The following is a 142585-nucleotide window of genomic DNA, read 5'->3' as shown; positions in this document are numbered from 1 at the left end:
CTGAAACAGGCTCCAGGCTCTGAGCTGGCAGTCAGCACAGAGCCCGACGCGGGGCTCGAACCCACGAACCGCGAGATCATGACCTAAGTGAAAGTTGGACACTTAACCGACTAAGCCACCCAGGCGCCCCCCTCTTAGCAACTTTCAAATATGCAAGACAAAATTATTAACTATGGCCACCATACTGTACATTACATCTCCATGACTTGTTTATCTTATAACTGGAAGTTTGTATCTTTTGACCCATTTTGCCCACCCTGTACACCCTGCCTGTCACTGGCAACTACTGATCTGTTCTCTGTATCTCTGAGCTTCTATGTGTGGTTTTTCTTAGATTCCACATACAAGTGAGATCACATGGTATTTGTTTTTCTCTGTGTGATCCATTTATGAGTTATTTTTATAGATAGTAACAAGTATGGACTGACAATTTTTTTATTTGTATATAGATATTCTGTTGTTCCAGTATCATTTGTTGGGAAAGCTGTCTTTGTTCCCTTTGCATTTTTGTCAAAAACTCATATGTGGTTGGGTCCATATCCTTTTTTTTTTGTATTTGTATTTTATTTTTTTAAATTAATTAATTTTTAAATTTATATCCAAGTTAGTTATCATATAGTGCAACAATGATTTCAGGAGTAGATTCCTTAATGCTCCTTACCCATTTAACCCATCCTTGCCTCCCACAACCCCTCCAGCAACCTTCTGTGCTCTATATTTAAGAGTCTCTTTATTTTAAAAATGTTTTTTAATGTTTATTTATTTTTGGGGGGGGGGAGAGAGAGAGAGAGAGAGAGAGGGAATGGGGGAGGGACAGAGAGAGATGGAGACAGAATCCAAAGCAGGCTTCAGGCTCCAGCCTGTCAGTGCAGAGCCCGATGTGGGGCTCAAACTCATGAACCATGAGATCATAACCTGAACCAAAGTCAGATGCTAAACCACCTGAGCCACCCAGGTGCCCCTAAGAGTCTCTTATGTTTTGTCCTCCTCCCTGATTTTTCTTTTTGAAATGTTTTCCTAATTTTTAAAAATTTACATCCAAGTTAGTTAGCATAGTGCAACAGTGACTTCAGGAGTAGATTCCTTAATGCCCCTTTCCCATTTAGCCCATCCCCCCTCTCACAACCCCTCCGGTAACCCTCTGTTTGTTCTCAATATTTAAGAGTCTCTTACTTTTTGTCCCCCTCCCTGTTTTTTTTTTTTTTTTTTTTTTTTTTTTTTTTTAATTTCTAGGAGAGAGAGAGACAGCGTGAGCAGGGGAGGGTCAGAGAGAGAGGGAGTCACAGACCAAAACAGGCTCCAGGCTCTGAGCTGACAGCACAGAGCCCGACGCGGGGCCCGAACCCACAAACTGCGGGATCATGACCTAAGCGAAAGTCGGACGCTTAACCGACTAAGCCACCCAGGCACCCCCCTCCCCCCCGTTTTTATATTAGTTTTGCTTCCCTTCCCTTATGTTCATCTGTGTTGTATCTTAAAGTCCTCATATGAGTGAAGTCATATGATATTTGTCTTTCTCCAACTGACTAATTTCGCTTAACATGATACCCTCTAGTTACATCCATGGAGTTGCAAATGGCAAGATTTCATTTTTTTTGATTGCTGAGTAATATTCCATTGTGTATATATACCACATCTTCTTTATCCATTCATCCATCAATGAACATTTGGGCTCTTTCCATACTTTGGCTATTGTTGAGAGTGCTACTATAAACATTGGGGTGCATGTGCCCCTTTTAAACATCATACCTGTATCCCTTGTGTAAGTACATAGTAATTCAATTGCTGGGTTGTAAGGTAGTTCTGTTTTTAAATTTTTGAGGAACCTCCATACTGTTTTCCAGAGCGGCTGCACCAGTTTGCATTTGGGTGGGTCTATATCTTGACTCTCTTCTGTTCCACTGATCTATGTAGCTACTTTGATGCCAATATTATGCTAATAATACTAATCTTGATGAATAATTTTTGAATTTGGGTGGTCTTAGTCCTTCAGCTTTGTTCTTTTTCAGAGATGTGTGTGTTTGTGTGTGAATTCTGGTTCCTTTGCATTCCCATATGAATTTTGGAATCAGCTTGTCAATTCATAAACAACCTCCTGATATTTTGACTTGGACTGTGTTGACTATATCCATCCATTTGGGGAGAATTGACTGTTAATAATATTGAGTATTCTAACCCAGTAACAAGGTGTATCCTTAGGTTTTTGGTTTTTTACTTTAGTATTTTAAATATGTTGTTCATTGTCTTCTTGGTTGAATTATCTCTGATGAGAAGTTTGTGTTCTTATATTTATTTTTCTATATGTGATGTGCTTTTTCCCCCTCTGTTTTCAAATTTTCTCGGTTTCTCATTAACTGGTTTTGAGCAATTTTATTATGATGTGTCCTGGTGTAGTTTTCTTGATGTTTCTTGTAATCGGAGTTTGTTGAACTTCATATATATATATACGTATATATATATATATATATGTGTATATATATATATACACACACACATATACACACATGCATACAATTGTTCCATAGTTTGCTGACACCTCTTTTCATTATTTAAAATTATTTTGGGGGGGCACCTGGCTGGTTGGTAGAGCATCAGACTCTTAATCTTGAGGTTGTGAGTTTGAGACCCAAATTGGGTGCAGAAATTACTTTAAAACAAAATCTTTAAAAAAAATATTTTTTCTTCATATGCTTTATTTTGGATAGTTTCTATTGCTGTGTCCTTAAGTTCACTAATATTTGTTTCTTCCCCACTCACTGTGCTGCCCATGTAGTTCCCAACAGAGGAAACAGAGTCGCAGGAAGTAAGGGTTGGTATTATTATATCTTTAGAAATATTGATTCAGAGAGGGGGGTTAAATAGGTGGGCTCAGAGAATAATATTTCCAAGGTCATAGGGCTAATGAGCCTAGAGCTTGCAGAGGGTTGGGGGTCTCAGTGAGTGGTTTTCCTACTGCACTTCCCTTCCACCCTCTTCAGACAGGGGAGTGTGTCTTCTAGCCAATGCATCCTGCCAGACAGGAGAATTGGGCTTCTTGCCAGAGCTGTGGACCTCGTGGTCTGGAACTTGGTCTGGCTTTGTGAGCAATCTTGGGATGAAGGGGAGGGGAAAAGGGGGTGGGGGACTGGAAAGCACTGGTTGCTCACCTGGGAGTGATGGCGGTGGGGTGGGGAAGAAAAGGAAGGTGCCAGAAGGCCAGAGGTGGGCTTGTGGGAACTGAGCGTAGTGGCATGGTGGGGGCATGGCACTTGGCAGCATCCAGCTGGCTCCCAGGGCCTCCTGACTTGTGTGATTATCCCTGCTCCTTCCTTTCACGGAGTGGGAAAATTGGGGACATAATACAATGAAGTAGGTGAGGTGGTAGAGAGACCGACAGCTTGCCGGGCTGGGCAGCACTGACAACTGGAGGGTCGGGGAGGCAGGTGTAGGGGGTGAATGTGCAGATCTGAAGGGTGGAGGGGACTCAGCCTGGGTGTGCGGCATTGCAGGTTGGGGTACTGGAGGGTGACACCAAGGGACGGGAGCTCCCTGGGAAGAAGGTGATACGGTCTTTTCTTGGCTGTGGGGGCGGGTTTGAAGTGTTCTTAGACAATTATTTTTAGTGAGATTCCCTTTTGACTGGGCTCTTAAAAGTATAGAAGGGAATGGAACATAATAGTTACCATTTACTCCATGGCTACTGTGTGCTCAGAACCCTTTTCACGTGCATCAATTCAGTTCATATCACAGTGCCTTTCTGAGGTAGGGACTATTCCTAACTCCATTTGACAGCTGAGAATCTGACTCTCAGGGATGTGCTGGCTCACTCAGGCAGCCTCTGCTCTGATTGTTTTATTCTTTTTTAAAAAAATTTTTAATGTTTATTTTTGAGAGAGAGAGACAGAGCATGAGCAGGGGAGAGGCAGAATGAGAGAGAGAGGGGGAAACACAGCATCCAAACAGGCTCCAGGCTCCGAGCTGTCAGCACAGAGCCTGACACGGGGATTGAACTCACAAACCACGAGATCATGACCTGCACCAAAGTCAGATGCTTAACAGACCATGCCACCAGGGTGCCCATGATTAGTTTATTTTAAACGGGAGGGATGTGCATGGGGGAGCCAGAACCTGCTTGTAGACAGAACTCACCCGCGGGTTTTTTGTTTTTCTTTTTGTTTTTTTCTCCAGGACCTGCTCTTCAGCTCAGCACATTTGGAGCTGGAGGGCAAGGTGAGGGTGGTTGGGTTGGGAAAGGAAATGGGAATTGAAGACGCATTGGATGCCAAAGAAAGAAAGGAAATGTCAGGTACATTCTTGCAACAACACTGCCTTGTGGATATCATTGAGAGGATCCCTGTGATTTTGTCTACACAAGCAGGAGCTGCAAACCCAGCATCTACCTCTCCCATGGCAGGGGGCGGGTGAGGGAGGAGGTGGAGGAAAGGGTGTGTTTGCCCCCCACCCCCCCAGCTGTACCAGGTGGGTAGTCCATCTCCCTGGCCACAGTGATTGGGCCATGCATGAGCATGTGACCTAAACCAGGCCAATCATATCCTGTCTGAAGTAAAGCTGACAGCTTTGTTGACCCCTTAGCAAAGCAGAGCAGAGCTATCGTTTGACAGACACATCCTTCATCCTGTGGAGACACTGACTTGAACAAGTTAAGCAGACATGCATATAGAAGCAAGGGAAAACAGGAAGTTCTAGTAGTGACATTTCTCTTTTCCCCTTCCCCAAACTGGATTTCTGTTTAGAGGGCTCTGTGGCTCTGAACACATTGACTCCACTCAGCCCTCTGATTCCAGAGGGACCACTTGGCTTGGGCAGGGCTGCTCAGCACATTCTTGTAACTCTAGTTACAAGTGACAAAATCCTAAACTAATGAGCTTGAGCAAAGATAAACTTTTTTTTGAGACTTTGAAAAACATGTTTATTTATTTTTGAGAGAGAGTGAGCGCACACGAATGAGAGCACAAGTGGGGGAGGGGCAGAGAGAGAGAGGGACAGAGGGTCTGAAGTGGGCTCCGTGCTGACAGCAGAGTGCTCAGTATGGGGCTCGAACTTGCAAACCATGAGATTGTGACCCGAGCCAAAGTCAGACCCTCAACCAACTGAGCCACTGAGGCGCCCCAAAGATGAACTTCTGATCTGACATGGTGGGTTAGCAGGTGCACCTTCCCCTGCTCCCTCCCCAGAGGCTGCTGTAGTGACAAAGAAGGCTTTAAAGGGTATTTGTGCACAATGACTCAGAGAATAGAGGATATGACAGCAACAAAAGAAACTGCTGGAAAGAAACTGGATGAATCCTAACTGTCTTAGCAGATCAGAAACAGAAACCTAGGCCATCCGTGTGGGAAGGCCAGAAGTTGGCCAGTTAGTACCACACATCTCTGGAAGAGCCCAGGGATTAGAGGCACCAAGTACGCCTGTTCCCATCTTGTCTGCCAGCCTTGCGGCTAGCAGAGTATGGACACTGCGTGCCTTTCTCTCATCCAGCTCTTCTTCCCACACTCTAACTGGAGCTTCAGCCTCTACTGGGGCATTTTTGGCTAGCCGAACTGCCCGCAGTAGAGGCCAGCTCACTGCAGCAGCCACGTGCTCCCCTTCTTTGCCCCAGTGTGGTCTGTGCCCTTCCTCAAACAGGCATATTTCAGCAGCCGGTATTTTCAGAGCAGCCTGATACTCTGATACTCGCACGGCAGACTACGGGCATCTGACATACGGGCCACCCCTCCCCACATCGAGGTGAGTAACTAACTCAGGACTTCTCTTGTGGATGCCTCTTTCTCAAAGCCCATTTCTTGGGATCATGGATGACAGTTTTTGGTGATGGAGTCCCTACAGTGTGCCAGGCTCCGTGCTAGGCCAGTGGGAGGCAGAGGCAAGTCAGCCTGGCTATAATCCCCATGGTGAGAGTAGCTTTCTACACGGAAAAGTGTCACTATGATAGGATTTGGCATAATGGGATTTGGCCCAAATTATCCTTGAACTCCTTAGGCCTGGGTCTGTAGAATGCTTTTTGTAGCTGAAATTGAAACAGTAAAACAATTTGTGGCACTTGGTGGGGACGTCTTGGGAAATGTTTCCAGGACTTTAGTGTTTCCTGAGGGCTTTCATGATTTCATTTGATCCAGTCTGTTAAATGAGCAGTAATCTCATTTTCCTGGTGGGCGCAACCAAGACTCATAAAAAATAAGGATCTGAAAGTCATACAGGCTGGGACAAGATCTTTTGAGTCCATTTCCCCCGCCTTGCCACACAGTGGCTCAGGCAGGGAAGGGGCAGTGCAGCCTGACAGTATTTGAACACTAGATGTTTATACTGATGTCCTCAGATCCGCCATCAGCCCCGTGAGGCCAGTCTCACTGTCCCCCTCTTTGTGCCGTGACGGGCTCCAAGGGCTCAGATGACTTGTCCAGAGACACAAGCCAGGCAGCTCAGGAAAGCTACCAAAGAGAATCCAACAGCTCCTTGAGGCCATCAGCAAAATGGTTTATGTTTGCACTTCAGTCCCTTTGTCAGAGTGAAGGGCCTAAAACTTTCAACAGATTCTCAAGGTCACTAATTCCACAATGGTAAGGAAGCACTAACTTTTTTATTTTTATATAGTCCTTGTCAAGTTGGTTTCCATATAACACTCAGTGCCCATCCCAACAAGTGCCCTCCTCCATGCCCATCACCCATTTCCCCCTCTCCCCCACCCCCATCAGCCCTCCATTTGTTCTCAGTATTTTTGAGTCTCTTATGGTTTGCCTCCCTCCCTCTCCTTAACTGTTTTCCCCCTCCCCTCCCCGATAGTCCCCTGTTAAGTTTCTCCTGTTCCACATATGAGTGAAAACATATGGTATCTGTCCTTCTCTGCCTGACTTATTTTTCTTAGCATAATACCCTCTAGTTCCATCTACGTTGCTACAAATGGCCAGATTTCATTCTTTCTCATTGCCATGTAGTATTCCATTGTATAGATAAACCACATCTTCTTGATCCATTCGTCCGTTGATGGACATTTAGGCTCTTTCCATGCTTTGGCTATTGGTGAAAGTGCTGCTATGGACATTGGGGTACGTGTGCTCCTATGCCTCAGCATTTCTGTATCCCTTGGGTAAATTCCTAGCAGAAGGAAGCACTAACTTAAGCTGAGGTCTTTCTGATCACAAGACCTGTGCTCTGAAGCGCCCCCTCCACTTGATCCTGGTTAAAGGAACATCCTTTAAAGTACAGCTGATGAGCTTTGGAACTCCATCCTGGCTGTGCCATCTACTAGCTGTGAGACTTCATTTCCTCATTTGTAAAACTGTAATTCATTTACTCAACACATGGTTTATCAAGTCCTTGCTTTGACTCAGATACTGTCGTGAGCACCAAGGACAAAATAGTGAAGAAAACAATGTCGCTCCTGTCACTGATCATCTGTTGTAGTGAACAAATAAAGGCTTATGAGGAGGTAGTAAGTGATATGGAGCAAAATGAAGAGGGGTAAGGGGGACAGGTGTGCTGTAGGTGGGGAGGGTCTCAGGAAGCTCCTCTGATGACCTGAATAGAGGAGAGCATCACATGGCCATCAGGAGGGAGAGTCTTCCAGAAAAAGGGGGGGGGGGTGAAGCATATGCCATAAATTTGCTCATTTTAGGTATACAATTCAGGGGGCATCTGGGTGGGTCTGTCATTTAAATGTCTGACTTCGGCTCAGGTCATCTCTCGCGGTTGAGTTCGAGCCCTGCGTCAGGCTCTGTGCTGGCAGCTCAGAGCCTGGAGCCTGCTTTGGATTCTGTGTCTCCCTCTTTCGCTCCTTCCCTCTCTCCCTTCTCCCCTCCCCCACTTGCGTGTGCGGGCTTGCTCTCTCTCTCAAAAATAAATAAACATTAAAGTATACAACTCAGTGATTTTAAGTACACTCAAAGAGTGCAGTCACCACCACAGTCAACATGAAAACATTTTCATCACCTCAAACCCCATACCTTTTTTTTTTTTTTTTTTCCCCTGGACAAAATACTTTTATTTATTTATTTATTTATTTATTTATTTATTTATTTATTTTTTACAAATAGTTTATTGTCAAATTAGTTTCTACATAACACTCAGTGCTCATCCCCAAAGTGCACTCCTTCATGCCCATCCCCCCCTCCCCCCCACATCCATCAGTCCTCAGTTTTTGTCAGCATTCAAGAGTCTCTCATGGTTTGCCTCTCTCCCTTTCCCCCACCATTTCCGCCCTTCTTCTCCCCCTTGGTCCTCCGTCAAGTTCCTCCTAATCCTCCTATACGTGCAAACATATGGTATTTGTCCTTCTCTGCCTGACTTATTTCGCTCAGCATAACACCCTCAAGGTCCATCCATGTTGCTACACATGGCCAGATTTCATTGTTTCTCATTGCCATGTAGTATTCCATGGTATAGATAAACCACATCTTCTTGATCCATTCATCTGTTGATGGACACTTAGGCTCTTTCCATGTTTTAGCTATTGTGGAGAGTGCTGCTATGAACATTGGGGTACATGTGCTCCTATGCCTCAGCATTTCTGTATCCCTTGGGTAAATTCCTAGCAGTGCTATTGCTGGGTCATAAGGGAGTTCTATTGTTAGTTTCCTGAGGAACCTCCACACTGTTTTCCAGAGGGGCTGTACCAGTTTACATTCCCACCAACAGTGCAGGAGGGTGCCCGTTTCTCCACATCCTCGCCAGCATCTAGAGTTCTCTGATTTGCTCATTTTAGCCACTCTGACTGGCGTGAGGTGGTATCTCAGTGTGGTTTTGATTTGTATTTCCCTGATGAGGAGGGATGCTGAGCATCGTTTCATGTGTCTGTTGGCCATCTGGATGTCCTCTTTGGAGAAGTGTCTGTTCATGTCTTCTGCCCATTTCTTCACTGGGTTGTTTGTTTTTCGGGCGTGGAGTTTGGTGAGTTCCTTATAGATTCTGGATATTAACCCTTTATCTGATATGTCATTTGCAACTATCTTTTCCCATTCCGTTGGTTGCCTATTAATTTTCTGGGTCAAACCCCATACCTTTTAGCTATCACCCCACAACTCCCCTTAATCCCCCCTTTCCCCTGGCCTAAGCAACCACTGATGTACTTTCTGTCTCTGTGGATTTGCCTATTCTGGATGTTTCCTATAAATGGAATCATATAATATGTGGCCTTAAAGGCTTGAGGGTTCTTTGTACGGTCTGGATACAAATTGTTCTAAGTCAGACACATGATTTGCAAACATACTGCAAGCATCCTAAGTATGTGGTCTTCATATTCTCTTAGCAGTGTCCTTTGAAGAGCAGACATTCTTAATTTTCATCATGTCCAATTTACTAGCTTTTTTTGAGTCATTCTTTTAGTGTTGTATCTAAGAAATCTTTGCCTAACCTTTGATCACAAGGATTTTTCTCCTATGTTTGCTTGTAGAGATATTAGTTTTTTCCAAAGAGAGACCAGAAATCTGTTTTTCATGTGAAAAATCTCAGTTTGTAAGTGTTTTTAAAATAAAATATGTCTATGGGCTAGAAAAAGACCACAGACTACCGGTTTTCATACATTAGTTTATATATATTATATGCAAAATTGCTTGTATCTGGCTGTTTTTGATCTGTTAAAACAGGAGTTTCATGTGTTTCAAATGTATGCTCTTTGCACATTGCTAATTTACAGGCAGCCAACTGAGTCACAGATGTCTGTGGGTACACTGGCATACCTTGGTCTGTCCTTTGCTTTATTTTTTTTTAAATGTTTTATTTATTTGTGTGTGTGTGTGTGTGTGAGAGAGAGAGAGAGACAGTGTGAGCAGGGGAGGGACAGAGAGAGAGGGAGACACAGAATCTGAAGACAGGCTCCAGGCTCTGAGCTGTGAGCACAGAGCCCAATGCAGGGCTCGAAACCACAAACTGTGAAATCATGACCTGAGCTGAAGTCAGACGCTTAACTGACTGAGCCACCCAGGCTACCTTGTCCTTTGCTTTTTAAAATATTTAATTCTTCAGTCAAGCCCTTTGAGTTTGCTAAGTCATCTCTATAACAGATGAGAAAACCAAGGCCTAAGGAAGTAAAGCATCTTGCCCAAGGACACCCAGTAGGGCTCCACTCAGGTGGGCAGACTGTAAAGCTCGGAGGTCACCGTTACTGTGCTCTTCAAAGCAGAGGCCTTCACAAACACACTTGAACTTCACATTTTAAATATGCTTAACTGTTTAAACATTATAATAAATGCAACAAGAACCTCAGATACATTTCATGCTAAATATTAGCATTTCGGAAATGGCCAGCATAGTTTCTTAAGCTATCTGTTAACTTAGATATATATGGGTAGGCTTGACCTTAAAGTTTCTTCTTTTTTTCTCTGTATAATTGAAAAGAATACTGAAATTGCAAAGCAAGCTTTTAATACTGCTAGCATATCCAACTCCTGTTCTTTGCAACTAGGGATTATCTTCATATTTACAATTTTAAAAAGAGTAGGGTTTTGAAAAGTCCGCACTGAGATTGAAACGTGACTACATCTGTCATCCACAATATCTAATTTCCTATTCTTAAAAAAAATTTTTTTTAAATTTTAGAGAGAGCATGTGTGCGAGCAGGGGAGAGGGACAGAGGGAGAGAGAGAGAGAATCCTAAGCTGGCTTGATGCTCAGCACAGAGCCCAATGTGGGGCTTGATCCCAAGGCCCTGTGATGATGACTAAACTGAATTCAAGAGCAGGATGCTCAACTGACTAGCCACCCATGCGCCCCTCAGCTTCTTATTCTTTTTGATCCATTAAAACAATCTTATTGATCTCAGGGGATTGACTTTATAATAAGTGTTATAGAGTGTGTGGCAGAGGTACCGAAACCTGTGTCTTTTCCTGGGAGAGGAAGATACATCTCCCAGAGTCCCTTGCGTTTGAACAGAGGCCCTGGGTGCTGAGGGCCACCAGGATGTGGGCAGAAGTAGTGTATGCTTTTATTCTCCCTTCTACAGAGGTCAGAGCTTTATTTTTAAGTAAAGAATCACAAGATAGTGACATGGCGGATCACGGACTGTGGGAGCTGGAGATCTGCCATGAAATGCTTTCTGAGCTGCATTGAACTGTGACATGAGCAAGAAGCAAACCTTTGTGTGTTAAGCCACTGCAGCGTTGGGTTTATTTGTTATTACAACAAATCCTGGTCTACTGTAATACGGGGTGAAACAAAAGTTTCTAGGAAAACATACCTCTTATCTCTTTTATATTTGGTTCCATGTATTATTAGCTGAAAAGTAAAAATTTCTGCTGCTATAAAAGATACAAAAATCAGTGATTGAGTTTGATGTTTTACTTGCTCTTACAGGAGCAAGAGAGGAGCAGTGACTTGTCCAGTGTCACACAGATGAGGTAGGGCTAGAATCCAGTTTAGGGACATCTGTAATCTTAGCCTGCCCTTTCTTTTAGTAATGGCAATTGAATTTTCCCATCCTCATACTCATATGCTTCATGGAGGACTCATTCTCATCCCTCATCGCCAGTCCTGGCTAAACTAATGTAATCTATAACCCAGGCCTCATTGACTCTCTTGGTGATGGACATATGACCCAGGCTGGATCAATCAAAGCTAATCCCTGTATTTTTGCTGGAGATACTGGAAAATAGTCACTCTTCATGGGTCATCAAACCGATACGATGTGTCTCCAGTTGCTGAGGGCCGTCTTAGCCCATCTAAGTTGAGAATGAAGCTAACACAGGGGGAAGCAGAGTTGAAAGATGGGGAGAGACAGATGAGGCTTGGTGACGGTATTTGAGCACTTGGAACCAACCATGCCTGAAGCCCGAGTTTTAGTCACATGAGCCCAATATGTCTCCTTTTTTCTCTTTATGCCAGTTTTTTTTATATAGTTTATTGTCAAGCTGGTTTACATATAACACCCAGTGTGTTTATGCCAGTTTTGATTGATTTTCTGTCACTTGCACCTGAAATTATTCAGATTCCTACAAACTGCTTTGTGCTCTTTTCACTAACAGATATTCCTGTACTTTTCTATTTTACTGGTAAGGAAGATTCAAGGCTTGGTACCTCTTTTTTGTCTTGGGAATGCCCCACAAGGGAGCTCTGCATTGCCTCCAGAGCCCACTTGGGTGTGGACACACTTTATCCTGAGATTCACAAAGGGCTGTTGAACATAACATCCACCACAGAGTAGGTGCTCAAACATTGTTGAAATGAAGCAAAGAAAGAACATCCTTACAAAAAAGTGTACAACATGTATGAAGAGGCAGACAGTTCACAGAAAAAGAAATACCAAAGACAAACATACCCCTGAAAGGATCCCCAAGCTTACTAGTAATTAAGAAAGACAGATCAAAATGAGATCTGTTTTTCACTCATGAGTTTGTCAAAGAGCTGAATGGTGCCTAACCCCTGGTGATGTGGAAACACTTCTGTGAGCCAGCACATGTCTCTTTGGAGGGTATTTCAGCAGTGTCTCTTGAATGTGAAAATACACATGCTTCCTGCTTGAAATTTATTGTACGGGTAAACGCCAACAAACATGGAAAGATGCAAGTAAAAGACTGTTCGGTATAGTGTTACTTGTAACAGCAAAACCTGGAAACAAATTCCCATTAAAAAGGGGACTGTCTAAATGAATCACAGTACATCCGAACCGTGGAATAAATTTCAGCTGCTAAGAGAAGAATGAGGTGGCTCTGGGTGCGTGGGCGTGGAAAGGTGTCCAGGGTGTACCATATTGGTAGGGGAGAACAGGATGTGTGGCACGATGCTGTTTGTGTCGGAACAAAAATGAAATCTTACCAAAGTTAAGATGAAGTTCAGTTGGAAAGTAGGAATAAAGGATCAGGAGACTTTTATTTTTAACGTAGGAACTGTTCTTTACAATTCGATTTTTCAAAATTACGAACATACATTGCCTTACAATTTTGTTTACTTATTTGACTACCTTTATTTTGACTATCATCAAAAAATGTTTATTTATTTGTTCTGAGAGAGTGTATGTGTGAGCGGGGAAGGGGCAGAGAGAGAATCCCAGGCTCAGTGTTGTCATCTGAGAGCCAACTTGGGGCTTGATCCCATGCACATGAGATCAAGACCTGAGCTGAAATCAAGAGTGAGACACTTACTCAACTGAGCCATCTAGGCACCCCTAATTTGACCTACCATTAATAATAATGCACAAAGTGCAAACATTCAAAAGACACAAAGGGAGGTGTACAATTTTCCAGTTACCCTCTCCAGCTCCTTGATAGAGAAGAAATGTATTCCTAGCATGTATTTGTTATATTTGGAAGGAGGAGGGGGAAGAGAGTGAGTGGGAAGGGTGGAGGGCATTGGCCGCTACTCTGTGGCTACCCTTCTCAGGGTCACTCTCTTTCTTTGCTTCTAGGCATCAGGCCCCCTGAAATCCCACTGACACGGCTGGTGAAGATGTTCAGGGATGCCTTGGCCATGGGTCTTCCAGGTCTGGGTCCTGTACTGCAGGGCTCTAGGGAGTGAGGTACTGGGGTCCTCCAGGGCTGGACCCCTTCCTGCCAGGTCCCCTTGAGCCAGGCCTGCCTAGCGGATGCCCAAACACTCATTAGGCGAGATAGGGCTGTAGGCAAATATTTATCCCTGTGCAGCTGCGGGCTGAGTGGAGAGCGCAGGTGCGGGGCAGAGTCCTGTTTACCCAGCATTGAGCCGGGCAGGCGCTGTCTGTTTGCTGAGCTCTATTCCTGGCCTGGCTCAGGTGCCCGGGAGGAAGCTGAGGCAACAGAGGATGTGGCAGGTGGGGAGTCGGGAGTGCCTCCTTGGCAGCCCAACCCTACACAGGCCTTGGAATAAAGTCCTGACCAGGCTCCCAGTTCATGTGGGACCAGCCTCTTCCTCCTCTCTCCTCTTGCAGACTTCCCATGTGCTGCTTGCTGGGGGCTGGGTGAAGGGCAGGTCTTCCTTTAACCACTTCTACCCTGGACTGACTCCTGGTCATTCTTGGGTCTCCCTGACCACCTCCCACTCCAGAGTGGGTAGGTGCCCTGTTAGTTGTAGCCATGCCTCCACAGCTCATGGACATCACCTATTCATTTCCTCACACTTTCCTGGTTAGTGTTTGTCTCCTCTGCTAGATGCCAGAAGAGCAGGGACAGAGACTTGTTCCCCATGGTTTTCCTATCTCCTCCATAGAGCCTGGCACCTAGTAGGTGCTCACCGAATATTTAAGTATTGGCCTGAGTGAAGCCAGGCAGGGGGATCTGCATGGGCAAAGGCACAGAGGTGTGATGGAGGGTTGGGGGGGGGGGTGGCGGGAGGGAAGGAAGCGAAGAGACCAGAGGCTGGAAAGTTATGTCAGGGCTGGGACTCTGAAAGGCCTTGAATGCCATGCCATGAGTTTGGTTTTATCTAGACAGAAATGGGAAGTTGTTGGAAGGTAAAGAAAATGTAAATAATACAAGTGAGAAAGTGATCTACTAGATTCTTCGAGTTGAAGAGTATAAATTCTGAGGCTCTTACAATGGCCTGCAAGGCTGTCATCATCTGCTGTCTCAACTCCATCCCCTTTCTGTCACCTTCCCCTCACTTACCTCAGCACTACTGGCCTTGCTGTTTCTTGAACACCAAAGGGACACACCAGCCCAGGTCCATTGCATTTGCTGTTTCGTTGGCCTGGAAAACTTTCTCCTTGGAATCATGATTTACCTCCTTACTTTGTTTAAATCTCAGCCTCCTATGCCACTTCATCAGAGAGGCCTTCGCTGATACTGTAGACAAAAGAGTCTCATTCCCCAGTGCCCTTATCCTGCTTTAATTTCTTTTGTAATACTTGTTTCTATTTGCTTACCGTCTGTTTCCTCCACAGGAATATCAGCTACAAGAAGTCAAATTATATCTTTTTTGTTTACTGTTTACTGCTGTGTCTTCCAAGCCTGGAACTTGTATCTTTAGCCTCTAGGAATGCCTGTCGAATGAATGAATGAAGGAATGAATGAATGACTGTTTATTGTTAAGCCAAACCACCCAAGTCCTGTAATGCTCCTGTGGGCCAGCGCTTTTCTGTTTCCAAAGCCCTCACACAGCTGTTAGCTCCTTTGATCTGCTAGCTGTTTGATCTGCCACCTGTTAGGTGGGGGGCACGGGGCAGGCATTAATATCTGCCTTAAAAAGTGATTATCTATGGCACAGAAATACCATGACCACATGGACAGAAACCAGAATGAAATGCCTGTAAGCTCAAGACTTTAATAAATCAATTTGAAAAATTCGATGTTCAGGAATCATAGCCGAGAGGAAAGAGTCTGCATTCTGAGGCAGGTCTTCCTTGCGCGCAGTTCCCAGTGTGGCTGTTTGCTTACTCTGCGACCCAGGACAAATCCCAGCCACTTCTCTGAGGCTTGGCCACCCTTTCTGTAAAGTGGAGATCAGATTCCCTCAAACAGGTATATTGCAGAGGCATTTGAACATAGGCATTTCCTGGGCCACGCTGTCTTGTGTGCATCCTTTATGGAGGCTGTGTGGTATTCCACAGGCTTAACCACTTGACTGTTGCTGGACATGGTGATAATAGCTCCCATTAGTGGAGTGCTTGATCCTGCTGGGTGCCAGGCCAAGCAGCTGCATCTTCGTTAGCTCATTCCTGCTACTCATTCCTGCTACAGTCCTTCCTGCTACTCTGGGAGGTGCTGTTAACCCTCCTGTTTTGCAGATGAGGTTGAGAGACTTGCCGAAAGCCACATAGCCTATAAATGGAGGAGTCGGAATTGGAAGCCAAGGAATCAAACCTGAAAGCTTTAAACTCTCTGCTCTGGTAGGATTTTTGTCCCCGTTTTACAGATGAGGAAAATGAGGCTCAGGAAGGTCAATAACTTGCCCGAGGCAGAGCTGGGATGACACAGAAACACAGCCCTGTGTTCTCTAGCCCACCCCTATGCACCCTGGGGCACTGTCCACATGTCTCATTTCTCCTGAACCTGGGACCATATAGGTGATAAAGGAGTAGCTTTCTAGTTTCTGCCCCATAACCAGCTGAAGACTTAAGGATGGGGTTGGGGGGATCACTGGTAAGCCGAGGAAACTTATTTCTACTCTGGAAACCATTCTTCTCTCCCTCCGCTTCCCCTCCCTTGCCTCCCTCCAAGCTCTCTGTGTCAGTTAATCAGCAGACATCCGAGGCTCCAGCTGGGACCAAGTAGGCTGGGCTCATTAGTGTAGAATGACATTAATATCCAAAAAATTTCGAGACAAATGCTATGATTCAGGGCAGGCTCCTGTGTAGGGATGGCTCAGAAGGTGGTGTGGGCAAGGGAGCTATGGTAAAAGGCAGAGAGGAAACAGTGCAGATGTGGTGGGGGGAGAATGAGACCAGGTTCCCAAAATGCCCAGTGGGAAGGGGGCAGACAGCAACTCTAACTTGGGCAAGGGTCTGTCCTCTTGTGCAGTCTGACTCCTTCCTCCCTGGACTGTCCATAAAGGAATCCAGGGAATATAATTTCTCTTCCCTGATGGGTCACTGTGACCTAGGGCCAGTTGGAGAGGTGGTACTATGTGGTGGCTGGATCCCAGCTGCATCTCCTCTCACCTCTCATGGTGGGGCCTTATGCAAATTTCTCCATCTCTTTGGGCACCAGTTCCCTCATCTGGACCAGGGGTAGTAATAGTGGCCCCTCAGGGCTGGCGAGAGGATCGCGGATGTGCACGTGCCTTGTAGAGTGTGAATCCAAGGGAGGGGATGGCATATTCCTCTTCTCCTTTTGCTTCTCTTTCCAGGTATTCTTTAGCAGTGTTAACCAGCAATACAATTGCCTTTGGGGACAATGGGAGTCAAACCAGTCTCTACGGAGAGCCTCAGAAATAGAACTCTGTTTCTCAAATTATTCATTTCTTCACACACTCAAATGTTCACTCTGTTCATTCACTCATTCACATTTACTGAGCACTTCCCTTGTGCCACCATCAGCTAGACACTGGGGATGAAAAGGTGAATGGGACACGATTCCCACCTCAATGGGGCCCCCAGTGGGGATGCCAGGAAAGGGAGAGATCATTGCCATGATATTGGGTAAGGAGGGCTGTTGATTTCAGGAGCTCTGCAGCCTGGATTTTGTCCAGACATTCTGATTTCAAATCTAGGGTCTCATGGTCCTCATTAACACATTGCTTATCTCCATCACTATTTTTTTTTAATGAAAAAATTTTTTTTTATTATTTAGGAAACATAACAACACACCTGCAGTTCTTTGGTGCTGTGGGAGTCGAATTGGTCAGGACAAGCTAGGTTATGCTGTGACAATGGACAACCCAACCCCTGGGGGCTCAGAGGAGGGGTGACATCCTCTGCCTGGAGCACATGTGCGTCATCAAGGAGAGCCTTTCAGGGGTGGGGACATGGAGCTGCAGTTAGAGAAGTTACCAGCTAGCCTGGGGGTGGGACAGCGGAACGTCATTAATTAAAAAATATTTATTGACACCTACTGTGTGCCGAGCAGTGTTCTAAGTGTGGGGATACAGTTGCGAACAAAACAGACAAATCTGCTTTCAAGGAGATGACTTCTGGTGGGGGGTGACAGTGCTGGGGAGAAAGGCCGGGCAGAGCAGGGATGGTGCTTTTGCTGTTTTGTATCCAGTGCTCAGGGCAGGGCTTGGTGACAGGTGCCACTTGAGCAGAGGCCTGGAGGAGGCAAGAGAGTGAGCCAGATGGAGATTTGGGGGGAAAATGTGGGCAGAGGGAACACAGTGCGCAGTCCCTGAGGTAGAAGAAGCTTGCTGGGCCCTGGGAGAAGCCAGGAGGCTAGAGCTGCGGGGAGGGTGGCAGGGATGCGGGGGGCGGAGCGGGGAGCAGGGGTGGGCCTGTGGGTTTGGCTGCTGGACAAGTACAGAATGCCCAGTTAAATTTGAATTTCATATAAACAACAAATAAATTTTTAGTATAAGCAGGAGCCATGCAAAACTGCCTTTCTCTGAAATTCAAATGTAACTGGGTGTCCTGTATTTTCATTCGCTAAATTTAGCCACCGTAGTGTTGGGACTCTGTAAGACTTTGGTTTGACTCTGAGATGGAAGCCACTGGAGGATTTGGAGCAGAGGCGGGACAGGATGTGACCAGTTTTAAGGGGATCCTCTGGGTGCTGTGTTGAGATTAGACTGTGGTAGGAAGGGGCAGAAGCTGGGGCAGGGCCCACGGGAAATGAGGGAGGGGGGCTAGTATGGAAGTGGAAGTATGGAAACATGAGGGGAAGCCAGACATGTTTGGAAGATGGAGGTGGCCCCGTTTGCTAACAGGTTGGTTGTAAGGTGGCAGAGACAGAGAGGAGACAAAGAAGACTCAATGGCCTTTGGCCTGAGCAACTGGAAATACTGAGATGATGGCATGAGATGTGTGTGCATGTGCGTGCGTGCGTGTGTGTGTGTGTGTTTGGACACATTGTTAAGATACCTACTCTGCAACCAGAAAGAGATGTCCAGTACATGGTTGGACACATGGGCCTAAGCTTCTGGAGAGAAGACCCTTGTTTGTCACGAATACAGATGTCATTGAAAGCTGTATGACTGCTGAGAGTACCGAGATGCTGTGTAGATGGAAGCAGCCCTGATCCAGGCATCTGCAAAGGCCTGAGGCTTTGGGGTGTGCTCGGGTTACGAGAGGGGTTGAGTGCTGATGGCTAGGCCAAGTTGGTGTGGCAAATGAGGTTGGCTCAGCCTTGAGGACCAGAAGCCATGGAGGGTTCTAAGCAGGGGAGCACTATGCCAGATCTGTGTGTTAGATCTGGGGCAGCGCAGAGGGGAACAGGGTGGAGATGGGAGGGCATTGAGAACACTGGGGTGCCAGTCTTGGCAAGAATTGGGGAGGCCTGACCAGGATAGCAGTGGGGGAGCCAGAGCCAGAGCCACAGAGGAGAGGGTGGGCTTGTGTGGGACTGATGGGGCTGGGTGGCAGGCTGGATGTAGGGAGTCGAAGATGCATGTCCAGAGCCTTCAGGCCCTCGCAGGGCTGCGGGGGGCAGAGAAAGGAGTGCAGAGCCTGTTCTCTCCCAGCACCCCATGGCCGCTGTGCTTGTTAGCAAGGAACACTCCTTAGAGGGAACATATGTGCTGTTATTTTTAGGTGATTAGCCGCACGTCGTGGAGCGTTTGTTTGCCAGTCGTGGGTAAACAAAAGCCATTTGTCAAAATGAGATGTTCTAGCCTCATCCTCCCCTCACAGGCCAGTTGCCGGCTGTGAATTCCTGTTGCATCAGTCAGCCGCAAGGCTAATTAGCTCTGCTGCTCCTGAATAATAATGGCCACATTCACGGAGAGGTGTCTGCGTGCCAGGAGCCTTGCAAATGGTACAAAACTTGATGCTGCACAAAATGCACAGGTGCATCTTTAGTGGTCCCATTTTGGAGTTGGGGAAACTGAGGCTGGACATCTACCTTCCCTCATCCCAGGAATGGGGACTCAGCAATGCCACCCATCACTGTGGAACAGTTAAAGTAATTGGACGAGTGCTGGTAATCCCATCAAGAGGCTTGCTCTGTGTCTCCCCTTCTGGGTGCTGGCTTTTGGGAGCTCTCGGTAAAGGGGCCAGAGAAGCTCTAGAGGAAGGAGCATGGATGGGCTTTGGATGAGGACAGCCATGGGTTTTTGGCTTGTCTTTGTCACTCAAGTGTAGTGTATAATCTGCGATACAATATGCAGAGAGTTTATTAGGGAATGCTCTTGAGGTCAATATCCTTGGAAGGGAGGGGGCGGACACAGGATTGGGCAAAGGAGGAAGCCGACCATGATGCTGTCTTTGTGGAAGCTCAGTTGGCCCTGCAGGGAGTTTGATGGCCCTTTAGGGCTGTTCTGAGTTGAGGCAAAAGGGCTGGGCCTTTGCTTTCCATGTTGATCCATCATTGTACGTAGGCCACTCTGGGAATGGAGTATGAGGGGCTGACAACCATCTGCCAGCAATACCCACAGAAGCTGGGGGATTAGGTCCTTTACTCCTGTAGGGGGACCTGGGTGGTCCTCACAGAGCCCACCACAGTCCACTCCTTGGGCCTCTTCTGGGAGAGGCTTCTCTAGGAGTGAAAAAAAGGGCTAGTGGATGAACTATAGCATCCCTCCCCCTTCCCGCTGAGGCTTTTGTGGTATTGGGGCTGCAACTTCAACTTCCTCCTCCACTGGTCATCAGAGATCCCTGTTACTCTCAGGTCACATCTCTGTGGGGACTTAGACTCTGGTCCCCCATGCCCTTTTCAGGCCAGGACAGCTACACTTGTCAGTTTACCATAAAAAATGGGCAAGGGAGGACCAAGAGGCGCCCCAGGGGATCACCTACATGTCACCCTATTCTTCCCTGTCCTCAAGTGTGACTTCCTCCAGATGACCAGAGTCAGTTGCTCTGGCCAGGCAACTCTGCTAGCTTGCTGGTTCCTTGACACTGGGAGCTGAGGTGCCAAGGAGGAAGCAGCTGTAGCCCATAGGTTAGGGGACTTTTCCTGTGTCCACTGGCAAAAGTACCCTTCCTTTGGGAACAAGGAGCCCACAGAACCCATAGCTGAGGTATGGAGAGCACAAATTCTCTACATGGGTCACTGAGAGGGTTGGTTAGCTGGGCCCCTTAAGCTTCCTCCTCTTGTTTTTCAGACCCATGTATCCCGTTGTATGGGACACAGTGTCATATAAAAGGTATTTGATTTAAAGTGATAGTGCATCTAGGAGGATGGTGCCCAAACCTCATGAAGTATTGTTTCTGAGTTGGCTTTTTAGCTGTATCTTAGCAGGCTGTCACACTGCCCCATGTGGCCAGCAGCTTTTGGGTAATGGGTGCACAGCAGCAGCCCACTCCCCTAACTTGTGGGTTATTGCTGTAAGAGGGGTTATTTAGTTTAACGTGATGTTATGTGGGATCACATGCCTGTGGATCCAGCACTTTGTACACCCTTGGATGGCCAGCCTGTGGACAAAGAAGGCCAATCTGTGTCTGGAACATGACTCTATTCCTGGTCTTTCCAGGGTGGAGGGGTCCAAAGTATTCATCTGTTACACGTTGACCCAAACGAATCTAAGGTTTGTCCTCCTCTTTAGCTGGTGGCACGGGATCCCTGAGGGGGGTTGGCATTTGTGTGAGCTGAGGGTGCCAGTACAACAGTGGTGGATGACAGGGGTCTTTTACCTGCTGTGCAGCTTGCTTGTGAGCTCAAGTCCCGGTGATGTTCAACTCAGGATGTACCCACCTTCTAACTTTGTGGGTCTGACAGATCTGGCTCATGGTGGGCAGTTCTGGGTACATGAACACTTGGTGTTTCCTAATTGGGCGCTCTCTCTACCAGAGCCAGGAGCATGCCACAACCTGTTTTTCAAAAGATGTATAATTCTTTACTACAGTGATGTGCACTTGCTCCAGAATTCCCAGGGTCTCCATTGTGGTTCTCCCCTGGGAACTTGCCACACCTCACAGGGCATCCTTTCCTATCACTGCCTTATGTGTCGAACACCATAGGGTCGGCTGAGTCAGACGGCCCAAGCGACAGGGCTGATGGTGCCAGCAGCCTGAACCTTCTGCAGAGTCCTTCCTTGCTCTGGGCCTTGGTAGCCTCTCATGTCACAGTACTCCCAGACAGGAAGTATTTTGATTCCAAACTCATCTATCAGGTGCCATGCTTTCTTCTTTATGATGGGAGGTGAGAGATGAAATAATTTGTCTTTACTTTGGGGGTGAGTCCAAGTATTTACTAGACCACAGGATTCCTAGAAATTTTACTGACGTGGTGGGCCTCTGGATCTTCATTAGTTTTCTCTCTCACCCTCTGGCCTCCAGCAAGCTAGGTGCCTCTTGTCCATCAGCCCAATCAGCATGATGTCGTCAGTGTCACAGATTGGTGTGATGTTCTGCAGGACATCCGTATGGTGATCTCCTTGGACTTCCATGACAGAGCCCTGGTGAAAATGGTGAAAGTATGTTTTCTATCCTTTGTGAATGTGTACGGATCCTGTTTTTCTTTCTTGATTGGGATGGAAGAGAACACAGGTGGCAAATTAATGACTTAGTAATATGTACCTGAGTTCACATTGGTCTGCTCTAGCAGCAATACCACATCTGGGAAGGCGGCTGCAGGTGGGAGTGCCACATGTTGTATTTCCAGTAGTCTACAGTCATTCTTTAGGATTCACCTGGCTTCCATGGGGGCCAGGCTGGTGAATTAAATGGAGCTATGATAAGAATTACTACCTCTGCATCCCTTAGATATTTGAGAATGGCGCCGATGTTTGCCGTTCTCCCAGGGTGTAATACCGCTTTTGATTTACTGTCTTAGCCAGAAGGAGCAGTTTCAGAGGCTTCCACTTGTTCTTCCCCACCATGAACACTCTTACCTCACAGGATAAAGGATGTTGTGCCAATTACTAAGTATGCCTATTTCAGTTATACATTGGGAGACCACTGGGTGGCATGCAGTGGGCCCACTGTGACCAGGGCCTGGGCTAGAACTCCATTTATCACCTGGTCCCCCCCAACAGCGACCGTGATGATGCGTGGAGGTTCCAGGTAGCAAAGTGATCTTTAATTCTGTGTCTGACTGTCTGAGAAATGCTTAAGTATCTCCCTTTCCCCAGTATTCAGTTACCTGAGTAACTCGGGGGAAGGACCGAGGCAATAATTGCTGTGTATTATTGTAGGGTCCTTCCTCCGGGGGGCACAGGCTTTCCCTCAACCAGTGGATTCCAGGTCTAAAAACCTGCTCAGGTACGAAACTGGGGAAGGGATTGTTACTTCTTATTGAGATGATTATCTTCAGTCTCCTGACAACCCATCCTAGATTTTTTTTAAATTATGCAGATAGGGTAGTATCCTGGTTGGCTGCCCATCTATGTTGCTCCTAGTGATGCTATGTTCTAGCACCTTCATGACCCTCTGCAAGTCAGGCTCTCCTGGCTGTCCCTCACCTTACCACTCATCACAGAAGTGCAACTTCCTGCCTTCAGGTGGCTTCTGTTTTCAGGGCCCTATCACCCCCAACTGCTGTGAGTAGGCCTGGTTTGCAATGGCATCTCCTACTGCCAGCCCCAGCCTCCAGAGAAGAGCCATCCTTGAACTTCCGAGTGATGCTGGGGACACTCACCAGTGTACTCCTGACCAATGGTATGTCTTCTGGGTCCTGTGCCACACAGGCTTCTGTAGGGGGTTCTGGCCTTACATAGCATAGGACATCCCTTCTGCCATGCCCACCTCTCTGAGCCTTTCAGTGCCTTCTTCCAGCATCTGCTGTGGCACTTTTCACTTCATGTGGGCCACTGTTTTTCCCAGGCCTCTGGGGGCCACTGCAGTAGTGACTTTGCACCATCCCCTGGGGTACTTGTGAGGGTGTTAAATTCTGTGTCCTGGGAGGGTGCTCCCATACTGATAAATGCTCCCTTTATTCAGCTTTGTGCTTTGGTCCTTTTGATCACTCATCTTCCATCTCATGGAAGTCCCCATGTTGACTAGGGGCTGTAGCCCCTTTTGGGTAGAGCCCCCATCTTTCCATATTGGGTCCAGTGTGCCCACAGCTAGTTTATGCATGACTTCACCCTACTTATTGGCCTAATGACATCAGCAGAAGTGGAGCAGATCCTGAGTGTGGACATGTCTTGGAAGGGAGAGATCTCTGCAGTCTTACGTGAGGAGGGAGTGCTAGCCCCCAGCAGGGAGAGCCATGTTTCTGCAGACTCAGAGTGTTCAGGGGGATCTGTAGGGCTGGTCTTTTGCGAAGTCCCCACCTGGATGTCCCCATACTGTGTGTCAGGGCTTTGACCTTGGCAGAGCAGACATGTCTTGGCTGGAGTTGAGCCTGGGACAAGTTTTCACATTTCCTGCCCTTCTGTGGTGGGAGATGACCATCTCTCTAAACACCAAACAGAAGGCCCTCTGGCTTTCACGTTTAGCTTTTAATTGCTGACCAATCACACTCAGCTCTTTGTTATCATTTTCAGGATCAATGAGGTTTAACAATAGCTACCCAATTCGGTTGACCTTGTAGTTACTGTTTCCTCCATATTTCTTAAATACATCACTCCAATTCATGGATTCCCTGTCACCAGTCTGCCATCCTAGTTCACCACTCAACCAGCTGGGTGGCAGGTGATTCTGCTCCAAACTCCCATCCTGGTGTCTGCTTTCCTGACCCACTTTTAGTACCAACTGTATGTAACAGGTTGGGTTCTCAGAAAGCAGACTCTGTGACAGAATTCAGCATGTGGGATATTTATTAAGAATTATTCTTAGGATCAACACCTGCGAAGAAGAAGACACAGAAACAGGACTAAGTAGAGAGAGAAGTCAAGTTGCCCTCTAGTGCCTTTTAAAGCCTCAGCTGGCCCTGCAGTGAGTCCCGAAGGTGGTGTGATCTTTTAGAGCTGTTCTGAGTTGGGGCAAAAGGCCCTGGCAGTCCTGGGAACAGGCTGTGACCTTGGGTGAGATGGTCTTCTTCTGCTGAAGCAGTCTCCGATGGCACTGATAGCTGAGGACTGTCTGATGGCTACACTTCCTGCAGCTGGGGTAATAGGGTCTTTATTCCTATCAGAGCATCTACCTCAACACCTGTGAGTTCACTTATCTATAAGACAGGGATATAAAAAGTCCTAGCTATTGCTAGGCTAATTGGTAAAGACTCCTTAAATGGTAGCTATTGCATACTTTATAGGTAGTTATTTGAGGATATTGATAAGTGATAAAATTTCAACACAAAATAATTCAAGTAGTGAAAGGAATTTACTTGTTTCCATAATGGGGAACATGGCATTGACTTCAGGAATGGATAGATGAAGGAGCTCAAAGGATTTCATCAAGATGGATCTCAATCTCTCTTTTTATATATACACACACATCTGTCTTTCCATCTCTAAGTCCCAAATTCCTCTAAGTTGGCTTCGCTCTCAGGCAGTCTGCCCTTGTAGAGCTAACAATGGTCCCCAACAGGGGGGCCATTATATCTATCTATACCTATACCTATCTATATCTATATCTATCTATATCTGAATATTACTTAGCCATCAAAAGGAATGAACTCTTGCCATTTGCAACGATGTGGATGGAGCTAGAGTGCATTATGCTAAGTGAAACAAGTCAGAGAAAGACAAATACCATATGATTTCACTCGTATGTGGAATTTAAGATACAAAACAGATGAACATATGGGAAGGAAAAAGAAGAGAGAGAGAGAGGGAAACACACCATAAGAGATTCTTAGCTATTGAGAACAAACTGAGGGTTGGTGGAAGGAGGTGGGTGGCGGATGGATGATGGGTACTAAGGAGGGCACTTGTTGTGATGAGCACTGGGTGTTGTATGTAAGTGATGAATCACTAAATTCTACTCCTGAAGCCAATATTACACTATATGGTAACTAACTAGAATTTAAATAAAAATTTGAAACAAACAAAAAAAAAAAAAAAAGAGAGAAAGGGAAGAAAAGATGGCTCCTAACCGCTCCAGGCCCATATCCTGCCAGCTCAGGAACACTGACAGAAAGAGGAGGCCAAAACCTCCCAGTGATGACTAGTTCTAGGATAAATCCCAGGGCTTATACTTACTGGGCAGGCCTTGGTCAGGGGACCATCTCGAGAGCTGGGAGGATGACGTCAGCCCCTCTTGATGGGAAGTTGGGGATAGGCAGTGTCCCAAAGGAGAACTGAGATGCTGTGAGCAAATAAAAAGCAACAGATCCTGGTAAAAAACATATCCACGCCCTCTCCATCTTGAAGGCCTCTTGTATTCCATCTATTGGAAAGAAGGACATCAGACCGATCTTGCCTATGTGGGGCCATGTGCTAAGTTCAAGCATGTGTCTCACATGTCTACATGTGCCTGCCTGGAAACATGCTGCTTGGCCTGCTAGCCATGATTCTGAGGTGCATCCACTGTGTCCAGGGACTGAGGCCAAGTCCAGGTGGATTGAGAGGCGCCTTTCAACTCTAATTTGTCCTCTAGATCATTCCCTCTGCCAGTCTTACATCCACTCAGTATACATTTATTAGCATCTACTTTTTTTTTTTAATGTTTTTATTTATTTCTAGGAGAGAGAGAGAGAGAGAGACAGCGTGAGCAGGGGAGGGTCAGAGAGAGAGGGAGTCACAGACTGAAACAGGCTCCAGGCTCTGAGCTGGCAGTCAGCACAGAGCCCGACGCAGGGCTCGAACCCACGAACTGCGAGATCATGACCTATGCGAAAGTCGGACGCTTAACCAACTAAGCCACCCAGGTGCCCCTATTAGCATCTACTTTTGCCAGCGCCAGTGCAGGGCCCTGGTGACAGTGTCTGACAGCCCCTCCCCACTGAAGATCCAGGGTTGCTGAGGACTCAGCCACATTGTGTGCCATGGGACAAAGCCGCAGGGGGCTGGATGGCCGAGGGGGGCCAGGCCCAGCAGCCGCTGACCTCTCTGGCCTTCAACTATATTCTCTTTGGCCGACAACCATTTTAAAACATTTATTTATATCACCATTACTGTATTTCATCAGCTCTGCTGTGAGACTTATTGCAAAGTAAGCCTCCATTTTATGTACCATTAAGATGAACCCCAAAACTTTAATAATGTTAATATATGAAAAAATGTGCTGCTGAAATGCAGTAATTACCAACATTTAAAAATGGGGCTACTTCAGGGGTGCCTGGGTGGCTCAGTTGGTTAAGCGCTGGACTTCAGCTCAGGTCATGATCTCGGGATTCATAAGTTCAAGCCCCATGTCGGGCTCTGTGGTGACAACTCAGAGCCTGGAGTTCAGGCTTCAGATTCTGTGTCTCCCTCTCTCTCTGACCCTCCCCTGCTCACAGTCTATCTGTCTCTTTCTCAAAAATAAATAAACATTTTAAAAAATGGGGCTATTTTACATTAAACTCCTGTATCTTGCTTTCTTCTGCATAATTGCAAATTCCTTCAACCCAGGGCTGGCACCTTTGCATGGCACCAGTCCACCAGAGACGGGTGGGACTTTCCCCTTTTGTTGTTTGCTTTATTTTTGTTATTTTTTTTTGTTATTTATTTTAAATGGATTATACATTCTTAGGGTTCAGAAGTCAAAACAATACAAGACTGTATAGAATGAAAAGTCTGACCCCCACACCCATCATCATCCACTCTGTTCTCAGCCCCTCACCACAAATAAAGCCCTGTATTAGATTCTCATGCTTCTTTCCATTTTTAAAAAAATGCAGACACAAACAAATATGAATAGATACACCTTCAACTCTCTCATTTAAAATAGGTTCTGCCTTTGTTTTGATCACTTAATGATGTGTCTAGCAGATATTTTCACATCTGCAGAGAGATGCTAGCCCTCCAGAGGGGGAACAGGTTCCCCATTAACTGAAGTCTCCCTATACCAGCATTCTTCCTTGCATACCCAGTGGGTCCCTGGGGACATTAGACTGTAGTCTTCCTCATCTATTCTGGAGACACTTAGCAAATGCCAGGGCCTAAGGCTGGGGGGTGGGGGGCAAGCACATTAGGGCAAGGGAGGTAAGACTAATAAGAGGTAGTACTTGTGAGTTTGATGGTCAGCATGTGCATGGATGCTTTGGCCTGGCTTAAAAGTTCTCTGGTGAGCGGATAGGGATGCAGAGATAGACAAGGTCCAGGATTTCAGAGTCTTGTTGGCAGCAGGAGAGCAAAATGAAGTAACTGGATAGTTGGAAGACCAGAGTGGAGGGTATGATCTTGGGTAAATTCACTAAACTCTGAGTTTCTGATGTCTCATTTGCAAAACAGGGATATTTTAGTCCCTATTTTTAGGATTATTATGCAGGATAAATGCAACAATTCCTGTCATATAGTAAACACTAGTATGTATTATCTCTGTGGAGGCTTAGTGGGAGGAATAAGACTGCTTGGAGATGGCAATGAGTGGGGTTTTGAAGGCTAAGTAGGAGTTCACAAGGGAGAAAGTGGGAATAGTATGTGCTAACACAGGAAATAGTATGGGGGCTCCTAACTTGCCTTCAAGTGTTAACTCAGTTTCAAGGAGGATGTAATTGAATCTCATACAGAAGATGTGGCCTGCCCAAAGTCAAGCATACAGGAATGCAGAGCCTCCATACCCAGTTCTGTCTGACTTTGACCCCGGTGGCTAATGCTCAGGTCAGAACGTGCATACTATTTTTCTCAAGACCCATTTGTGTTGCAGCTCAGGGTTGAGAAGTTGGGTTGCTGTGGCAGGTCAGGCAGACTTGCCCTCTGAAGGAAGAAAAATCACTTGGTGCCCAAGGGCACAAACTGGGGTACCTTCTCCCAGCTCTGCTTTCCTGTGTGAGCTCTGCTCCCAAGTAAGTTTTCCTCTGGGAAGTGGCAAGATGGCTGCTGGCAGCTCCACGGCCTCACTTGGCCAGTAGAGCTACTGCAGAGGAGAGTGGGAGCCCCTTGCTGAGTGGTTACAGCTAAAGTCCTAGTCAGGGTTCACACTGGTCAGACTTGGGTGACAAGGCCAGAAAAGGGGGAGATGTCTGACTGGCAAACCCAGTGGGTGTTCCGCATAGAGCCCCAGGCTGGCCCATCCATTCGTCTCTTATGACCTGGGGCTGAGGGAAGCCTGGGACACCTGAGCCGGGGGTCAGGAAACCTTCCGGGAGCCGGTTAGTGAAAAGCATTAGGCCCCAGGCAGCAGCATGCATGGCAGTACAATAGTCCCTAACAGTGGAGGAGCTATGCCAGTGAACTGGTTTAAGTCACCGTCAACTCCATGGATGGTGCTGGCAGAGTCCTCTCCTCTCCTCACACTGTCCTGATTACAGTTTGGAGCAAAGAGTTGTGATGGAAGCATCTGAGCCTCCATGATTCATGGGCTGGCCATCGACTCTGCCTGACGAAGCCTTCCAGAGATTCATTATGGTTAAGCAAGAGGAGGGAAAGAGTTTTACAAATTAGTACCAACCCCTGGAGGGACAGAACCAGCCCAGGGGAACCCATATAGGGAGTCCAGTCCCCACAGCATCCACTGACACTTTGTACAGAGAAACCTCTGTTTCCAGGGCAACCACCACATCCTGATTGGACATCTCACCTTGCCAAGGAGGGCAATTTGAAACATTCTGGCATATAATTTATTGCAAACATTCTGTGGTCCAGGCCCTGTGTCAAGTGCTTTACATATGTGACCTCCTTTCATCTTCCCTGCATTGAGGGAGTATCATTGTCCCCATTTTACAGACAAAGGAACCAAGACTTTAGGATGTTAGGAAACTTCTCTCAAGATCACATACTAAGAAGGAATGCTGCCCATTTGACGTCCAAGCCCTGGTTCTTCTGAGCTGGGCCTACTTTGATGCTGGGGACCAGAGACCCAGTTGCAACCCCACACTCCCTGAAACATGGCAGGTGGGCTGAGCTGTGTCTCCCACAGTCACTCAACAGATGTTCTGAGGACGCTCAAAGATGAGGCACAGGATGGAGCTTCTCTTTCTGGCCCCAGGGTCTCCTGCCCCAGACAGTTCCCTTGTGGCCTCTCCCAGAGTCCAGACCTCCCTTTCTTCTCTAAAGCCTGGCAATTTGGGGCCCAGATGGAGGCCCTTAGGCCTGAGTGCTTCAGTGGGGAGGATGGGAGGTTTCAGAGAAGGTGAGGAGGGATGGGAGTAGGCGGGGAGGGGTGGAGTCCAAAGCCTCAAAGGAGGTGGGAGACAGGGAGGCAGCTTCATTAATCTGTCCCCAGGGAACTTGGCAGCCAGTTATTAGGTACTCCCTACGATGGTGATCTTGGCAGATGAGAGAAGAAAATAACATGGGAGTTGTGGGGTTGGTTCTGCCTCTTCTGGACCAGGGGATCCCTTCTTTTCATCATATGAGGGGAGGGTTGAGGTTCTCTAGGACCTAAACCTGTCACCATGGTGCAAGCCCCTCCTTGGCAGCAGGGATAGTGTCATGGGCATCCTTGGATGCAGGAAGGGAGCTGAATTAATTCCAGTGCTGGTCCCTAGGGCCCCTTGAAGGTGCACTCATGCCCTGGAGTGCTACTTTGGCTACTAAGGTGGCTACTAAGGTAGCTGGGCCAGGGCTATGGTATCTACTGGACCCTTACCCACTGTCCTGTCTCTGAGAATCCCACCAGTTCTACTTGCAGTCTTGAGGCTATGTACTGTTGCTCCCATACTGTAGACCCATCTCCCTTCTCATCTTCCCTTTTCTCTTGCAGTAAGAAGTCTGTTAAGTTTCTCTGAGACTTCTTCTCTTCTCCTTTCCCACCAGCCCCTTGGCCCATCACCTCACAGGGCCTTGAAAGTTATCAGTGATGACTTAAACCCTAACTCCAGTTCAGACTCTTTGTTTCCTGGACATCTCCCAGGGGTGCTCCCGGGCTCCACAGACTCTACCTCTTCTCATCCCACTATGCTGCTCTGCCTCTGTGGTGTCCCATCTTGGAGAAGGGCTCTACTGTCTGCCCACTAGCCCAGCCCAGGGCACACACAGTCGCTCCCAACTCTCTTCCTCGTCTGACCTGCCACAGGTAAGCCAAACCTTTCCTAGCTTTCCATCAACTCCTTTCACAACCTTCTTCATGGCTGTGCTCTGGTTCACTCACCTTCCCTTCTTTCCTGGAGCCTCCATGTTGGTCTCTGAGCCCCTATTGACCCTCCATGCTGCCTGTCCACATCTCTCTCTGGGTTAAAATTCTCAGTGGCTCCCCAACACCCATAGATGAAGTCTATACTCCTTGTCTTAGCATTCTGGGCTCCACATGGCCTGACCCCCTACTGAAGCCTCTGCTTCCACACCTCCTCCAACACTTTGCATGCTCCAGTTCCCACAGTGTGCCATGTTCCCTCCATTCAGAGTCTTTGTTCATGATGTTCTCTCTCCCAGGAATGTCTCTCCCCACTTTTGGTTGTCAGTACACTCAGCTTTTGACTCCTCCAGGAAATGCTTCCTGAACACGTGCCCACCTCTCCTGCCTTCAGCAGGTCTAGGTGTCTCTGTTGTGGGCTCTTGTAGCATCCCACATGCTTCTATATCATGGCGCTTAGCACTCTCAGGCAGAGTTGACTGCAGATCTGTCTCCTGCCCTCAGCTAGCTGTGAGGTTGGATATCTTGCTGGCCTTGCTCTTTCTAGCATCCATCCCGGAGGCAGGCCTATGGTAAATGCTAAAGCAGAGTTGCAGAAGAAATGAAATGTCGACCAATCTCTAAAATGTCAACAACAGGGTCTTTTGATGTGTGTATTAATTTCCTATCCCTGCTGTAACAAATTACTACAAACTTAGTAACAATGCAAATTTAGTCTACAATTCTAGAGATCAGAAATCTGGTGGGGCCTAGTTTCACTGTGCCAACATCAAAGGGTGGACAGGTCTGGATTTCTTCTGGAGACTCTAGGGGAGAATTTATTTCCTTGCCTTTTCCACTTTCTGGGGTTTTTCCCACTTTCCTTGGCTTGTGGGCACTTTCTCTATTTCAAAGCCAGCAATGCTGGTCTAGGTCCTTCTTATGGTACTGTCTCTCTTTTTTCTGACTCTCTCTTTCAAGGTCTCTTTTAAGGACCTTGGTGATTACATAGAGCTTAACTGGAAAATCTAGTATAATCTCCCCATTTTAAGGTCAGCTTATTAGCAACCTTATTTTCATTTGCAGCCCTAATTCCTCTTTGCCATGTAAATTAACAAGACATTCATGGTTTAGAGGGATTAGGACATGGACATCTTTGGGTGGCCACTTTCCTGCCCATCACAATAAGGAAGAAGCTGGAGAAGCCACTGCCGTGTGGGGAGAGGCACCCCTCTGTGAGACTAAGAATGGGGGACACCAAGAGCAAAAGGACGTCAGGTCAGACAGCAGGATGGTTTGATGTAGATACGAGAGTTTCTGGGAGAGCCAGAAAGGGATTTCTGCCTGTAATGGTCAAGCCTGCAAGTGGTAGAAACCCAACCCAAAGTGGCTTTAAGCACCAGGAGGATTTACTGACACATGAGACTAAGACATCACAGCTAAGAATTCCTCCAGGTACAGTTGGGTTGGGGGTCAGAGGATGTCCCACAACTCCACTTCCCTCCACCTCTCAAGTCTCCTCTCAGTCTTGGCTTGGCTTCATCCTTAGTCCACATGAGAAGGCAACATAGCAGCAGTCACTGCCATCCCCAACCTCCAGGTTCAAGTGAGCCAGAGCAACTGCCGCATCTCAGCAGGCCTCCCTGCCCTGCCTTGCCTTGCTTGGGTCTTGAGTCTAGCCCCCAACCAATCATAGGGCCAGGGGATTGGATTTCACTCAAATCATGGGTAGATAACAGAGGAAGAGTGGGTTCGTAAAGGAAATTCTGAGGGCTGTTTTCCCAGATGGGAGAAGCTCCCTGTATTGTCTAAGGAAGACAGAATTAAGAAAAGACCTAGGTCCTGATTCTAGTTCCGCTGCTAACTTGCTGCTATGTGACTTTGAGTGAGTTACTTATTAACCTCTCTGGGCCTGACTATAGAATCAGGGGGTGAAGTGGGATGCCCTCCAAGGGACCTTACCACTCAGAGGCCTCTCCCATCTGTTTAGCCCATCTGTTTTCTTGTGAGTCTAGATACTAGTACTGAAGATCCTTAGAAAACCTGGTAGTTTTTCTGTAGGAGAAGTTGTGCAGAGTAGAGCCAAGTTTGGGATCTGTGGCAGGGCCGGGGAGATGGGCTACAGCACATGAAGTGCTGGGTTCATGGGAGAATTGGGGGCCTGAGCAAACTGCTAGTGACTGTCAAGACTTAGGGCTTATCTGTTGCCAGGGTCACACCTCAGTCTGCTTGTGCCGGGCTTAGTGTGTGGCCACAGTTGGGGTTATCATGTGAGTTGACATCACTGTGGGTCTGTGGTAAAGACACAGTCTGGGTCCAGGCTGGGATCAGAAGCTGGTCAGCAGCAGACAGGGTAGATGCTATCAACGGGTGTATAGGGGACCCAGATGTCACACAAAAGTGACTGGCCACATGTGACTTCTCAGTTATTCTCACCCAACATATTATATATTTTACTTATACTTTTGTTTCTTGTCTGCCTCCTTTGACTAGAATGTCAATTCCATGAGGACAACCACTTTGTCCTCTAGCTCCTAAAACAGTACTGGCACTTCATAGGTGCTCAATAAATAACTGTCTGAATAATGCGGAGGTATGAGCATGCAGGTGAGGCCAATGCCGTGTGCATTAGATTACTAGCTTCCCAACCTTGCTACTCATTTGAGCCACCTGGAGAACTTATAAGAACCCCAGTGCCCAGGGTACAGCTCTTACCAATTGAGTCAGAATATCTGGGGGACCAAGCCAGGCACTGGTATTTTTAAAAAATCCCCACATTGTCCCACTTGCTGCAAAGTTTGAGAGGTGCTCACTGCATTAGACCATGTGAAGTGTGGGGGCGGGGGGTGACAGGCCGCCTCATGAGGACACACACAGCGGTTCTGGGTGGTAGGATAGAGACTTTTTGTCCTAGATCTCTATCACATTCTCCGGACACCCGCCACGGAGGTGATTACTTTGCTTTCAAAATGGATTTTGGCCGCGAGTCAAGAAGAGCTCTTGCTTCCCAGCTAAATGATGGCAAATCAATTTGAGATCTCGGCTGGAGCTGCTGATTAGGGCTGGCAGCCAGGGAGCCCTGTGGCTGTCAGAGCCATGGCAGGACTCAGCTAGGCCTTTGAGAGGAGGTGGCAGGCAGGAGCTGGGACCAGCCTTGGGGTCCAGGAACCCAGCCTTCTCCTGGGGGACATGGGAAGCCTAGATGGGGCTGCTGTCCACTTTGGGAGTGTAATCTCTATTTGTTTAGAACAACAATATTAATAGTATTAGTCATCATTTATTAAGAATTTGTATGTGCTGGGCACCTTAATACATTTATTGCCATAATTGGGCAGTGCAAATATTATTATCCTTTTGTATGGAGTCCCTGAGAAGTAAAATAATGTGCTCAAGATCAAATGGCTTCCACATAACAAGTCAGACTTATAACCAGGTCTGCTTGGGAAAAAAACCAAATGTTTTCTCATGATGGCGATGGTGGAGTTAGGTATTATTGTATTCTCTTATTTTATTTTTTATTTTAATTCCAGTATAGATAACGTACAGTATATACTCATTTATTTTAAATAGATAAGGAGACCAAGGTCCAGAGAGTCCTATGCCCAAGACCAGACAGAAAGAATCAATATTCCAAGCCAGGTTTGTCTAAAAACCAAAGCCTATGCTCGTTTCCATGATATGCCTCTACTTCTGAGCCCCAGTGCTGATAAGTGGAGGCTTCCTTGATCTTTCTTCCTCTTTCTCCCCTTCCCAGGTATGCACTTTAAGATGGACTACCCTAACCCTTGTATAGACAGGGTCATGTCATAGTCTGTCACTGTAAGACCGACAGGGAGTTGCTGAGGCCAGTGGGTCTGCCCCAGGATGGATGGGGTGGATGCCTGGGCCTGGAGTCCAAGGAGATGGTAGCACTAGCAGCTCTTGCTTACCCACTGAGCCTTACCTTGTGCCAGCCCTGTTCCTGCCCTCACTCATACAGAGATGAAGGAAGGAAGGAACCCGCATTCAAACCCGGGTCAGTGCCTGTGGAGAGGTCATTGTGTAGAAATAGCTCCAGTTGGAGAATCCCAGCTGAGAAAACATCGTTTGGGGGTGGGGAAGAGTATCGAATCATCTCTTAGATCAGGCAAGAAGTCCCAATTAATTACAAGTGCTAAGTGAGTGGTCTGGAAGCAGACTTTTGCACTCAATTAAAGGGATGCTGGAGGAGGCTTCATTAACCCCCTGCCTCCTGGCAACTTTTGGTTTAGGAGAAAGAAGGCATCTGTCTGTAATGAGCTCCCCCACCCTGTGGGGAATGCAAGCAGAGAGCACCCTCTACCAAAGATTGCACAAGAGGGACTCCTGGGTTGCATGGAAGGATGGATTCTTGATGGCCTCTGTTTTGATCCCTGTGGTAAATAAAGTAGTAAAGACATTGCTCCATTTGGAGGCCAGCCTATGCAAAGTGCAGTTTGTGCTTTTCCTGTCCTTCTCCAGAACGGACAGCAGAATGGCCACTAGACTCTCCCTAAGTGCCTCAAACCCAGAAGCGCCAAACCAAACTCATTCTCTTCCTCCAAACCTGTCTCCACAAGTTTTACAGATCTGGAGAATGGAGCCACCCAAGATGGAGATACAGGCTTTGGCCTCAACACCTTCCTGCTCCATGCCCTACACATCCAATTCTTAAGTCCTGCCTATTTGCCCTCCTGTGTAGTACCCTCAGTTTATCTGTTTTTCTCAGGCCCTTTGCCATTGCCTAAGGTCAGGCTTTACCATCTCCAGCCTTGACATTGTACTAGCTCCTTCTTGGAGCCCAGGTCATCCTCCTCATAGCCCTAATGATCTTTCTTAATCTGCCCATCTGATCATATCATACCTCTGCTCAAGACCCTTCAGTGGCTCCCCATGGTCTGCAGGGAGGGCCCAAGCTCCATCTCCTGGCACCCTGGTTGATGTCCCCAGGCTTTCAGCTTTTCATCAAGAGTTTAATAAGCTCCTGCAGACATCCTCTGCTCCTCCCTACTTGATGCCCACCACCCAAGTCAGACTACTTTTGTCTCCTCCCTGCTTTTGCTCATGCCAGTCCCTCTGCCTGGAGTGCCCTCCTTCTCCACCAGGTTGACTTCTCATTTGAGACTCGTCTCAGATATTGCCTCCTCCAGGGAGCCTTCCCCAGCATCATGAGTTTGCTTTTTATCACTGCACATGTTATGGTGGCTAATTGGCCTATCTATCTGCCTGTCTCCTCCATTAGCAGGTAGATTCCTGGTAGAAAGGGCTGTGTGATTGATGTTCTTGGTGTCTAGTACAGTGCCTAGCAAGTGGTAGGAGCTCAGTAAGTGCTATTTAAGAGAGGGTTAAGACTCTGAGGAGGAGACCTTCAGGACTAAAAGTAAGAGGATGCTGCCATTTCCCGACTAGGGCACAGGATTCTGTGGCATGCCACTGAGTGGCAAGGAGGGGCAAAGTGGGCAGAAGAGAAGCATCTGAGTGTCTGGAGATGGGCTGTTTACTGAGGAGGGAACTGAGTCTTGGGAAGACAGTGTTTCGTGTGCTGATAAGAGCACACAGATGGACTTCGAGGGAAGTCCAAAGCCCTTGTGTTCCATTTCTCTCCAATCTTCACCCTTGGAAGGCCCTCAGAGCCCAGCCGCTAACTCTAGGAATGGTCTCAGTCTTGCAGAGGCCCATGGGGAGCCCACTGTTGGCCCTTATTCTGCTCTGACATATTTCCTCCACCATTTCGGACCCTGTGGTAGATGAGGTTTGGTTTTGGCTCCTCTGAGGGCCTGCTCAACTCTTGATCCTTTGTAGGGAAGGGGGGAGTTGCCCCAGCCTCTGTGGGGGAAGACCCTAAGATGCCTTCCAGTGATCCCTGTCCTGTTAGTCACATCCTTGTGTAACCCTCTCCTATGGGTGTGAGCAGGACCTATGACTTCTAACCAATAGAATATGGTAAAAGTGATGGGATGTACTTTCCCAATCAGGTTGCATCACATTGAGGCTTCCATCTTGTCAGTCGATGCTCTCTGTTGCCTTCTTGGCTTGCACACTTGGATAAAGCAAGCTGCCTTGTTGTGAGATGCCCTAATGAAGGGGCCCACATAGTGAGAAATGAAGGACAGCCTCTGGCCAACAGCCATCCAGGGACTGAGGCCCTCAATCCAACAGGAACTAAATCCCGGCAACAATCACATGACCTTGGAAGTGGCCCTTGACATCAGTTGAGACCCCAGCCGTGGCCTGCACTTGACTGCAGCTTGGTGAGAGACCCTGAAGCAGAGAACCCTGGCCTCCTGTGAGAAACTGTGAGATAATAAACACATGTTGCTTTAAGGCACCAAGCGTGTGCTAATTTGTTATGCAGCTGAAGATAACTAATACAGCCTCCCACTGGACACTGAGCTCCCCAGACTCTGACAGGCCAGGGGACCTGTTATCTTTAGTACACTAGCCTGGACTTACAGGTGGATCTGGAGAAAGGCAGGATGAATGATGGTAGGGCATAGGAGAGAAAGGGGTCATGTTCTGCCTCCCCCTATTATCCAGTAGGTGCAGAGAGCTAGAGGAAAAAATGGCTGTGGCCACCAAGCAGAGGAGAGAGAGATTGGTTGCTTAGATCCTGAATCAGCATTGGGGTTCCTAAAGATCCACTCCAGGCTAGATTCTGCAGTGGGTACTGGGAGGCATTGGGACACCAGCCAGCATGACACCAATGAGAGCTCCTAAGTCAGAGAGAGACACTACAGCGGCATAAATTATAGTAGGATGTGTAAGGTGCCATTCAGTGAATGCTTGGCACTCAGTGCTAAGAGTGTGCATGCCTGACCCCATTTACTCCTCACAACTGTAGCGATCAGAACAATTATTATCCCATTTTACTTGCAAGCAAACACTCAGAGAGGTTAAGTGGCTTGTTCAAGATCACTCTGCTGGGTGACAGAACCCACTGGCAAACTCAGGGCTGCCTGAGCACACAGTTGTGATGCTCTGTGTTGTGAGCACAGCAACAAACTCTTCTGTGGGAAGGGGGATGGGGGCTGTGTCAGGGTGGGTATCACATAGGAGGTGACATCTTAGCTGGATCTTGAGAAGTTTAGGAGTACACCAGGGAGGGGAAGGATACCATTCATTCCAGGCAGAGGAGAAAGAATTAGCATGTGTTTCATGAAACACGAAACAGCATGCTATATGTGAGGGTGGGGGTGCTTGGCTCAGAGCTGGGTGTGGGTCTGACTTAGTAGGTTGGGGTCAAATCATACAGACCTTTGCCCACCCATGGCACTTGGCTTCATGTTGGGATGCCATATCCCAAGGAGCTTTCCAATAAGGATGGCTGGAGATGGGATGTGGGATATTGTGACCAGGCTAGAATATGAGATCTGGGGGTTTGTCGTACAGTTGACTTTGAAAGGTGGGAGGTGAGTGGCACTGAATCTCTGGGGGAGAGCCCTGACTCTGGCCTTCAGTCGCTTCCAGTGTCCCAGCCAGAAGTCAGGTAAAATGGAAGATTTTCTGAGACCTCTTAAGTATAGCAGGTCAGGCCCCCTTGCCTCAGCTGGTGCCCCATGTGGCACTGGTCGTGCCAACAGACAGAAAAGGACAGACAGACTCAGAATTGCTGTACAAGGTCTTTGTTGTCATGGTTGGTTTGGTACATCTTAGCATCTGCGTCATACAAAGGGGGGAGCAACAGCCATGGCTTTTGGTCAGGTTCAGGGGGCATGAGGGGATGCCCCTCCCCTCCCCCCAGGCACTGACACATTTAAAGAAAGCAGAGCAACAAGGACACAGCACAGATGTGGGAAAGGGATTCCCCCGCAAGAGCAGGATGGTCATCCTCACCTGGGTCTCACTAGGACCCCCAGCCCCATCCCAGGGCTAGTGGGAGCACCTTCCAACCTCTCCCCAGTGAAGAAGGTGGACAGCAGAAGCAGGGAGGGGAGTAGGGGACATGGCGGGGAAGGCATATCTTCAGGCATACACTTATCTGAGCCAGCTGATCCCCAGCTGCCCATCCAGTCAAGGGCCTGTGGGGTCTTCGAAGGACAGAGCAATTGGGGGATGGGATGGGCAACCCTGCCCTGCCATCTAGGGATTGGGGGCTCTTGGGGCTGGGGGTCTGCCTATTTACTCTAGCCATAGCCTGGGGTGGGGGCAGCTTCTTTCCACAACAGCTGTTCCACCCACCTGAGAGGGTTCTGGGGTGCTGAAATACTTCAGTTCACTGTCTCTCTCCTTTTCTCTCTCTCTCTCCCCTATGCCCTCCCTCCCTCCCTCTTTCTCTCCTTTTCTGTCTCTGTCTTCATCTCTCTCTCTCTCTCTCCCACACACACACACACACACACACACACACACACCCATACTTAAGAGCATCTCTTGACTTTCTGCTTGCCTTTGGAGGAGACCCCACACAGTTTTACCACTTCTTAGAGCTTCTAAACCTGGAGCTGAGGATGTCCATGTGTGGAAATCCTGGCTCCCTGCCAGCACCGGCATGGGTGATCCAGAGAAGCCTTCCCCCTCCTTTCTTGAGGATGAGCTCCCAGGCACGCAAGCCTGGCAGTGGCCTTCCCTGGCAACCACGCATGCCCACTTCAGGTGGTGCCTACTCCCTTGCATCTCATTGTTTTCACCATATACAAATGATTGCTCCTTATTTCCCTAGCTGAAGAATGTCTTCCTGGTATGCTATATGTGTGCGCTGAATTCCGAGACTGCTCCCTCCCCACCCCAGCCTTCAAAGTACATCATACGCATTGCCCCATTTAGGTGTGACACACTCACTCCTTCCCATCCAGTGGGCCACACATACCTCCCACCCAAGGTACATCATGTAAACATCCCTTCCTGCTAGAGCACACCCCACACATATTTTGTACCCCTTTCCCTCACCTGAGTGTGTTGCACACAACATCTTCACTAGGTCACACATTAGTTTCTTTCCATGGTCAGGTCTGCCTCAGGAATGACAGTCATTGTGTCCCTCTGGACCTGAGAGTGGTCACCTGGCAGTGGTTGGAGCCAGGTATCCCCCATGCTGAAATTCTCCCCCGCTCCTGTCTCCAGAATGACCTCTGGTCCTGCTGCTCAGGAGTAGGCCTGAGGATTCTGGAAGAGTCTGGAATGTTTGCCAGACTAATCAGGCAGCCTGGAGGGTACTCTCCTATGGGAAAAATCCAGAGCCCGCTCTGGGGTGCAGAAGGGCTGTGGAGACCCCTAGAGACATTCTCTGAGGGTCTCTTGTCCCTCAGGTCCACCTGGGATATCTTGCATGGCTGTGTTCCTGTGCTATCTGAAGCTCCCTGGGCCTCAGTCTCTGGTGCCCATCTGGCACGCTGTGTACCTTGGCACCACCTTTGAGATCTGAGGGCCCCTGTCAAGGGGGAGACATTTTTGAACACTTGGGATCCACATCTGTGTCTGAGGGGCTCACACACAGGGTCTGGGGAAGCCTGGGGCCCCTTGACTGGGCCCTGCCTATCTCTGTCCCAGGACCCCAGGACTCTAGAGAATGACCATCCTGCCCAGGATTAGAGACACAGACAAGCAGACAATAGGGGTGCGAGGTGGCTCCCCATCACAGACACAGGCACAGACATAGGCCCCCTGGTGGGGCAGGACACAGGGGCACAGGGGAAGGGGCGGGGGAGAAGGGCAAGTCCAGGGAGCTAGAGCTGCTGAAGTCCTGCTCCCTGGAGAAGGGACAGACCAGGGGATTTTTCTGGTTCCCTAAACATATGGATTGTTTTGTCTTGTCTTTAAAGTATTGCAGTCTAACTGATATGGCTTTAACTATTGGAAACGGACAGAGGAGACACATGTCTCTCTCTGAAATAAAAGCATAAATCCACTAAAATGGAAAACCTGCAGAATGCAAACTGGGGTCAACGGGGCAGGGCTTCGGGGGCAGGCAAGTCGCCCCCTCCCTGGGCCCTGCTTTTGGGGTAGGCCCTGGTGGGGGCCCAGCATGGCTTCTTGGGGCACTGCCAGGGTCAGTCCCAGTGAACTTCTGAGGACCTCAGGCAGGAACCCCCCAAGGGTGGGAGGACTCTAGGCCAAGGACAAGGTCTCCTGTTGGATGTAGCCACCCATGGCCAATGGTTTGGGGGCCAAGAAGGGAGTATCTTTACCTATGTTCTTTCTCCCCAAGCACACATTCTGCACACAACTGCCTATTCAGAGCCACACATGCACACCAGTCTTGGCACATCTTACACGCTCTCAAACATATACTCTACAACTTCTAACACATACCCGTTGCTCCAGACATCCATGCAAGTTTGAATACACATGCAGACACAAGCTAAACACATGCAGACTTGACCACACATGTAAGATGGCTGGAAAACAGATATGACAAATTTCAATTCATACATACCCCCTCAAACAAACACACATATACAAGGCTGCCTAACATATACAGTCTCTAACACAAGGGTATGATTAACATACACACACAATCTCAAGACACACACACACACACACACACACACACACACTCTAACAATACCTATATGTACAATCTTTGGACACCCAGTTGCTGATGCCATCTCTGCCACGTATACTCATGCATGCATGGACACACATTTCCCTCTCTCATGTGCTCTATGGCCCCCTAGTTCTCACACAACTGATTGAGCAGGAGGCCTTGACAGTTTGGGATGGAAGGAACAAATGGCATTTTCACACATCCCAGAGGAGAGTTTGTTCTTGGCCAATGAGATGAATGGACAGATGCCTTCTGTCAAGTGAGAACTGGCTTCTCCCCAAAGGCTTGGGGCTTTGGCCAGGAAGGGTCCTCCTGGGGACCATGGGGTCCTGGAAGCACATGAACAGGATGGGGTGGGCAAGTGGGGTGGGTAGGAATGGGGGGCAGCTTGGCTGTACCACTGGTGGGGTCCCATGGCATGGGCCATAGCTGCCCAATGGCTCCAAGTATTTTCTGGGGGGCCTGGGCAGCCCCTTGGCTGGGTCAACTGGGCCCAGCCTGGCAGTGGGGCCCCATGACCCAAGCAGAGTAGGGGGAGACAAGAGGCTGCTCTATCCTGGAGCCTCTCCACAGATGAGTTAAAGTCCAAAGAGGATCCATTTGGAGGGACTGGCTTGGCAGGAGCCATGCCTCTTCAGGTGGGGGTCAGGAAAGGAATGCTCCTGGGCTGGGTGTTAACCTCACAGGGAGGGAAGAAGGAGAGCCCCAGCCTCCTGCCCAGACCTAGGCCTGGCCTGAATACAGCAGGGCCTCTCAGGCTGCGCCCTCACAGGGCAGGCTTACCTTGACTCCCTTCCTTAGAACCAGGTTCCTCTATGCCCCTACCCTGACCTAGAGGCCCACTGTGAGTCAGAGGCCAAAGGTCGGCAGGCCGGGCAGGGCTGGAATGTGTCATTACTTTGGCTGGCTGGGGACAATGGTCCTCCTGGCAGTGGGGTGCATGAAGGAATGTATGGGGGTTACCACACTAGCATAGACCTTAGGCTTCTGGAAGGGGCGCTTGGTGCCTCTGGCACTGGGTTCAACGCCCCCTGCTGGGGAGGCTGTCTTCCCTTTTCGAAGCAACTGAGAAGTGAGGTGGGGGCTGAATACCCTGGAATGAAGAAGGTGTGAGGGAGTGCTGAGAGGGAGGAGTCCCTGGCCAGGGAAGGGGGCAGAGGTCAACTGAGGCTTTCCCCTTCAGAACTGAGACTTAACTGAATGAAAAGAAAGAACCAAAAAAAAAAAAAAAAAAAAAAAAAAGTAACAAGTGGAGTGGGAACAGGGCAGGAGGGCCGGTTACTTCTTGAACATGTCCTGCAGTGGCCCGGGGAGATATTTGAGCACCGTGTCCAGGATGCTCTCCTCCTCTTCCTCCTCCTCATCCCCGCAGCCTGCAGGGATAGCCTTCTTGGGCCGGGTCAGGCTCCCTTCGCAGGGCTGCTCCAGGGCTGCCTTCTCCTCTGCCTCCTTCTCCTCCTTCTTCTTCAGCCCGTACTGGGGAGGGGGAGGGCAGACATGAATATGAATAGGGCAGGGAGAGAGCTAGGTCTCAAGGTCAAGCTGGCTCAGCTGGGGCTCTCTGCTCATGGAAACTACCCAAGCCTTAGTCCTCTCATCTATAAAATAGGGATAAGGTTGCCTTCCTTATGGGATTGTGCCTGTTCTCAGCAGGTGCTCCATAAAAGAGAGTCGGTGCATAGGATTTCCTTTAAAATGAATACCTGCCCATTATACCTTCTCTGCCCTTCTGAAATCCCCCAAGATTTGACATCTGAGAGTCTTCCCATATGTTTCAGTGACCAAACTTGGTCTGAGCTGATAGGCTACTTACAGCCTTGATTTTTTTTTGCAGTGGTGAGACTAGACCTGTATTGAACTGCTTGGCATAAAATAAGGTGGCAGCTGCAGACCCACTGAGAGTGACATGTAACAGTAACAGGTGCTTAGGGCACTATGGTTCTTTCCCCAAATTCCCAGATTCTGGGTTGCCAACACCTGGCCTCCAGAGTCTTGGGTACAAGACTGTGGACCATAGCAGCAAGCATTAGGGAGCACTTGTGGTGTGCATTATCTTACTTAACCCCCGTAACGTTCCTTCGAGGGAGGTGTTCCTGTGATGGAGAACACCTAGTGAGAGCTGGGTCTAAGGTGACCGCAGGGATTCAGGGGAGCCCGAGGCCGGGGTTTGGGGGGACCAGCTTGACCTCGGTTCCTTACTCTCCCTGGCAGATGGGTGATGCTGACCTTGTCTCGGATCTGCTGCCGGACCTTCTCACGCTCAGCCTCCATGCGCGCGTGCTTGGCCTTACGCTCCTCCTCCTGCTGCCGCAGAGCCTCCTGTCGCTCCTCCTCCTTCTTCTGCGCATCTGGGTCCTTCTCCTCCTCTCCCCCCAGCATCTTCCCCATATCCTTGGTGGCCCCTAAATTGGATGGGGTGGGGAGTGAGAGGATGGGTCAGGGGGGAACAGGGCTGGGGATAGAAGGACCTGCGGTTGGGACCCAAGTCAGGGAGTGAAGGGTGCAGGGCTCACCTCCAAGGGCCTGCTTCATGACGAAATCCATGATGCCGGCTCCAGTTAGCGTGCCCTCGCCCAAAGCCAAGTTTGCATGCAGTGCTCCTGATAAGGCCTGTTTCAGCGATATGTATCAACCTGCAAAAGTGGAGTCAAGAATCAGATGGGAGAGGCCTCTGCACAGAGGCCACACAGACAGCAGCCTCACCCTGGTTCCAGCTGCAGGCTCCATCAGCCAAGGCCAAGACCCAATGCCCTGGTACTCAGTGGAAAGGGGCTGTTTCCTGAGTACTTGCTCTGTGCCAGGTACATATGTGTGGCCAAATATCTTCTGATTCCAATTTAAAAACCTTCATCTTGCCTGTATGGCTCTAATTGGATTGAGTCCAGGAGTGCTAGAAAGGGGAATTTGGAGTCAGGCAGAGCTGGGTTCTCATGCCACCCTCATTCCTTATTTTCCATGTGACATTCAGCTAGTTCCTGAGCTTCCTTGAGTCCCAGTTTCCTCATCTGTAAGATAGAGTGGCAGTGCCTCTTTTCCCAGGGCTGCTGTGGAGACTAGAGAAAATTCCAGCCTGGGCCATTGGGTCAATCACTAGATGGAATGAGCAGGGGATTAGGGCCCCAGCAAATCAGAGGCTGGTGAAAAATTGAGAATAGTCAGCTTGGATGAACATCTCCATAGACAAATGGAGAAATAAGTTACTTTTATTTCAGGAAACATGTAAGTTTTGTGTTTTATAGCTTAATATTGATTTTTATTTTGAATTACACATGGGGGTTGGAGACGTGATAATCTTCTTGGGGCTTAGGGCCTTTAAAGTACCGAGCACGGGCCTTGTAAGCACTCAGCTTATGTTAGTCCTCCTCTTCTCTCTAAATTACCAACTTTCCATTTTTATTATATTTTTTATTCTTTCCTTTTTGGCCTCAGAAGATTTTCTCCAAATAAAATCTTAATGAGAATCTCAATATTCAAAATCCCAGTGTTAGTGAGGGTGGGAGTAGAGAGCTTGGAGCTTCCCTCCATCTTTGACCTCCTTCTACCTTGTTCCCCCCACATCCCTGAGAATTTGAACCCTGATGCTGTAACTCTGAGAAGTTTCCTTTTTATTTTAACCATTTAGTTTTATCACTGGCTTTTCATAGACAAAGCCACCACAAATCCCCTTTTGGGTGTAGATGGGAACATCCATGAGCTATCCAAAGGCTGATGTGGTTACCTGGGGTGAGGCCTACTCCCCAAGGCCTTTCAGCCCACATAGCCTTCGGGGCTTTATGATTTGCTAGGAGGAAAAAGGGAAATGGTGGCTGAGAAGCAGGCTGGATATCACAACCAGGTTGAGTTCAAGGTCACTGGCTGTTTGTTGATGATGGATTTTCCTCATTTCTTTCAAAATGAGAAGACGTATCAGTAGACTGAGATCTTTCCATCAAATGGGGCCCAAGAGTTTATTTGAGGACTTCTACATGTTCATACCACCTGACAGGTTGTTTTGAGGAAAGAAAATCATGATGAAGTAGAAAAACATCCCCAGAGGCTTTGACATCAGACACACCTGGTTAGAAGTCTGGGCTCCTGTACACCCTGGCTGTGGCCGCCCTGGGGAAGTGTCAGTTTGCTCCTGGCCAGTGAGGGAGTATTAAGCCTACCCTCATACTGGTGTTTGAAGCTGGTCAAGTGACTGGTATGTAGCAGCTTCTTCTTAATGTTGGCCATTGCTGAGTGCGTATTTGTGAGGACGTGCCAAAAAGGAGCAGGATTTCCAGGAAATGTAAGAGAACCCACCCTGACCCAGAATTCTGAGTTTGAAGGCGGCTCAGCTCGGTCAATTAAGATGTTTTTGCTTGATTCAAAAACATTGTAAAGAGACTGCATTTCTAAGAACAGGAAACGAACAATTTAATAATCAAATGATTTCAGGAACTATTGGGTTCCTCCTCTGTGTTTACATGCAGCTCAAGGAATTTGCAGGTGGTATAGTAGAGACACAGGACTTTAATTTGAGATGGTTCAAATTGGTCCACAGGGCACCTGGGCTTAGGTTCAGTCTCATCCCTAATTTGCTGCTCTGGCAAGTCTCCCTCCTGGACCAGATGATCTTCTGGGCCCTCTTCCCAGTGGTTCTGTCAGAGCAGTTTTGCAGCCTTTGAACTGCTGGCCACCCCCACTCTATCCTCAAATCCTTCTCCTGTCTTGGCTCTGTGACTCAGTTCTTTCCTCTCCCCCATCTTCTACTGCTCTCTCTCCTCGCCTAGTGCTCCATCTCCCCTCCTCACCCCAGCTTTGCTGTCTTCTCTTGTTCTTCTCCTCTCTTCAACAAGAGTGCTCCCGAGTACTCTGACTTCAGCCCCTGTCTCTTTTTCCTCTCTAATGCTTCCCTAGGGAAACTCATCCTTTCTTGGGCTTTGATGATACCTAGACATCTTATGTGGGCTCTAGACCCCTGTAGTCATTTATCCAACAAGTATTAATTGAGTATCTCTTATGTATCAGGCAGTGTGTTAGGCAGTGGGGATATAACAGTAAACAAAACAGACAAAACCCTGCCCTCATGCAGATTACATTCTGGAGTGTGTGTGTGGTGAGTGTGTGTGGTGAGTGTGTGTGTGTTCATGCATATGGAAATAGACAACAAATAAATCAAGATATACACTTGCCCTCCTTATGTACACCTCCCTCTGGATGTCCCATGGCACCATTCAAAGTCAACACACCATCTTTCTATCACCACTCCATCTTCTTCAGCTTCTAAGCATTCATTCAGCAAACACTGATTACCACCCCTCTTTACCCCCCATATGCAAAGTACATCTACTCATTTGAGGACTGAGTTTTCTGGATACTTACCATCCCTTTCATTCTAGGTGTCCCTTTACCCTTGCTGAGGCCTGCTGGTCTTATTTAGCAGTTTCTTGGGTCCACCCCAAAGTCCTGCTGCTCACCTCCAACGTGGCTTTCTCAACTCTTACATAATTTCTTTTTCATCCTGTTGAGGCTCCTGTAACTAATATCTCAAGGCCCAGTGTTCTCCTACTCTGTCCCCTTCCACTGGTGACTTTCTTCTCACTTCATGTGGTGCATAGGAAGGCTCGTGAGCCCTGGGTTAGGCATACCTGACTCTGATCCTGAATCTGTTACTTTTTAGTTGTGTGATAGTGAGTAATTGACTTAACTTCTCTTCTTTATACAGTGAGGATTACATGCGACTTTGAAAGGTTATAAATAATGTGTTTAGCACATGGTTGGGGGGGGGTGCTCAGTAGATGGTTACTGCTATCATTCTCAAAATGATTAATGCCAGCTAGTATGAGCTCCTGCCACTTTCCCTCCTAGCTTCTGAGGACGTAGTCCCCCTCCTTCCTGCTCCAATTAATCTATCCACCGGCGCTGCAGATCTTCTCTCCTTACTCCTCCTACTTGATCTTTGTGTGCTCTCTCTTCTTCACATCCTCAGTCTCCTCTATAGGTCTCTTTATCCCCTTCCTTCTCCAACTCCTGCCCCAAACCACCTTTCCCTTAATCTGTATTCTACCTTTGTGATGAGGGGGTGTCCATTTGGTATCTTCACTCGTTCAGCTCCAGGTTAGCCCTGTGGCTCTGTGAGATCAGAGATCTACTGCCTCCGCACTGCCACAGAAATTGCCGTCGTCAGAGTGGCCAGAGGCCTCCAGAATGCCAGACCCTGGAGTGTTTTCACTGCTCTGGAGCTCCTCCATCCCTCTGTAGCATCAGATATCGATGATGACTCTATTCTCTCCTCATCCCTCTGTTTTTCAGCCTTCTTCTTGAATCTCCTGAATTCTATGGCAGTGCTCCTATGGTCTTCAGTCTACTTCTCAGACAAATTTTCGTTTTCTCCTTTGCTGACTCTTCTTTTCTTTAAAATGTATATGTTCTCTAAGCAATCTCTCTCCTTCTTTCTCCTCCTGCTGTCCCTTATTCCTCCACTGTCTCCCTTGGGAATATCACCTAACCCAATTGATTCAGGCCCTTCTTTAGTCACAGACCACCCCTAGCCCCCAGACTTGCACACTCAACTTTCTGTTGGATATTGTCACATGGGTAATCTCAAATTCAGTCTATCCAAAGATCAATCTAATCCTTGCTCCCCTCACCCAACCATTTTTTCTACCAGCATGCCTTGTTCCAAACACCTCAACTTAAAACTCTAGAATCAGTGACTTCTTCACTTACTCAGTCGTAATATTCTTTGGGCATCTACTCTGCCAGGCACTGTTTTCGGTGCTGGAGCTGTGGCAGGGAACAAGGGAGTCACATTTGTTCTCACAGCATTCAGTTAGCTGGGGAGGTAGACACTGGACCAAAGACCACACAAGGGATTGGTGAGTTAAAATTGGGATGGGATGCTGAGAGAGAAGTCCAGAGACTGTTAGCTTCATGGTGCTTCCTGCATCCACACCCTCTTCTCCTATGCTGCTAACGTCTTGGTTCAGGGCTTCAAGGTTCTGGATTTGTGCATAACCTCTATGTCTGCCCCTCCCTCAGCTCTTATCGATCCTCCACATGGGTGTCCAATTAATCTTCCTAACGGGTGGGTCTGCTCATCAAACACACCCTGCAATGGCTCCCCAGAGCCTTGTTAAACTGGCCAGAGGGTCCTTGTGCTGACCTTCAAGTCCTGCACAGTCTAGCACCTGCCTGCCTTGCCATTCACTTCCCATCCTTTGCATGTGGCTCTGCTTCTGTTTGAAAACCACTGGGTATTCATTTTACAGCCTGGGAACCCCTTAACTTCATCTCTGTCAGTTCACATCTTATCTCCATTACTTAGTAAGTGACCTTGAGCAAATGACTTAATTTTTTCTCATCTGTAAAATGGAGACAATACTGCCTGTGCCCAAGGCATGTTGTGAGTATTAAATGAGATAATGCAAATAAAATGCTCAGCCTAGTGTTTGGCACATAGTAGGTACTAGTACATATTAGCTATCATCATTATCATGGTCATCATCATCACTGTTATCATCAGCAACAGCAATATTTATTTTCAAAGAGCCCTCTCAAACATCATTCCCTTTATAAAATATCCTGGATCTCCTAGGTGAGATGTGATGGTGTCTTCCTCTTCTGAGACCCAGGGTACTTTTTTACAGCAGCCTTGCCTGCCTCCAGCTCATGCGCTCTGTCCAGTTATGTGTGTTTCCTTTCCTGATCACTCTGAGCTCCCTTTAGGAGACGGCTTGTATCTTGTTCATTTCCCTTATCCCAGAGTCCACAATATCTCCTGGTTTATCGTAGAGCCTCATGACATATTTCCTAGGTTGAATTTAATGCTGTGTGTCAGCGAGTATGTGAGAGTCTACACGCTCAGAGTATGATCCTGCATGTCTAACTCTGAACTTAGGCATCGTGTGAGCCTGCGTGAGCGTGTGTGCAGGCGTGTGTGTAGATATTTTGCCATATGCCTGTAGGAGTGCTGAGGTCGGGCAGGTTGCATGCAGTTGAGGATTTTGGCCAGACCACCAGGAGGCGCTCCTCAGCGGTTCTGCGGGAAACCTTGGTCTATCCCTGCGCGGGAAGGGTGGTGGTGGTGGTGGTTGAGGGGTGGGGGTGGTGGTGGTGATGCTGGGCTGGGGGAGGGGAGACAAAAAAGGGGAGAGGGAGGGCTGCTGCCACAGCACGTTTCTGTGCCTTTAGCGCTCCCAGGACCTAGGACACATCTTCAGCTTTCCCTTCTCGACTTTCTCCAGCCTGTCCCAGCCCAAAGGCAGCAGAGGCACCCTCCTCTGGATTGGCCTTATGAGCCCTAACCGGTTTTCGGGACTGGGCCCCGCCAACCGACTAGCAGATTCGGGCACCTGCAGTGTTTGTCCTTGTGGCTGTTTTTCTGTTCTTATGGCTCAAGTCCAGGCTGTATTCACCGCAACTCAATCCAACACTCATTTGCTTTTCGCAGGGGACCCTACGCTAATGGCGGTGGCAGAGACAGAGAATGCCCCTTACCCCCCCCGCCCCCCCCACTACTCCCCTGGAAAGGAGAAGCACTGGGGGAGGGGAAGGGGCAGTGGATGATGGGAGAGGATAGGGAACCGGCTCCCTCAGAAAAGCGGAAGTGGCAGGGGCTAGCGTTCCCTCGGCAGAAGAGGACAAGAATCTAGGCGTCCCTCTCTCGGTCCCCTGCGGAGACCAGCACAGCCAGCAGCTCTGCCCAGAGCTCTCGGTTGGCCGCTGAGAGCGCCCCTCCCCCAACACACAAAGCTTCAACCCCAAGACCCAGCCAGGTAGCAAACTTTGATGGGGGAGGGGCAGAGTGGGGCCTGCGAGGGCCTTAGAAGGGACGGTAACTAATGACCCCAGACAGAGAACGTGCTCCGTCCAAACCTCGACTCCTCCTCCTCCGAGGACAAATAGTCCCTTTGGCCCCTCACCTTCAGTTGACGTTTTAAGCTTTCCTTCCCTCCACCTTCGGCCTCTCCGCTCCCCTCCTGGCGCCCTCTGACTCACTCCGGGAGCCTGAACCCCTTCGGGCGCAGCTCCCTCCTCTGGGGCTGAGGGCTCTGGAGGGTTCCGGGTGAACCAACAGCCTGAAGTAGCTTAGATCGACGTCCCCCCCATCCCCACCCCCGCGAGCTCGAAGTTGTTCTCTAGGATCAGACTTGAGTCTCCCGCCGCCCTCGGGGCAGTCCTAGCTCTCTGGGAGCAGGGCTGTTTTGGGCTTCTGCCCGGAGGTCTCCGACCCCGGGGCCCACTCCTCCTGCCCGGTTGGCCCCGGCTTCACTCCCTGGCTTCACTCCGTTCCCTCCGCTTGCTCGCTCTACTCTCGCGGGGAGCTGTCCTTTCAGCACCACGCCGAGCGCGCCTAGGAGGGTCCCAGCTGCCGCCGCTCAGCCACCCTTTCCGGCGCCCGGACAGTCTTGGGGAGCTGTCCCCTCGAAAGCCGTACTCCCCAGCTTCCCAGGCTGCCGTGCAGCCTCACGGCGAGAGCTGGGACCCTGTTGCCCACAGCCCGGCTCCGCCCTCCCGGCCCGTGGTCAGCACCGACCTGGCGGTCCACGAAACCGTCTGAGCCACTGCAGGCTCCGGGTGTACTCAGCGAGGCGGTTCCTTCTGCTATTCCAGCTCCCGCCGCCGCCTCGTGCAACTCCACCAGGCGAGCTGGGGCCGCGGCTGCCGCTGCCGCGGGCGGCTGCCGGAGGCGCCCTCCAATCACGCCCCTCAGCCAGGCCCTGACGTGCTACCGCTCCCCTTCCAGATGGGAAATTCAAATCTCTCTCTCTCTCTCTCTCCTCTCGCTCCCTCTCCCCCCTCCCTTTCTCCTCTCTTCCTCCTCCCCCTTCCTCCCCCTTCCTCTCCCTTTCCCATTCTTTCTCCTTCTCCCCTCTTTTCCCTCACCATTCTCCTTCCTCCTCCACCTTTCCGCTGTCCCCTCCACTCTCGCCCCCGGAAGACACCCCCGCCAATCCCCCCTGCAGCCACTTGTCCTGGGTGAAGCTCTTAAGACCACAAGCTTGTTGCTTCAATGCACCGAGAACACAGTGATGGGTCAGGGGATGAAGGGTTCTTTTAAAGCAAAACTCAAAGATCACCTGCTCAGGAAAGCCCTCCTGATTACTCCAGGAAGAATTGGTCACACTCTTCTCAGGGTTTCTGCCATCCCTAGACAGACCCCTGTTTCAGAGGCTATTGTTGCTCTATTTTGCTTACCTCTTGCCTGTGAGCTCTTATAGGACAGGACCACCATCAGACCATCTGTATAGCCCCTCAGCATCATGTCCTGCTACAAGGGTACTCAAGAAACATTGATGGATCATGTGGGTAGGCCCCAATAGAGGGTAAGGAGTCCTTCCTGTGGACCCAGAGGGAGAAGATTGCTGCAAAATTCGCTGTAAGACTCACTTGCCAATCCCTTGTAGATCTGGCATCCTGTGCAGAATAAGGAATCTGTTGCAAACTTTATTCTAGAAGGCTATTTCTTTCTCTCGTAAGCCCAGGGAAGGAAAGGGACCGCCAAGAGGCAGGGCAACATCTGTCCCTACCCCCCAAGACTTTCCTCCCCTACTTACATTCATTTTTCATTTTATTAACCTCTCCTAATGAGTCTCTCCATTCTGCCTGCCATCTTTTGGCTCTAAAATGCTTCTTTTAATCCAGACCGAAGTATAAGAAAATGGCTTAGGAGAGGAGGGGACTTGCATCAGACCTTTGAAAGATTTGCAGGAGTTTATACATCAATCAGGGTTATGTCAGAGTGTAGATGACTTCTGCTTCTGTAAGGGGATGGCTTCCTTCCAAGGAGGAAGCAGCAAGAGCTGCAGAGGGACAGGATTGGGAGAGGAAAGAGGTGTGATTTTGTTCCAAAAGGAGGGGACTATTCCTTTACACAAGTTCACAGCAGAGACCTCAAAGTGAGGGACTTCCACAGGTCAGAGGCCATTGTTGGAACCACCCTCCTCACCTGGAGAGTCATCTTCTGAAGCTCATCTCTATTCTTTTCTTCCCTTCCCAAGGCTATGTGGCTTGGTATAGGGATAGCCCTTCATTTATGGCTGAGTTCTGTTTAACACCGTATTGGGCCATCACACGCTCATTTTTAATTTTCTTCCTTTTCCTGAGGCAGATGCTATTGGAAGGGGGCAGTGGGGAGGCTGTTTGATTAGAGTGACTTAGACTTGCCACTAATGCCTGAGGGGAGTTCTGGGCAGGGAGATCTGACATCATGCCATTTTAAGACTCACAGTCCTCCTCCTCTCTCCTTCTCCCTCCTTTCTTCCTGTTCTTCCAGAGCAGAAGCTCAGTGAATGGGACCTGGCTGGCATCACTCCCGTTACAGTTGGGTTTTTCCACAAAGGGCATTGTCTTTAACATGGACATCAACCCGGATGCCCTGGTGGCTCAGTCAGTTAAGTGTCCGACTTTGGCTTAGGTCGTGGTCTCACAGTTCATGAGTTGGAGCCCGGCATTGGGCTCTCTGATGTCAGCACAGAGCCCATTTTGGATCCTCTCCCCATTTCCCTCCCCCCCCCCCCACTGTCCTTCCTTCTCTCTCTCTCTCAAATAAATAAAACATTAAAAAAATATATAGACATCAACCAAGCTGGGCTAAACATCCAACTTAGCCTTCAGAAAAGTACTGAGCTCAGTTCTGGACACCATACTTTAAGATGGATTAGGGGTGCCTGGGTGGCTGAGTCGGTCCAACTTTGGCTCAGGTCATAATCTCCTGGTTTGCTAGTTCCAGCCCCCGGTCAGACTCTGTGCTGACAGCATAGAGATTCAGCACAGACTTCAGATTTTGAGTCTCCCTCTCTCTCTGCTCCTTCCCCACTACACTCTGTCTCTCAAAAATAAACATTAAAAATATTTTTTAAAAGATGGATTTAACAAGCTTTCTTATGTTTAGGGAAAAAAAAGGTGGTTTGGTGGTGGGTGTCTGGAAATCAGGTCAAATGGGTGAAAGTTGAAGGATCTGAGGATGTTTCTTCTGGAGGAGAGAATGCTGAAGGGCCAAGTCTTGCTCAGTTTGTAACTCTGGCCTTTAGCATGGGGCCTGGCAAAGTAGGTGCTAAGGAAATGCTTGTTGGTTGAATGAATGACCACTGCAAGCAAAATGGAGTACTAATGTTTTTATCAGCTCTGAAGACAGAATTAGGGCAATGGGGGAAAGGTAAAGGAAGGCAGCCAGAAGCTCTAAGAGGAAAAATCTTCTGTCAATTGGAGCTGTCTAGCCATAGCATGGACTGCCTCATGTTAGGTAGTGAGTTCTCCATTCCCTGGAAAATGACAGGTGGGTAGCAGGTGACAGCTAAAGCCCCCTTTGAACCCAAGCTTCTGTGAATCTATAAAAAACTTCATGAGCTGACATGAATCATGTCTAGCTGCGGAAAATCTTACTGGTGAATAAAAGGACAGCTCAGTCAAGCCTTGTTGGCTTCATACCACTGAATGATTAGGGGTAAATCAGGGCACTTTAGCTACTGATAACTTTCTGTTGAAGAAAGATGGCAGACAGCTGAATACTTGCTTCCTGTTCACTCTTGCCAGCCTAGACATAGCTCCTGAGTACTCTACTGTCAATGTAGAAAAGTCACTAAATATTATAACCACTTTCTAATGATTATAACACTACTAATCATAGCAACCATCGGGTCCCCATTGTGTCTCAGGCACTTAGTTTGGTGCTTTGCATAAATTATATCCTCTCCTTTAGTTCACACAAATCTCTGTTTCCAAGATGGGGAAGTTGATCCCCTGGGAGATGCAGTGATTCTTTGGCATAGCCAGGATTTTAGCCCAGGCCTGCCTGACGCTGAGCTCTGGGGTCCTTTCACGCCCCCCCCCCCCCCCCCCCCCCCCCCCCCCNCCCCCCCCCCCCCCCCCCCCCCCGCCCAGGCTGCTTCTCTTCTGACACATCCCACAGCCTATGGAAATGTAACTTTTGCTCTTCAGATTTTTTTTTTACATTGACATTTATCGTCCTCCCTGTTCTCCAGTTTCTCACTTAAAAAAAAAAAATAAAAACACAAAAAACTGCCTTGAATTCACATCCAGATTGGGGTCTTTGTGTCATGTGGGTTGTCAGCATCTCCTTCATCTCCCGCATCTCTAATCCAGCCCGCTGTGAGTTCCCCTCCCCCAGCCATCCTCAGGTTCTTTTGGAGCCTGCTCTGTAGACAGTTTCTAAGAGTCACCTGGTAAAATATGGATGTGGCTCTGCAAGGTGTCTTACCCTGGCTTGTGCTGGCTCTCCGCTTCTATTTGTGAGCCCTGTGTTCTAGGGCAGGGGGCCAAATTCGAACAGATTTTTAAAATTATATATACATGCCTTGAATGTTCACTAGGAAGCCAATCAAGAGAGCTAATGTCAGTACTTTGTGTGAGCATCGAGGAACAGTGTGTGAAGAATGACAACTGTCACAGACCATAAAAGCAGTGATCAGTGAGAATGGCGTTTGTCCAAAGGTCAGCCCATTTCTTCCCTGAGTGTCCTCTGAATGCAGTGCGGGTGTGAGGAAGAGATTGCTGGCTGGGCTGACCTAAGCTGGGAGTTGAGCTGGTGGGTGCAGGGAGGCTTCTGAGTGCTCAAGACGCTGACTCCACACCCTGCCATTCTGGCTTGAGCCTGGAGGGGCAGAATTGGTCTTGGTTTGAGGGGGTGGCTGTGTGCCAGAGGCAGAAACAGAACTGTGGGGGTGGTGCACAGGGAAGGGCTCTAGGCCAACTTGCTCATCTGATGAGTGCCTCCCATCTTGTCACTGATAATGGCTAGGGTGCCACTGTCAGGATGTAAGGCCAGGGGCCCAGTCTGTCTCTCTCAACATGGAGTGGCAGTGTGAAGGCAAACCCGTTGGTGTGCAGTGATGCATAAGTGTGTGTGCCCATCAATGTGGGACCGTGTAGGTGGCAGTGGGCAGCATCCATGTAGAGGGACATAGGTGCTAGTAGGGCAGGTGTAGGTCTGTCACCATGTGATTCACAGTGTGTGGTGGTGTATCCTTCCTGACGTGGAGTGTCTCTGGTGTGAGTGTATCATCAGGTGTAAAGCCAAGAGGGTTGTTATAGCGGGATATGTAATGGCATTGTGTGATGGTCTGGGTGTAAGATGTCACCACGTATAGCTGTGCAGGTTGTCCAGTGTACAACCACAGAAGGCGCCATTTACATAGACTGTGCCAGATGCAAAGGCTCTGGGGACACGTCACCACTTCTGTATAATGATGTATGTCTGTGTCACTGCCAACGAGAGATGATACAGGTGATAGGATGTTACCATCAATGTGAAAGGGTGTCATCATTGGTGGTAAGAGTGTAAATGTTAAATGTGTCACAACGGACTGGCACATGTGTCACTGTCATTGTTAGGGCAGAACGGGTGTGTATGTGCAGCCAGGAGTGTGTTATCCCCACTGTGCAGGCACACAGGCTGAATGTGTCACTGAAGGTGACTGATCTCTCCTTTTCCATTTTTCCCCCACCAGAGAGACCCTTGGTAACCCAACCTGCTAGCTCCTGCCCCACCCAGGATGCTGCATAAACCTTTGGGTTCTCCATTATCCATTTTTGTTTCTCAGAAGGAGGGTTCCAGACTCCCTGTCTGAACCATGACTCATTGGTATTGCACATAGTGTGTGTGTGTGTGTGTGTGTGTGTGTGAATCCCTAAGGAGCCCCTCTCTATCCCAGAGCCCCGTCCCCAAGTCAGAGCTCCTCCCCAGCCCAGCATCCTCCTACCAGCTCTTTGGAGGTCCTCCACCACCCTTCATCCCATCCCCACCCTCCCAGATCCAGGCACTCATTAGCATGTCAAAGCACTTCTCTTTTAGCCCACTCATTGTACCCTGGGATATCCCCACACAGTCAACTCCCTCCCATCTTGAGCTTTCCTGAAACCCTACATTTTCATGTCTGCCACACCAGTCTGCAGTTCCCCCACCATCCGGCACAGGGAGGATATTGTGGTGATAAATCCTTCTTCCCTTGCCTGGTTCTTTTTCCAACTCTCTGCTGGGACTTCTGCCTCCCCTCCTCCAATATAAGCCCTTCCAACTCTCTAGGATGTGGTTGGACCACCCTTTCCATCAGATATTCTTCCTGATGACCCTAGATGCTCATATCACCCCAGAACCAGACAGTGCATCCTGCCAAGCCGCCTCATTTGAGTCCTAGCCCTAGACTTGCTCAGTCACAATAGGTGAGGCATCAGAATTTGTTCTATATCCTCAGGAGGTTCCCCTTCCAGAATATCCTTCCATCCTTGTGACTCTTGGTCCCTTTCTCCCTCCCCCATGTGAAGTCCTGCTCGGAAAGATGGTTTTTTACGCCTTAGGATCCTCTCCTTAGGCACATGGAAACAGAATAACAGAGTTCCAGATGCTAGAATCATAAGCGAAAGGCCTTTTTAGGATAACATTTAGAATCACAGAATCTAGAATGACAGGCTCTCTAAACACTGTATGGCCCACTCTTACTCAGAGGTCCTGGGATGGAGGGCTTGCTACAAAAATGGCAGATTTTTGGGCATCTTCCCATGTGGGCTGAACCAAAATCTCTGAGATGGGATCCCAGGAATTTGCAGCAGTATCAAGCCCCCAGGTGGTTTTGATACACCCACAAGCTGGAAAACCCTTGCCTTCAGCCACTAGAATCTGAGAATCATACAATTCCGGGCCATAGTCTTCTAGAAAAAAAAAGTCCTGAATCATGAAATCATAGAATATTTTAGGATGCACAGAAGCTTAGATCTAACTAATTGCACACATTCACTCACAACTTTAGGATCTTAAATCCCATGAATCTTAACGCCTAGAATTACGGAGTTGGAAGTGACCCCGGGGTGCAGTTTTGTTCCTGTTCTAGGAGAAATTTTCTTTTTCAGCCTTATCCCTCCTGTTGGAATGGAAGGCTTTTTCCCCTGTCCCTCACAGGGCTGCCTCCACGGTGTCGCCTACATTTGTGAAGATAAATGTTCTTTCCATCCTGGTGCAAAGGCAGCTGGCAGAACCGCTGCATTTATGGAGCAAGCGAGTTGGAAATGACTTCTGCTTTCCGTTTAGGACCAGCACACCCTGGCCCACAATACAGATCTTGCTCTCTGATAAAAATGAATCTGAGGGGACATTATTGCTGTTTTGTAATTGAGGAACATGGACAGCAGAGGTTAATAAGCTCATGGAGCTTCTGGTCAAGGAAATGAAAAAGAGAATGCTGGGGGACAGCCAAGTGCTATTTTGGAGATTGATGGGCATGTGTGGTGTGTGTGTGTGTGTGTGTGTGTGTGTGTGTGTGTGTGTGTTGGGGAGTGGAGTGAAGGGAAGGGGATGAAACATAGATAAAATATCAGCAATGAAAGGGTAACTTTCTGGTCATTTAACCCAGTGTCCTCAATTTACAACTGGGGAAACAGAGGCCCAGAAAAGGGAAGGGACTTTTTTTTTTAATGCCACACAGCTGGTTAATGAAATTCCTAAGTCCTCCTTCTTAGTTACAACTCAGCATACAGCTCCACACTTCTGAAGACACGTCTAGCATGCCAAGCCCTGTTTTAGGGATGTTACAGATGTCAGCCCTTGTAGCCGCACGACAACCCTATGTAGCAGGTATTTTTCCACTCATTCATTCATCCAAGCATGCCAGGTACTCTCCTAGACAGACAAAGATGTAGAGGATGTTTCCGAGTTTCTCTTTCCCCTCTTTAGTCCACAGCAAGAGATGTAAATACTCCACAGAGGGATAGCACATGGACCAATTCACGCGCTCAAGATCCCTTCAGATTGGAGCCTCCGATTCAAAGCACTCAGAAGCAAGCCGGGGAGAGATGGCCACAAACAGTTGATGATAATACAACATGCTAAGTGCTGTCCTAGTGAAGAGGCAGCTCTGGGGAGCAGAATGAAATACACACAGCTTGCAAGCCAGATGGGACTGGAAGCCCAAAGCAGGGAAGGGACAGGGTGGCCGCCTCCCGGGTGGCCAAGTCATCTTGGGCTCTGGCCACATAGAGACGTGGGTTCAAGTTCAGCAGCCTTCCGTACCCAGCACCACCCTCCAAGCCAGACAGAGTGGCTTTTCTCTGAGACTCAGTTTCCTCCTCAGTGAAGTGGGGGGATGGTCCTCACCTCCTGGGGCAATTGTGAGGCTCAGAGAAAGACACTATTTAGGAAACAGCTGCACAGTAGTCTCAGCAAACATTAATTCTCTTTCCCTCCAACATCTGAGCAAGGTGGGGATTTCCTCTGCCATCTAGGCAGTGCTGCCACTGGACAAAATCTCTGTTTTGTGATCTCATTCAGAGAACTCTGCTTCATGATTTCCTTGAGTTTGTGTAAGTTGCAATGAGAAAGAAAAGGATTTGAAGAATTTCAAATTAGAGGAAAATAGGGGAGATGTCTCTTCTATCTCTTCGTCCCTTCTTTGGGTTTCCTCCCTTCCTTTGTGGCACACAAGGGACTTGGATGTTGTGTTCCCAAATGGGAACCGCCTAAAGGAAGCCCAGAGGGGGCTTGGACTTCAGGCCCAAGAACAGGAGGAATTTTCCACCCACAAATCTAAAAATGGTTGCTCTGTGCCACTCAACCTCCAGTTGTTTCTTTCTGGCAGGAAAACAAAATAAAACCAAACCAACCACCTTTTATTTGGCAACCAAGGTGTGGGAGAGGTGTTTGGAGATAACACTGGGGGAAAAGAAGGGCTGAAGAGGAAGAAATTTTCATTCACTGAGCCTCTCTTACCGCAGAAGGTGATTCACAGTCTTTATCTGATTTCAGCTCCACACCACGCCTCCAGTACCTTAAACGTCATCATCTCCACTTCATATTCATAGAGGGATATTCAGGCTCTGAGAGGTTAAGCACCTTGTTCAGGGTAACACAGCCAAGAAGTCATGGCATCAGCATTTAAGCTTAGTGTGGCTCTCAGCTGGCTATATTTCCAAAGGGAGATTAAATGGGTTTCTGCAAGCTGAGTCTGGGCCTGCAGTTTTGGGGCAACTGGTTCCAGAGTTTGGATGGTCCTGTTAGGATGCCTCTATGGGGATTTTGCCATAGGCTGGTACTTAATGAGGCTGAGTGTTCCAGGTCTGAAGGTGATCAAAAGTGATGGGGGCTGTAGCTCAGGACCCCTAAATTACACCCTCAGGGTTTATATAAGAAGCCTCCTTCTGTGGCAGCCCCCTACTCACTTCTGCTCAGTTTGCTGCAGCCCAGCTTTAAGACCAGCCATCTAACCATTGCTCCTGTGTCTGCTCCTGCCTTTGGATTGACTTTCTAACTGGCTTTCAGATTGACTTTCTAATTGGCTTCCAGAACTGTAGGAGAATCATAGCTTTCCAAAACATGGGTCAACCTGTGGCATTCCCCCACTTAAAACACATGGTGGTCACAGCTTATTTTGCCACTTAGCACCCACTCATCCCTTACATGGCATCAGCTTTGGAAGAGCCAGCATGTGGGTTTCATTTGAACCCCTGGGTGGATCACATGACTTGGGCTAAGCCAATCAGCACATATGGTCCCCCTGGTCCCCCAGATCAGTTCAGCAATAGACATAGGACCAAACTCAGATCAGTCAGGGCCAGAGAGACTCAGTTCTCGGACTTGGCTTGAGCTAAGGGAAATGGACTAAGTTCCACTGTGATGTGAACTGAGGTTCTCAGGACCTACCACATGAACCCTTAGACTGGGGATCAGCTAAGAGCCAGAAAAGTCAAGAAAAGGAGAGTGGGGAAACCTTAGCCTGGTGACATTTGTTTATACCTTGGATCAAGTTGTGCCTGCAGATCTCTTGGGTCTTGTCATTTTTATAAGCCAATAACCACCCCTTCCCTTTTGTTCTTATTAAAGCTATTTTGAGTTGTTTTTTTCTTTACGTGCAACCACAATCCTTTGATGTCTTCCCATTGCCTTCAGGAGAGAGTTCAAATCCTTTAAATTGAATTTTAAGACCCTCGATGATCAGGCCCTGACCTCTCTCTCCAGCGTTCTATGTCGATCCCTGGATGAGCCATCACATGGTGTTTCTGAGCCTTTGCCCATGCTGTTTGCTCTTGGAGGAATGGCCTCATCTGCTCTGTTCACTTGGTTAGCCTCTGCTTTGACCATCATGGCTCAGCTAAAGCATAAAGAAATCTCTCCTGAGAAACAGGACTGAAGCAGAAGTTTCCTCTTTGCTCTCACGTGGACCTTTACAGTGTAGCACCAATGAAACTAAACTTGACACTTAAGGTTGGTTTCCTTGTCTGACTTTCTCCCTAGATTTTGAACTCTTTGAGGATGGAGACCCATTGAGGATGAGGGATTCATTCATTCAGCAAATAATGGGCCAAACATCTACTACATGTCAGAGACTCCTCTAAATGCTGGGGATAAACAGTGAAAAAATATACAGATTCCCTTCTCGTCCGGCAAGGGAAGCAGACGCCGATCGGGTAAACACACGGGGTCAGGGTCATTCCAGAGAGTGGTAAGGCAGTGACATAATAGGACAAGGGGATGCCTGCTTCATGCTTCTGGGCTTGGAGCCTAGAGGAGAGCCAGGCTCCAAGCAGGGCCTCAGGAAGCGACCATCTGATGAATGAGTGAGGAGCATCCCCTCAGCCTTTCTTTATGACTCTACCAGTAACCCAGGACTCTACCGGAACCTCTTTGATAGTCATTTATTCCCCATTTCCAGCCTACACCCCCTCTTGGGGTGTAGTTATATAAATGACTTTTTTTTTTTTTTTTTTATGTGTATAACACTCACCTTTCCTGATGGGAGTTGAACAAAGGCCACATTCTCTTTGACTTCATGGTGCGGCTCCATCCCTGCCTCGGTCCAGCATCAGGAAGCTGTACGCTCCTCTGCCTGCCTTTGATCAAGGCTCCCACTGGCCTTCATCTTTCCAGTCCTCACTCTTCTGTCTCCTCCACAGGCCTATTGCCAGCCCTTTGATCACGTCGGTGACTCGTCTGGGCTTTATCTGGCACCATTAAGACGATGGAACTTCATCCTGTCTTGTGTCACTCCTATACTCAGAAGCTTTCGATGACTCACTGTTGCCTACAGCATCAAGTCCAGACCCACAAGGGCTTCCCTTGATCTGACTTCTGCCTCCCTTGCAGCCTGTTTACTGCGACTGCTCTCCTACAGAGCACTCATTGCTACAGAGCACTCAACACCTCTGATGTTCATTTCATTCCTCTGTTAATTTACACGTCCTTGTATGTCTCCTCCCATAGGATCATAAGCTGCTTGAGGGCAAGGATCATATCTTGCTCATCCCTGAGTCTCCAGCATCAAACCCAAGGCCTTCTCCATTGTGCATGCTCAACAACAAATCTTTCCAGAGATGAAAATCTGTGCATGGCATTGCTCCCCGCCCCCCCCCCCCCAACCGGCCTAGGATCAAAATGGCTTGTCCTGCCACATCAGTCTTAAGGTCCCCATCTCATGGGCAGCTTTAGGCCCCTTACTGGGGTATAGACCACAATAATTCTGGCATCCTTGTCTAAATCTTATACTTGTCCTCACCTCCTTTTTTTTTCATTCTTAGACCACACACATAATCCCATGATTTCCTTCCATGCTTTGGCCTCATCACTGTGGCATTTTGTCATTGGGATATTTTTGGTGTCATTTGCTGTGTTGATACACACTTTTGTCCTGTTTAGTATCTCTTTGGAGTTCCTGTCCTCCTGTACCCTTAGGCTTTATGGTCTGAGTGGAGCTAACTCCATGCCCCACTCCCATGGGTGAGCAACAGACCTGTAGCAGCCATAGAACAGTATTAGTTGTGGCCCCAATGATTGGCTCAGGGAAGGCAACTGACACAAGCTAAGCCAGTGAGAGCCAGCCCTGGGATTTTAGCTAGAACCTACAGGAAAGATGCTTTCTATTTCTATAGGATTTGCCAAACTGGCAGAATGTGGGCCTGAGCAGCTGGGTTGTTTTTGCCATCACCCAGGGAGAGGCTGCCAGAGAAGAGCAGAGCCAAGGGGAGGATAGGAGACAAATTTCTGATGACAGCATCTGAGTGCCCAGTTCCTGATGTGCCTTTAAGCATCATCTTCTCCTGTACTTTTCCGTTATGTGATCAATAACCGCTGTTCCTACTCAGGTTGTTTTGAATGAGGTTTCTGTCTCTGCCACCTAGGAGAAACCTGCTGGAACCTGTAACTTTGAAGCCGTGTGTCCCTTCCTCCACAAAACTTCTAATCAAGCAGGACCAGACTCTGGAAGGACCCTTCATTTAATACTCTGACCTTCCAGGAAGGAACCGATCATCCTGGTCCCAGTCCTTGATCTCTAAGCCACCTCCTCACTTGTACAGGGTGATTCCATGGTCGTGTTGACTTACGGGAGAGAAGGGGCTCACTCTGTGGGTCCATACTCAAAGCTTTTCCAGAGCTCACATTTCATATCCATAGATCCCAGTTCATATATCCACCTCCCCTCAAAAATGCACATATTTTTGCCAACAGCTCTGCAATTTCACCCTTGAGTGGCATCAGCATTCTTGGGCGGGTGCCATCCATTCCCAGCAATTTGTCTGCATCTTGTTTGTCAATTGGAGTTGGAACATTTGCCCGCCGGAGCAGTGCCTTTGGTGCCCCTACTTCCAAAAGACAATTTGGGAGCAGGAATTGCCCTGAGGTCCTCCTCAGTCATAGCTGAGGCTGAGGCTCTCAGATGTTCCAGATATCTTTTTTTTTCATCTCTGAGCTCTCTCCCAGAGCTGCGATCATCAAGCATCTCGCTGGTCCTTTATCTGGCCTGCTTTCCATTTGATGGATTTGAAAAACCTCTGATTCCTGGCCCTACAGTCCATCTCAAGGTGACTTTTGGGTGTCTTTGGACTGCATCATTTCAAAGCCTCACCGCCCCAGGTAGGCTACCTGATTCTAAGTCATCAGCTTTTCAAGATTTTCCAAAAGATTCCTTTTTCTTTGTAACAGCCTCTCCATGGCTTGTTTTTTTTTTTTTTTTTTTTGTTTTGTTTTGTTTTGTTTTGTTTGCTTTCTCACTGTTACGGTCAGATGCTGCTGGGCTTTTGTTGGAGGAGGGAGGAGGTCCTATGCTATCTTGGGATGCCACCGTCTCAGCATGTACGTTCTATGATCACTGTGGTGGGAAGAGAGAGTTGGAGTGTCACAGAGCTCCCCATAGCCCCAGATGGGAGGTGATCTTGCAGGCTAGCTTCTGTTTGCTCCTCCAGATCTGCTCCCCCTACCATATCTGTGCCCAGGAGGCAGGTCTTTATGGACCAGTCAACAGGTTCCCTTTGTCCTCTGGCTTCTGGTTGAGTTCTATCAATGGGAGGTCCCAGCAGGGTTTGGAGGCAGAAGGACAACAAGATCAGAGTGTCCCTTGGCTGAAGGCCACTGCTCCTGGCAGTGGTCCTTCCTACACATGTCCCCTCTGCAGGCTTGGCAACCACTCTCTCCTCATCTTTCAGGCTTAGAGGTGGTAATGGCTCTGCACTAATGCTGGCCCTGGAGAACTGTGCTAGCCTTTGTGAAATCTGCCAGTTCTGCCCACCCCTTAATGAAGCTCTCCTCAAATGGTCCACATGGAACATTCTGTGTTTCCTGCCAGGATTCTCACTGATACTGACACTTCTGCTCACCATTCATTGGCCAGATCTAGTGCTTTGGGCCAGCTGATTGTAAGGGGCTGGGAAGCGTGGAGCTGCTTGTGCTCAGGGAGAGGGTTAAGGTAAGGGTGTGCTCTCGCCTCTACCACAGGCCAGCAGCATCCAGTTCTCAGCATGGAATACTCTGGGTTCCCAGTAAGTTCTTTGCAAATGAGTCCCCACACCTCTTATGGCATACTGCTCTTTGAAACTCCTCTCCCAGGGCACAGAAGAATGTAAGGAGCTTTGGGTTTCTGTCTTGACTTTGCTGGGTCCTCACTGTGTGACTTTGGGCAAGCCAATCTCCCTCTCTGAGCTAAGTTTCCTCACCTGCAACAAAGGGTATTGTCACTTATGTTGCAGGTGCACCACGGGGCTTAGTTAGGGCATGCACAAGACCACGGGGCTTAGATAGGGCATGCACAAGCCCTGGCACATGGGGGGCTTGTAGGAAATGGCGGCCAAAATCAACCATCACATCCATGCCTGGGAAAGATCAGCATCTGTGCACTCATTTAACACTGTGCCCTGAACACCTGGTCTGGGCCTGGCATGTCTTGGTGCTGGAATACAGAGTGGACAAGACAGAGAAGGCCTGCCTTGTTCAGTGTTTCTGGCCGGAGGGGACAGGCAGTTAACAAATAAATAGAAAGATAATTTAGAGAGTGGTGAATGCTCTGAAGAAATAAAACAGGGTGACGTGAGAAAGAAAGATGGGGTAGGGTGTCTGGGAAAGCCTCCTGTATATGACATTTGAGTTTGACCTGAAGGAGTGGAAGAGGCCTGGGTGAAGGTCTGGGGCAGGAGGTTTGGCCGGAAGGACACTCCCCCACGGTGGGCAAGAACTCTGCCTGTTCCTGGGACAGAGTGAAGCCCAGGATGGGGAGGTGGTGGTGTGGGGAGGGAGAGGCAGAGCGGTAGTGGTAGTGCATGAGGTCAGAGAGGTGGGCTGTCCAGGGCTGTGGGTCCTTGTCAGCCAGGGGGAGGGGCCTGGATGTTATCAAAGTGGAATAGGGGCCATCCTTCAGGGGGTTTTAAGGAGCAAGTGCAACACACCGAGTCTCAGGTTGAATTCTCGTGTCTCCAGTCCCAAGTTTTCTGACCTCATTTGCCCAGACAGGCTCTTTAACACATTGCCATTTCTGGAGAATTGCAAGTCTCTGTTAAGGATCCGAGCAGTTTCCTCCCCCGATTCTAGGGAAACCGTGGCCCACAGTCCCAGGGGTCAGGCCCTGATCCACCTGTGGGATCCACCCCCTCACGCTGAGAACCCGTTGCGCTCCCCGCTCCGGCCAGCCCTGCGCATGCGCTATTTCCTTTCTTGGGCTCCATCTCCCGCAGAGGCTGTTGTTATCTTGTCGGTTCTGTAGATGAGGAAACTGAGGACCCAGCATCTCCCACTCCCTGCTCACCTCAGGACGTGTCTCCCTCCTCCCGCAACAGCCCACACGGCACCCTGTAAATAACTGCATGTTCCCAACACCTCTCCTCCTTCTCCTTGGAAACCTGCTTTCTCTCTGGACTCGGGCTGCCGGGCTGTGCGATTCCCGGCTTGGCTCAGTGCGCAGCGTGGCGGCAACGTGCCTCTGCAGGCCTGGGCGGGCAGGCCCCTTCGTTCCCTAGCTGGGTGACCTTAGGTAGGTCATCCCACCTCTCTGAGCCTCCGTTTCCTCACTGGGAGTGCGGGGGGATGGTAGCTAAGGTCTGTGATGAGATTAGATGAGGACTTGTACACAGGTGCCGGCTGAGTGTGGCGCACGATTGGGTGCTTAATGAAACTGTTCCCTGTTCCTTCTCTCTTTCTCCTTTCCCTCTTTTCCTTACCTAATCAGTTCTGCTTCCTAGATGTTTGGGAGGGAGGGAGGGAGGGGTCCATACACTCGGATGCCTATAGGACCAGGCAGGTGACAGAGAAGGGACACTGCGGGACTCCTTGATAACCAAGGGCATGGGAAGAAGCCAGCTCCCCAAGCAGACCCGCACAGAGCCAGTAACCTGGGGGAGGCCCGACACGGGGAGGGCCTGGGCCTGGGTGGTCTCTGATTCCTTCTAAGGGCTCCCTCCAATTCAGGGAGGCTGCAGCCTCCCCTAGATTTCGGGAGCCACTTATTTAGATTTCCTGCTGAACCAAGTGGAAAGGAGAAGATTTCATTTCACCAAGTGGAAGGGAGAAGTCGAATGTGGTCTTTCACTGGCTTTTGGTAGATCTCCTGGAAGGGGGAAGGGGCTTTACCAATGAGCAGGGGTGAATCGACATGACCCTTGACGTTCAGAGCCTGTGGAATGATGAGCTAACTTTGCTGAGCTACTTTGTGCTATCTGCTCTACATACACTACCTTGCTTAAGTTGCTCAACAACGTTATGAAGCGAGTAATTAGTACTATGCCCATTTCACAGATAAGGAAAGAGGCAGAGGACAGGAATCTTGCCAAGTCCAGACAGTTAGAAGGTGCCTTTGAAGATTTGCATCCAGGCTGTCTGCCCCTCGCCTCTCTGCTCTTCTGGGATCAGGAGGTCTGCATGGGAGATGGGACTCACTCTGCAGCTGAGTGGAGGGCGAGGAGACACTTAATGATTACTGAGCACTCTCTGTGTCACCGCCTGCTGCAGTGTGGTCGCTCTGTGGTCTCTGTGTAGTTGCTGTGGTGGACGTAGGTTGTCTTAGTCTGCCCTGTAGCCTTTCTTCTGTACAGCCCCTTAATATTCCTTTGGAGATTCGCCCTTCTCCTATTCTTTGGCCATGTGGTTCGGATAGAGTCCTGTAATTCTCTTTATTCAAGCTCTGCAGACTGGTGCATAGCCCAGGCCTAGGATTAAGGTATGGACATGTGACTTGAGGTGGTCCAGTAAGACTCAGTCATGGAAATTATTCTGGAAATAATTCTTTTTCTGTTAGAGTTACTGAACTAAGAAAGTGTGAGCCTGGAGCTGCAAGGTCACAGTGTGAAAGGAGCCTGCATAAGGGAGAAGCCAAGCCAGAGAGAAACAGAACTGACCGACAGAGAGAGACTGAGCCCTAAGGATAGTGTATGACTCCTGGATCAAGCTCTTCCTGAAATCCAGGATCTACCATTGAATTTTTTATACTAACAAATACAACCCTTTTTTTTGCCCTTGAAGCATTTTGAGTGCTTTTTCTATCATCTGCATCTAAAATAGGACTGGCTGGCCTCATGCTAACTACTCCATGTATGTTACTACATTTAATCCAGTGAGGTAGTTGATATGGTTCCCATTATGCAGATGAGGGAACTGAGGTTCAGAGAGACTTATACTGGTTAAAGTGTCACAGCCAGCACATGATAGAGCTGGGATTAGACCTCCAGGCATTTTGAGTCTAGACTGCCCCTTGGTCACCCTGCTGTATGGCAGAAGGCTGGTTCCTCCCTGCCCCCCAAATGTCTCCTCTCCGAGTCACATCCATCTGCTCTCCCTGCTTCTATTCACATCCCCTTTAATCCCTACTTCCTGGGAAGCCTCCCTGGCTACACCCTCAGACTAAACTTTGTTTCCTGGTAGACATTTCTATGGCACAAGGTACTTTTCTTCTTAGCTCAGCTGAACTTCAATAATTTGTTCCAGGTTGATTCCTTCCTCTGGGTGGGAGTCCCACAGGGGCAAAGATGACGTCTGTTTGCCCATTGTTGCGGCGCTGAAGCCTGGCACAGTGCCTGGCCCATGGTGGGCACCTGGTAAATGTTTGCTGAATAAATGGCTTGTGCAGTCTTCCACTCCCACTGGGGCCCTGGATCACTGTACACCTGTTTGACTGCAGTGTTGTATCATTCTGACACTGCAGAATTCACTTGTCCTCTGCTGCCTTGTAGGGTACCTGAGATCTCAGATGCTCCCTTTTCCTGGCTTTTCCTAGAAGATGGAGTCTTCGAAGACTGGGACAGGGTCTCTGACCATCATCCACTGATAGTAGTAATAATACTAACAATGATACAAGGCATAGTACTAATTAGGAGCACTTACTATCTGCGAGGCACAGCCCTGAGGCTTTACACATGCCTTGAGTCCTTGCCTCAACTGTATGCAAATGTACTGTTATGACCCCATTGTACTTAAGGGCAAACTAAGGCTCAGGAGGTTGTGTGGCCTTTTTTGCTTTTCCAGTTTGGAAAAAGAAGGAGAGAAGGAAGAGGGAACAGTTTCATTAACTTGGGGGTCTGCCTCATGCAATCAAAAGAGGACTTGTTTTTCCAGTGATTTTAATGGGAGACTGCCAGGCCAGGCTGGAAGGCAGCAAAGATAGCAGAAAGGCAGAAGGAGAGCTAAAAGGTTGACTCAGCAGCTGAAGGCCTGGCTCTGCCCTGCAGAAGGGGAGAGAGTCTTTGTGCAAAGGTCAAAGGTGGGGGTAAGCATTCAGGAGAGAGGGGACCCCTCAGGGCGAGGGAGGGGGGTGGGGGTAGGGTGGGAGTGGGGGAGAGTTCAGGGCATGTTGGAGAAAGGGCACCAGGGATGAAGCTGGCGAGTTTGGGCTCTTAACTCTGGCCTTAGCACCTCCTGGCTATGTGACCTGTGGCTAGGCTCAGACCCTCTCTGAGCCCACTTTGCAGTGCTGATGTCAGCCTTGACCTGACACTGGCAAAGAGTAATAGGCACTGTGTGTGGCATAGGCTATGTGCCAAGGCTGCTACGGTTCTTCATCTGCATGAACTTGGGTCATCCTTGTGACAATCCTTGGGAAAGGGCCCCTCGATGATCCCATTCTGCAGAGGAGGAGATGGTGCAGAGCAGGGCAGCCATGTGCTCAGGGTCATGCAGCACGTACAAGGCAGCTAGATCTGAGTTCTGGCTGTGTGCTTCCAGAACTTCCGCCTTATCATTCTAGCCTTCTCAAGGTTGAAATTGGTTATCAGTGAGAGGCAGTTGCTCACTTTGTCTTGCCTCCTTTGGCCAGTGTCTGTGCTCATGGTTTTACCTTCGAGAGACAATTCCCCCTTTTCCCCTGAGCAGATCTCAGCGAGCAGTAGACAGATTTGTCAACGAACGTTTGGTGGCCCATGCTGGAACTGGGGCACAGCCCGATCGGCAGGAGATGGGGGAGGGGTGCCGGCGCCTGGATTCTCAGGGCTCCCCTCAGCGAACCGCAATGGTGGTGCCAATGCGGGGGGCTGGTGAGGGGCCTAGAGGTGAGAAGCCAGCATGTGCCAGCCCTGCTCCCTGAAGTCACACCTCCGCAGTTTTTTGCCACATCTCCACACCACCTCTGCTATTTACTTAACATTGCCCTCTAATTTCACTCACTTGCAAAAATAAAACCGTTCGATGCGTTTACTTACAAAGGAAAACTCGTCTTGCTGCTTCACACCAGGAAAGCAGTGTCACTTGCTGTAGCAGAGGGTACCCACGCGCATAAGCACAACGAAGAGGAAACAGTGCTGATGTCTGCTCTGGGGGCCAGCACCCTAGTCATTGAAAGGGAGGGTGCTGATATTAGAGTGGTGTTAAGGACCCACTGGCACAGCCTGAGACTTCCTCCTGGGTGTAACCCCAGCGTTGTAAAAGAACTGAGAAAGAGGACCACGTGTTTCGGTGTTTGACTTGCTTTTGAAAGTGGTACCTGCCAGACCACTTGGAGTCAGACACTGAGGTGCTGAGGTGGCTGTCGTGCTCCAGAAGACACCAGCAGACACCTGACTGCCCACCCTGCTCTCTCTGGGGCCAGCCCCACTCCCCCTCTCGCCTGAGCTCCCCGTGGCCTCAGCTCCGCCAGCCCCAAGGAAGCAAGGCCTTTGTCTCTCTGAACCTCAGTTTCCCCGTCTAGAAAGCAGGGATAATGACTTCCTCTTGCCAGGGCTCTTTGGAAGATTAGAATGAGATACTATATGTCAAGGTGACTTTGCACGCTGTCTGGTACCTGGGCAGCGAGACTTCCTGCCCTTTGGTCCCAGCCTGCTCAAATTTAGTAATTCTGTTCACAGCCACAGATGTTCGCCTCCATACCCTTTCCTCTCTTGCAGGCTTTCTTTTCACCTAGAGAGCCTGACCGCTTTGGACTCAGATCTTTCTTTTATGCCCTCCAGTGTCAGATCACCTCTCTGAGCCTCAGTTTGCTCACCTTCAAAATGGGAACAGTCACAGTCACCTCACCAAGTTACTGTATGGACAAGGACATACTTTGTCATTGGTCAAGTTTTGTTCACATGTAAGGACTTATTTTTATGATCTGTAATCCTCTGGGAAGGGAGGGTTATTGGAGTGTTGCTTGGGTGTGACTGCCTCTCCCCTCAGGGGAAATTATCTGAGTCTGAGTCCACAAGGAAGACTTCCAGGCTGCAATCGGATGTCTCTTTCGTGGAGGGGAATGCTGTGTGCTCCAGCTGAGGCAGCTTCTGTTTTTAGCTGGAATCATTGCCGCTCAGCCCCCCGTGTGGAAAAAAGGAATGTGGTGCGGAAATAGCCCATCCCAGGGGCTGCCCAAGAGAAGGGCTTATTTTGACTCAGGATGCCGCAGAAGCTGTGGCAGGCTTGTCAAAATACATCTGCCTCTCCTTGAGCGGCCCACGGATCCTCACACTCTCGCCAGGACCACAGCGCGGCTGCCAGACGTGCACATCTGGAACCAGGCCCCTGGGAGCGGAGGACAGCCTGGCTCTGATTCCAACAATAACCACCTTCCAAGCACTAGAGGGCGAAAGATAGAAAGCCTATGTCAGTGGCATGAAGGAGCCCAGTTTGGTCTCCAGGCTTATTTGTCCCTGTGGTCCCCGTGGCTGGCACGGGGCCTGGCAGAGTCTGGCAAGTGGAAGGGGGAGTGTCCATAGCCCTGCCTCTGTGGAACTTGTAGTGGGGGTTCTTGTACCCATTTCACAGGTAGGAAAGTTGAGGCCCAGTCCCCCAAGTGACTTCTGATGATGAGCTTTCACCCTAGCTGCGTGTTTTCTCTTCTCCAAGCCCTCCTCTGTACCTTTGAGCTGCTGTGGCCTCTGCCTAGGACGCCCTCCTCCTATAATTATTCCCAACCCAGGACACATGTCTCTTCCTCTGAGCAGAGTGGGTCCCTGCCTCATTGGGATTTTGTGGAGGCTTCATGGTGGCCCTCATTTGCCTGCCCAGTAACTTGGCACGGCTGCTTGTCAGAGGGGGCAGAGTCACCTCTTGGTACAAGGCCAAGCATGGGCCTACCTGGCATGGACCTGAAAAATGTTTACTGCAAGAGCGAGTGGCTTGGACTGTTTCCTTGAGAGGCACCCCAATTCAAACCACTGGGGTTGATTCAGCGCTCAGTCAGGAAGAGAGGCTATAGGACCTCTTTCGGGCTCCCTAACTTGAGGGCAGCTTCAGGGAGACAAGAAAACAGGCTCACGGCTCTAGAGCGGTATAGCCACCTGCTCACAGGCTCCTTTCATGCAAGATGTCCTGCATTGGACTCATTCATCTCCCCCCAGAGCTATCATAGGTGGGGCTCTGCCACCTCCCTGGTTCCTCAAATTCAAAGCCCTGGTCCATGTGGGTGTCTAGGTCCAAGTTCAGACTCCTGGTGCTGAGCCATCTCCTGTCTCCTTCCCTGCTGCCTGTGGGTTCCTTGGGCCTTACTAGCTCCTCCCTGCACCACCAAGCCTCCTAATTGTGTCTCCCCACCTCCCCCCAGCTCTCTCGGTCCCATCTCCATTCACAGGCCTCTCATGGGGCTGACTCATAGATCCTTTGTGAGCTCAGCTCTGACCATGCAGTTCTGACCCTGCTCGAAACAGTCGGCAGCCCGCCCCTTTCTCTGCTGACATTGTTCAAAGTGGATTGTGCAGTTATTGATGGGGGCTCTGTGAATAGGGGGCCCTTGCTTAGGTGAGTGGGGATTGCTGGGCTAAATGAAGTCAAACAGATTTTTGCCTTCAGGAATTTGCGGGGCCTTTAATGTGCTCTTGTGGATGATGATTCTCTGAGAGGTGACACAGCGTGTAGCATTTCTAGAACTTATCTGATCATGGAGCTTTCAATGTGGAGCATCAGGGAAGGGGTGTTCTGAAAAACGCACTTTGGGAAATGCTGGCATGTTGGCTGGAGCCTCAATTCCTGACCTTGGCACTCAAGGTCCTTTATAGTGTGGCTGAGCCCACCTTTCTGACAGCCGGTCTGGCCATTCCACTCGCATCCGGAAAGTTCCAGCTGAGAAGAACCTCGGGACGCTCCCTGTGCCTGCTGCTGCTTTCCTGCCTCTGTCTGCCGCCCACTCATCCTCCGCCAGACTCACTCTTTACCTCCATCCAAAGCCGCCCTTCCTTCCAGGCCTAGCCCAAATGTAACCCTTCCGCAAGCCTTTCCAAGGGATGGCAGGATGCGAGAACTCTTGCCTTCCGCTTGCCCCGTGGGCCCTCAGTCTGGCCAATGTTAGCTCACCGAATGTGACGTGATTATACAGAAATCTTTGGACCCACTCTAATTTGCTAAAAAAAATAGAACCACTTGCAAACTTGAGTATTTTAGTCAGCATCAGTGCGGGTCTCTCCTTCACGGTGTGCCTTACCACTGACATATCCTGCTACAGGGGCTGTGGGCCTGCCGCACGAACCGTGTACCCCCCGAGGAGCCCCTGAGTCAGTGGCAAAGGGGCAGCGCCTAAAGCTAAAATGGACAAACATGCTCAGTCCCGTGTCTGTTGTCCTCCGAGGGGACAATTCCATTAGTATTATGGGAGGAGACTAATGTTTACCGAGTGGCTGCTTGGTGCAAGGCACTGTATTTGATGCTTTACACAGGTCTTGTCCCCTGATGGCCGACGTCCTGCCGGGGGGAGCTCCCGGGAGGAGCTGAGGACTTGGAGGGCTCGAGGGACCTGCTTGGGCTCACGCAGCTGGAAAGCGGTATCACCAAGACAGGAACTTGGCTGAGTGCAGTGCCAAAGCCTGCCTCTCCTACTGGACCCCAGTGAGGACTCAGGTCAGAGGACTTCTCCTCCAGGAGCCTACCCCACCTCTACATGGGGCTTCCCCTGCCAGGGTGTCGTCCCCATCCTGTGTGGCACTCCCGTGCTTGCTTGGGCAGAGCCTCCGCTTCTGAGTTATCCCTGTCAGGCTGGGAACCCCTCAAGGTCAAGTCTTCTTTGTCTTTGCACCTCCAGTATCTAGCATGGAGTTTGACTACAGGCATGAGGTTGTGTGTTTGAGGCGAGGCACAGATTCTAGGTCTTTGTGGGAGTAGCCCCAGGAAGATACGGACTGAAGTCCAGGGCTTTGAAACCTACCATCATGCATTCCTATGGAATCAATAAGTCCTATCCTCTTCTCATTCAAAGGTGACTCCTGTTAGATGACTAGGCATCATTTTGAGCCACAAATGCCCAACAGGAGGTAGCTGGTGACAACAGACAGGTCAGCACTATGCAAACAAGCAAACTGGTGAAATGTGGGTGTCATAGCTGCACAGCAATACTAGTTGGTATTAAAACACACACCAACACAGTTTCCCTGCAGCATGCAAGGGATCCTGAAAAAATGCAAAGTAGATCATGTCACACCTCTGTTTAAAACCCTCTATTAGTTTAGAATAAAACCACCACACTTAGAATGAAGTCCAAAGTCATTTCCTTGGTCTCCAAGGCTCCATCTGAGCTGAGCCACCTCTTCCCTCTGCCCTCCTTGCCCACCATTCACTCTTTTCCTTGCTCCACGCCAGCCGCAAGGACTTTTGTCTTTCTCAAGCTGCCAATCTTGTTCCTATCTCAGGACCTTTGCACTTGCTATGGCCTCCACCAAGAACACTGCACCCCCCCCCCCCCCCATCCTTACTTAGCTGACTCCTTCTTGGTGTTCACTTTTGGACTTGAATGTCCCCTCCTCAAAGAGACTGTCCCTCCTTTACTCTCTAAATTCTGTTTAAATGAGGATGTCTATTCCTATCTCATTACTCTGTTTAATGGTGTTTATAACACTTGCCACTGTCTGAAATTATTTTGATTGCATAAATATGTTTGTTTATGTGTTGATTGCTTGTCTCCCCCACTAGAATAAAATCTCCAGGAGGAGAGGAACCTCATCTGCCCTGCTCACTGCTGTGTCCTGCTGCCTGTAACACCCACTGTGACATAGGAGACTTGCTCTCTGAGTAGGAAGACAAGGAGGTGCTTTAGAATAGAGGCTTGGGCTAATGGCTGGGGTTCAGATCCCAGCCCTTCCACTTATTTGTGGATGATATCCCCATGTTACAGATGAGCAAACTGAGGCACCAGGGGGTTAAGTGACCTGCCCAGGGTCATGTAACGGCACACAAAGCACTGACCAACCCCACCTCCTCAACACAGTGGACAGGATCTCCGCTGCTCCCTCCAAGCTGCTTTCTCACCCCCTCCTTTAGACATGCTGAACTCCTGCGGTTTCCGGAAATACCCTGTCCTTTTTTGCCTCTGTGCTTGTGTGCCTGGCCCTCCCTTTTCCTAGAGCACCTGTACCTCCTCTTGTCACCTGGCAACTCTTACATCACTGGCAAGACTCACCTCAGCGCCACTTGGTTCATGCATGTCCTGACCCCAACAGGTATCTTGGCCCTGTTGGTAGCAATCCGTCGCCACTGTTCTCATCCTCGCCTCCCCCTGCACCTGGCTAAGCTGAGTCCCCCCCCCACCATGCTCATTGTCCCCCCCTTCCCCCCCCCCCGCCGCACCCACTCCCCACCACTTCTCCTGCATCGTCTGTGTTTGCCTGTATCCCATGCAGCACTTCCTGCCCTGCACCCTCCTGGCCTCTGCCACCAGCCTGTGGGCTATTTGAAGGCATGGCCATGTCTGAATGTTCAGGGCCTGGTGTGAACCTCCATGGTGGCTGCCTGTGTCTTTCTGCTCCCTTTGCTGTCTGGTGGAGCCTGGTGGAGCTGGCGTTGACTCCTGTGTGACTGGTACCAAGAAATTGGCCCTGTCTGTCTGGGAAGTTCTGCAGCCGCCCGTCAGGCTCCTCCTGGGGTAGGGGGCTCGGGCTGAGTAAGGCTGAACCCCTCCTGATCCTGCCCTGGACTGAGGGGAGGTGGACAGTGCCCGTCTGAGGCTCCGACAGCATCCTGGGGATGGTTTCCTCCCAGAGTATCTCTGACGCTGAGTGGAGGGCCACTGGATTTTGGCGCCCTATAGCTGGGTTCAAATCCCAGCTTCCCGTTCTCACTGCCACTGTGAGCTAGACGGGTGTGACAAAATGGGCCATGCGAGAAAGCCCTTTATGAGGGCAAAGGTGCTGACACGGCCCGGAGGGGGGTGAAGCTTGAGTGTCTCTGGAGCTGGTGGCCCTGGGGTTGTAGATGCTGTGTGGGTAGGGTCAGAGGGTGAGAGGGACCTCCACACACACCAGCTCTGCCTCTCAAGTCGCCTCAGATGCTGGAGGGCTGGGAGACGGGCCTCATTTGCAAGTGTTTTCCAGGCACACACGCCGCCCACACTCCCCCACACAGCTCCTCCTAGCCAACCTGTACTGCGTTGCCAGAAGAATCTTCCTAAAATACCCCTCACATCACATCACTCCCCTGCTCAGAAACTTCCTGCGGTGACCTCACGTCGCCTGGGATGAGCCCGGCTCCTTTGCTGGCCCCCAGGGCCCTCCCCAGCCCCCACAGCACTCTGTTTATGTGCTCAGGGGCCAGTCTAGAGTGTCCCTCTGGTATCCTTGTCAGTGAGTCATGTCAGTGTCACCCGAAGATAAGAAGTATCCTTCCCGTGGCATGTATGATGAAGACGACCCTCAGAGAGGTTGACAGACTTGCCCAAGGCCACCCAGGTGGGGTCTAACGGCACCTGGAGACCCCTGAACTTTGGGGTCCCTGAGCTCAGCAAGGCTGCAGGGTGGGGCTCACCTTGCTTTTTGGAGGACCTCCAGCTGCAAACCTACCCCAGTGCAGAAGGAAGATTTTCAGAGGGAGAAGGCAGAAGGCCCAACTTCCGGGTATGAGGCCGTGGGCATTGAGGGGGGCCCGAAGTAGCGAAGACTCTTAGGGCAGCTGGTGAGGGGAGAAGGGGCAGTAGCTGTGCCACCCGCCAGCTGTGAGGACAGGCCTCTGTCCCTCTGCAACCGGGGCTGTAGCCATAGGTTTGCTGTGAGAGTCAAATATGATGGTGGTATACAGCAGGTGTTTAATAAGTGCCTAGCATTTAAAAAATCCTTTTTTTTTTTTTCCTCTTCAGAGCTGGAAGAGTCCTCAGAGATCATTAAATCCACCCTGATTTCCTTTTGCAGATGAGGGAACTGAGGCTTAGAGGAGGGGAGTGCTGTTTCCAAGGTCAGACAGCCGGCAGCAGGTGGAGAGGGCTGGGGCTGGTGTCTCTCCCTTGCTTATCCTGGGGCCTGCGTCTTCGCCCCACTGCAGGCTCGCCAACTTCATGTGCCCTTGAGCTCCTGGGAGCCCACAGGCCTGGCCAACTGGTGTGCTGTGCTTGCCCAGTGGAGTTGGAGTCGCAGACTAGGATTCTGGTGGCCCTGCTCCTACCCAGGACTGGCCAGGCACCAGGGTGAGGTGTCGGGGGTGTGTGTGCATGCTCAGTAGTGAATGGCTGTAGCCGAGCCTTAGAGTAAAGGAATCGCCATGGCAGCCACATGGCTGGAGTGATTGTCTGATTGTCTGAAGTCTGTCCCCTGATTTCAAGAGGGTGAGACAGGCCATCATACCAGTCAGACTGCTGACGATGAACACACTAGTGACTCCTTTCTCCTGCTACCAGCACCACCATCCTGGGTTCTCTCGCACTACCAGAGCCCCAAGATTTCCGGCCCTGGAAGGCCAAAGGCCGAGGTGCAAATCGTGGCTCTGCTATCTATCAGTCATGGGACCTTGGGCACATCACCCATCCATTCTTTCCATAAATATCCCCTGGCTCTTTCTCTGTGCCAGGCAGTACTAATGAGATCCCCGCCCTTAGGAGGCTCACAGTCTAGAATGGGCAACAGATAAGACGTAAGCAAACAAAAGACAAAATAATTTCAGATGTCAATGTGCTGAAGAAAATAACACAGTATGAGGTGGTCAGGGGAGGAGATGTGGGGAGGGGTTACTCTAGAGGGAGCGGTCTTCATGGGGAGGTGACATTTGCATGAGGGAGAGGCTGGTGCAAAGACCCTGGGGCAGGAATAAGCTTGGTGCTTTGGAGCAGTAGAGAGAAGGCCAAGGTGACTGGAGCTGGGCGAACAGGGGGAGAGGTGAGGAAATGAGCTGGGAGAGGCCCGCAGGGGCCAGGTGGCCCAGGGCCTTGAGGCTCCCAGTGCACACTGTGGATTTTTGTCTGAGAATGGTGGATCTCTGTAGAGCTGTAAGCAGTGGAGGAACAGGCTTGGCTGACACTTAACAAGACTCCTCTGGCTGGTGTGTGGAGGACAGATTAGGGGAGAGGGCTGAAAGTGGGGGATGGGCTAAAAGGCTGTAGCTGCCCCGCAGAGAGGTGATGGTGTGGACTGGACAGTGGAGACATCAAGAAGCATTCAGCCCTAACATCTCAGAGCTTAAGCTCTGTGTTCTGGAAGAGGAAGGGGTCTGGTGTGGTCTCTCACACAGGATGCTGTGAAGATGAAGGGAGAAAAGCTGCAGGAGAGGGAGCTGCTGGCTGTGGAGCCCGCAGGCGTACCCTGTCATGGGCGCTGTGCAGCCTGCCTGGGGGTGGGGGGTGGGGCATCTCTGATCCTCATCAGGGGATGCTCTAGGCAGAGGGGTGGCTGGGAGCCCCCTGAGACTTGTCTCTGGGGTTCCGTTTCTGCCTTCTCTCCCAAGGGCTGCTGATTGAAATGTGCTTTCCTAAAGTGCAATCCAGCCCCCAAGCACAGGCCCAGCTTCTCAACCCCTGCAGCTGACAGGCATCCCATTGGCCCTCTTCAAATAATCTGGTGCCTTCCTACCTCTGCAAAGGCACTTTTCTAGCCCCCTCTTTTGTTTTTAAATGTTTATTTTGAGAAAGAGAGAGCAAGTGGGACAGAGAGAGAGGGAGAGAGAGAATCAGAAGGAGAGAAAGACAGCACGGAGCCCGACATGGGGCTTGAACCCATGAACCCTCAGATAATGACCTGAGTCAAAATCAAGAGTTGGATGCTTAACTGACTGAGCCACCCAGGTGCCCCTCTACTCTCCCCTCTTTTTAATTCCTTTGTGTTCTTTCAGCTCTGAGGGGTTTTGTTCTGTTCTTTTATGTATACCAAGTTCGTTCCTGCCTCAGGGCCTTTGCATTTGCTATGCCTGGGCTATTCTTTTTCTATACCTGGCTGGTGGCTTCATGAGAAGTCTGCAAACTGCTCGGAGACAGCATTGCATATAGCCCCATACCTCCTTTTAACAAGACTCATTAACCTTATCCCATAGATGAGGAAACCGAGGTCAAGAGAGATGCTGAGTGTGCCTGAGGTCAGGAGGGTGCTGAGGCTCCTTTCTAGGGTGGGTACACAGGTCCTCTGCTCTCAAATCTGTGCTACACAGATAAGACCTGAGATTAAAACATGCAGTAAAACAGGGACTCCTGTGCAGGGAATGGTGCGGTGAGGCCTTCAAGGGTGCGGGCTCCCCAAAGCTCTGAGCTCCCAGAAAGCCCTCCTCGTCACTGTTTTGCCCAGCCTCGATGAGAGGAGCCCAGATGAGAGGAGCAATTGGTAAAATCTTGAAGGGTCACAGCTTAGCTCCCAAAGAGTGTAACCCTGGGCCCCAAAGAGCCAGCCACCCGCTCCCTCGTTAACCCCTTGCTGGTGAGGAATAATCCCCTCCCCACTGAAGGCGTCCTCAGTCCTCTAAGGTGACAGACTAGGCAGGGGTTGGGGTGTCCCCTTGCGCAGAAGCCCCTTCCACAGGGGACAGCCCGAGTGCCTTCATTACAAAATGAGCAGGAAGGAGGCAGTAAGTGTGTGCATGTGTGTGTGTGTGTATCTGCATGTGTGGACATGCACCACCCTCTGTGATTTTGTGTGTGTGCAGTATTACACAATACATGTGCATGTGTGTGATGGGCGTGTGCATTGATAGATGTGCATAGATATGAGCATGTACTTAAGCCATAAGTTCACGTGTGTGTGCACGAGAGAGAGAACACAGTGTGTGCTCCTACAGTTTCACTGTTTACAGCTCAGGGCTTTCTGGCTGATGCTCTGAGCCCCCGTGGGTGTCGAGGAAGGTCAGGCCATCACAGCGATGCCTCTGAGCTTGGTGTGTTCCCACAGGGCTCACGGGGAGGCAGAAATGGGGAGAGAGGCCTCGAGGAGGGTGTGAGCCAGGTCCGGTGTGTGGTAGTCTGACCCACTGACCCTGCTTGGCTGACTCAGACTGCCTGCTGGACCCTGGGTGGCTGATGGTGTCTGCCTGGCTGGCTGACCCTCCCAGTCACTGGCTGGCTGACCCTGTGAGGCTGGGTGACTCATCTCTCTCAGCAGCCCATTCTCTGGAAGGCCTGCTTTGCTCAGCCTGTGGGCTATTAACTGTTTGGAGCCATGGCTCCTGATTCCCAGGATGCAGTGAGAAGGATCTTCAGGCCTTCAGACTCACTGCTTCCCCTCATCTGGCCCTCATCTCCAGGGCCTCTGGTCATGCTTTCTCAGTCCCTTTGTGAAATGGTTGTCACAAGGCAGATATATAGTGAGAGTTTAAGAAGGGCAGGGCCAGCAGATGCTCAGGCTCCGGAAGGGTTGCTTCAATACCCAGAGGGGCAAGCCTGTGCTGTAGCCTCCAAAGAGCCACCCATCCTGCCATTGCAGGTGGGTAACCTGGGCCACTGAGGCAGAGGGCCAGGCAGGGCCAGAGGAGGTGGACTGGAGCCAGGGAGCCCTGACTCTATGGCCATCCCTCCCCAGGCACTGAGAGTCTAAAGCAATGTCAGTTATGAGGATACAGTGTGGCTTTCGGTGAACTTGGGGAGGAAGCAGAGTCAGGTTGTGGGGGGGCTGTGTGCTGCAGTGGCTGAGAGAGGGGAACATAGGGAAAGAGCATGGAGTTTGAAGTCAGGCTTGATTCCCATCTCGGTGACCTTGAGCAGGTCACGCCCCTTAGTTTTCCTTTTCTGTAAGATGAGATAATACTAGCTTCTTGGCTGTGCTTTTGGGAGCAGTGATTCATCAGACAGGAACGTGTATGTAAAGCGTCTAGCACACAGTGGGTGTTCAGTAAGTGTCAACACTGGGAGTGGTGGAGGAAGTGATTACCAAGGGCGCTGAGACACCTGCTGTTCTTGATGGAAATGTGGCCCCGGGGCCCCATCCTGCAAGGCCAGCTCCAGCGCTGCTGCTCTGGGCCACCTGCTCTGCCACTTCTTGCTCTGGGCTCCCATGTCCCCCTCCTTCACAGCACTGTCTGCTGGACAATCATTATCAGGCCATATCCCTGTCTTCTCCATAATTCCCAGAGTCCCCAGAAAGGAGGGAGCTTGAGAGGAATGCTTGTGGCTGATTGAATGATGCCAGTATGAGCAGAGGGTGGTGGAAGGACAAGGTCAAGGGGAAGATCATTAACACGTATTCAGTTCTTACTAGATGTCTACCTACTTTATCTCCTGTCTCACTAAAACTTTGTTTCTTATCCCCATTTTGCTGATGAGAACATTGAGACTCAGAGAGAAGAAAGACTAGTTCACGGTTACTCACAGCTGGGCAGGAATCCCACCTGGTCTGTTTGTAGTCACTGTTCTATTCGGGTCTGAGGCAAAGAAGGGAGACCACTGCCCAGCCCCCATGCACCAAGGTGGCTCCCGTGTGTCTGAGAGCCACTTTGGAGGACGCCTCTGCAGTAGAGGTGCCTGTGTGTCCCTGCTGAGTGGGACGTGATCCCCTGGAGCCTGCAGGGTAGAGGAGGCTTGGGGGCCCTGGAATCTAGGGCTCAGAAATGGGGTTTTTGCCTGCAGCGGGAGCTTGGACGCAAGGAGCCCTCAGCACAAAGCAGGGCTGTAGTGGCTCCATGCTTAGGTTTTTTCCACTAGTAGGTTCAGGTTGTGTGTTCTCAGGAGCTACATCTCCTGTGTGTAGCTGCCATTTCCATGTGTGCAACCGCTCGCCGGGTGGGCCACTGTGTGTCACTGTGTTTGTACCCACATAAGCCCGTGTGTAAGTCTACATGTGCACCTGCTGGGGGTTTGCATGAAGCGCGCACCTGTACAGCCATGCGTTTTGACTGTGTATCTGAGTGTTTGTATCCTTGTACAAGCTTGCAGTTCAGGGTGTGTGTGTGTGTGTGGTGGGGGCGGAGGTGGGGGCTGGGATGTAAGGTGAGAAGCGGCCAGAGGGGACAGGGGTGTTCAGTGGCCACTGAGCCTCACTGTCTGCCTCGAGATCTCTGCTTCTAGAATCATTCACGTAATGAACTTCAATGCTTTCCGTGTCTCTACCTTAAAACATTTCTGGCATAGACTTCGTAGTTAGAGAGTTCTCAGCTCGCCTCCTAGCTCCTCCATCTGCTGTGCGGGAGGCTGGTAAGTTACCCACTTTCCCGGGCCCAGGGTTCCTCTGTCACACTATTGTATCCACCGGAGATGAGACCTGTGTGCCCAGCGCACAGGAGGTTCTTTGAGCTGAATGTGCTATGGAAAGAAGTCTTGTCAAACCACGTGTGTAAGCAGGGGATATTTCCTTGACATCATTACAAGACAGTCTCCTTCCTTCCTGGCCATGCTTATCCTTTTCTCTGGCACCAGCTAATGCAGAAGAGACGAGATCCTCTGAGACCTGCTGCGTGACTCAGAATAACTGCACACCTTGGCACCGGGACAGCATGGCTTGTGTGGGCTTTCTAGACTTTGTCTTGAGATGAATTGTGCTGATTTTTCACCCTCCGTGGAAGGCTAGACACTAAGCTCTTAAACTAAAAAGGGAGGCATCTCCTATTTTAAAATGAATGGAATGCACAGACTTTTTGAAGCTGTAGGCTTTATAAAGTAAGGCGCGAGTTTGTTTTGCCGATCTGGTGGTCTTTTCAGGCAGGGGCCACCTGGTGGTGAAGTTGGGCATTGCAACCCAGCTCTATTCAGATTAAATCATGCCTGGGGTGGGGGGGGTGGCTCAGTGGGTTAAGCGTTCAGCTTTGGCTCAGGGCATGATCTCGAGGTTCGTGAGTTCGAGCCCCGCATCAGGCTCTGCGCTGACAGCTCAGAGCCTGGGTCCTACTTAGTAGTCTGTGTCTCCCTCACAGAGAGAGGAGAGGAGAAGGGCAGCTCCTCCTCTCACGCTCTGTTTCTCTCTCTCTAAAAAATAAGTATTTAAAAAAAATACTTGAGTGACTCCATGGAGCTGAGCGTTGCACTGGGTTTGTCACTGTGTGGGTTCACTTCCCCTGGTCAGACAGCAGCCCCATTTTATAGGCTAGGCATCCAGCCTGCTCAGGGCCACCTGCTGTTAAGCAAAAGACTCAGATTTGAGTGTTGGCCTTCTAACCTCAAGTCACTTCCACCAAGATAGCTATTTTTCCACTTTTTTTTTTTTTTTTTTAGTTTATTTGGAGAGAGAGAGCATGCACAGGTGGGAGACAGGCTGAGAGAGAGGGAGAGAGAGAATCCCAGGCAGACTCCACAGTGTCAGTGCAGAGCCCAATACAGGGCTCAAACTCATGAGATTATGACCTCAACTGAAGTCAGATGCTTAATGGACTGAGGCACCCAGGTGTCCAAATTTTTCCACCTCTTTTAAAGAAATGGAATCTAAGAAGGTTAGGATGAGGCTGTGCTGGCTGGGGTGGACCAAGTGGTGGGCCTGGAAGCCCCAGGGTGGGGGCCTTTTCACCTCCAAGGTGGCCCCTGGGTCCTGGTGTGGAATCTCGGGGCCTGATGTGGAATCTCAGGTCTTCACAGTGCACGGCTGGAAATGCACGGCTCCAGCCCCAGCCTCCAGCTCCACAGGAAAGACCCAGCTCTGTTGGGGGGTGGGGAGGCAGGGGAGCAGGCCTGGAGGCCCTGGGGAAGTCCAAAGGTGAGAGGGGCGAGAAATAGCTGACTCCTCCTGCACGGGAGAGTGAGGATGGGGCGCAGCTGGTGCCCTGTATTTGCCAGAGGCATGTGTGAGGGCACCCCCTTCCCAACATTCCTGGGCCTAGGATTTTGTCCACTGCAGCCATTCCCTCCACTTGGGAATGTATTTCTGAGTTCTAAATGAACATTACAAGAAAGAGAAGAGTCATTTCACCACCCAGAGGCATTTTTGAGGGGCATTGTGGTTTAAGAAATATGGGTACAAATTGTTTGCCAACAACATTGCGATCACCAGCTGCAATTATCTTTTATTTATTTATTTATTTATTTTTATGTTTTATTTATTTCTAGGAGAGAGAGAGAGAGAGACAGCGTGAGCAGGGGAGGGTCAGAGAGAGAGGGAGTCACAGACTGAAACAGGCTCCAGGCTCTGAGCTGGCAGTCAGCACAGAGCCCGACGCGGGGCTCGAACCCACGAACCACAAGATCATGACCTAAGCGAAAGTCGGACGCTTAACCGACTAAGCCACCCAGGCGCCCCACCAGCTGCAATTATCTTGTCTAATCTGTCTCCCCAACTAGACTGGGGGCTATGAGGTGGCAGGAACCTTGACTGTCATACCCAATGTGGGCTCCCAAGGCCCAGCACAGTGGCCGGCCCATGGGGGCTGCTCAGTAAACACTGGTCAATGAGTGGCCAGAGCAAAAGGGAACATCATTTCCATTTTACAGATAAGGAAACCAAGACTCACAGAGGTTAAGGACAAGCATGATTAAGCAGCTGGTAGACAGCCAGGCTACAATTTGGATCTAGCCTCTGGCTTTATTGTTAGCTGTGGAGCAGCAATGAATTGGATGAATTTGTTTACCCACCCCTATCCTGCTGCGTAGGGATGGAGACTAACCAGACTCTGGCCCAGTAAGCCCGGAATCTACCCTCCAGCCTCCCTATCCAGGTCCCATCAGTCTGTCTGCAGAATGGGGACACAAAGACAGGATCTCTCTGGGGCCTGGGGAGGATTAATCAGCAATTAGTGTGCAAAACACTTTCCAGACAAATGTTAAGTATTATTAATATTTAAATTTAGTTTCATCTTCCCCTGCTTCCCAACAAAAGGGAACAGATGGCCCTGGCTCCAGGTGGAGAAGGGGAGGGCGGGCCGCTGGGCACCAGTGGGAAGTTTTCAGCACTCTGGCCTCCAATTAGCCCCTGCCTGATGCGGGAGCCCAGGGCGTTGAGCTGTGGGGCTGTGAGGAGTTCTTTCTCCTAAAAGCCAACTGAAGGTCAGGGGAAAGCACAGCTTGGGGGCTGAATTCCCCTTCCTAGTTGCGTGACCTTGAGCAGGTCACGGCTCCTCTAAAAGTCTCAGATCAAGGGTATCTTGTGACTGGGGAGTCCAAGAGACCCAACTGAGAAAGTGCTGGCCCAGGTGCCCAGTGCACAGGACTCCTTTCTCCCTAAGTCCTTTAGGACACCCAAGCTTGGGTCTGGTTTCCTCTGGAGAGACTCTCTGAGAATTAAAAACACCCTGAGGGGGTGGCATCTTGCAGATCTGAACACAAGCTTTGGCTCCGCCCCTTGTGTGACCTCTCTCCCCACCGCTCACGTTCCTTATCTGCAAAGTGGGCAATACCCACTCTGGCGCCCAGCCTCACAGGGTGAAGATCTGTGAGGCGAGGTGACAGCTTTGGAAATTATAGAGGGCAGTACACATGGGAATGACTGCTTCCGTTTTGGTCTTTTTTCCGTCCCAGCCCCATGGTCTGTCTTTTGGGCTGTGGAGGGGCAGGGAGGTGTGGAGGAGGTAGCATGCCAGGACAAAATCCATGCGTAGCCCACTCTGGCTGTGCCTCACTTCTGGGCTCCATCCTTGCCTCTCCTCGTGCCCCCATTCAGTTAGGGAACCGAAGCCCACAACACAAATATGCACAAGTGGGTTCCGGCTTCTAAGAAACAGGAGCTACCCTGAGCAGGAAAGAGCAGTGCAGCCCACCAGGCGGTACCACTATAACTCACTGCAGGCCTTGGTGGGGAAAAGGCCTCATATGCCTGACACACCGGGGAGCACAGGGACTTCCAGCGCACACTGGCGACATGCAGAGAATGCGCTTAGGAGTCAGGCGGCCCAGGGCTCTGGGATCTGGAATCTGCCCCTTTTTATCTCTGGGACCCTGGACACAGGGCTTTACCTCTCTAAGCCTTAGCTTTCTGATCTGTACAATGGGAATGATAGTACCCTTCTAGAAGAGCCATACCAAGGATCAAATTAAATGAGAGAAAATATTGAACCCAAAGCCATAATGCCTCCTCGGATGACTTTGAACTTCTCAAAGGAGAGCAGAAAGGGAAACAACTACAAACATGGTGGCTTATCTTTTTACCTCCTTGGTTTTGGTTCCCCTTCTTCTGGTAACAGCCCCTTGTTATGTCATCTGGGGATCTATCAGAGCTCTGCTGTCTGACATCCCTGTATTCCTCTGGTTTAAGGAGGCCATGTGACCTAAACCAAACCAATGCGAATGAAACCCAGGACCTTTGTGGGTGCTACAAGGAGAGAGGTCCTGACTTTCCAGGTGGCTTGGAGCTGTTGGGCAAATAACGGTGCCAATCTCGCCATCCCCAGGAGAGAGCCTGTCTGAGAACACGGGACAGCCCGGCGGAGGGCAGGGCTGAGAAAGAGGCGGAGGGCGCTAGCCTACGAAGGACTGGGACCCAGCTGTGCATGCACTTTCAGAGAACCACTACTTTATGTTTTTCTTTTTAAGTAAGGTCAGTTAGAGCTTTCAAAAACCACTGGCAACTTTTTGTCTTACTGACTCACCTACGGTGAATAATCTGATTCTAGCAGAACCTTTGATTGCAACAAGGAGGATAGCCCAGACTTATGCCTCTGGGAATAAGGTGCAGCTGTTTATTTAGGTTTAGCTTGCTAACATTTTGTGAAAATTTCTGTGTTTGTGTTCATGAGGGATACTGACCTGGTAACGTCGTGTCTGGTTATGGGACCAAGCTGATGCTAGCCTTGTAAAATGACTTAGGTTCCTTCCTGAAATATTTTGTGCCCAATCTGTATTACTTCTTCCTCAAGGGTTCGGTGGGCTTCGCCCGCGAAGCATGATGCAGATTTATGATGCTATAAATTACCTTAAAAAATTGAGGGGTCGTTTTGTTCACGATTTCTGTCTGAGATTGGTTGAACTATTTCCCAACAATTTTGTGACCTGAATTTTTGTTTTCAGGTGCTCCTGCCTCTGATAGCATAATACAATCTAAATTCATGTGTCATGGTTTTGTTTTTACTTAAAAAAAAAAAAAAAAAACACCAAAAACAAATTGTTTGCAATCTGTTTTTCAAAACTTGACATAATACATTTGATATTTATCTTATCTTAAAGCTGACACACCCTGTTTAATTTTCAGCTCCATCTCTCCAATCCATCCCTCGATCCTGCCTCCCGGCTTCCCCATGTTTTGCTCTACCTGGATCTCTCTTCCCTGCCCCTCCCTGGCTTACTCCATCAGGTTGCCACTGCTACTAAACTTTTCGGGCTTCCCAGGCTGGGCTAGGTGACTCCCTGGCTCTGCCCACTCCTGGGGCATCCCCCCACCCACGCTCAAGTCATATTATATTGAACTTGTCTTTGTTTGTCTCTGTCCCAGACCGTGAAGTTCTTGAGGCCGGACCCCACGTCCACTCAGTTCACTGTTAAGAGTCCAGCTCTGAGGGGCGCCTGGGTGGCTTAGTCGGTTAAGCGTCCGACTTTCGCTTAGGTCATGATCTCGCGGTTCGTGGGTTCGAGCCCCGCATCGGGCTCTGTGCTGACTGCCAGCTCAGAGCCTGGAACCAATTTCAGAGTCTGTATCTCCCTCTCACTCTGACCCTCCCCTGCTCACGCTGTCTCTCTCTCTCCTAGAAATAAATTTAAAAAAAAAAATTAAAAAAAAAAAAAAGAAAAAAAAGAGTCCAGCTCTGAGCACAGAGCTGGCCTGTGGGCCCTTGATAAACCCTTGTTGAGTGAATAAACATTAATCGCTCTTTGTGCCCACGGCCATGGCAATAATAAGCACCTACGTGTACACTCCTCTGCATAGTTTGCAAGAGTTTTCACGCGCTTTGTCTCATTTGAACCTCCGCAATAACTCTGTGCGGTTGGTGTCATTACCTGATTATATATTTCTGTGGACACTGAGGCCCAGAGAAGCACAGTGACTTGCCAAGTGGCAGAGCTGGCATGCAAAGGTGGGTCCTCCTGACTCCAAATCCAGTGACTCCCCCTCCCTCTCCATCACAGGCCGAGATGCTATTTGAAAAATGTGTCAGGATTTACCCTTAAGTGAAATCTTGCGCTGAAACTGTAGCCAGTGAGAGGAGGAGTGTTGGGCCACGATGGGGGCTGGAACCAAGTGCCAGCAGAAACCTGGGCTTCCAGGTTAGAGGGGCCACAACTTCCCTGGAAAGGAGACAGGGGGCAGGGAAACTGGAGTAGCCAGCAGAAGGCAGGCAGCAGCCCAGCCCAAGGTCTGGGAGGGGTTTCCAAAGCAGGTCCTGACTATGGCAGGAGGGGGTGGGGAGAGTCTCCTCCAGTCCGGGGACCAGCTGACTCTGGATGTGGACTCAGCTATCTCCTCTCTAGCCTCCCGTGTCCCCACCCCAAATCCTTGTTTGCCACCCCTTCCCGAACACACAGATCTAATGCATGTATTAAACCAAGGTTTCTAAGAGCTCACAGAGTGGCGCTTGGGCTTTGGGCTCAAAGCTTTGTTCTCTGGCTTACTATTCCTTCCTGTTTCCATTTGTCTGCCTAACTTTGACTCATTCTCAGGTCTCAGCGTAGTGCCCCTTCCTCCAGGAAGTCTTCCCTGATTCTCTATATTGGAGTCCTACTTTCCCCTCTACACTTCTTTTTATCACAGACTTGAGTGCCTTAGAGGCTCACTGTGTGTTCGTGTTTCTTGACTCTGATTCTTTGAGAGCAAGAACTGTCTTACTCATATCCACATCTGTAGTAGGTGGTGCCTCCCATCTGTAAACTGGAGGTAGCAATTCATAAGCATTGTGAAGATTCCGTCATAAGCGAGATTTCAGAGACTGCATGTTATAGCTGACATGCAGTGTAGCAGTCATTTTTCCTTAGCTGGTGTTAAAGAGGGCTTCCTCTGGGGCAAGCAGGGTGCTAAAGGCTTCATGTGTGCAGCCTCATTGGATCCTCACAGTGCATGCTTCCTTCTGTTGGTCTGAGCAGTGAAGAGTTCAGGGCAGAGGTGCTTTCCTGGAAGGTGTGGAAGACTGAGGGGTCCAGCTGTGGGAACTGTGTCCCATTCCCTCCACACTCCGACTCCAACCTGCTGGGTCCACACTGGCTCCTCAGAGAGAGGAAGCTTGACCCTACTTTCTTTGAGCCCAAGGGCAAACAAGCCTCCCGCTGCCTAGGGCCTTCCAGCTTAGGTGATGTTTCCAGAAGGAGCATAACTGAAAGCTTTGGAGCCCAGTAAAAAGACAGCTACAGGCAAAAGAACAGCAAAAATGGCAGTTCCCAAAGCCCATGTTTCTGATCGTGCAGCTAGGCAGCCAAGACCAGTAGAAAGAACGCAGATTTGAGTCCTACAGACCTGGCTCAACTCTTAATAAGTTAGTTCGTCTCTCTGGGCCTCAACTTTCTTTTCTGGAAATGAGGTGACCAGGACCTACCTTTCTGTGTTGTGAGGACGGGTGCCTGCAAAGCAAGGCACTCAAGAGCATCCCTCCTCTTCCCCCACAGACTTCTCATGTCTCCCTGCACTGAGCACAGGGCCAGGCACATAGAACATAAGGAGCCATGGGTAGTTGACTATTACTTCTACCGTCTCCTGCCCTCAGGTGGAGACAATGCTTGATCGCCATCTGCATCTCCTATACCACTTTTGGGGCCAGATACCATTTTGCTCTCTAGTTCACATCTGCTGAAGGAATGGGTAAATTCCAAATGGTAGAAAAACAGAAGCACAGACAACAGATATGAAAGGCAGACTAAGCAGAGTGTTAGGGTGGAACAGGGAGGAGCTAGATTTCTCTAGAACAAAGTATTGGGAAGTAGAGAAGATGCCTTTGCATAGGCTGTGGCCCAGCTTACTACTCCCTTTGGCTTCAATGTCTGACATACTTACTGGTCCCTTATATGTCAGTTCAAATGCCACCTTCTCACTAGCTTTGTTTGACCCTCTGGGCTGAATCCAGTGCCCTTTGGGATCCTGTACAGGGGGTGCCTGGGTGGCTCAGTCATTGAGCAACTGACTCTTGGTTTCAGCTCAGGTCATGATCTCACAGTTTGTGAGTTTGAGCCCCTAGTTGGTCTCTGCACTGTCAGAATCTGCTTGGGATTCTCTCCTCCCTCTCTCTCTCTCTGCCCCTTCCCTGCTCATGCCTGTGTGCACATTCACTCTCTCTCTAAATAAATAAATACTTAAAAAAAGGATTCTGTCCATGCCTCCATTGTGCACTTTTAATCCCAGGCCATAGTTTTTGGTTTACCTCACTGACCTTCTGCCTGCCTGTGGGGTCCCTGAGGGCAGGGGCCACCATGTCTGTCCTCTCTCAGGATCTGCATGGCTCTGGGACTCTGCAACCAGTAGGCTCAGCTCATGCTCTTCCCCACAGCAAAGGTTTGTTGAACACGTGAATGTTCTACTCAGAGCCCAGAACAGAGGCACTTGTGTCTGGATACTTCCTCCTTCCCAGCAGCCAGTTCCAAGCCCAGGGGAGATGACAGGCCCAGCTGGCCCTTGCTTGCATGGCTCCAGGGAGGCCACAGCTGCTGGCCTTGGAAGTGGAGTTTGTGTGGATAGGCTCTGACAGCCAAGAAGCATGCTGGGCTCCAGTTCTCTCTGCCACTGCCTGACCTCGGGCAAGTCCCTTCCCCTCTCTGAGCTTTGACTTCTTCTGTGACTGGAGGATGGGGGAAAGAAGAGACTGTCCTTCTAGAGCTAGCCAGTGTTGCTCCTCCTTCTAAAGTTCGATTCATTTATCTCCTGGGCTTCTAAAAGACTGAGAGACACATGTAAATACTCACGTGTACACCCAACTACATGCAGGAACAGACACAGCCTACCTGGATACACGTACACACACATACACAGAGATTCACATCAATATACTGAATTTCAGGGACATATAGACACACAATGGCCTAAATGTCACACTTGCACAAGATATGGAGACACTTGGGCTGCTGCGCACACACATCCCTCCCCCCCAACCCCAGATGCACAAGACTTGGCTTTTCAATACTCATACAGATACATAGTCTTCCTGGTGCTATAGGTGTGGGAGCACAAGCACATTCATACCCTTTGGGGATCCAAGCTGTTGCAGTGGGGGTGATTTGTAGCAGACATGTAGCTCTGCCCTGGCAGGTGACGTATCTTTCTGGCCTCTCTCCCAGGCTTGGACTGGGCAGAGTAGCTGCTTGGCCTCTTGGCTAAGAGGTGAGCAGGGTGAACTCTGCCGTGGGCCTGCAGGGGTGAGGGCTTGACTGGGGACTCATCTCCCAGGTTACTTCCCCGCAGATGCTGCTTTTAAAAATAGCTTTCTGCTGCTTCCAGGAAAGCTCTGGGGAATAAGAACTCCAGAGATTGGGTTTTACTTACTCCTTGCCTGCCTGTGGAGCTATGTGCAAGGGTCTCCCCAGGAGGCCACCAGCGCCACCCAGACTCTCTTGTTGTGCCATGTAACCTGCAGCAAGGAGGAAGATACCTACGGTGGCTGGATGGTCGAGGTGGGCAGGGACGGGGGTGGGGGGCTGCTTCACGGCTGGACCGTCCCCTCCCAAAGGAGGGCTGCTGGCTCAGCCGTCCTGGGTGGGGGCATCGTGCACCTCCTGGAGACAGCATGACCTACTTAGTGGTTTATACACGGGCTGTGCCATTCCCCGGCTTGGTAACCTGGGACAAGTTGCTTAATGTCTCTGAGCATCATTGTTTTCAGTGGAAAAATGGGGCTGATCGCCTCTCTCTTTCTCTTAAGTTGTGAAAATTAAGCCACAGAAAGTAGGTGCAGACATCTCTCTCCTGTTTGAGTGAGGTTCTCCCCTACCCCTGCTGTCCCCCAAATAAGGAGGGCCCTGGCTCACGTGGGCATCCCCAGTCCTGCTCTCCCTTCTTGTCCTTCTTTCGTGACCTCCTCTGCCCATACTGCCTCTCTCCTGGATAACCAGGAACTGGGTATTTCTGTATTTGGAACCCCAGAGGGTATAGTGCAGGATGCAGCTGTGTGTGTGCGCGTGGTGGTGGTAGTGGTAAGGGTGTCATGGGGGCCACCAGGCAGTGACAGGTACTAGCTCAGCACCTTTGATGGTGCAGAAAGCAGGCTTCAGAACAGCTCTGGGATGGGGGAGCTGGCAGCGGGTGGGGCCCAGGGCTGACAAGCGCATCGCTGGCTGAACCTTACATCTGTGAAGCCTTTGGCCGCAGGCCCTGCGCTAAGTCTGTGTGAGTTCTGGGCAGTCACGGCCAGGCTGTTAAAGATCTGGGCCTCATCCTTGGCTCTGAGACTTTCTGACTATGTGCCTTTGGGCCCAAGATACAGCCCCTTGTTTCTTCCACTGTAGAGTGGAACCTCTGTCATCATGTGTCAGGGGGACATTATCCCCACCCAAATGAGGACCTGGAGGTAGTGTGATCTGTACAAAAGCCCCAGCAGAGTTTGGGGGGAAAGCAGAGCTCCAGGCCCACCTAATTTTCTCTGTCCTTTGGCAAACACTGACAGAGGGATTGGAGGGTCTGATCTGGCTGTAGCCAACTGTCCTGGTAAAAGGGCATCTTCCTAGAAGGAGCTGATGCCTCTTTCCGTAGGGTGAGCTTCTGAGCATCTTGGGAGGGGGGACCACGGCGTGGGCAGGCAGGCCTAGCCCAGGGCCCTCTCCACTATTTATTTGCTGGCTGCTTCAGACCCTCACCAGCCTCTCTGGGCTTCAGATCCCTGACTTGGAGTGGTAATCCCTCCCTTGCAGGGCTGCTGTAAAAATCAAATGAGAGAAGCCTAAGGCCACTCTTGCAAAGATCTGTGGGAAGCAAACTTTCCACCTCCTTGGTGTCGGTATCTGCATCTGCCTTTGCTGCCCTTTGCCTGACCTGGTGAGGCGAGGCCAGTTCCCAAGATCATCTGCAGACTGTGAGCCAATCACAGGGCAGGGAGGTGATGCAGTGCCAGGGGCCCAATCAGGTGCACGTGGGTGCATCTTGTCTTCATGGCTGGTTTCCTTCCCTAGACCTCACTGTCTCCACCTGTCAGATGAGGGAGGCATCCCCATATGAATCACAGTGTCTCTAGGAACAGAAGATGCCTCACACCTGTGAGTCTTCTGGGCTGCTTTACATAGAGATGGAGCCTTGAAATATGCACGGGACAGTAATCATCTGAGTGTGCAGAGGCAGGCGTGAATGCCTGAGGGGAGGCATTTAGAAAAGGTAGGAGCTACAGGGTTATCTAAATCACTGAGGCTCGGAGAGGGACAAGGCTTACCCAAAGAAGACAATGACTTGTTCACACAGCAAGATAGTGACGGAACCGGAACTACATCTCACAGTTCAGAATCTCCTGGATGGAAGAGGCTGAAATCATTTGGTCCAACCTCCTCCCTAAGGGTCTGTACTTATACACTTGCTGGGACAAGAAGCTGACCATCTTATGTGGCAGCATATTAATTTGTAACAGATCTGGTCCTTGGACATTTCCCATTTACACTGAACTGAAAACCTGTTCCTAATCACTCCAACCTAGGCCCTCAGGATCAGTATGCATTGCTTCTACACGTGTAATTCACCAACAGAGATCACATGCCTCAAATTTTCTGTTGCCAGGACTCCCAATTTTGCAGCTCCCTACTCTCACAGGACAGATTCCAGACCTTTGCTCTCTTGGTTGGAGAAGGGACCACCATACCTTCTCAGGACTCAGATTCAGAATCCCAAAGAATAAATCATGAAAACACCAGAGGCTGCCTCAGTGAGAATGTTCAATAACTGCAATAACAATTAGGAATTTTTATTAGTGAAGACAAAATTGACTTAGAGGTAAAAGGGAAATTTTAAAGGCCTTTCAATTTGTGATTTTCATGTGAGGCAGTTAATCTAAAAGCAAATAAAAGCATCTGAGTGTCAGAAAAAAATATGCAGTGAAATGTATTTTTTTGGAGAGTAAGTCTGACTTTACTAAATTATCAGAGAATTATTCCTAAAATAGATTCTACTGACTGTGAATCTCTTGGGGGCAGAGTCTGGGTCTTTCTATAGCTCACAACAGCCAGAGCTGGCCAGGACACACAGGAGATGAATGAGTACACAAACAAATAGGTTTAGTTTGTTGTTATTTTGAACGTACAAAAGGTCAAGTGCATCTCCCTGCTCATTCAGCTCTTGAATCTTAAAGGTGTGTTGAACGGTCCTGGGTTTAAGACTATGGTATGGATGCCAAACACTGGAAGGAATGGTTGCCTCTCTGGACAGCCCCAGGCTACTGTGGGAAGGAGATGGAGAAGATAGCTCACAGTTTTGCATTCCAAGCATCCATTTTCCTTTCTTTAATAATGGTACCCAATTTCCTTTGGAAGAACTGCTCTTCCCCCAGTCTCCTTTCATGTGGTTTAGATAGTACTGAGCCCCCAACCTGGGGATCCAAGAGGGTACATGACTAGGGTTTTACCAATCAGTGCAGTCCATTCCTCTGGCCATGTGATTGGCTCAGAGATGCTCATGTGACCCAAGAAAGGCCAGTGAGACTCAGTTCTGGAACTTCTGCTGGAGCTGTGGGAAAGCCTCCTTCTGTGGCAGTTTGCTAAGCTAGTGGGATCTAAGTCTGAAGCTTCAGGAGCCAGTGTCAGAAGAGAACCTGCCCAAACATGAAACCAACACAGGAAAGCAAAGCTAAGACATGGAGAGAAACTGAGGTTTGCTCTCCTTATTTGAGCTGTGGTGGAAACTAATCATCCTTGAACCTCTCTCACCATGCCAATAAAATGTCCCTTTTGCTAAAGACACTTAGAGTTGAGTTTCTTCCACTTGTAACTGACAGTATGTTGACAGGTAGGAGAGTACAAGAAGCAAAGTTCTTCAGTTTTGAGGGAGAGAGCTGATAGGAAGCCCTTCCTCTCCAAGTTTCCCTAGGAACCTGGGTGGGGCTGCGTATCAGTGCATTCTGTCTTCCCACCCACACAGAGTAAGAGGCAGGTAGGGCCCAAAAAGCGAGGTGCCATGTAGAGATTCCTTCCTTTCTCTCATCCACACATCCAATCAGCCATCAAATTGAATCCATTCGCCCTCCTTAAAATGCTATCACAGGATCCCGTCTTTCCACCTGTCCCACTATCTGAAATGGCCTTTTCTCACCAGGTTCAGGTTAAAAGTGCATCTTCTGTGAAGCCTCCTCATGCTTGTCTCCCCACTCAGTCAGTCCTACCCTCCCCTGCATTCCCACAGCACCCTCACATCCCTCCATCACAGTCTCCAAATTGCCCAGGGGTCCTAGCCTGTCTTTGTGTCCATTTCTACCCTCGACACTGGGAGCTTCTTGAAGGCAGAGCCAAACCCCATTCATTCTAAGTCCTCAGCACTTAGCTGGCGCTTAGCATAAGGAGGTACCTCATAGACCTCTGATACACTTCAATGTGCCCAAGGAATTGCTTGGTTCCACCCCACTTGCCATGGAATTTTTTTTTTTTTTTGGTACTTATTCATTTAAAACCACTTCCAGGGAAGAGGGGGGGCCAGAGAGTCAGTTATTCAACCTCTACCATGTCCAGAGGAGCAACTGTACAAGTGTAGGAGGTCACTCTCTCTAGCTGCTGGGAGCTGAGATTTCTATCCCCCCTTCATTAGGCTGCCTTAAGGAAATGAGTTTCCAGGAGGGTTGGGGGAAATTTCAAGGTATCCTGGTCCCAAAACCAACAAAACCAGATGTGGAAGCAGATGGTGATGACCAGGAGTACATTCCTGCTGGAGGGAGACAGCCTCATCCCACCCTTGGCTCTTGTCTTAGAATTGCTGGACCAGAAGAGGACAGTCCCGCTAATTAATAACAGAGGGAGAGCAGGGCAATGTTTTCTTAATCCTCAGCCCAGGAGATCCCCAAAGGCATAAGCAATCAAATCTCTCATCCTAGCTTCTGCCAGCTTGGAGTCTTTTTAACAAGGAGAGGGGAAAAGAGAGGGAGAAGGTGGCACCCCCATTGCCCATGCTGGGTGCTTGAACCCCATCATCTCTTCTTACCCTCCACAATCACTCAAGGAACAAGGCGCTATCTCTATTTCCCAGGTGAGGGACTGGAGGCTCTGGTTAAATTCACACAGCTGATAGGTGGTGAGCAAAACTTCAAATCTGGTCTGCATGACCACCTCACCTTCATTCCAGCCAGGCCAGAGGTGAAAGGAGTGTGCATTTGGTGCTCTTGGCAAACCTGCTGCAATCCTGATCCTCCACTTTCTGGCCTGGTGGATTATATAACCCACAAAGCCTTTCTGATGCTCAGTTTTCTCATATGCTCAATGGGAATGACAGTCCCGCCTCTCATGGCCCTTGTGTGAGAACAAAGTGGGAGGACATATCTACTGCATCTGGCTCATAGTAAAGGTGCGATGAAGGTGCTGGCTATGATGACTTTTTTCTTGTCCTGCTCTGGACTTTTGGATCCAGAGCTATCACGTTAAGTTCTAAGTCAGTTGAAACAGGAGAGGTCAGATCTCAGCCTTCAGATCCCGCTGACCCTGTGACCTCCAACAAGTCCATTCGCCTTTCTGGGTCCCAGTTTTCTTCTCTGTGAAATGAGAGTGCTGGGCAGGATCACTGTTCCCCAACCTGGGGTCTTCCAAAGACAGTAATGGGTGGGGATGGGGAGAGAGGGCATTTTCCAGTAGCAAGGTGGGCCTGGCTAACAGTGTTGTCGTATTCCTTAGCTTTGGGTTGGAGTGATATCACCTCATGGCTTACCTCTTGCTGATCAAAGCTCTGACTGGCAGTTAAGTGTCTTTGATTAATAAAAAATGGAGGAAATGAATTAATCATGACTTAAATGCAGTGTGTTTGGGAAACAGAATCTTCAAAAACTCAAATCCGTTGGGGCCAGGAGGGAAAAAAAAAGGTGTCCTTGATGGAGAGAGGTTGGAGAGAGATCTCTTTGGTGGATATCGATGGAGCCCTCCAGTTGTGGACAGAAGACCTGTATGGCCAGGGGCCTGTGGGTGTCACCACTAGGGATAGGAGGCTCGGTCCCTTTAAGGCTCTTCTCCCTGCAACCAAGCCCCAGGCCTCTGCGGGGGAGGACATGCATTATTGAAAGCGCATTTCAATACCTATTCACTCTCCTCCTCCTCCTGTGGGTGGCAATCACAGTTTACATAATCTGTCTCTCTGTCCTCCCAGGCAGCTGCTCCCTTCAGGCTGAGTGGTTTGAGGAGGGGGAGGGTGGGGAGAAGGGAGAGACATTAACTGTGTGCTGCCACCTCAAGTAGTGGCCAGGTTGCCTTGGAAAGAATGAAAGAGATCAGACTTTGACATTGCACAGCTTACTTGATGTGTGACCTTGGGTATATAACTTTGCCCCCTCCACAGTGATCTTGATCCATTCCCATGGCCTCTATTACAGTCTCCATGCTAATAGCTCTCAAACCTCTGTTTCCAGCCCAGACCTCTCTCCTGAATTCCAGGTACACCTGGCAGCTTGAGGGATAGCCCTGTCTGTGTGTTCACAAGCAGCCTAGGCTTGGTATGTCCCGAACTGATCTCACCAGTTTTCTCCCAAACCATTCATCTACTCATCCGTCCATGATCTATTCATCCATCCATCTACTCATGCATTTTTTCATTCATTCATTCATTCATTCATTCATTCATTCATTCATTCACCCATCTAGCCATCTAATCATCCATATACTCAACCACTCATCCTTCCATCCATATCCACCATTTCCTAGGTGTCTAGCATTTCTCAACATTGTGGGTAGAGCAACATGCAAGACAGGCATCGTATCTGCCCTCCCAATATTTTCTTGTGAAGGAGACACATGAGTAAATGGAAAATGATAATAAATGTGATGAGTATGATGATAAGGGAAGTTGCTGCAGGAGCATAGAGGCTCCCCTAACACAGCCTTGGGGGAATCAGAGACTTTTTGGAGGAGAACACAGAGACTGTTTTGGATCTGAGAGATAAGAAAGAGTAACCTTTATTTTCCTCTGTGTTCCTTGTCTTCATTACCCAAGGGGACTGACACCCCACACCCGTTCCTTCTTGTAACAGTGTAACAGCACCTCTTTGGGAATGCCTACCCCTTTCCTAGTCATGGTCCTCATGGATTGGGTGGGAGGGCCTTGTTATTACCAGCTCCAGGGGTGGGTGTGTGACCCAGGCCTGGCCATACGGATGGATTAGAGCTCTCTGTCCGCTGAAGTTCAACCCCAGAACTTTGCCAGAACCAATGGGGTTGCAGTATCCTATTTCTACTAGACTCCTTCAACTTGTGGACCAGTAGTTGCTGTGTTGCTCCTCTGAGCAAGAAATGGTACCTGAGAGCTTTGCCAGCTGGCGTAGAGGAAAGCAGAATCGAGAGACAGAGTCTTTTGAACCCCTGGGTCCAGGTGTGCCTGATGCCAGCAATGTCAGACTTTTCTTTTTATTTGAAGTCGTTTTGTGTTAGGTTTCTACCATTTGCAGTTGAAAGAGCCCTCATTAACAGTAAAAGAGTCTCATTAACAAAAGGTTTTCACATCCTTTGTCTTATCTGAGTCTCACAACAGCCCTAGAGGACTGTTTACAGATGGTGAAATGAAAGCTCAGAGAGTTGAGTCTGTGTGCCAGGTCTTTCAGACACCAAAGTCCATGTTTTATTAAGGATACTCTGGAGATTAAACAAGAAGGATGCTAGAGAGTAGGATTTAGCTTTGCGTGGAGAGGGCACTTGAAGAACTGGTCCACAGGAGAGGATCTTCCTCTCCACAGTCAGCCTACATTCCATTGCATGACCATATTTTCAACATCTGACTGAAGAGGCACCTCTTCCAGGAAGCCCCCAGGAACCCCCCTCCTTGATGCTCTTCAGCCCCCATCAATGTCTCTTTTATAGCATCGGTCACTTTCAGTGTCTCCATTTCACTTATTTCCGTGTATGACTCATCTTCTTTTCAGGGAGGTCAATGCTTTACTCATCTTTGATTAGACCCAAGCTCCTTGCCCCATGCCTGGCACCCAGTAGGAGTTCAATGCATTTTTTTTTAAAGTAAGTGTTTGAAGTAAATTAACATCCAGATAAGAAGTGCATTTAGGATGTGAATCAGAGTGACAGGGAGACAGAGAGAGGAAAATTGAGATGAGACAGAGAGAAATGCACAGAGAAAGAGAATGAATCAGTGAGAAGGTGAAAGACCGGGATGGGGAGGCCTGAGAAGGAGAGCTGGGGAGAAAGTTCTGGGTGTGGAGATCTGGGGAGGTCTGCCAGCCTGACTGGGGTTCAGATGACTTTACTTCTAGTGTTTTTTGTTGGTTTTTAAATGTTTATTTATTCTTGAGAGAGCGAGAGAGAGAGCCAGCATGAGGTCGGGGCGGGGGGGGGGGGCGGTGGGCAGAGAGACAGGGAGACAGAGAATCTAAAGCAGGCTCTAGTCTCTGAGCTGTCAGCACAGAGCCCCATGTGGGGCTTGAACCCATGAACTATGAGATCATGACCTGAGCCGAAGTTGGATGCTTAACTGAACGAGCCACCCAGGTGCCTCTATTTTTTGTTTTTTAAGGAGAGAAGAGCTGTCCTCTCTTCTTCTTCTTTAATTTTTTTTTTTTAATTTTAGAGAGAGAGACAGAATATGAGTTAGGGAGAAGGGGAAAGAGAGAGAGAGAGAGAGAGAGAGAGAATCCTAAGCAGGCTTGATTCTAAGCAGTGTAGAGCCTGACACGGGGCTTGATTCCATGCCCCTGGGATCATGACCTCAGCCGAAATCAAAAGTTAGATGCTCAACTGACTGAGCCACCCAGGCACCCCACTCCTGGTGTTTTGTAAGGGACCCATCTGGAAAGGATGTGGCTTGGTCAGAACCCAGTAGGGTTGGAGGGAAAAACTCTATGGGGGAGGGGAGATGGGGGGGGGGAGTAGCTGGTGAGTCAAGGAAGAGCTCTTGTGACCCTGCTTGCTGCCACATGAGGTGAGAGAGACCAGACAATTGTGAGGGCTGCTGGATCTGAAGGAGCTGGCAGGACTCTGCAGGGAGGGAAAGGAGGGGGTGAGATGGCTGGGAGTCAGCAGCAGCTAGAAGCTTCTCCAGCCACCTTCTGGGACCTCCTCTCCAGTGGTGGCTATGCTGTGACCCTTCCCTCTAGGAGCTGACTTTGGAGCCCAAACCAGAGAAGGACACATTCCTGCTGGCTGCAGGCCTATGAGTTTCTCCATTCTGTTCTGGGACAGGGTGGTCCATTACAGCTTTGGACTTCACCATCCGTGACCCTGAGCACCATCCCAAAGTTATCCTATTTATTGTATCCATCTGCTTGTTTCTTACCTACCACCCCCTGCAGGGGAATCCCCAAAAGGACAGGGACCTTGTGGGTGTCCTAGGGCCTAGCAGGGTGCCTGGGGTGCTCACCAAATGCCGAGGAGATGAATGAATGGAAGAACAGGCAGGACGGCAGTGTGTGGTGTGTGAGTGTGGTGGGTATGGGGAAGTTGCTTGGAGGTGGCATTGACAAAGCACTTTACCAAGCAAGGCTCCCAAAATAAAGGCGTCTGGGCTCTGAGATGAGAGCCCTTGAGAAGAGAAAGGCCCTTCTGGGGCTAATTGTCTGGCTGGCGGCCAGAGTGCAGGCAGCTGCAGGGAGGTCCTGGGGGAGGGGTGCTCTTCCTGCCTTTGCCACACCTGCTCTCTGGCAGTGAGGAAACCCTAGGGGCCTGCTGTAGCTGCATAAGACAAAAGGGTGCTGCCCTGCTACTCAGGGAGGAGAGAGCCAAAGGACCTGGCTGTAGGCGGGGCATGGAGCCACACCAGTCCTGGACGTGGCCAGGGAAGGCACAAGTGTGTGCCAGTTAAACCAGGGGCTGCTTTGTGCCAGGCACCATACTGGCTCATTGGCTTCTCTCCATAAGGCTCTGAGGAAGGGACTGTTGAAACAGACTAAGAGTCTAAGACCCAGGGAGGTAAAGTGACTGGTTGTGGGCCACAGAGTGAGTGGTGGCAAGCCAGGCAATTCAGGTTGGCCCAATTCCTCCCTTCACATCACTGGGCATCCAACACAATAATGGGGTTGGGGGTCACTAGGCTTCTGATGGCTGTTTACCTCTGCTGGGACTTTTGGTGAGATATGGGAGAGGGGAGGGGAGAGGAAGGAAGACAGGAAAGGGAAGGAGAATTTTCTTTTTGTGAGATAAAATAGAAGAGTGAGATAGATGTTCTTGTAGCTGTTTCTTTCTCTTTCCTTTTGTTCCATTCTTTTCTATTCCTTCCCAGGCTTCCTGCTCCTGTCTGAGATGGATGAGGAAATGAATCCAGGGCTGAGGCCCCCCACGCTGAGGCTCTATACTTAGCTCCAATTGAGAGAACTTGTACAAGTAATTTCTCTGTCTAAGCTCAGTCACCTCATCTTTGAGATGTTGATAACAATTAAAAAAAATTTTTTTTAATGTTTCTTTATTCTTGAGAGAGAGAGAGAGAAGGCAGAGAGAGACAGACAGAGACACATACACAGAATCTGAAGCAGGGTCCAATCTCTGACCTGTCAGCACAGAGCCGACTTGGGGCTCAAACTCACGAACCATGAGATTATGACTTGAGCCGAAGTAGGATGCTTAACTCACTGAGCCACCCAAGTGCTCCTGTTGATAACAATTTTGACCCCTCAAGGAGACTGTAAGAATTTAAAGAGGCAGAGGAAGCAGATGAAGCCCCGTGTCTAAGTAAGATGCCCTTGGTATTAGCCAGAGGTTCAAGAGAATCTACTCTACAATCCCGGTCACCCTACTTGGCTGCCGGAGATGACTTTCTAAAATGAAATGTAAACCTTGTTCCTCAACTTCCAGGGCCATGAACAGCCACTTCAGGAGAGAGAATGTCAAAATGGCCAGTAAGCACATGAAAATGTGGGCAACTTCACTAAGTCACCAGGGAAATGCAAATCACCACTGTACCCTCACTAGAATGACTAAAATGGACAGGACGGAAAATGTCAAATGTTGGTGAGGCCATGGAGCTCCTAGACCTTTCACACAGTACAGTAGAGAGTGTAAATTAGGACTACCATTTTGAAAAACACATTGGACAGTATCTGCTAAAGATGAACCCTCACCCCCTATAACGCACTGATTCTACTCCTTGGCATAAACTCCACAGAAATGTGTATATGTGTTCATCCAAAGACACATACCAGAATCTTAATGGAACCATTTTTCGTGAGTCCCAAGCTGAACAGTGGAATGTTCATCAACACTGGAATGAATCCATCAACACTGGAATGGATGGATGCATTTTGCTATTGTCAAATATGTTATGTATTAATATTATAATATAATATATATAATTCCAAATATCATATTTGGAATATAATTAGCAATGGGAATGAATAATATGAGAGAATACTACACATAACGAATGAAAGAAGTCCAATACCAAAGAATGTGTGATTTCATTTATGCGATGTTCAAAAACAAACCAACTAATCAATGAGGTTAGAAGTCAGAACAGTCATTCCTTTTCAGGGAGGGGGCGATGAAAAGAGGAGCAAAAGGGGCTTTCTGGCAAGCTAAGTTTGTTTCTCAGTCTGGGGCTGGTTACATGGGTATGTTCGCTTTGTGAAAGTTCACTGAGCTGTAAATGTACAATGTGAGCACTTTTATGAACGTAGGTTATGTTTCACTAACAAACATAGGTTTGTTAGGAATGTAGGTTATGTTTTTCTGCAAACCCCCCACCCTGCTGTGGCTCCCTCCTAGCCTAGGCCAGGGTCCCAGCTCCCTGGCTGTCATTCAATGCCCTCTGCTTCCTGCTTTGGCCCCTCTGTCATCACTTCCTGCCTTATACAACAGGACAGTGGGAAGGTCTTCCCACATGCCAGGCTATTTCTCATCTCTGGGCCTTTGCTCTTGGCCCGCTGTCCTTTTCTCCCCATTTTGTCTGCCCCCTCATCCTTTCCACCACACCCCCCAGGGGGCCAGTACCCCTTCTCTGATCTCCCGCAGTCCCCATCCTGCATTTTATCTCAGCAATCCTCATATGGGTTTAATATTATTATTACGTGCCTGCCACTCACCCAAGATCAGGGCCTGTGGCTGATTCGTCTCTCTGTCCCCAGTGCTCAGCATGGGGCCTGGCCTGGTAGACAAACTGTGGATGTTTGCAGAATGAATGAGGGAACAGACATTCTTATTTGGGGATCTTAATTGCGCCTCTGTTGCTTCCCTCATTTAATCAGGCTGGACCTCCCTCACTGTCTTGTGACAGTCTCTCAGAGATTTCTCTTCTCTGGGATAAATGTCTCTGGTTCTGATCCCACATGATGGATTTCTCTGTCTTCTCTCTGTGAACCAGAAATGGACACATATTCCCCTACCCTGAATGCCTTACCTCCTTCATTCTTACTGCACTCAGTTCCCCAGACAGCTCTTGGGGGTCAAGACAGTGATTGGTCAGCCAGCGTGGTGAACTGGGTGAGGCACTTTTCCCTCAAACCCTAGTCACTAGGGACATTGGATTCTGTCACCACAAACACCATGGGAGTGGTCTGAAAGTGGAGCAGGATGATTTGGGGGTGGGGGTGGGGTAGTGAGCTTCTTGTCACCAACAGCATGCAAATGGAAACTAGCCGGCTGTTGTTGGGGGTGCTATTGGTGGGAGGTTAGACTTAGTCCCACTAGCCCACTGAGGAAAAGGAAGGGAAAGGACATCCATTGAGGTTCTGGGGACAGGCCCTATAAATGTGTAATCTCATAGACCGCACAATTAGTCTGGGAGGAAGCTGTTATGACTGTCCCTATTTTAGAGATGATGACACTGAGGCTCAGAGAATTGATGGGTCTTGCTAGGAATTGATTTACTAGGAAGGGGTTAAAATTTGAACCCAGGTCTTTCTGGCTCCCAAGCTGGCCCTCTTCCTAGAGCATACCTAAGACCCTGTGATTCCATTCCAAGAAAACATCTGCCATTGCTTCGTGGTGTCTAGCCTGACAAAGGCAGACAAATGCTTCAGAGCCCCCATGGTGGGGACCATGGACGTGCCATTGGCCGAGGTTCTGGCCAAGGCTGACAGCAGGGGTCAGGATCCCTGAGCGCACTGGCTTTTGATCGCAGAAGAGAGGCCCTGTGAGCAGCTGCAGTCACTCCCAGGTGGTCCCGGACCTCAAATGAGATGCTAAGGGGCCAGGTGGTGATTTCACTCTAAATGGTTTGCTCATTGGCATTTGACCTCTATTTTTCCATCAACTTCATTTCCATTTCCTAATGTTTACTGATTGGAAAAATAAGGAGAGGTGGAAAGCTCAAGCTGATGAAATTCTCTCCTCACTCTCGTCCCAATTTTCCAGATGTCTTGAGTTAAAATTGCAAATTAAGAGGTGCTTCCATGCATTGACCATGAGGAGTCTTACTGCTTCCCGTGAACAATGGGCTTTGGCTGCCTCTGCCCACCAGCAGCTGGGGTCTACCTGCTGGACCCTGGGCTTCCTCAGCACTGCCGGCTGCAGCCCAGGGTCTGTGCTGCAGAATCATGGACCCAGTGAATCTCAGGGGCTCCGTCCATAATTTCAGCCCCTTGGAATGAGACAGGTCATGGGACTAGTTCTGGCCAATGTTCTGTGAAGGGAGCCAACAAAAAGCACTTGTAGGCTGAGGTTTTGAGTGTGTAGGAATTCTCTGCTTGTCCTCCTCCCCTGCCACCTAATGGTGGAGGCAGCCTGGCTCTCCCAGTCACTGGCAGGAAGCTACCTGGAGAACGGCTAGCCCCAAAGCTGACTTCACGTGAGGGAGACGCACATCTTTGTTGTACTAAGTCACAGAGGTTTCAGGATTAATTTGTCACCATTGTTTAACCTAGCCATCTTGACAACTGCAGTCCCTATAGTTGTGCCGTATGCCTCGAATGAGTCATTCACTGTGCCGGGCGTAGATGTCAGACATGGTGGGCATCCTCACCCTCTAGGAAGCACAGTTAAAGAGTAGCAGATGGAAGCAAATGAGTTTTTATAATGCAGTGTCACTGCTGTGATAGGAGAAAATACTGGGTCTGTGGGAATCCAAAGAGAGAGTAGAAAGGCAGAGGGAGGGGCAAGTCACAGAAGGCTTCCTGGAGGAAGTGACTTCTTAGCTGGGTTGGAGTGGATGAAGAGAGGTTAGTCCAGTGATCACAAATTGGTGGTTTGTATTGTCTGGTCAGCACAATATTTAAACTTTTTTTTTCAGTAGTTAACAATACTTTAAAAGGAGGAGTCTCACAAAAAAATCTGGATTTGGGGATTTACTCAAATCAGGGTGCTTGGATGGCTCAGTTGGTTGAGCATCCAACTCTTGATTTCAGCTCAGGTTATGATCTCATGGTTTGTGGGATTGAGCCCTGAGCGAAAAGCCTGCTTGAGATTCTCTCTCTCTCTCTCTTCCTCTCTCCCCCGCCCCCACTCCGCTCATGCATAGGTACATGTGTGCTTGCTCTCTCTCTCTCTCTCAAAATAAACGAACATTTAAAAAATCAGGATATCAATCAACACTGGGGCCATGAGTCTGTATAGCAACAATTGGCTGACCCAGCAGGGGCTGCCCCTGTAGACACGCATGTTCCAGATCACCATAGTTCCTTTCATGTATTTATTTCTGGCCAGCTCTGCAGAGAGTTGGGTTTGTGGCCCCTGACTAATTCTCATTAGACTTCCTCAATCCAGCAGATCCTTTTCAGCTATGGAGCGAAGGAACAAGGTAGAGCCTTATCCAACTTTCTCCCTCCCTCAGTTCATTAGAAGATCCAGGAAGCCCTCACTGGAGTCTGATGGGCTCCTGTCTTGGCTGTGGCTGACTACTGGCCCCAGATCATGACAGTGACCCTGGTCCTGCCTGTGTGGGAGAAAGGAAGCCCCAGGGATGGCTCCGAAGAGTCAGGCCCAGGGGACCACATTGCCGGTCCTCCCTTGGTTCCTCAGGGTAGACATTTGCTGGTTTGGGATTCTGGCCAAAATCCATTTCTCCTCCTTTAATAACAGTCCCTTGATTTTCTTTTTGAGAATCACCGCTTCCTCAGTGTTTAAGTCTTGGAGTGAATCTGATCAAGCTCCGTGCTCTCTGCTGGCCAAGAGGAAGACACAGGACCCAAGCCATACCAGCTGGTGCCCCTCCTGGGGCTGTGAATCATGTGCAGAGTGATGCAATGAGGAACAAACACTGTGGCTGATACATCCCACAGGGGGGACTTGAAAAAACTGGCCTCATTCCTGCTATCAGACCCCTGGTCTGCTTTGGTTCCTGTCCTTTCCAGGCTCCTTTTTGCTTTTTTATCTGATAACCTCTCAATAACCCCTGCTTCTGTTTGATTGGGGCAGATTTGGTTTCTGTTGTTTGCTACTAATACCCATGCACAGTGCCTCTCATAGGCAGGTGTGGACTGATTGGTTCACACTAGACTCCCCCGAATGCCAGGCCAAGCTTACACAGGCTACAGAGTCAGGCTTTGGCTTTTTCTTGCCCTCATCTCCTTCCTCCCCTTCTTTGGAGCCACTGGGTCATTTTTGCAGCCCCAGCCTCACCAGAAACCGGAGGACTGGGATTTCTTCCAAACACACCCTCTGGGGGCAGCCCTGACCATAATGACTGCTGCTGGGTCACTGTCATGGTCCCTGGACTCCCAGCTCAGTCTGGAAGCTCCAGGTCACCTTCCCAGCAACTGGCTCCTAAGGATGGGGCCTCCTTTGCCTCATCAGGACAAGGCTTGACCCGAAGCCAGTGGAGGAGTCTGGAGACATCTTGTCTGTGGGCCCATCATGGGCTCTGGAGCTGCAGGACTCCTTTCCGTGCTTCTGCCAGACTGGCTTTTCTTTCAGTCAAGATCACCTTTACCTTGTTTCCATATATATATTCTCATGTACTAACACTCACTTTATACTGAACAAAAACAACACACTCACTTCTTAACCTTTAGTACATCTATTTCTAAAGGGAACATATCATTCGCAAAAACAAGAAGACTGTATCCTATTCTATAAGTGGAAGGTAATGGTAAAAATAAGGACATGGAAAATACAGCATTATTATTTAATTTCAGCCAGATACTGTTGTCAGTGGAAAGCCGAGCATCTTTGTTGAAAAGGATGATCAGCAAATGTTACAGAGATGCTAACCCCCAACTGAGACTTCCTTATTGATGTAATCAACCAAAAAAGGGGGTAACTCCCTCCCAGGTACTTAACTGTACCTAAATAACTCTTAAAATGGTCTCATGGACCACTGATGGTTGGTGTCCACTCTGTGGAAAACATTGCCTCTTCAGCCTGTGCTTGCTCTGAGATCCTGTGGCTAGCTGCCCATCTGGACTTGACCATGGCTGCCTGCCTGGACTTGGCCATGGTTGCCCACTCAGACCCAGCACACACTGTATTCCAGGCCGACAGACCTGGGCGCCTACCTTGTCCCAGTGGATGAGCTTGGTTCTAGGTCCAGCCATCTCGGGGAATTGAGAGAAGGATACAAGAATTAACTCTTTAGAGCCCTTCCTCACTGACAGACATTGATAGGTATTTTACACAGATTATCTCAGTTTTCCCCACATTTCAGTCATTCCTGTATCACCTCATGATTTCTGCCATATCACTACTATTCATTTACTTTGTAGTTTTCTTTAAATTGATTTGCTTTTTAAAAAGCTCTGAATTTTATTTTCAAAGGAAATGCTATATTATTTCCATAAATCACAGAATTTGGTGTGTTGGTTATAGTTTTCTAACATGCACCAATTGTGAGCTATTAAAATAATAAATGTTCATCCATCAACCACCTAAAATCATCATGCATACCATCAATCACCCATGTATCAGCCCTTAAGAAATACTGTAGCTCCTTAGTTATTTCTCACCTATTTCTAGAAGGCTGGTTTATAGGTAAGAATATGGAGGCTCAAAGGGTTCCCTTCCTAAAGTCTCACAGGTGGAAAGGCTTGAGGCTGAGATTTGAATCCAGACAGTTTAACTCCAAATGCCAAGGCTCTTTCAACCCTAGTCCTCTCCAAATGGATTTTTTAAAAACCCAACGAATCTGTTAAAAATGAAAATGTGCTTGGAAATCCAATATATAAAACAGAGAAAACTGGAGCTTTTACAAATTATTTAAATAGGATTGTTGGGTGCAGAGCTTCCTTTTTAGAAACTTCTCTTGCCGAAATCCACCCTATAATGGCCTTTGAGAACTGTCTCAGGAGCCTAGGACTCTGAGGAATGTTATTTTGACCCACATGGCACCACTCTGTCTCTTGACTTCATTTAGTCCAATTTTCCCTGTGAGCCAAACTCCTGAGGGGCAACTTCTGGGTCTATGTTATCTTTCCTGGCTGGGCATCTCTGTTTTGGACCTTTGCCATTTTGAAATCTTGAAATTTTCCATCTTACTCTCTTGAAATCTTCCACTGGCATTGTAAGGCTTACTCTGACCTAATTATTCATTCATCAAATGCTGATGTCCAACCTGTACCCAGATTTTTAGATGACACAAGAAGAATAGATGTAGTGCCTCTGATGGGTTCCCAAGCCAGTGTGGGAGACAGACAGATGCAGCCAAATACAGTAAGGATTGGAGCAGCCCTTGTTCACCTGAGTCTCATTGTTGCCTCGTTCCTGGCTCCTTTAGGTGCCTGGTTGCATCCTGTGATGAACAGTGCCTGACATGGGGCCAGTGAAGGCACCTCATTGGTGCCAGAGGTCTTGTCTGATTCCCCATTATGATTCCTGGGTCACCGTTCCCTTCAGCAACTGATGCCGATGTAAGTCTGGACTTAGAATCATACCTTACGCAGGCCCCCAAACACTTACTCCAATAGAAGGATCAATTTACAATTGTGCTAGCATCTGCAGTATGGAGCTCTGACTGGCTCCTGGCATCAGCCTGCCTTCTCCCCTCATGGCAGCCCATGCCACCAACCTAGAGACCTTCCACTTAAATGGGTACCACTAAAGGGCCCTTCTCTGCCATGAAGAAAAGAATCTATCACTCCAAAAATATAGGAAGATCCTGTCCGAGTTCCAATAAGTTTTAAATATTCCTAAAGGGCATTCAGCCTTGTGGTGCCCCCTCAGTAAGCCAAGATGCCTACCTTTCTTCCTCAGTCCTATCTATGGCTCTGGCTATCTCTGAGATACCTTGATCTTTGGAAGGCCCTGAATGTCCCCAGAACATCACCCTTGCGGTCTCCCCTGTGCTTTGGGTCCCAGTCTAAGCTAAGCTTGAGTTCCAGGAAGCTTCTCCCTTAGTAGGTCTTAGAGTTGGGTCTATTAGCAAACTCAAAACAACTCAAGTCAATTAAAGCTAAGTCAACTTAGCTCAACTCAACTCAACCCAGTGCATACTTACTGTGTATCTCTTTGACTATACATACTACCCAATGGGTAGGGTAGTTTGGAGAAAAGTAGAATTCAACAGTTGCCTATGCATCTCTGCCTATCTGTACTACCTTATTAATAGGCTCTAGTTTTGGGAGAGGTAGAGTCCAACAGTTAACATGACACAATGTTTACTCTCAAGGAGCTTTCTGTTTTGAATCTAGATTCAGACTCTGACTTTTCTTTGAAGTGAGGAAACTCCTTGTACAAAGGGCTAGAGAAAAAGCTTCCTTTTCTGGACTGGAGACGTCCCAACCAGCAGTGTAATTCCTGGAGTCTGCTCCTTAAGACTTCTCAAACTACCCTTCTGGAGTTGTATGACTTCAAGACTTCAGATTGCAATGTTAGTTGGTCCCTTACCCTTTAGGTTATGGCTCATATGGGTCCTGAGTCTTTCATTTATTCACATACTTGCATTGAGCACTTACTATGTGCTAGACACTTTATGGACATTTCTCATTTAATTCACATAACAACCAGTGTGGATGCAGGTCCCGTATGTGGTCAGTTAGAATTCAACCCAGCCCTAATTCCAAAGCCATACTCTTTCCATCTCATTCCATGGTGTCTTAGAACAATTGGATAAAATCCATAATAAAGGATAGAGATCACCGAATGTTTAAACAAACATATTCCATATGGAAGGAAGGAGGGGATTAATGAATATTTTATGTAAAGCAAAATCTCATCTGACCAGTTTATTAGAATCCTTTGAGAGGCAAACTATATAGGGAGATAAAGGATGACTTTCACAAAAAGCCTTTGTCAAATTTCTATCCCAAAGCCTATTAATAAAATTGATTCATTATAGAATTGGGCAGAGGTGGGTGGTGAGTGGGAGGGAGTCTATTTTTGCATGGATAGAGAACTGGCTTAGAGACAAGAAAGAGAGGGTGGGGATAAATGGGTGCTTTTTCAAATGGAGAACTAGGGTTCCCCAGGAATTGGTGCTGAGTTTGGTCTTAGATAATGCACATGTATTGAGTGCCCACTGTGTGCAGGAAGTATGGGGGATACCCCCAAACCAGACTTTGCTCCCCTCCTGGAGGAGCTCAAGGAAAGCAGTGCTCAGTGACATCACCAAGGTTTCAGAAGACAGGAAGTTCCTGAGGGACTGAAATGCCAAGATATTGGAGACAAATCTGAAGAAGGTGGCTGGGAAAGGGGAAAGAACCCCAGGCAGCAATCAGAAGTTTTGAGCTCTAGGACCAGCTCTGTCATTGACTCGCTGTGTGACACTGGGCAAGGCCCTTCCCTCTCTGGGTCTCAGTTTTCTCTCCTATTCAAGGAAGGAATTGGACTAGATGCTGTGTAAGGGTGTGGTGTTCTGGATGGAGGACAATGATTTGAAATAGAGCTTGGTTATGAGAAAGTCTCTATTTTCTGTGGCCAACATGTCTCCTTCTGTCCCTGTACTGAGATGGGGGACCACTCTCTCTCTGTCTCTCTCATTTGTGAACAGTGAGGATGAGGCAGAGAGCCATGAGGTCTGTGATGCTGGGGCTCAGAGCCCAGCCTGGAATCCCTCAGTGGCATTCATTGCGAGTGACTCAGCATCATAAATAGCTCCCATCTGGATGAGCAACGATATCTATAGCGATCGAGCGATCTCTATATCCACACACACTCTCTCTGTGCAAATATGTGGCTCACTGTATGCTAAATACGAGGTGGCCTGGAGACGTTCCTCCTCTTAAAAGACTATTTGGTATGAAACTCAAGACTGTTTATTTAAAGAAACAAGTTTACAACTATGCACATTGGATTACTGGTAGTGCGTGGTGGGGAAGAGGCAATGTGGATGAAGGGATGCTGGGTGTGATCCAAGCGTGGGGGCCACCTGACAGAGAGGCTGTGGCCAACCACTCCACCTTTATCCTTCCGTCTGCAATAGGAGGGGTAATGGACACCACACATGAGATGCTTGAAATCCTGGGGTGAGGGTGTAGGGATTGGGCTAGTGTTGAGCTTATCAGCATAGAAAGTAGAAATGCACAGTTAACAGAAAAAAACATAGCAACTAGGGTGACAGGAGAGCCAGGTTCCAGCCCTGCTCTGCCCTACCATTGATCTTGGTCAGTTCATGAATTCACTCATTCATTCATCAAGCATGTAGCAAGCAGAGACAATATACACAGGCCACACAGGGATAACAGACAAGAAAATGTAGGTTGGAATTCAGGCTTAGCCACCTGCCAGCTGTAAGTGCTTTCCTCTCTCTGTGCTTCTGTCTCCTTATCTGTGGAGATAAATCCCTAAACTGGGGATAATACCCCCTAAGGTTTTTTGGGGGGAGCATCATGGAAGAAGATAATGCACAAGAAAATGTTTCTCTGTAGTAAACGGCTCTGAAAACGCAAGCTAGCACCATTCCACCACATTGCCCAGTTGATCCAATTCCTTTCTACTTAGGACTGTCATCATGACCCCCTTGACTTGGGCCCTATAAGTAGGGGGGGCGGCCTGAACACCATCCATGGAATGACCCTGGGCAGTACTCTTACCTTAGCTTCTTGGCTGAGCTGAGATGTAGGGGCCTTCAGTCAATGAGCAGAGCAGGTAGCATGCCAAAGATGCACAGATTCCTGGAAGAGGAGAGAGACTGTTCAGGGGTAAAGGGAGAGGACATTTGGGGTAATTGCCTTTTGAATGGGCACTGAACACCAGGCCCCACTAAAGACATGCTCTTGCTTCTCCTGAGGCCACCACTGATCCCTTGGGTTTCAGCTCGGGGCTGGGCAGGATGGTACCCTACCTGACATCAGACCCAACCCCGGACCCCACCTCACCTACTCTCTTGACATCAGTTGCCAACAGTGCCCAGTTGGTCACTGGCTTAGGCAACTTTTTATGGTACCACTGACCACACTGCTTTCTGGCTTAAACGTAATTTCTGACCATGTCAATGGATGGGATTTACTGTCAGTCACACCTGTGTTTGAATTCTGGCTTCAGGAAAATCCATTACATCTTCCCAAACCTCAGTTTCCTTATGTATAAAGCAGGGCTATGAACAGCAACAACCGCCTACATTAAATGCCATATAAGTGCTTGTTGTAATTATTGTTTTCAGTGTTGACTAAGAATATCTATGAAGATGTCTATTCCATCGTAGCCCCTCAAATTTTAGTTACCTTTCTCTGCTTTCTCCTAGGAGGCACTAAGCATTCAAGGGTACATTCCATGACTGTATCCAGAGCCTTGCACAAGTCCTGACAGAAAGTGGGCACCCATTATACATTTGTTGACTGAGCAATGCTCAACAAGTTTGCTAGGTTTGCTCTCACAAAGTTAGGTTTAGTGAGGTTGGTGTTCTCCCATTTTACAGGTGAGAACAGAGAGGGGAGGCCATCTGCTCTGCTTCCTACAGGGGTGAGCGTGGAGCCAGATCAGCACCCTCAGTCCCCACTCTGACCCTGCTGCAGTCAGAGCCTCTCCTGGCTGGACTCCAAAGCCTCGGCAACTTAAGAGGCCTGTGTACATCCCAGTGTCACCTCCTCGACTGTCTTCCTTCCTCCTGTAACCACAGTCCTGCTGTGACCCAAGGAAGGGGAGATTCTTGTGTTGTTTCCAGAGGTGAGGACTGAGGATTTGCCCTGGATGATAGACACGGTGTGGGTAAAGCAGGGATTCCAACAGATCAGCCCGCTCAAGCCCCTTTCCATGACTGGTAGTCTTCTGGGACCACCCTGGTTCCACAGTACCTCGCCCCTTAGTCTCCACTGCCCCAAGGCACTGCTGCCACCTAACGCAATGTCCTCCACCCCCAATCCAGCCACTAGAGTAGGAGTTCAGTGAGACAGGGCCCCACTGATTCCCCAGAGCTTGGCACTTAGCAGGACTTGATAAATATCTGTTGGGTGAGTGAATGAAAGAGTAAATAGTGGCTGAATGGCCGTGTCAGGCCATGTTCTAGATGCTGGTGACACCGCAGGGAAAAGGACAAGCATGCTCCAGCTGTCAGAGCTGAATTTAAAACTAGCAACTGGATTAGAAACAGGGCAGATGTTACTGTTTTCTGACTGGCTAGGCGGGGAAGTGGGCCCCCTGACTACCCATGGAGCATCTTAGAGCAAAGAGTGACCTCCTTGGCCTCAGGCAGGGCCACATGCACACCAGGTGGGGAGGATGACCTTGAAGAAGGCCAGGAGAGAAAGGTGGCACAATGATATATTGAATGTCTACCTGCTGCTAAGTTCCAAACAGCTGGCATGTTTCCTGGCACAGAGCAGATACTCTTCTGTTCAGTGAATGAACCCATTTGTTCAATGCCTGGGTAGAGAGTGTGTCAGGATGACTCAGGTCTAGGGGCTGGTGGGAATCAAGGGTGCTGACTCTCAGAATGATGATGACGTATGCTCGAATGGGGCTTCACTGTTCTCAGAGCCCCTTCACGCAGGAGTTACTATTCTCCCTGCACAGCTGGCAGATACACCAAGCACACACATGTTAGTGAGCACACTGGGCTGGACATGAGTGGTACTGGCATAAACAACAGGGCAACAGTGGCACTTTTGGTGTATCTATGATGTGCCAAGCCCTTCACATCCATGATCTCTAATACTCCCATTAGCCTGGCAAGGCCAAGGTCACAATCTCCATCACACAGAGGAGGGCACAAAGGCTCAGAGAAGTCTTGATCTTGCACAGTTGGAACCTGGGTCTTACTCTAGGAGTGAGATGTAAAAAGCCCCCAGTCTGATGGGGACACAAATAGGAAAGCAGATAGTTAACATACAATGTGACATCCCCAGAAATGCAGGTTTGTCACTGGTGCTTCACTGCCAGGAGGTATCAGGGAGGGCTTTCATGAGAAGGTGAGCCTGAAGCTGAGGCTTAGAGGACAGAGGAGCAGGAAGGACTTTCCAGGCAGAAAGAACAGCATCTGCAAAGGTGTGAGAGAGCATGGTCCCACTTGGAGGAATTTGGTTTGGCTAGATCCTTGGGGAGAAAGATGAAACTGGGAGGTTTTGGGGTCAGTTATGAGGAGCTTTAGTGGGACATGGACTTCACCAGAGGGTGATGGAGAGAGGCACTGCAGGGCTAAGCTTGTGCATCAGAGAGCTCCTTCTGGGGGCAGGGTCTGGGGTGGGGGTATAGGTAGCAGGACTCGTGCTTGATGAGGTCTGGTATAGAGGGAGAAGCACACTCTGCCTCCTGGCTTGGGTGGTGCGTGGAGATGGAGGGTCTGTGAGACTCAGCTCTTCCATTGGCTGACCTATCCTGTGGAGTTAGAGGTCCTCCCCCAGGCCCCAATGATGAGAGGTCGTCATGACAGGTCCTAATCTCTGTCCCAGGCTCAGCAAAGCCTTCTTCTGCCACCTGACTGCTCCCAAACCGTGTCCTAGCAACCTCATAGTTCTCACCTTGGCAACACCAGCTTCCACAGTCTCTTCCTCTGATTGGGCTGGAAAGGGAGGTGGGTTTGGGATCCTCCTGTCCACTAGACCTGCCCAGGGAACCAGCCTAGGCTGCCCGCAGCCTGTGCCACTGGCTTTATCAGGTGGAACCTGGCCACTCAGATGCAGGAGGTGGGTCTGGACACAGGACAGGACTCTGGACAGAACCCTTGTGAGCTGGGTTCTGACCCCAGCGCTGTTGTTCTGTCTGAGTGACCTTGGACAAGTCTCTTCCTCTCCCTGGGCCTCAGGTTTCCCTTCTGTAAAAGAAGAAGGTTGAACAACACCACCTCTAGAGTCTCATATTATCTTATCCCATTTTTGACCTTTTTCTATGGTTATTGGTAGATGTTCTATTGCTGGCACAGATTTTGGTTTCAGACTCTAGGGGTTTAAATCCTGGTTTGCTTAGCCAAATCACTACCTCTCTGAGCCTTGAATTTTTTCCTTTGTAAAATGAATGTATTTCATGCTATCTTACCGGGGCTGGGTTATAAGAGTTTCCTGAAATGGTATAAATGAAAGTGCTTTATAAATGGCAAAGAGCTACACAAATGTTACCTATCTTATCACATGGGATGTGTTCAGTAATCATGTATTGAATCCCTTCTACCCATTCCCACCACCAGCAACAATAGCAAGCATTTACTGAACACTTACTTTGTGCCAAGCATTGTGCTGAGGTTTTACTCATATTATGTCATTTTATCTTCACAGCAATCGTATAAGGTATTTGCTATTATTATTCCCATTTTCCAGATGAACAATGGAAAACCTATATGGTTTATAGGAGCTCAGCCAGACTCCCTGGCTTTAAGACTTGACCTTTTAAAATTTAATGAGGTAGTCACCTCAGGATCTCTTCTCCCTCTCTTGGGTTTTTCCTCTTGCCTGAAGTCAGGATCTAACTCAGGGTTTGGGTGGGTAAAGGGGCAGTGTTGTCATTTATCGAGCATCTTCAAAGTGCCGAGAATTGACCAGCTTCTCAGGCTTTACATGCATGCCAATCCCTTGGGGGTCTCATTAAAATGCAAATTATGATTCAGTGGGTCTGAGATGCAGCCAAGATTCTGCGTTTCTACAATTTCCTAGGAGATGCTGATGTTCCTGGTCCAAGGACCACACTTGGAGTAGCCCAGTGCTAGAGGACTTCAAATCTTATCTAACTGAATCTTAGGGGCTAGATCTTCTTAGCCCTGGGGTCACAGATGGGAGAACTTGAGGCTTGAGAGGCAATGAGCCTCACTTAGGGTCCCACAGCCTGCAAGGGGTAAGTTCGAACTTAGGTCCACTTGGGAGTACGCAGTTCCGGGGCTGCGTGCCAAGCAACACCTCCTGCCTGTGTGGTCCCTGATTGGGCTTCTGTCTCCACAGCCAAGGTGGAGAGTGGTCTCTGAGGTGCCTACTAGGACTGTTTCTTACTTTCAGTTTGTCATGAGCCGCCACATTCTGGATGCTGGCTTCCAGTGGGAACAGGGCCCCAGCTCAGGAAGTGTCCCTGCAGTTGAGCGAACATCTCTGGGTCAGGATTAGATTCTGCACATGTATGACTCACTCTATTTGTCTTACCCCCAACCTGGCTCTTTTAGAATCCTGTCCTTATTTGAGCATTTTAATATTTTCTTCATTATGGATTTTTTGGCACCAGTTTTGTTTATAGAAAAAATATTGCACAAAATGTTATTTATCTTGATGGCTGTGTTTTTTTGGCATGCTTCTACATTTTGCACCTGAGGCAGGTGCCTCTCTCCCTCACCTCACCCCCATCCCAGCAGCCCTATGTCTTCTCCCTCCCCTTGCTGCCTCATAGCATCAGGGATGCTGCCTGCAAGGCACCGGGGTGCCCACCCAGCAGCCAGCCAGCTGATGCATTTATTTCCCAGCAGGGGAATCCATCACTTTGCCCTTTGGCTGACCTGTTCTAGAGATGGCAGCAGGAACTGAAGGCCTGAAAGGGGGTCCAGTGATCACTCTGATTTGGGTTTTGCACCATCAGGCCCCTTAACGGTGAGGAGATGGAGAGAAGACTCTTAACTACAATTTAGATGATGCCACCCATCTGCTTCACCCAGTTTTCAAGGCCTTGCCTTCTCTGGCCTCTGTCAACCTCTCTGCCCTTATCTCTTCCACCCTCTCCCTTGCTGGCTTGACTTCTGTCATGCACCTTTGTCAGGCTTCTCCCTACCTCAGGACCTATGCACTTTCTGCCTGGACACTTGTCCATGGCCAGCTGCTTCTCCCTATCCAGATGTGCGCTTCAATGCCTGTTCCTTCAAGCCCTGCTTGTCTTATATAAACAGCCCCAACAGCCCCTGCCTCCTTGACACACCCCTCTTTTATTTCCTTCCTACCACTTATATAACTTGGTGAAATGATTTTAATGTTTACTTGCTTCTTTTCTGTCTCCTGAATAGAACGTGAGCTCAGGGACAGCCTGGACCTTATCTTGTCTGTCTTATTCTTACTGTCTTTCCAGCTCCTCGGTTATTGGCTCATTATCATCGGTGCTCAGTGAGTATTGAGGAATCAGTGAGCCATACCCTGGGCTTCAGTTTCCACATTTGTGATCTGGGATTACAACCTGAACCCCACGTGGTCAGAATCAAGAACAAAATGACCCAGTGGGGCCAGCGATATTATCCCCATTGTTTAGATGATGAACTTGAAGCTCAGGGAAAGGACGGGACTTGCCCCAAGTCAGTGGCAGGATGTACTGGGGCTGGGGCTCTCCCCAGGTTGGAGACGCACCCAGCCCCACACCCTGCCTGGAGCAGGCAGGCATTCAGGAATGGATAGCTGCTTCTGAGTTCCTCCGAGCGTCCTGCCATCTGCTGCTTGAACTGCAAGACCCTCCTTGCCCGCCAGGCTGTCACAGCTTCCTGACGAGTCAGAGACAGGAATTCTAATGGCTGTTTTCTTGTGGAACACAAAGGCCTGCCTCTTGCCAATGTGGAGATATGTTTTTTCCGCAGTGGCAATTACCACACTGGATGTCTGGGGAACACTTTCTATCTTCCAGGCACTTCACCAAGATTAACTCCTGAACCTATGCAGCAATGCTCGCTGCAGCTTGAGGAGGTGTCTGGGGCAGCGTGGGCGGCAGTGTCTCTGTCACAGGAGGACCCGGGGTTCAGGGGACTGGAGGCCCCCGGGTCAACACTTCTAGGAGTTTGGTCTGTTTACTTGAGAGCAGTTTCTCCACGGTCCAAAACGCATGGACCTTCTTGAGGATTCAAGGCTTCTGACTTTCTCTGCATGATTTGATTTAGTGGTTTGCTCCACAAACACTTACTGTGAGTTTCCTAGGCCTCCTTCTAACCCTGAGGATGCAGCGGGGGAACAGAATATGTACTCTCCTTACCTTGCTATGATACTGAATCAGTTAGGGAGACTGGTGACAGTGGCCCGCCCATAACTGGCTGCGTGACTGCGGATAAGTCCCTTTCCCTCTCAAGGCCTCTGGGCTTTAGCTTACTCTTCTCCCCAAGACCCCCTGCATAATGGCCTTTGACGGCTCCTTGTTGTGTACAGAGAAGATGAGCATGTCTGGCCTGGTCTTCAAGGTCCCTCAGAGCTGGGCTCCTACTCGACCTTTTCCACCACAGGCTCCTGCTCTCACACGTGCTCCATTTTAATTTATTCATAGGTCACTTTCTAGGTGCTTTCCAGGAGCTAAGTGCTTCCCAAAATTTAACTTGTCTAACCCACACAGAAATCCCTTGACATTAGTATTGTGATTCTCATCATCTCCATTTTCAAGATGAGGACATCGAGATGCAGAGTAGTAAGTAACTTGTGTTAAGTCCACACAGCTACTAAATGGCATGGCTGGGATTTGAACTCGGGTGGCCTGGCTCCCATTTCAGGCACTCTATTGCTGCTAAATTGCCTTCCTCTGTCCTGGGCACCAGGATGAGTGACCTTCTCCTTTCCAGGTGCCATCCAACAGCCATTGCCCACTTCCACAAACCCCTCTCTGATGCCTCCTAAGCTGAATGAGTTCTTCTTGGTTCTGGGTGCCCACAATGCCTTGCACATTCCTCCCTGTGGCCACCCTTCCCACAGGGTTCTGGTATTCTGGTTTGTGCCCTGTCTCCTCTGCTGGATGCTGAGCATCTGAAGGGTTGAAACTGTGTCTCACCTTCTCTGCCTGCTCTATGTCCAGCCCAGCATCCTCATATCATCCATTCCTCCATGCAGTAACCAGAGGCATCTTTGTAAAGCATGAGCAGTTTTTATCACTCTCCTGCTTAAAATCACCCCATGACAATCCATTACATTTAGAATAAAATCCCAAGTTCTGACCATGGCTTAGAAGACTCTGCATGATGGACTGCTCCCTGGCCCCTCTCCACCCTTGCCTACATTGGCCCCCTGCCTGTCCCCAAAGAGTCCAGGCTCACATTTAGGGCCTCTTCCAGAGCCATTTCCTGAGCCTGGAATGTTTGGTCCCACATCCTCACATGATTAACTTCTTGAACTTCTTATTATTTGGGCCTCAGTTTCATGTTGCCATTTCAGACAGACCTTCCCTATCTGTCCTTCTGTATGCTTAAATGTTTCCGTATTTACTTTTTAATTGTTATTAATGACTGTGTCTACTGCAAGTCTATGAACCCCATGGGAGCAGGGATCTGAGGTGTCTTGTTCAGTACCCGGAGCCATGTCTGACACCAAATAGCCACTCAAAAAGTAAATGTTGGAGGAAGTATAAATGCTTACCTATTGCAATTCAGCTAGGCCCAGAGAATATAATATAGGCTTCCCCTGCTATTTGAAAGTAGAGCATTCTTATGAAACCTTTTTAAAACCCAAATGGTGTAAAGCAAAGAAGCAATTATCACTCTGTAAAAGTGAAATCCTCTTCAAATTTCTCTTGGTTAGTGAAAACAGGTACTAACATAGGTCTTCCATAAAAGTGATATGACAGGGGTGCCTGGGTGGCTCAGTTAGTTAAGCGTCTGACTTCAGCTCAGGTCATGATCTCACTGTTCACAAGTCCAAGCCCTGTGTCGGGCTCCGTGCTGACAGCTCAGAGCCTGGAGCCTGATTTAGATTCCGTGTCTCCCTTGTTTTCTCTCTGCTCCTCCCCCACTCACATTCTCTCTCTCAAAAATAAACATTAAAAAAAACAAAAAAAAAAGTGATATAAAGTGAACTTTCAGATAGTGTGGAAAAACCTGTATATAATAAATATAATGTAATATAATATAATATAATATAATATAATATAATATAATATATCTGAATTGGTGTCATCTCAGGCTAAAAGCTGGGATAATTTCACAAGCTGAAATTCACTACCTTTATCACCTTTCCTAGGTCTTGCCTGCAATCATACTCCCAGAAGTAAGGCAATTTTATTGACCATTCTCTGCTGATTTCCCTTCACCAGGGATGCTTAGAACTCTTTACATGTGCTTTAATTTGTCCACCTAAGACTCAGGGAAACTTATGAGATATTGCCTTCCCCATTTTGCAGGCAGGGATGTCCCTGAAAAGCAAAATGTTGACTTGTGAAGTGCCTAGACCCTGATGGGAGCACACGTACCCATCACATCTGTCACAGTTCATCAGTAACAGGAGAGACTTCACACTCCAGAAATGCACAAGAATTCTGCATCCTGCCAGGACCTGGGCAAATACTACTCATATCTCAGAGAAATGGCGGTCTGTTACTAAGAGGGATGTGCAGCGCCGTCAGGGCTAATGGAAGAGAGAGACTTCATATTCATCTGGTTAAGACAGGCAGGATGGGCAAAATGCAGAAATAAGTTTTGGGTGTCTGACTGCAGAAACTTGTTAATGAGAACCAACGGGTAAGGCAGGAGATAGACACAGTGGCCAGAATACAGATACCACTGTCGTAGACTTTCTTCAAAAGGATATGGAAGGGAAATGTGTCCAGGTATCTCAAAGACCAACTACCACACCTTGTCATCCTCTTGAGAACCAGGAAAGTTATTTCTTGCCCCACTTTCCCCTCCTCCTTCCAGCCTCTTTAAGCTCTGGAAGGAAATGGCATCCCAATTTTAGGGGCTGAGAAGCTCTAAGACTTAATCTTCTAGGCAGAATGGTGAACTCACAAGAACTCTTGATTATGAGTTCGAAGGTCTTGGCTCTGGTCTCAGCACTGTGGAGCTTTGAGCAAATTCTTTTCTATCTCTGACCCTTGTCTTCCTCATCTATAAAATGTAGCTGTTGGGTTTGATGATTTCCAAATCCAGGATTTCCATGACCTCAAGCCTTCTGTCCTTATAAGCTTATGATTCAGATTACTTTGAAAGGGAGGCTCCACTTTTGTCTTTCTCTTTATGGGGACTAGTTTGTCTTTTGACTATTGTCTTGCAAATAGTACTGGCCTCTAGCCACAGTGTAGGCAGTGGAGATAAACAATTCTGGCTTCCTAAAATCTGTTGAGGGCTGATGTACCCTCCATTTTTTTTTCTGAAATAGTTTCTCTAATGCACATGGCTTATCATAGGGTGGCTCTCTCTCAAAACTTTCCGCTAAGGACAGGAATGTTCAGAACAGATTGAGGAATGAAAGTCAGAGTTTGAGTCAGAGACTTTCTAAGGTAGAACAACATTTGAGTGGCACGGTGTTGTTGTTGATATTAAAATCCTTCTGCACTAAGTGATATGATGTCTTGGGTTTGCTTCAAAATATGTGTGTGTGTGTGTGTGTGTGTGTGTCTGAGTGTGATGAGAGTGGGCGTGGGTATAGATGAAACAAAATTGGCCAACTGTTGAAGCTGGATGACGGATACGTGGGGGTTTATTATACTATTCTTTCTATTTTTTAAAATATCGTTGAAATATTTCATTACAGCAGGCCCTTTGGAGACTGGCTTCAGCTTTTCTCTCTACTCTCACTTCACAGTCCCAATCTTGAGGACTCTCTGGCACAGTGACATTGCCCTGGTGGCTCTGATCTCACATCTCTTGGCCTTTACACACAGTTGCATCTGTCTGAGATATCTTTCCTCTCCTTTCCTCACAGCTCATCACTCCTGCCTCTGAGATCCTATATAGCCTTGTGTACTCACCTTATGATAGCACTTATCACATCATTTTGCAACTGTTTTCTTTTCTGCTTCCTTTGCTGGTCTGTGTCCTCCTCAGGACACTTCTCTGTGTCCCCAGTGCACAGCCAGTGCACATAAGAGGTCTTCAGCACATGTTTACAGAGGGAATAATAGCAGAAAAGGATAGCTCATTTTTTGAGTACTTATTATGTGCCAGGCACTGCCCTAAGCTCATTACATAGATATTTCACTAAATCCTCACCACAAGTGGGTACTATTAATCTGTCTTCTCAGAAGGTCACTCTCCCAAGGTCACATGCTGGTAAGTGACAGAGCTGAGATTTGGACTCAGAATGGAAACAACTGTGCTCTTCTCCTGGCATCTGGGGTTTTAAAACACTTCCCCAAGAATGTTATACAACAGGCCCAGGATTTTGGGAGCTCGGGCTTTAGGCCCAATTCTACTAAATTGCTGAGTGACCTTGGACAAATCACCTCTGCCCCCTATACATGACTCCTGGGTGTCTGGTTGAGACTACCAGTGATTGAGAGGGTCACGTGAGACAAGGGCCCTCCCAGCTTCAGCTCACAGAGAAAAGGTTTCCTCTTCCAGGTTTGGTTTTCTCCCGCTGAACTGGATTCCCTGTTTGGGAACCTCCCAGATTCTCATGCTCCTTCAACCTCTTTTCTTACTAATTGCAGCCTCCCAGAGCCAAGCCTAGTTCACAACCTGCTGCCGCTGGGGTCTCTCCCTTCCCCCTTCCTTCCTCTCAGGCATCACTCCGGAGGTGGGGGCGGAGTAGCTGCCCAGTTCGTGAGGCTTCCCGGCGGTTTCTCGGCCCCCTCCCCCCACGGAAACTCAGCCTCACACTTTCTAGGGATGTTCCGGGGACAGCCTGAGTCAGAGATTGCAGCTGTCAACCTCGGGTATCTTTGTGAGGCTCTCCGAAGGAAGTCCGTGGTCCTGACTTAGGGTGGAAGTGGGGGTCCGGAGGCGGGCAGCGCACTCCTCCCTTCTAGCCTAGGCCCAGCCGCTGCACTGGAGTCCTGGACCCTTGTCTCCTTCCACCCTCTTTCCGACTTCCAACTGGGACCCGCCATTGCACGGCCAGGCCTTGGCGAACTGCAGACCCAAGCCAGAGACGCGCGATTGTGACTGGGCTCCCCTCCCCAGCTCGCCGCAGACACTGCTCTGGGGGAAGCCGAAATCCCCGATCGATGCAACCACCCACCCGCAAGGAAAGCGGGAGGCCCCAGCCCCTCGGCTTTGTTCGCGGCTCGCCAGGAAGCAGGCGGCCGGCAAGAGCTGTCTGCCACCGCTGTGTTGACGCGGGGAGCGGAGTCCACGGGGACGAGGGACTGTCCTCAGAGGCCGTGGCACCGAACCCGGACCCAATGAGGAGAGGAGCCGGCGGCTGGCCAGTTGTCTGCAGGTGCAGCGCTGACCTGGGGAGAGGACCCCGCCGTGCGCGGGGAGCTGTCCCCGAGGTGGTGCTGAAGAGAGAAGAAGCCCGTGGCGCCCTCCACCTCTCCCCGGAAGAGCCGGTGGCGGCTCAGAGCTACCGGGAGAAGGAAGGAGAACCAGAGGAAGCCACCCTCAGGGAGCTCGCCGGCGCGGGGCCTATGGCCAGGGTCTCTCCCGCGAACCTGCTCCGGCGGAGGAGGTGGCGGCTCAGCAACAGAGAGCAAGAGTGCGTTCTACGAACCTGTTGGAGGCTGCAGCTCCTCCGCGGCCGACCAGGGCGCCCGGGACCGAGATTCTGGCGCGCGTCTCCTTCCCCCTTCCTGCACTCCTCCGCGGAGACGCTCCCTCCTGCCTCGGCTAGCACATGTGCACACTGGGGGCGCCCAGCCCCTCTTCGGTCCGCCCCGAGTGTCAGCCGAGCTGCAGGGCACAAAGCCGAGAGGCCTCCCCCAAGGGCAGACCCGCTCCCAGGGAGACCCAGGCTTCCTGAGACAGGAGGCGGGGGCTGGCGACAGGGACCAGAGAGGGCGCCAGCAGTGAAACCAAGAGGGAGACAAGGGGGGAGCTCCCCATAGAGTCAGTCTGCCCTGAAGTTTGGGAACACAGGGTCCTGTTACTTAGAGAACAAAGGGCATCCTGCCTTGGAAGTCTGTCTCCTCTGCCCCCATTTCTGTGACCAGTTAACCAAAGGCAGGTTTTGTACTTGCTCTATTGAAGTGCCTCTAGTACCATGTCCTAGAGAGAGCTTTCCAAACATTCCATATGTACAGTGCATTCATAAAAAATACAAACTCGTTGGTGTGGCACTGAAGGTCCTTCACCAGGAAGACCCGGGGCTGCTTCTCTAGCTGTTTCCAGCAAGACAGAAAACCACTTATTCTGAACAGGTTCGCCCCAGTACCTTAACATCTGCTGCTCCCTTTGGCTGGAACATTTCCCCCCCTTGCTACTTACACTTTATTTGTAAGTTCAAGTGTCTTCATTCTCAATGAGAACTTCCCTGATTCCTAAGGCACAGTCACTCTCTCCTTAATCTCCCTCAGCATTTATATCCCTCTAGGAGACTTCTTATCATACTGTATTATAATTACTTATGCATCTATATTCTCAGTTGCCAGGCTCAAAAAAACTGGTTCCATATTTTATTTTTCTTTGTATCTCCAGCTCCTAGCACAATGACTGACACACAAGAGATGTTGAATTGCGTCTGCTGAATGTATGCACATGTGAGAAGCAGAGGTCAAAGTAACTTCCTTTCCTTCAGTGTTCGTTTGATTTCTCTCAATCTCATCTCTCTCCCTCTCCCCACTCCCATTTCTCTTTTAATCACAGCCTGTAAAACCTCACATGGTAGCATCTCTGTCTAACCCTCCAGCCTCATCACTACCAACTCTCTCCTGACTTAGTAATTCCATTCTACAGTAGCCGCCATTTTGTACCAGGTTGCTTAATTCTGTGTGTGTGTGTGTGTGTGTGTGTGTTTCTCTACTTAGGACTCTTTTCACCTTGATCTTTACGTGGCTAAATCTTTCTTGTCTCTTGGATTTGGGCTCAGATGTCACCTCCTGAAAAGAACTTTAGCCACTCTATATAATATTTGCTCCCACAATTACTCTATGACATTATCTACTTCTTTTTGCTTAGTTATTATTATTCTCTGAAATGATTTTATTTATAGATTTATTTGTTTATCATTGGCTTTCCCTCAACTAGAATTAAAACTCTACTGGGGCAAGGATCACGTCTATCTGGCCTGCTGCAGTATTCTCAGTGGCTGGTATCCTGAGAAGAACTTACCTCACATCAAGGCTTCTATAGTCCCTCTCTCCCTGAAAAGGCTGGAACTATTGTGCAGGTCACTGTGGGATCTTCTATTAGGTATAAATCAAGTAAGAATGTTTGAGGAAAAAGGGTCACACTGATATTCAATGGGATGAAAAAGAAGAGGAAATGGAGGAACACAGATACATGACATGACAGCCCCTTCTCACCCTGGATGGCATGATCATAACAACAACTCACTTCACAACATGCAAAACATCCATAATCTTATTTGGTATTCATAACAGCCTTATCTGGTAGGTAGTATTCTCCCCTACATTGAAAACCACTGAAAACCAAAGGAGGCAGGCTGACTTGACCAAGATCACACAGCTTGCAAGTGGTGATACTATTCCCAGAACTGTGCTACATGCTGGGCATCTAGAACTAAGACATGCCTCCTGCTCTCCAGGGCTCACATTAGTAAGTGACACAGGCACATAAACAATGAATCATAGTACATTTTGATGAATACTCAGCAGTGATTCTCAACCTGGAGATGGGTGGGGTGGGGAAGAAATAGACTGGCAGGGTCAGAATAAACCGAAATTCTTTCAAAAACCATTACAATTTTACACTTCCCAGGTGTCAGGTGCTGTACTAAGTTTTACATACTTTGTCTCGACTAATCATTCCTTCCTATTTCTATTCCCACTTTATCCACTTTATGGAGTTAACAGAATCTTAAGAAGGTTAAGTAACCTGGTCAAGGTCATGAGGCTGGTAAACAGCTAAACTTGGACTTAATCTGAGTTTGATGACTTGAACCCTGAATTCCTAGCCATTATGCACCCCAGACATACTGAATCCAAATGAGTTGTGAGCAGGGTTGGCACAAGATTTGAAAATGGTTCTTAGGTTATTCTGTTGTATCTTCACCCCCTACTGTGAAACAACCATATAGAGAGTGCCACAAAAAGGAGATGAGGGAGAGATGACCCTGCATGGAGGGAGGAGTTGCAAGAGGTTGGAATTGGATCTTGAAGGCTTAAGTGGGAGTTTGCAGGCAGACAGCAGGTGAAGACTATTTCAGACAGAGGAAATGGAATATTCAAGGGCCTTGGGGTGTGGAAACAAAGGGTCTCTTAGTGGTTTGGTGTGGATGGAGTGTGAGGCTGAGATAAGGGATGAGGGCTGGGAAATGAGGCTGGAATCCAGTTTGGACTTGGCTATGCCTTTATTCTATAGGCAGCAGAGAACCACACTGAAAGACAAGAGCTCTCCTTTAACAGCTGCCATCAGTACCTTGATTATTTTACAGTAGCAGCATTGGATCAGTCCTTTGCCATTTGTAAAGTGCTTTCTGCTAACAGAAATATCACTCTGGAGTGATGTGGACCTGAAACTCAATGAGGGCATCATACCTATGGTTTGTTCTTATTGTTCCCTAGCACCTAGCAATGACCGTAGATGTAGGTGCTCAGGAAGTATTTGTTGAAGAGAAAGAAATTGGAGGAGTCCACTTTAGAGGCTTCTGCAATAGTTCAAATAGGAGAGGGACACCTGGGTAGCTCAGTTGGTTGAGCATCCTTGTCTTGATTTTGGCTCAGGTCATGATCTAATGGTTCATGAGTTTGTGGCCCGCGTTGGACTCTGCACTGGCAATGCAATGCCTTCTTGGGATTCTGTCTCTCCCCTTCTCTCTCTGCCCCTTCTGCTTTCTCTCAAAAACATAACAAAACAAAACATAATTCGAATAAGAGAGATGTGATGAGAGGTATAACTTAGTCCAGGAGTGCAGAATTCTTTGACTCCTGACTCTGAAAAGTAAAAACTTATTGCCCTCTACCTTAGAGCACTTTGAGGAAGCTGGAATTTAGCCCTCCAAAATGGTTGCTAAATAATTGCAACAAATTTCCTCTCCAATGTGCAGAAAAGCGTATTGGCACCTGGGTGGCCAACACCCATCCAAGCCAGGATTTCCTCTGTTGTATGTGCTTTATGTCTTTTGGCTCTTGGATTTTTGTCCCGATGGTCTCCATTATGTGGCAATAACATTATATGCCATCATTTGTTTCACTGTTTTAAGGGGCAATCACCATGTTAATGAAACTCAATCTTGGCTCAAGAACTAACTTCCACCTTCTGTTTCTCCACCCCTCTGGGAAGTCCACATGGACCCTGATATGGCTAACTTACAGATGGCTGACTTTCATTAGGCTCCTTTAAAGCTCTTGACATATATTAATCCTGTGAGGAGGGTATGATTCCCTTTTTTTTTTTTTTTAATTTTTTACAATAGATTTAAGATGCATGTCTCTTTCTCACAACTTAGTGTCTGTTCACATCTTTTGCTAACTGAGCATGATCAGAAAAAATATTTTAAAATTTGCATTTCATCTACATTGCTTCTCTACAAATATCACATTTTTAATCAGTTGTGCTCTTCCTTTTCCAAATTCTTTATGCATATTTTTAAGTGTGTTTCAGATAGCTATGTTGTATATGCAAAAAGGCATTTTAAACTTCATAGAATACAAAATTTAAAGATGCACTTGTAATACTTGCCCAATGGTATCTTTCTTGTATTATACAAGACTGAACATATTGCTACCTTTCTTAAATTGTTTTCTTATTTTTAGAGGTAAGGAAACATGATCATTAATAAATTTAGCAAATATTTATTTACATATTGCTTTGTAATAGTTTTTGAGGTGAGGAGGGTATGGTTCTTATCCCTACTTTACAGATAAAGAAAAGAGAAGAGACTTGCTTACGGTTGCATGCTGACAGAGGCAGGTTTAAATTTTGGCTGTTTGACTTGAATCTTCAGGCTCTAACACTTAATCTGATTGCCTCCTAGATAAAATCTTCCCATTCTGTTTCCTCTCTGGATAAATAATTTCATCTTTGAGAGCCTCAGTTTCCTTTTCTGTAAAATGGGGATAAAAAATACGTACCAAAGAAGGTTGCTGGGTGAAATAAATGAGGTAACATATGAAAGCATATAAATGGTGCTGATTCCTGATCTTCCTCATTTGGACCAGTGGTTCCACATCTGCCTAGACACTGAGGCTACAAACCCAGGAGTCAATGTAGAATTCTTCCTTTCTCTCAGCATCCAATCCATCAGCAAATCATTTAAGCTCTTCCACCAAAATACATCCTAACTTAGTCTACTCTCTCTCTCCACCACATCATGATCTGCTTCCTTGACTGCTGTTAAGTTTCTTAACTGGTCTCTCTGGTTCCATTCTTGCTCCTTGAAGTGATTTTTAAACCATATATCTTATAAAGAAAAGAACACAAATCATATAAACAGTTTAATTAATTATCACAAAATGAGCACAATTGTGTGACCAGCACCCAGATAGTAAAATGGAACATCATGGCACCCCAGTTGTTACCTCCTTACTCCTCCTCAAAGGTAATGAAGTTCTGACTTCTGACACTATAGATTAATGGTACTGATTTATGAAATCATAAAGTATGTATGCTTTTGTGCGTGGCTTCTTTTGCTTGATATCACATTTGTGAGATTCATTCATGGTGTTGCCTGTGTCAGCAATGTCTTACTTTTCATTAATGTGTAGTATTCCATTATATGACTATATCTCAGTTTTTTGATTGATATATGGGTTGTTTCCAAATTTTGTAAAGATCTTTTGATACATATATGTAAGGGGTTTTGTTGGGTGTATTCCCAGGAGTGGAATAAACGGGTAAGATGTGCATATATTCAGCTTTAGTAGACACTTTCAAACAGTTCTCCAAAGTGGGGAATACCAATTTGCACTGCCTTCAGCTGGATATGAGAGTTCTGTTGTTCTACATCCTTGTCAACATTTGGCATGGTCAATCTGTTTTTACTTTTAGTCATTCTCTCTATGTAGAGGTTTTAATTTGAATTTATCTGTTGACTAATGAAGTACTTTTCCACACGTTTAATACCATTTGGAAAACTTCTTTTGTGAAGTGCTTGCTTATGTCTTTTGTCAACTCTTTTATTCTGATATGTTGCTTTCTTATTGATTTGTAGGAGTTCTTTGTATATTCTGGATAGGAATCCCTTGAAGCCATATAGATTGTAAATATCTTCCCCAGAGCTGTGGCTTACCCTTTCCCTTTTTGTTGGTGTCTTTTGATAAACAAAAGTTGCTAATTTTATCATAGGTCTATTTATTATTTTTTCCTTTACAGTTAGTGCTTTTTGTGTTCTGTTTAAGAAAGTTTTGTCTATCCAAGGTCAAGAAAACATTCTATTGTTTTACTTTTTATATTTAGATTTACAATCCATATAGAATTGATTTTAGTGTTGGTATGAAATAGGGATTAAGATTAAAAATATTTTCACGATATGACTACTCTATAGACACAGCACTATTTATTGAAAGGAACCCTCCCCCCAATTCTGCATGCTATCTTTGTTATAAACCAAGTATCTATATTTGTTTGGTTCCATTGTAGCTTTTAAAAGCATATAACACCCAGTGCTCAGCCCCACAAGTTATATGGAAAGCAACTTGACAATAAACTATTTAAAATAAATAAATAAAATAAAAGTGTAAAACAGAAGTGCCTGGGTGGCTCAGTCAGTTAAGCATCCCAACTCTTGATTTCAGCTCCGATCATGATCTTCTGGTTTATGAGTTTGAGCCCTGCATTGGTCCTCGCCCTGACAGTGCGGAGCCTACTTCGGATTCTGCCTCCCTCTCTCTCTGCCCCTGCTTGCTCTCTGTCTCTCTCTCTCAAAATAAATAAATAAAAATTTTAAATAAAATAAAAAATGACATAAAATAAATACAAGAATAAAACAGATCAAGTTGTTAGTCTGCTAAACTTAATGGCATCTTTCCTGTTGAACTCAGAATGAAACTCAAATTTCCTTTAAGGTTTTGCACCGTCTGGCCCCCACCTAATCTATCTGATGGTATTATTCTACTACTTAACCTGTTGTTCACTCCACACCAGCCACAAAGTTTCTTTTCATTCCTTAAATACGCACCACTCATTCCCAGCTAGAGGCCTCAGCTCTGTGCTTTCAGGTTTTTGTACAAATATCTTCTCACAGAAGGCTTATTTGCCCACATTCTCTAAAATAGCCCCTTCTCTTCCCAAGTTACACTCTAGATGATTACCTTATTTTGTTTTTGAGAACAGTTGCTCCTCTTTGAAACATCTTATTTATTTATTTGTTATTCTCTGCTTCTCTCACTAGAGTGTAATCTCCATGAAAGCAAGCACTATGTCAATTGTGTTTTTCATGGAAACCACAGGGCTGGGGAAAGTGGCTCACTGAATGTTTGTTGAATCAGCGAAAATGACACCTCTTCACTCTGTCTTCCATGCCATCTAGCTCTCATGTCAGAGCAATGCACAGCATCTCAAAAGTTGCAGAATTATGTGACACACTGAATAGGTAGGTAGACAATTCCAACATTATCAATTTCATACCTGACTTATTTTCCTGTTTTTATTGATGTTCTTAAGTCCCACCTGTCATTATTTCAGCAAATCAATTTATATTAATTTTTGAGGGGAAAAGAAGGAAAACTGATATTTCACTCAATCCTCAAAACAGCCATTTGAAGGGAAGTGTTAATTACCTCCTGTTTATAAATGAAGAAACAGGGACTCAGAGAGGCAAGTACGGTGTGTGTTCATAAAAGTAGTTCAATCAGATTGCATAAAGATTACTGTAATGACACTAGTTCAAGCCCTGATCAGAATATTCTACAGAAATCATGGCACATGCAATTGAGGCATGTAGCAGAGAGTTTAAATATTGGCTTTGGGGAATAGAACTTGGGTTTTAGGTCTGGTCTTACCCCTCACCAACTTTGTGACATTGGGCAAACTCCATGAAACCAAATTTACTTGTATGAAATAGGGTCTATTTTTTAAATTATTGAGAGAATTAAATAGTAACATGCCTGTAAAGTGCTTGCATATAAGAAGCTCTGTAAATGTTGGCTGCTAGTACTGATGTTGTCGTTGTTGTTTTATGTAGTAATTCAGTTTGCTCCTTCAAGATCTTGTTGAGGAGACGAAATAGGAGATAATGTGCTAGAAGTAATTGATGTAGAGCTTTGCAGTTGTGTGCACACTCCTTCACACCAAGACTTTGGAGAGTGAACCTCATCTGATATGGAAGAATATTCTTAGTATGTCTCCAATTCCTTGTACAGAGAAAGGTAGCAGGTTCAGGGAGGGGAAGTGGCTTGTCCAAGGTCACAGAGCTTAGATCCAAACCCAAACCCATTTGACTCTCAAGATTTGGTACAATTCAAGTCATGAATATTCTGATTGGTCTGGGTTCTGAAATTGTAGCCCCTCCCCTCTCCATTGTCTGCCCCAGGAATAGCGAAAATCCACAGATAATCCCTAACCTTTATTTGAGGCTAATAATCATATCCATTTATCTCCCCACCAAGCTGCTTATTGCAGTGGTGGACAAGAGTCCCAGCTGATTAGAGTCAGCAGTGCCTCTGGGTGTTGCCCAGTTGTGGGTAGAAAACTGGATGGGAGGCGGAGTCCTACAGAGAAAACAACAGATGACTGGATCCTGAGAACAGCAATACCCATATCTGTCTAGGGCAACTGAGAGACAAGTACTTTGTGAGTGTTTATCCAATCTCAGAGGGCCAGAGAGGAAGGACTTTCTGAACCTTAGTTTCTCTGTCTTCAAAATGGAGATAAAGACATCTGTGTTGCAGGGTCATTGTGAACATTCACTGATATGATGTATGTGTAATAATAGGGTGTTAAAATGGATTGTTTCTATCTCAGTTTCAGCTAAGACCACAAGAAACCAGAAATAAAATATAGGTTCCAAGTCCCCTTAAGCAAAGTGAGGCTCCATTCCACCCATGAAGTATATACTAATCAATTCTGAAGTAACCTTGATCACCCTTGGGGGCATAAAAGGTTGAAGTTAATGAGAATGAGAGAGGGTTTCTTTGACGTTACTGGTGTCCTGGTAATTACCCTGCCCTCTCACTGTCCTAGGGGAGAGAGATGAACCCTTAAGAATGAGAAGGGCTCTAAGGACATTCCCCTGGAAAGTCTTGTCTGAGTCTTCTGACATTGGGGGGCATTTAAGTTGGTATCATCCATGTCTGGAAAACTCTAAAGGCAAGAGAATATGGCTAGTTGGCTGTGTTGATAGCATTCACTATTTCACAAATATTTATTGAACACTTATTATGTGCCAAGAACAATTCCAGATTCTTAGAATTCATCAATGAACAAAACAGACAAGATCCCTGAATTTGAGGTGCTCACCTTCTCATGAAAAGGGAGACACACAATACAGATATAAATGTGTAAGACATTTGATGTGATAATTATTATGGAAACAATTAAAACAGAGATAGGATTAGGAAGTGCTGGGGATGTTGATATTTTTTTCTGAAGGGTCAGAGAAGACCTCATGATAAGGTGATATTTAAGCAGAATCTCAAAGGAAGAGGAGTGAGTGAGGGAAAGTGGTTGGAGGGGAGGTCAGAGAAATAGAATTAGGGGAGTGTGATTGCTATGCTGAGGATTTTGGGCTTTAGTAGCTATTTGATTAACATTGGATGAAGAGAAGCAAAAACAGAGGAAATGACTTGGAGTCTGGCAGAGCTGGCTTGGATACAACCAGAGAATCTGCCCAATGGGAAACGTTAGTACTGTCACAGGGCCTTGGCAGAGGATGCGAGTAGAGCCTGGGAATTTACTGCAGGATGGACAGGATGGGGCAGAAGGAGATTCTGGAAGGTTGTGGGATATTTCCTTCTTCTGCTGCTAAGGAAAAAGCAAGTCAGGCAGTGTAAGAACACAACACTGACATGGTTATGGTCCAGACATATAGAAGAGAGTCTTAGTCTCCTAAGAATAATTGGGGACCAGAAAAAATATCCCACTCAATATGAACCACTTCAAGGAGGGACTATAATTTTGTCATAAATGCAAGTTAATAGCTTTGATTTGGACTTTGTCAAGAGTTTAAAAATGAAATAAAATTGATGATAACCTATATTTAACAAAATAGGTCATAATTGAAACTATGTACTGATTTTAAGGACAAACAGGAATTGAGTATTCAATTTTTTCAGGGTGTATTTTTTCAGGGTGCATTTTTTTCCAGTAAAATTGGACAGCTCATTACAACATTTGTTATTTTTCATTTGACTTTTGCAGTACATTTATCAAGAGGTTTCTTTTGAACAAATATTCATGGATTAAAAAAATTTCCCCGAGGGTGTCTCTTAATACTTTGATATCAAAATTATTCTCTTTTGAAGTGCCTGTGCATCCATTTGCATGGTGTTCCAGTTACTTTTGCTACATAATAAAGCACTCCAAAACTTAAGCTGCTTCAATCAAAATTAATCTGTTAGAATATGCTAGGAATTCTGGGACAAAGAACTATTCTTTCCTTCTGGCTATAAAAGTGGAAACATATAGCCTGGGAGCTACTTGAATCTATCTTGGAACTCTAGGGAAACAGCCTTGGGATGAGGTCAACATTGAGAAGACAGAGTTAATAGGGGGAAGAAACCAGATCCTTGGAGATGTCATTGAGCTGCTATATCTAGCTTTGCCTGAAGCTTGAACTACTTCTGGAGTTTTTGTACTGGCCCATAGGCCAACACATTTATGTGATTTTTAAAAGTCAATTTGAGTGAGGGTCTCTCTTATTTGTAACCAAAAGTTTGCTGATATACTTCTCCAGTAAAGATAGCCAGATAGGAATTCAGGATACAGGGCCAAGGATAAATTCCAGTGTGGTACTCTATGTGAGAGGCTTTAAAGAATGGGTCTGGAGTTCTTTCAAACTTCTTGGTTTTGTCCAGAGTTGGAGCAGAACTGGGTCCATTGAGTGATGGTCATGGAGCCTCAGCTATGAGGAGATAAGGAGAGTAAAGACTGGGGTCTGATGCTGGGTGAGAGCAGAGACCAGGACTGGGGCAGGTCCATCTCAGGACACAGAGAAAGGATAGAGGCAGGGACTGAACAACTTCTGAGAGCAGGCAAGCAGAAGACCCTCAGGCTCCCAGAGGACCTGCCTGAGTGCCAAGAGTCTTCTAGGCACAGAATGATTGTAGAAGCCATATGGAGAGCAGTGGGTCACAGGGACACACGGGATTTATTCCTCTCCTGTGAGATGATGGTGGTGGCAGTGGTATTGACAAGGCTTAGGATGTGCTTTTGGGATGCCCAGTATCCATTGCCCTTTTTATCTGTGATAGCATCTGGATTTTCCTTTGGATACTTCTTCCTCCACAATCAGTCCTTATCATCTGGGTGGAGGTGAGCCAACCTGGAATCCAGCATTCTAAACATGGACAAATGGTTCAACAAATGGCCAGTGGGAATAGGGTATCTCCCTGGCCACAGTGATTTGTTGAGAGGTGGACTTTAACCTAAAGGGGCCAACTAAAGCCCAGTTAGAGGCAGACCCTTTCTGCTGAGGTTGATATAAGCCTATGGCTGCTTCAAAGGAAGGTTTATACAAAAATAAAGCAATTCTGGAGGACAGTGAAAGAGAGAGAGAGAGAGGGAGAGCGAGAGTGGGAGAGGGAAAGGGGGCAGATTTCTGATGTTGTCTGAGCACCTGGTTTCTGAAGTTAGTTCCACTCTTCAACTTTCCAGTCACACCCAGAGCCAGTAAATGCCCCCTTCTTTTTTCCTCTTAAGCTGGCATTCAATGAATGCCTGTTATTTTCAATGAAAAGGGTCCTAATCGTGCATCTCCTATACAAGCCTCACAATAAACCTATGAGGTAGACATTTATTATCCCTCTTTTACAGTTAAGAAAACTGAGGTTCAGAGTAAAAAGAAACCGTACAACCCATATGGCTGGCAAAGGGCCAAGCTCGCTGAAAATCAAGGCCTTTTCTGGTTCCAGGTTGAGCAAGTTGCACATTCTATGCCCTGGATGAGTTCCACGTTCCTTCCCAGGTCTCCGATTCTCTCTGCCCTCCCTGCCTCACTGTTGGACAGGTGCCAGATTAGGGGCAGCAGGTAGTGGACCAGCTGCTGCCTGGGTCAGGAGCCCAGCATGTTCTCAAGGACACAGATGGGCTGGCAGCCTTGTGCCTGGGCAGGAAGCCTAAGGCGGGGGTGGACACTGGGTCCTGGAGAAAAAGCTCATTCAAGACTCACCGATGCCCAGCACTGGGCTCTAAGCCCCCAACGTGCTGGTTTGGCGCGACTTTTCTCTATGTGCCCAGAGCCCAGCGTGGAATGTCTGTTTAACCCAACTCTTCAGAGCTCCTACGCAATTGGGGGGAGCCCCCCTCCTTGGTGATCATGACTGTCTGCTTGGTATGGGGGAAGGGGAGAATACGGCAAACTCTGGAAGCTCCTCCTAAATTCTCAGAACCTATCACAGGCCTGGGTACCCAGGAGAGCCCCGGAAAGGCCTTTTGAACTGAGATGAATGAATAACTGTTTCTCAAATCCCTTGGAGTCAGTAGACCTTCCACTCTGGAATTACAATTGTCTTTTAATTATTTCTGTAGGGTTAATAAGATAATAGATGAAAAAATAAAAAAAATAAAAAATAAATAAAAAAAATAAGATAATAGATGGTATTTTATAAGTTACACATAAGATACCACTGCTAGTTCTAGTTAGCATCATTTACTGAACACCTACTATGTGTCAGGCACTGGCTTGGTGCTTACCTCCAGTGTCTCATTTGATTCTCTGAATAGTTCATGAAGAGTGTATTTTTATTTATTTCCACTTCATGGATGATGAAACAGAGGCTCACAGACATGAAATCACACATCCAGAGCCACATAGAACACATACCAGCAGAATTAGGAATTTCTGCCCAGATCAGGATGATCTCAAAGCCATGACTTTTTCCACCCTGTTTTGCTGCCAGTTATTGAATCGAGCAAGAGCAGTCAGACAGCCTCAAGGCAGAGGGTGCTTTGCACCTGATTCAAGCAGCTAGAACAGCTCATTTCCAAGATGCCATCTCCTCTGTAGGTCTGAGTGTCTCTGGGCCCCTGGAATTCTCCTTCTGGCAGACTCTCAAACGACACATGTTCAAATGGCCAACACTGAGGACTTCCTCTTGCTTGAATTCCTGTCCTTCCTGTCTCTCTGGGTGGGGCTGATTGGTCAAGACACACACCTAAGCATTGTCAGAGACTTTTTCTTCCTCATTCCTCATGTCTAATCCACTGCGAGGTCTGGCCACCACCTCTCTCCCACCTCCACCTGGGCTCCCCATATTAGTTTAGGCCCAGGTGACTGCAGCAGCCTCCTTGATGGTCTCCTGCCTCCATTCTCCATGTCAGTTGTCCGAGTGACCCTTTCTATAGCACAGATTCAACTTCAGTCACTCCTCATTGCCTGTAGGATAAAGTCCAAATGCCTTAGCCCCGTGTCCAAGACCTTCACAGACAGATGCTTGCCCACTTCACAGCCACATCTTCCACTGGGCCCTCCTCACTTGCCATCTCCTCGCAGCAGATAGTCTTATAACTTCCTGTCCCCAGTACGAGACATGAGACAAGAGCTGAGAGCACTGGAAGGGAAAGGGGAGAGAACGTTGTGACAACGAGCTGTCCCTTTCTGACACAGTGACCTGTCCCACTAGTAAACATAGTATGTTCAGCATCATAGGATCTTGCTAGTTACTTCCTTCCTTCCTTTTGGGAGAACCCGAAGGAGGATGAGGAGCAAGCTAGAACATGGACAGGTCCCCACCCCTCATGGACACTGTGGGACGGGGCCCAGAAATAGAAAATTATCTCTCTATGGCCTCTACTTACCTCCCTGTCTCAATAAATGACACTTCCTTATCCCCTGATGCTGGGAGCAGGGGGGAGATAAAGGCTGGTAGGTTGCTCTCCAGTGGAGGTGACACAAGTCTTTATGCTCTGTCACCTGAGCTGCAGTTTACAGGAATCAGTTATATTTGTTGCCTTGCAATAACTCATATTTATGGAGTATTTCTGAAGCACTCAGCTAAGCTTTCTTCAAAATAACCACCTTCTCTTTTTTTTGTGCTCGTGGTTCATCGGTTCAATCATATTTAACTAAATAACATAATTACAATAATGCATTCAATACAAGTAAAATATAGGAAAGAAAGCTCTATTTCTATGAGAACTAAGTTGAATGCTTTGAAGACACTCCATAAAGGTCAGCGTTAAAAAAAATTCTGTCAAATTATGTGTGGATGAAAGACCTGTGAAGTATTAGGAAAATGAGCATAAAAATCCAGAAGGATTCTGCGCTCAGCCTGCATTTTCTTGTTCTACTTTGAGGATGCCTGAAGTGTAAATGTTAGATGTCATATGGCTATGGTTCATGGAAAAAAAAAAGAATGCAGAATTCCATCAACAGACCAACTTAAAGGCCTCGAAGGCTTCCATCTAAATATTACTCAGATTCATGCACATTTATATGCTTTATGTTAGAGTAGGATGTTTAGGCACTGCTATGTTCTGAATATTTGTATCCCTACCAAATTCACATGTTGAAATCCTAATGTCCAATGTGATGCTCTTAGAAGATGGGGCCTCTGGGGGAATGTTAGGCCATGAGGATGGAGCCCTCATCAGTGGGGTTTGGGTTCTTATGAAAAGAGACCCCAGAGAGCTCCTTTGCCCCCTTTCGCCAAGTGAGGACACAGAGTGAAGGTGTTGGCTATGAATCAGGAAGTGATCCCTCACCAAGACATGACCTTGCTGGCACCCTGACCTTGGACTTTCCAGCTTCCAGAACTCTGAGAAATAAACTCTGTTTTTATAAGCCACCCAGCCTGTGGTATTTTGTTATAGCCGCTTGGATGGACGAAGACAGGCAGTATATATTTCATTATTTAAATGATTTCCTACTTTAACTGACTTTTAGCCAGTCAACCCCAACAGTACGCATTCAGTTAGAACCACCAAACCTAGTGCAGAGTCAGGCAACAGTTTTGTTCAGGGAGTCTGGGAGTTGGGAGGCAAGGTTATGGCTGCAGACATAGGTATACGGAGATCGAGAAGTAGAAGTATAGGCACAGATATATACATACATAGTCACCATCCTTCATATCCAGCTCACAAGAATTCTGTGTGAAAATTTTCCTGCCCCTTTTCCAGGCAAAGTCATTCACTCTGGTATTTGCGTTCTCTTATTTCACTCTTCATATTACATAGTAGCTTTTATTTAATTTTATTTAAATTTTTTAATGTTTATTTATTTTTGAGAGGCAGAGAGACAAAGTGTGAGCGGGGTGGGGCGGAGAGCGAGAGAGACACAGAATCCAAAGCAGGCTCCAGGCTCCGAGCTGTCAGCACAGAGTCTGATGCAGGGCTCAAACTCACAGACCATGAGATCATGACCTGAGCCAAAGATGGACACTTAACCGACTGAGCCACCCAGATGTCCCTATTTAATTTTTTAAAAAGTTTTGGACTTTCCCAACAGAGGTAAACTTGATGAAGTGGGAGAAACCCAAGTTTTGAGACCAGAAAGTCTTGGCTTTGAATCTCAATCTCAGCTATATCCTGTCTTAATGGTATGACATTGGGCAATACTCATGACCTCTCTGAACCTGAGCTATGACCTTCAACAGGAGCACATATCATATGAAGTGCATAACAAATAAATGGCAGCTGTTATAATCCTTCTTTATTATGAAACATCCTATTATTTTGTACATTTCTGTTGGTGCTGCATTTCCCTCCAGAGATTCCCCCAGGGCTGGACTGCGCCCTTGTTCAATTTTGTATTCTCAGCACTCCTGGATCAGAGTAAGAATGCATTAAGAGTTTGTGGAATTAAATCATCTTGTACTATTTTGATGTTAGTAACTTTTGGATCATGGTCAGAGGCCTTGAGGCTGCTTCCTTGAAAGTGTCAGGGGTGGTGAGAGGTAGGAGAGAGGAATCGGAGTTGAGAAAGGATGGGGGAGAGAAATAGAAAAAGGCAGGACCTGGCGGGTCTGGGCTGGGCCCATCCCAACCTCTAGTGGCCTTATTAGCTCTCAGTGTTGGGAGGCTGGGGCAGGACCATGGAGAAGAAACTGCTCTGTCAGCCAGAATGTCAGGGCCCGTCAGTCACGCAGATCCCTCTGGCTGGGAACAAAGCTGGTGCCAGGCTCCCTAGGGGAGGCAACGACAGATGCACTGATGGGGCAGGGGAGGGAACAGTGGCATTGCTGGAGCTCTCGCTGCGTTTTTCGCACAGTGTGGGCACGTTTACACCCATTCTCATTTCCTGCTCACAATGACCTCAAGGACTAAGGCAGTAATTAGACTGCCCAATTAAATAGGAGAAGCTGAAGCCCAGAGAGGCTCAATTCCAGCCAAGGTCACACAGCGAGGCAGAAGGTTTGAAACCAGATCAGCCTGAAGCTGTGGACTAGGGTTTTGGGGTTTTTTTTTTTTTGTTTTTTGTTTTTGTTTTTTTTCACAAGATGTCTTCCAGTCCCTTCTGTTTGGGCAGAGCTGACCAAGACCACAGTGTCTTGTTGAATGGAACAAGCTTAGGACTCTTGTAATGGAAAGAGCACTGACTTAGAATCAGAGGTCCCAGCCCTGCCATTGTCTGACTGTGTGACCTTGGCCAAGTCATTTTACATCCCTGAGCCTCAGTTCTGTCATCTATAAAATGAGGGCAAAGATACCTATCCTGACTACCAAGTAGGCATGTTGGAAAGATGGCAAATATTAATAATGACAGTTACAGAGGACTTGTCCCCTGTCAGTGACTGTGAAACGTCCCTGCATGTGTTTTCCCATTTAAACTTCACACACATCTAGGGGAAGGGGCTATTGTTAGCCCCATCTAAAAGACGTGGAGATGAGGCTTTAGAGTGCTATATAACTTTCTCCCCAATTGCAGGTAGTCACAGTTGGACCTGGGCCATGTTGCTGACAGTCTACTCCAGCGCCCAAATGCTCACCCTAGCCTGTAGTGTATGTAGAAGGGCTTTTTAGAATGTAAAGGAAGAATAGAAATCTATTGCTTAGTAGGGCTATGACATGCAGAGTCTTCTGCTGTGGTTTCACATACATCATTCCATAAACTCCCCATCCCCAGTGGCCCTGGGAACCAGGGCCCAGGGCACTGCAGCTCAGAGGGGCTGGTTACCTGTCCAAGGTCCCACAGCCCGAACTCGCAGAGCTGGGATGTAGGCCAGGTATGCCTGACCCCAAAACTCTAGGGATGATGCCACTACTGTTGATAATGATGGCGAATGGCCTCGTGCTGGGGTACCGGAAATACAGAAGGACAGCCCACTAGGAAGCAGTCACCTTCTGGGCACTGGGATGAGTTTGTGTCCTCAGCCGCGTGCTCCTGTACTCCCGCCTGGATGTCTCTGTTGATATTGTTGCTTTGTTTTCCTTTCTGTATTTTCATGAATGTTTCAGCTCGGCTTTTCTGTCCCGAGGCGCTTTAATCACCAAGGGCCCTGTTCCAAACGTGCGGTGCATAAATAACGAAGGAAATAAATAACGCCTACGCCTACTGCTTCCACAACAAAGCCAGAGCCCGGGGCAGTGCAGTGGGGGGGACCCAGGGGCCCGGAAGACGCAGAGATTTCCCAGGGTTTGAGCCCAGCTCTGCTTCTGTCCTGCTGCGGGACCACTCTTAAGCGCTCTGTGCTCCAATATCGCAATTTGCCAAAGGAGGGGAAAAGCTGTTTGGCAGTCCTGCTAGAGCTCGCCAAATCAGATGTTCAGGAAAATGCGAGAAGGTGAGGAAGGCGGGTGATGGCTGTTGACTACCGTGCAGTGTAGTTACAAGACATTGCAGCTGCTCGTGGCCATAATCCAGCAAGGAAGCACTAGCAATCCATTTACTGAGGCTTAGAGGGGACGTGTCCCGGGAACACACCTGAGCTGGGATCGTGGGCCATACCTCGTGTCTCTAAAGTCTCTTTTCCGGGCGGGGTAAACTCCACCACGGAGTGCAGGTGCCTGAGGCCCGTTCTTCACAAGCCCTGTTATTCTCCTAGGGAGGTGGGTTTTCTTTTGGGCAGGAACCAGCAAACCTGCAAAGGTCCTGCCTGCTCAGGAGATAAACAAGGGTTTGTGGATTTGGAGTGGGAAGGGCCTACTGCCTCCCTGGGCCTCATGAGTGTACAGCAGGCATCCTTGGAGACACTCGCGGTGGATGGGGGTGGGGTGGCCTCGGAGGGAAGTGCACAGCAGGTAGGCCCACTGTGGAGCAAGAACCAACCAGGACCTGTGGGTGGGAGGGGGTGTGGGACAGGAGAGCCCCCTAAGGACTCTAAGGACTTTCCCCTAAGGAAAGCATCCCAGTGGCAGGTGACAGTGTCAGCCCTTGAGGGTCCTGGTGTGATCCAGCCACACCCCCCATGTTATCAGGATTGCAGGCTCTAGAGGCCAGTAGTCTTGGGATGAGTCCTGGAGTTGACCTTCCTAACTGTGGCCTTAAGCAAGTGAGTTAACCCTTCTGAGCTTCTCTTTTGTCACGACGTTGCTGCCCCATGGACTAGTTTATGGAGGTTGGGTGAATATATACATAAAGGGCTTGGTGCCATGCCTGACAAACAGAGAGCACTCAAGCAATTTCAGCTGTTATTTACGTTTGCAAATCAGAGTCTGTACATGTACTCATCCATGTAACCATCTACACATTCATCCATCTGTCCATCTGCCATCTGTCGTCCTTCCATCTACCTATTCTTCATTCATTCATCTACTTACTCAGTGAGCTTTCACTCCGCTCTGCCCATGCTCTAGGTCCTATCAGTGCTGACCCCTGGGTATCCGAGATTAAAGGCAACACCAAACACAATAAAAACACACAGCCCTTGCACCCGACGACCTCATATCTGAGTGGCAGGGACTGATCTGCATATCAGATTAGGGCTCTGTCAGGAGCCACTCAGGAAGGGCAGCTGAGGAGGGCTCGGTAAATGGTGAATGGGGCATTTACAAGGTGGGGACCAGGTTTAGGTGCTAACTGTAGGTAGTGTAGCAGCAGGGAAGCTAGGGACAAAGGACAACTGTTACTGGACCCCTGCCAGAGCTGTGGTTGAGGAGAGAGGCTGTGGCCTTAGTAAGAGGACTCGAGGCACTGCCTAAGGGGGTGCCCAGGGGTGGGGGGGAGCCAGGACTCAACACCCATCTCACTTTCCTCCCTGCTCCATCTTCTGCTGGTGCTGGCATTCACCAGACCTACCAGATTCAGAAGGCAGAGGAGTGCAGCTGAGAGCCAGGGAGAGGGGTGGGTGAGGAGGGGTGGTAAATGTGGAAGATGCACCGTGTTCTGTAGACACGCAAACATGGTGTACGCACGCTGCATAGAGGGACGATTCTGTGGGATGGCAGTGGAGGGCCCTGTAACAGCTCATGGGAGGTAGTGAGGGCTTCCTGGAGGAGACAACCTTGGTGTCCAGTGGGGAGTAAGAGTTTTCCAGGCAGAGGAGGGGCAGACAGTGCTGCTGACACAGAGCTGCTTGAGCATGCAGGTTTGGGAGCAAAGCATGGAGAACGGAAGGGATGGTGAAGCGTCAGTGTGCCGATGTGGGTGCAAGAGGAAAGGGACGTAGGTCCCCTGAGGAATTGGAGAGGGCTTGCGGGTGGTCCTAGAGCAGACAGAGAAAAGGGTGGGATTGGACGCTATTCCCAGGGCCAGCCAGACCTCTTCCCCACTCCAGGACTGAATTTCCCAGCGAGAGCAATTTTTGAAAAATTAATTTTTAATGACACCAGTAAGCCCTGAATATATTCTCCTTGTCAAAAACGAAGCCACTATGGATCCATCACTCCCGCTGCGCAGCCCATCCTCCATGGCTGGGGTTTGGTGTATGACTTCCAGTCCTTTGTCTGATTGTTCACAGCTGGGAGTGATTTTGCCTTCCAGGGGCATTTGGAGATGACTGGAGACATTTTTGATTGTCACAACTGGGAGTTAGGACTACTGGCATCCAGTAGGTAGAGGCCAAGGATGCTGCTGAACATCCTATACTGCACAGGCCAGGACCTCCCCACCTGCACTCTCCATCCCCCCACCCTGGTCCGCCCCAGCAAAGAATTGTGTAGCCCAATATGTCAACAGTACAGAAATTAAGACATTTGGTCTAGGCTAGGAGTTCTTAACCTTCCGCCCCCCGCCCCAGTAGTGCCTTCCTAAAGAGTCTTTCAATTTTTTCCTAAACACACCCTCCCAATGAAGTATTTTGATACTATAGATATATTATTTGCTTATGCACTCTGTGTATATCTGTGCTTTATACACAGAAAGGGTAAGATTTCTTTTATTTTTATTTTTTAAAAAATCTTTAATGTTTTTTATTTATTTCTGAAAGAGGGAGAGAGATAGTGTGAGCAGGGGAGGGTCAGAGAGAGGGAGACACAGAATCTGAAGCAGGCTCTGGGCTCTGAGCTCTCAGCACAGAGCCTGACATGGGGCTCGAACCCACGACCCATGAGATCATGACCTGAGCCAAAGTCAGACGCTTAACCCACTGAGACACCCAAGTGCCCCAGGAAGGGTAAGATTTCTTAAGCCATGAAGAATCCATTTTTGACCATGTGGAGGTCATATCACCACCACTGAGGATGTAGGGTGTGGATACTGACCCGGGAACCACACTGTTTGTGTGTGTGCATTTAAATATTAATGGTACCACATTGTATAAAGAGTTCTGCAACATGGCTTTGCAAGTGAGATATCGTTTATCTTTTCTTTTTACTTTTGGTTCTGCACACGATTCCATTTTACAGAGCTCACATTATAGTCGACCATTCCTCTACTTAAGAACATGTGGCCATTTCCAAGTTTTCCCTTGGAATATGAGCAATGCTGCAAACATATTGTTCTTTTAATTAAACTATTTATTTTGAGATAATTGTAGATTCACATGTATTTGTAAGAAACAATGCAGAGAGATATCACGGATCCTTTACCCAGTTTCCCCAATGGTGACATCTTGCAAAATTACAATACGGTATCAAAACCAGGATTTTGACATTGATACAGTTGAGATACAGAACACTCCATCACTGCCACATCCCTCATGTTGCCCTTCTATGGCTATGCCCACTTTCTTGCTAGCCCCACCCTACCTTAAGCTTTGGCAATCGTGAAACTGTTCCCCATTTATAACATTTCTCGTTCCAAAGATGTGACATAAATGGGA

General features: G+C 48.4%; 1 protein-coding gene across 3 annotated transcripts; it reads right to left on the bottom strand.

Annotated features, from left to right (window-relative positions):
* Positions 1-37988: 37988 nt before the first annotated feature.
* CPLX2 (complexin 2) lies at positions 37989-122137 on the bottom strand. Of its 3 annotated transcripts, XM_039239819.1 has the most exons (6): positions 121945-122137; positions 110317-110397; positions 43376-43495; positions 43089-43264; positions 38715-42338; positions 37989-38628 (listed from the first exon to the last, which is right to left on the bottom strand). In XM_039239819.1, exons 3-5 carry the CDS (start codon positions 43404-43406, stop codon positions 42141-42143), a joined length of 405 nt encoding a protein of 134 aa, XP_039095750.1. In that variant the 5' UTR covers positions 43407-43495; positions 110317-110397; positions 121945-122137; the 3' UTR covers positions 37989-38628; positions 38715-42140. The 3 variants fall into 3 exon arrangements, with proteins under 3 accessions (XP_039095750.1, XP_039095751.1, XP_039095749.1); XM_039239820.1 differs by lacking the exons at positions 110317-110397; positions 121945-122137 and adding an exon at positions 68715-68743; XM_039239818.1 differs by lacking the exons at positions 110317-110397; positions 121945-122137 and adding an exon at positions 50365-50516.
* Positions 122138-142585: the final 20448 nt, after the last annotated feature.

Source organism: Hyaena hyaena, unplaced genomic scaffold (genome assembly GCF_003009895.1).
Source record: "Hyaena hyaena isolate Hyena2069 unplaced genomic scaffold, ASM300989v1 scaffold_160, whole genome shotgun sequence".
NCBI classification, from domain to species: Eukaryota; Metazoa; Chordata; class Mammalia; order Carnivora; family Hyaenidae; genus Hyaena; species Hyaena hyaena.
Note: the sequence above shows the minus strand (reverse complement) of the source record. Positions and strands in the feature narration are given on the sequence as shown.

Coding starts and splice junctions, on each gene's coding strand:
- CPLX2 (XM_039239819.1), bottom strand. CDS start 43,406: ATGGATTTCGTCATGAAGCAGGCCCTTGGAG. Junction 43,265..43,375: donor CATGAAGCAGGCCCTTGGAG/GTGAGCCCTGCA, acceptor CATCCAATTTAG/GGGCCACCAAGGATATGGGG. Junction 42,339..43,088: donor GGCAGCAGATCCGAGACAAG/GTCAGCATCACC, acceptor CCCCCTCCCCAG/TACGGGCTGAAGAAGAAGGA.